Source organism: Nuphar pumila, chromosome 4 (assembly GCF_984573655.1).
Source record: "Nuphar pumila chromosome 4, dmNupPumi1.hap1.1, whole genome shotgun sequence".
NCBI lineage: Eukaryota > Viridiplantae > Streptophyta > Magnoliopsida > Nymphaeales > Nymphaeaceae > Nuphar > Nuphar pumila.
In genome coordinates this window covers 108,852,433-108,996,611 of record NC_143252.1, presented here as the reverse complement: position 1 = coordinate 108,996,611, position 144,179 = coordinate 108,852,433, and the positions used below count along the sequence as shown (strand labels likewise).

At 36.0% G+C, this 144,179-nt stretch overlaps 3 protein-coding genes and 1 long non-coding RNA gene across 6 annotated transcripts; 3 read left to right on the top strand and 1 right to left on the bottom strand.

Annotated features, from left to right (window-relative positions):
• Nucleotides 1–5,651: 5,651 nt before the first annotated feature.
• LOC149840501 (multiple organellar RNA editing factor 8, chloroplastic/mitochondrial-like) lies at nucleotides 5,652–6,050 on the bottom strand. The gene has a single exon (XM_090005085.1). The coding sequence runs from the start codon at nucleotides 6,048–6,050 to the stop codon at nucleotides 5,652–5,654; it is 399 nt and encodes a 132-aa protein (XP_089861211.1).
• A 2,019-nt stretch (nucleotides 6,051–8,069) lies between these two features.
• Nucleotides 8,070–37,186, top strand: LOC149840500 (truncated transcription factor CAULIFLOWER D-like). Its single transcript, XM_090003186.1, has 3 exons — nucleotides 8,070–8,271; nucleotides 35,395–35,467; nucleotides 36,726–37,186. The coding sequence occupies exons 1-3, from the start codon at nucleotides 8,087–8,089 to the stop codon at nucleotides 36,855–36,857; spliced, it is 390 nt and encodes a 129-aa protein (XP_089859312.1). The 5' UTR covers nucleotides 8,070–8,086; the 3' UTR covers nucleotides 36,858–37,186.
• Nucleotides 37,187–53,345: 16,159 nt separating this feature from the next.
• On the top strand, nucleotides 53,346–106,433 carry LOC149840499 (truncated transcription factor CAULIFLOWER D-like). Of its 3 annotated transcripts, XM_090003183.1 has the most exons (4): nucleotides 53,346–53,547; nucleotides 103,964–104,036; nucleotides 105,452–105,499; nucleotides 106,020–106,433. In XM_090003183.1, the coding sequence occupies exons 1-4, from the start codon at nucleotides 53,363–53,365 to the stop codon at nucleotides 106,131–106,133; spliced, it is 420 nt and encodes a 139-aa protein (XP_089859309.1). In that variant the 5' UTR covers nucleotides 53,346–53,362; the 3' UTR covers nucleotides 106,134–106,433. The 3 variants fall into 3 exon arrangements, with proteins under 3 accessions (XP_089859309.1, XP_089859310.1, XP_089859311.1); XM_090003184.1 differs by lacking the exon at nucleotides 105,452–105,499; XM_090003185.1 differs by lacking the exons at nucleotides 103,964–104,036; nucleotides 105,452–105,499; nucleotides 106,020–106,433 and adding an exon at nucleotides 64,958–65,735.
• Nucleotides 106,434–109,144: 2,711 nt separating this feature from the next.
• LOC149840498 (uncharacterized) lies at nucleotides 109,145–111,992 on the top strand. Its single transcript, XR_016431562.1, has 2 exons — nucleotides 109,145–109,529; nucleotides 111,536–111,992. It is a non-coding gene; the product is annotated as an uncharacterized LOC149840498 (long non-coding RNA).
• The last annotated feature ends 32,187 nt before the right edge of the window (nucleotides 111,993–144,179 follow it).

Below are 144,179 nucleotides of genomic sequence, written 5' to 3'. Positions count from 1 at the left end.
TGAGGTCGAGCCCAAGCCCGCCTTCGAAGATAATAAAATAAATTTTCTATATATATATATATATATATATATATATATATATATATATATATATATATTTTAATTGCTCATTTTTCATTTCGGTAAAACCTATAATTCTCTTAGAAATACATTCATTGCCAAATTACGTACAATGAAAGGGTTTTAAATTATTTAAACTTTTTATTTGTCATTCGATTAATTTTATGAGATTTGAATAAATTTTAGGGTTTTGATAAAAAAAATGCATCACGATATGAATATATATACATATTCATATCAATAGGTATATATATATTTATTTATTTATATTTATATATACATATATATTAGGGTTTTGCATCTACGTACATATATATATATATATATATATATATATATATATATATATATATATATGTATATTTATATATATACATGTGTGTGCCAAGATTCACGTAGGTTTACAAAGATATTTCTGAAAATTCTCATCATGTATTGAATTTTCTCAGAAAATTCGTGGGCCTTACGATAGTTTGCTCTGCATTAGTTGCATGCATCGACATTAAGTTTTAGGTTATATCTGTAACACCCAAACTTTTACAACAATACTTTATCCAAATTTCATGGATTTCTTTTTTTTTCTTTGCAGTAGAATTTAGAAAAGGCTTTAGCAGCAAAAATAGACAATAATTAGTCATCAATTTTAGAAGATACCGAGAAAATCACAGGTATGTGGTATATCACTGATTGTCCACCAAAATATTTTATTTAAGCAAACCAAAACAAGTTATTTATTAGAAACAGTATTGCTTAGTAAAGCAACTCTAGATAAAATGGGTTTGTAAATAAAATATCTAACAAAGTCTGGAGAAACCCTGGATCTTGATGTCGCCTTGCTCCGCATATGACATTGCACGTTCAGTACCTATATCTCCCATAAAACGGGGTCAGAACTATTCCTGACATGGTAGAAAATTATTTCAATTCTAGAAAGTATATTATATTGAAGTAAAAAAACACACTCTTGGGTCGTAGTTGAAAACATCGTAGCTCAAGTCTGAACGACTTAGCGTATAGGTATCCCATGGAACGAAGTAAGAGCTCCTCGAGCCTAACTTAGCCATGCAGATACAATTTGGGTCCTTCGCTTGATGAATTCAATAGTGTACCGAGATCAGTACCTTATAAAAGGTGATGCATGAGTAGCACTTACGTACATTTATTCATTCATCAATGTACCTATAGCTAATGCATTGTTTCGATAATTATGACTTCACCCCCTGATACGCAAGAAAACTTAACTTTGGCATCAAAGGGTATATGCGTGGACAACATACGCATACGATATATGTGTGCAATCGCCCTCATGAGTTCTGATTGTTGGTGGTGGTGCCCTCCATAGTCATTGTGTTGGCCTTTTCGTCATCACCTCCGGCAGGCTAGATTCAATCAGCGGTCAAATGCCAACCAGGATCTTCTGAACGGCAATAGTTCACATGCTGGACGATGACTGCAACTCGACAGTGGAGGAAGCAACCTCTACTGCCACCACCCTCGTCACTTCCGTTAGGCATGGGGTATGCCGGCCAATGGGGTCTGATTGTCAAATACACGTCGACCTAAACCCTACCGATTGCGAGTTCACTGCCAAGAAGGAACTCCATGAGGGAGTTGGGGGTTTGGCGTCTCCCACTCGGTTGGTGTGATGCCCCAAAATGGAGAGACTTAAAATTTCACCATTTTTTTGGGAAGTCGTCTTTTTTAAAACCGAAAGTGTTTTGATCTTTGGGACCGTCACAGGGGTTGAAAAATAAAAACCAAACCACAACAATTACTTCAAAAATATTTTACTCGATTGAATGAATATCAAAGTTTATATAAATAAAAAACACAAAGACTTAGAGACAATTGAAATTATCTTAAACTAAACAAAAATAGAGTCCTCGTGTACTACAAATTTTCTAAGAAAACAAGTGAGACAACTCAATGTCTCAGTAAGTACTGGTAGACTTTTATTTGGTCTTTACTATGTACGAAATTATGTTCACAAAAATATGTCAACATTGCAAAATACATATCAATCAGACATATCTCAATTATATATCTTTCCACAACCACAAACTAACTATGCATTCATTAATGCATATTTTTATTTTATTTCTCATAGTCATATCTTGAAATTTAACGAGTTTAATTAATTCTAAATATTTTAACAAACATAAGGAATTGCTTGCATCTCACAATCCTTTATGTTCTAATATAAATAACTTAAACAATTAAATCTAAATGATAATAAAAAATTGATTGCATCTCACACTTCTTTATGATCATATCATCGAATCAAACAAATTATTAAATAAGTAATGCATATACATTCTTATCCTATATGCATGAACTATATTAACATCTTTCAATTTAAATTGCTTTTGCATTAAATGTCATGCTAGCAATCAATTCACAAAATTAAGTGACAATCCTGATTCAACACCTGAGGCACCACTATCTCGATCTACTTTAAGCATTCATACCTCCAGGGGGGTCATTAATACTTTTCATTATACATTTTTACCCTGACTAGTAGACACGCCAACATGAGAATCAAGGAACCTTTATCAAGGCTTCTTGCGGCTGGCAAATTATAGGGCAACTGCTAAACACACATACGTGGGCAAATTATCAACTCTTTCAATCAAGCCCAAAATCCCCCTAATCCATTGTGGTTGAGGGAAATGATCTAAGGTCCTTTAGACTGTCTGTTCATACATTTTCATTCTCACAGAGATCTTGGTATTGGATTTTCATTCTCACGGGCAAAACAAAATCCACTGAATTGGTGTTGATGTCGAATCACATTTGACGAACTCAATTGTCCTAAATTGATAAACTTAAAATTATTAGTGCAACTTTTCTTATATTTTATAAAAACATTTTCTCAATGCATGTCATTTTCATAATAAATGCAACATGCTCAATTTTCAAAATAAGTTGCACTTTTGAGTCAATACCCATTACATTTTCATGTATCAATATGCATTTTCAAAATCAACATGCTTATAATATAAAATAATATGGATTCACATTTGAAGCATAATTTTGCTTCCGCAAACATTTATGTATTGCATTATGTAGTTCAAATCACTTAAACAAAAATGATTATCATAAAAGATGCAATATTTGCATTAACATAAATTATCGCATCATTATGCATTTTCAATCATTCGACCATGAATGAATATTTGGATAATCCCAAAGTCCTAGGTTAGCACTCATGACTCAACCAAATCATGCAACACATAATTAAATTTAAAAGGTAGAATTAATTCATTTAAATACAATTTGAGTTCTTTAAACTCAAACCAGAAAGAATCACTTATTTTGTCTTGCAGTTTAGATATTTTAGAATTCTAAAATTCTAAAATAAATAAATTTATAAAAATCTTTCTGAGAATCCTTTTCCATATTTTGAGATTTTCTGAAATGATAGGCAGCATCTACCTTATTTTTGGATGCCATAATTACGAGATTTTCTAAAAATTTGGGCAGAACCTGCCCTAGTTCATATTAAAATTTTCAAAAATTTATTTGAAATTTTCAAAAATTTATTTAAAATTTTGGACAACACCAACTCTATTTTAGAATACTAGTGCCTATGAATTTATAAAAATATGGAGAATACTTGCCCTATATTAGTACAAAAAACCAAAGATCATTATAAATTTTTTGACAAAACCTCTCCTATACGTGAGCGTAAATGGACTGAAATTGTAACATAATTGCCACAATTCAATCCGTAAAAGAGATCCTAAGGGTTCAGGAGAGAGTTAAGGAATCCTATAAGCACATACAAAAGTTCAAATGAAGGCTACGGGTACATATCTGATTCTACTAAAATTTCAGCAGCTCTTGCGCGGTGCTACCTCAAAACTATCATCGAATTTTGCAGAACCTCTGTTGGCCAAGCTCCAAACGGCAAATTTGTTTGTGCATGACTCATCCAAACAAACAAAAATCGCCAATAGGTAGAGGTAAGGTTCGCAAGGGTTTCTAATAATAGGAACTGAGATAAAAAATCTAGAGAGAGAAGTTTGGTTTTAGAGAGAAAAAACGAAAAGAGGAAAGAGTAGAGAGAGAGGAAGTTAGAGAGAGATAGAGAGAGAAAATGGGGGGGGGGGGGTCAAGTTTTAGAGAGAGCCCCTTAGGGGGTATTTATAGCTAAAGAGGGGGGGGGGACTCACTATTTTCTTGTCAAGTGCTACCTTTTTAAGTGCCCTTCTTAAAAACTAAGTCTCATACTCCCCTTTTTTGAAATTTAGTTTTGTAAAATAATCAACAAAAATCATTAAATTTTAGTTGTTTTATAAAAAAAGGTGAGTAGTTTTTAAATTATTATTATTTTTTTAATTTTTAATTTTATTAATTTTGTAAATCCTTTTAATTTTTACCAAAATACCCTGAGTTTTATTATTTGAACCTTGGTCTAATTTTAAATAACCAAGTTGCTACTTGGGTATGAAATTAGCTTTTTATCCTTCAATATTTTAAATATTTACCAAAATATATCCTTGAGGTAGTAAATTACCATTTTGTCCTTATATATTTTAGATATTTACAAGTGTACCTCTGAAATATGAATCAAAATAAATATCCAGATTCGTTAAAATATTTGGATCCGTTAACGATATCCATTTGAATAATATTCAGATTTGTTTAAAATGTCAAATCCGCTATTTGGATATGAAACTAAATTTGATAAAAGATACAAATCTGACAAAAGATCCAGATCTGAATTTTATTTGGATCGAGCTTCTAAACTTTGGATCATATCCAGATCTAGCTCGAGATCAATAAAGTTCAAACTCACTTAATGATAAATTTATTTAATCTTTTAAAATTTACAGATATTATAGTTGGGGGCCCAACGGGCCATCTTCCGGTGGTGCGGGATTCAGCTGACCCATTTTTGGTCGACAGAATGTCATCTATCGTATCTTGGCCGGTGCTGGGGCACCACCTAGCTAGTTGTTCTTTCCAAGAAGAGAACAAACCAGCGTGACCTTGAGAAGTTTCATCGATCGTTGGGAGCCACTTTACGAAGTTCAGCTAGGGGTGGCAAAATCCGGGTTCGGGTTTGGCTTAAACGGGTTCGTGTCGTAGACGGGTCGACACGCCTAACCCGTTTATTAAACGGGTCGGGTTCGTGTTAGGGGTATGCCAACCTGCCAACCCGTCTGACCCGTTTAATAAACAGGTTAGGCGGGTGGGTCAACCCGTTCACCCGAACCCGAACCCAAACCCCACCCGCCAACCCGCCGGCCAACCCGTTTATCTGACCCGACCCGCCTGCCAACCCTTTTACCCGAACCCGAACAATTATTCCAAAACCGAACAATTATCTCATTCCCCCAAAAAAAGGTTGCCACAGAACCATATTTTGGAATGTATATCAGAATTTACAGATAAAAGCATACAGATTAACTTATAAACAAACACCCATCATTCCTCGTCATCATTTCTTTTCAGAACACCCAAATAGAAATGCACCAACAAGAAGAAGAAACACAAACGGGAATCTGAAAACACCCATTCCCCTTACATAAAAGAAAGCCACAAGATGAGATCGAGAGAAGCGAAATGAGTAAAAAGCAAGAAACTTACGACCCAAGAACCTGAGCGAGCGTCTTAATATAGCTATTGATGATCTCGTCCCTGGTGGGGTTTCCCTCAGGAGGCTCCACGACGACGAGCCAGTGCTCGAAATCGCATCCATCCAACAAAATCGTCTCCTTGGGCGGCCGATTGCTCCAGTTGGGCGAAGAATCGTTGAGGGACGAAGTGGTGGGCCTGGACGAGAAGCACCGCACGCCCATCACCAGATTTCTGACAGCGCCACAAGGGAACGAAGGGGGGAATCTGAAGGGCCGCGAATGAGCGACGGTCGAGAAGGAGGATGAGGACCTCCAAGACTTGGTTTCCACGCCGTGACAGGAAGACATAGGGGAAGCAAGCGCCCTCCTGAGAAGATGGGATTTCCCTAAGATTGTCGACGCCATCGCAGATGGGGGATGAGAGAGGGAAGAGGAGGAAATGGGTTTGGAGAGGATACCCTAAAACTCTCTTAAACGCGCCAACCCGTTTACCCGACCCGACCCGACCCGTTTATTAAACGAGTTAACTGTGCTGTGTCAGGTTACCCGTTTATTAAACGAGTTATGATGAAAGTTTTTTGGGCTTCTGTTAAGTTACCTTGCATATTTGTCTGCATTGTGATCGGAGTCTTGTACGAATTGATGTAAACTAAGAGAGCTCGATTTACGAAAAAATCTACCAACCTCTGTCCTATATCTAGGAAAATAACTGAGAACTTAACAAAGAAGTAACTAAGATTCTCATATCAACTCTGCTCTGTCATATGACTCTAATTGTTTTATAGTTGAGCTTTCCCAAATCCTAATATAAGTAAATTACCTATTCTAATAAACTCATAAAAAAAATAAAACTCTTCTTAATTATCTTATTATAGATTCAAGATCTATTACAAAATTGTTCAAATACTAAAAATGATCTCAATGATAAAAGAATCCAAAAATAGCAAAGCTGATCAAAACGAATCCTTATGAGCCCCGAGTCATCGACTCCGCTCATTCATCAAGGACCGCACATTGGCCGACCTTCGGTTGGTAAAAACAGATAGTACACCCATCTTCTACCTTGTGGCAAGGGATGCTGCCACCTGTGGGGATTGTGCATATTTTTAAAAAATAGTACTTCTTAAGAAGTACCGATTTTATTGTCTCTTACTCTCTCACGCTCTCACTCATTAGAAAGCAAAGAAATATTCTAATATTAGGAGTTTTAGTCCAATGAGAAGATAGTCATTAAAGAAAGAAATTCATGTTCAATAGGAAACCCACAACGCTACAAATCAAAGAAAGTTCATATCAGGGAGGACTCTCTGCTCAAACTTTTCTTCAAATTAGCACCTTAATCCATATTTAAAAAGTAGCAAGATTAGAGTATCCAATAACAGAAAACTTAAAAAAGCTTTTTAGATGGAAACAAAGAAAACTTATCAAATTTGATTTGAATCCAAACATGGATCCGATATAAAATATTTATCCAATCGAAAACTAGGTAAAATGTCAGTGAGGGAGAGAGAGATTTTTGGTAAGCTGCTAAAACAATTCATATGTCAAAAGGAGGAGGAGAGAGAGAAAGAGAGAACATTTATCATTCAACATTACCAAAATACATCCAACCTAATATTGGATGAGAGAGGAACATAAGAGTAAGACAGCCACGTGACTGTGCACAGTTCAGAGTAGAGAGAGAGATTTATGCTTAGTTTTCTATCACAGTTCCTACTCTTTCCCAATGTCAAAAGGAAGAGAGAGATTTTTGGTAAGTTGCTAAAAAAAGTTGTATGTACTTTACTAAAATAAAAAAGCAAGAGAGAGAAAGAGAGTTTTTTGGTAAGTTGCTATAAAACAGTTGATAAGTTAAAAGACAGAGAAAGAACAAAAAGCCCCACACCCCACTATGACAGCTGTATACTGACAGAATATGAAGGAGCGATGAGGTGCAGCTGTTGCATTTGTGTAATGTGATTGCACCTTATCCAGAAAGCTGAACCTCCCCCCCCAAAGTTTACCCGATTTTTACGGTGGAACAAGAATAACATTTTTTTGCGACAGAAATCTGAGGTTAGGCAGATCCCCTAGTAGGTAGTTAGACAACCCTATCATTAGGAGTTCAAACTTGAAGCGTCCCAAGACAAGGAGACATGCACTGCTACTGCCAGACAAGCGGAGCCCCGGTTGGCGGAACAGGGATAAAATTGATTACGAATGGTTGGGCCAAGGAGATCTGTATCCGGCACTTTACTTCCACATATGGATCAGACGGTTGGATTACTTGAGGTTCGGATCATTTTCAGATCGGATCGGGTTCGAACCGCATCTAGGGATAAAGCTGAGGAACACGAGTTTCGATGGGGGTACGACGGACTCGGCGCCAATTTTGGTTTTCCTATATTATTTTAAAAAAGGTGGAGGCTCCCTTCCTCCATCAGCGAGGAGGCGGAGGGAAGATGGCGCGGAAGAGACTGGAGTTGAAGAGAATCGAGGATAGGGCAAGCCGGCATGCGAGGTTCTCGCAGCGTTGGAAGGGGCTGCTGAAGAAGGCCCACGAGATCTCGGTGCTCTGCGACGTCGAGGTGGGGCTCGTCATCTTCAGTCCAAAGGGGAAGCTCTGCGAGTTCTCCAGCCGCTCCTGGTACGCTCTCTTCTTCTTCTTCTTCTTCTTCTTCTTCTTTTTCTTCTCTAGGGTTTTGGCTTTCCTTTCTGGTTGGTTCTCTGGGTTTTGCGAGAAGCCGGGGGGGGGAGCTTGCTGGTATTTTTCGGAGGACGAATTCCTCTTTTCATCAACGATTTTAGGGTTTCAGGTCAGTTTTAGGGTTTTGTGAGGGTTTTTTCCAGAGCACTCCTCCTTCTTCTTCATGCGTTGATCCTTGTGGAGAACTTGATAAGTGAGATCTTCGGGACCGAAATTTGCTTAGTTTTCCGTCGCAAGGGCGATTCTGAGAGAGAAGCTCGTGTGATTTTCCCCCTTTCTTCCTTGACTCGATTTGATTAATTATTCGCGAAGAACTTTATCTAAGTGGAAGCTGATCTTATTTTGCGTATCTTTCCTCCTTTGGCTTCGGTTTCGGTGAACATCCTCGTGTAGTTCGAGCTCTTTGCCGGAAGTTTTTTTTTTTTTTGGGGGGGGGGGGTGGAGAGAAAACGTGATTTGAGTTCCAGATTCCTGTAGATCCGTCTGAAGTCCTTCTATTTCCGCCCGTTTTATCCTCTAATTTTATGTTATCTTCCGAGTCACGCAACAGGAACAAGGCAGTGTCGTGGATTCCGTGAAGGTGCCTCCAGAGGGGCGGGCTGCTTTACTGGTGCTAGTGATTTTATGCTTCAATTCTTGTCTAAAAAAAGGTGATCCTGGTTCAGTTCGTCAGGCGTCTTTGGAATATGCCGTTGTCTTTTCTGGGGTCCGATACCCTCTGCGAGCTTTTATTGCGCACCGCCGATTCTTCCTGTGCGTCTGCCCTCGTGTCACGTTTTTGGTTTCTTTCGTGTTTTTTTTTATTTGTTCCATGGCTCTTACTTTTCTGGCGGTTTAGATATATTTCTTTTCTGTGGTCCTTTTATGTATTACTTTTCTGTGTTCCACGGCTCTTGTTAGTTGACCATTTTGGCCTGCTCTCTTTCTCTCTCGGTATGATTTCGTGGCTTCACTCTGGGATCTAAATTGAGAGTGGAAACCTCATGCCGGTTTGGATGAAGATGGCTCTGTTTTTGTTCCAGGAGAAACTTTGTGGTATATGACCAAGTTTTGCGTTCCGGTGTATGTGATGTTAGATGTCGGTTTAGGCCTGTTTCGTATTTCTATCATTTCTCCTCCGGCTTTTCTGCTGCCCAAACCAGGTCTTGCTTTGAAATTAAGCAATTGTTGTCATTTAGTCTACGTTTGGGAGCCTTGCATGAAAACACGGTTTCAGTGTTGCCAAGATACTGTTTTGCCAGTCTGCGATGTTGAGAGATGGAGTTGCCAAAAACATCCGCTCGTGAATGGTGTTGAGATGTGGTGTTGGGGCTGCCAACAGCGTTGCCAATGCATTGTTTCAGCAACGCCACTGCTCCCAAACTGCAAGAGAGTATGAGAGCACGGAGAGAAACCACAGCACAACCTCCGATTCAAGGCTCCCAAACATAGCCTGTAATTTAAAGAGTGTTGTCTGTCTGTCCTGATGAAGCTTCATGTTCTTTACTAATGTTTGGGTGCAAAATATACGGTGCTTCCTCTGAGAAAACGCCCATGCTACTAAGCGATCATCTGTTTGCTTGCTTCTTGTCTATTTTTTCTCTGCATTTTATGTTCTATTTAAAAAATTTATGCTGCTTAAAAAGTTTCTGTTAGGCAATTTATTACTGGTGCTAATGATTTTATACTTCATTTCTTGTCGAAATGAGCCTGGTTCTGTTATATTAAGATGCTGGCAAAGTTGTCTATCCATTTTATTATATGATATAGGGATACGTTTGGAAAGTAAGAACAGCGACTGAACAAGGGGATTAAGCATTAAGATGACTCGACAACTAAAAGTATGTGGATACTGATCATCGGAAGAGCTGCTGGCGTATCGTACCTTATATTATCGTATCGTTAGATACTGAAAAAACATATTTTAAAAATCACAAACAATAAAATTTTTTTTCTAAAAAATAAAAAATATCATGAAACAAATAAAAAAAGAAATCAAAAGTAAGCATTATGAACAATTAAACATACACATGTACTACTATAACATGAGAAACAATATTGTAACAAACTAACGACTAACAAAGCAAAAGGATTACTATTAAAGAGTCACATTAAATAACAAAAAACAATTGAGTAAACAAACTATAACAATCACTTAATTAAAAAACAAAATAAAGTTTAAAATAAGTGTATAAAGTTAAAAATATGACCACAAAGAGAAATAAAACACATCTTAGTTGTCAAACTACAATATTAAGTAAACTTAATTATGAAATAAATTGAGTATGGATGAATATGTAACAATTATCAAATATAAAAGATATAATTATGATGTTATAACAATGCATCTATTACATATATCAAAAGTCTGAAACTAAGAGTTAAGTAAAAGAGAGAGAGAAAGTAATACGTCATTTCATCAGTAGTAATGATTGAAACAAAGAATTTTCATAATGTCTTTCATTAATTAGTTTTTTTATTTACATTAAGCACACAAGTTGAATAACGTGTGCTCTTCCATAATAATACTTCTCTTCTTTCTTGTCTACACTAATCACAATAAATTAAGAAGAAATTTCTACTTTTTTGTTCCCATATTTCATAAGTGAATAAGACTACTAAAGCCTTATTTGGGTAAAAGATTGTCACTAAGGTTGTGTTTGATTGCTTGGAAGAATTTCTCCCATAGAGAAGTTTTTATCACACTAAGAATTTATATTGTGTTTGACGATGTTGGGAAAAAGCATATGAAAGTATTTATCCTGTGTTTGATTTGCTAAATTGGAAAAAGTTAGAATTTACTCATAACCACCACTTTATAGTTTTGGATTCAGATATATCCAATCCCAAATGACTCATTAATGTAATATATGACCCAATACTCGAGTGAAGCACGATCCTATATTGAGGTCCACGGAATGGATTTGGAAATTACAAAATGAGAAATTCATTACATAAAATGTCTTCGTAGACTTCAACAATTTCTTTCATTTGGTTCTTCTTTAGAGGGTGATCAATCATCTGCTCCATTACACAGAGGATTTTTAATACCATCAATTATCGATATTCTCAAAATGTTTTTAGAATCATCAATATCGTCAATATTTAGAGAACCTGTAAAGAAAGCACGACAAGAGTAATCTAACAATATATATATATATATATATATATATATAGATATATATATATATATATATATATGGAGAGAGGATGACCAAACACACAGATATAATAAATAGAAAATAAGTCAATTTAACAACTTTTCAAAAACATTTAGAGAAATAATTAATTTTAAAAAAATTATTAATTTCAAACACGATAGTCATTTATCACTTTAATCATTCATAAAAATTATTCATACATATATCTCTCACAAAAGACATATTACTGCATAACAAGCATGAATTTTCAACATTATCAATATCACAGAAGATAAGAAATGATTTCAATTACTTAATAAAAGATCTAAGAAAAATCAAATAGACATAGATCAATTTTATTTTAGAATCAATATTAGCCATACAACTAAAAAAGTTACTTATGGACCAATTTTAAGAGATAACACATGCGTAGAAAATAAGCGAAAAAAAGGGATCCCAATGAGAATCCACACAAATACAATAGGAGTGAGCAACCACCAATTTTACCAAAAAGTAATACAAAGTGAGATCAATCTAAAGAGTAATAAGATGCACACAGAATGAAATGCTCATAAAAACATGTAATGTAGTATGCAGAATTACAAAAATGAAGTGCATAAGCACATACAAGTCTAAGAGTGAATAATACAAGGGCACAAAGGCATAATATAAGTACAAAAGTGCAAAAGCACAAGTCCACTATGGTACAACACAAAGAGCCAACGAAGGACAATAAAAACAAGTAAAAAATATTTTTTTTATTGAATATATGCTTGAAATAACATAAACTTATTCAAATTATACAAGACAATCAATAATGGAATAACTCATGCAACTAAAGCATAATGCAAAATGCATAAAAATATTTCAACAACCATTTCTCATAAAAGCAAGTGAGTTTAGAAAAAATTATGAAGAAATTAAAAAATCTCATACATCATAATGAATGAATTTCGTAAATTAAAACACTAGTTTGACCACCATAAGCAATCACCTCACTAGACCTATCAACGACTAGAACATGAATATAATCTCAATGTCACTTATGGGCTAAAAACACATACAAAAGTGTAAATAAATATATCTTGTCTACATATAATGATACTCAACATGAGTGTATCAACTAATAGGACAAGAGTATAATCACAATGTCACTTATGAGCTAAACAAACGCACAAAAATGTGAATAACCATCTCTTGTATATATATAATGACACTTAATATAAGTGTATCAACTACTAAAACAAGAGTATAATCACAATGCCATCAATGAGCTAAAAACACAGACGAAGGTGTTAACAAATATATCTTGTCTACATATAATGATACTTAGATACAAGGCATAAGAAATGATAAGACACTCGAGGTAAAAAAGCTTGTAATTAGAACACATTAATGCTATCAATAAGAATATCAATTTTAATCATCTTTCAAAATACCTTGGTTTCAAAAATATATGGCCATCACATATAACCAGAGTTATAAGCATCCATAATAATAATGGTCATACAACAAATGAGTGATATAACACACTCAGGTCCAGATATCAAACAACTTTAGTTAGAGTCAAACCATAAGTTGACAATTTAAATAAGGTTCACACAACTCACCCCAACAAACATCTTTGAATCAACAAAAATATATATGGATTCAAAGGCCAATCAACTATCAATCAGATCCAAGACTTGTGTCAATACGACACTCATAAACTTTGATAATTGTAGATTGATAAGATGATTTGAGTTGCACATATAACTCACCTCAACATTTAACTTAAAATACCAACAATATTGAGTTCAGGCCAATCAACCATCAATCAGACCCAAGACACGTGACAATATGCCACTCATAATCCTCGAAAATCAAGATGGATAAGATAGCATGAGGTGCACATATAACTCACCTCAACGGTTAACCCTGACCCAACAAGGCCAAGAGAGATGATGCATCATATAAAATTTTGTGATAGGACAAAATCAATGCCATAAGAAGACAATAAATACTTAAAGAAATCAATTTCCAAATAGATGAGTTCATATCAAATAATTGATATAAAAAAAATAAGTTTCAAATCAAATTCAATAAAAGTTGATGAAAACCTTATCTCGAATAGAGTGTAATCATATGCACAACAATTATATGCAATACATGATGACCATTTTTCACAAATTTGAACAAGCAATCAATCAACAAGGATCATGTTCAATTTTAAGCAATCAACACAAAGAAGATGAAATTTTTAGATTTACCTTTCATAAATTTACCAATCAAGGGACACATTCACCAAGGCCCAAAGATCTAATAAAGGAGACAAAAATAATAGTTTTAATAAGCTTAATCTAATTCATAAATCTACTATGAGATAATAAAGGCACATATTTAGAGATTCATGAAGATCTTTTATATAGATGTTTAATACGTAATTTTTTCTAATTACAAACTCACATATGTTATACAATAAATTTTGCAACAAGTATAAAATCTCTAAGAATCATGATATAAAATATCAAAGAAAGAAACCACTAAGAGTTGAAAGGGGGCACAAGTACCCAAGTCAATAAATCATCAGTGGGCAAAACACATAAAGTCACTTTAGACTCAACAAAAAGGATTTTAAAAAAATAAGTTTTAACATGAAGGGAAACAAGGTTTCTCAAAGATGTTCACCAAATCAACAAAGTGGACACTCAAAGAGTTCCACCAAAGCATCAAAAGAATATGCACAAGGCACGAGATGGGCCCACACACTAAATTCACCCAAGATGGTTAACACAACAAAATAATATTTTATTAATGATAGGATAAAACAAAAGTATCCACCAAAGCTCTAAACTGACAAACACAACAAGTGTATAAGGACACACCAAAGCAAGAAACATGAAAAACATATAATTATAATTTTAAAATTCTTAAAAAATCACATATTTACGTAGTACATAATTTTTAACATGTTTTGTTAAAACAAAAGTACTAGCATACTCAAAATATACTTTGAATCAACATGTTTGCACAAGCTCCAACAAAACAATAATATATTTAAAAGGATATTTAAAAGAAAGCTATAATTTCAATTAATTTAAAAAACACATCCAATTTTTTTCGACATAACATACCAAAAATAGTTTTTAAAATTTTACCAGACACTTTACCAAATATAAAACACATACCGGAATGTGAGATCATCAAGTCTAAGTCATTCATCAATTAAGAGTTTTCTTTAGAAGAACAAACACCAACATGATACCAAGACCAAGATACCATGTCATGAGAATGACATGAATCCTGATGCACTCTGGAATGAATCAAGAACCAACAAATACAACGTATTTGAATACATATTCATCATAAAAATAATAATGGAACACAAGACTTGAAAAATAATTAATTTCATTAAGAATGAAATTCAAATAATACAAAAGAAATGCATAATTACAAAATCTCACTACAATCACTCAAAACACTCATTACACTAAAAACTACTCGTACACTCTCTCAAACCTCACGTACGCACACACCCACTTATTGAGGGGATAAGAGAGTAAAGGGAGAAGAGAAAGCCTCTTCTAGCCATTGGAGAGAGTCTAATGGCTAAAAATCTAGACACCCTCTCCAACAGCTAGAAGCCAACCAATATTGACTAATCATATATATATAATATTTATATATACATACAATAATATATATATGTACAAAAAATGCATCCATCTTAATAGATCCCAAGAATAAGAAAGAACTACAATAATATATATATATATGTGTGTGTGTGTACAAAAAATACATCCATCTTAATAGATCCCACGAACAAGAAAGAACTAAGTTCAACCAAGCTCTGATACCATGTAAATATATGGAAGTCTTCAAATGTCGCCAACAAAGTTCACCAAATTGATACAAAAGTGAACAATCATAAACAAGAAATTCACTATGGGATTCACTCACAACTCACAAAAAAGGGTACACTCACAAACACTCACACAAGGGGTCACAAGAACATAAACAAAATAATAATTTATTGATGATAATATGCAAGAAGCATCATACAAAAAGAGGGGGTTCACACCTATTTATATACATGAGAGAACACAAAGAACGCAAATAGAGTCATTGGAGCTAGTCCAACTGCTCTATTTGTATCTGATGGACCGTCCCCAATGGCTATGAAACGAGTCAACAAATATGTTGACTAGTTCAAATGGAACTAGAATAAAAAGAGAAAAATAATAAAAGAAATGAAAATATTTATATAATATATATATATATACATATATATATTATGTAAATTGCAGAGGCTTTGAAGAAAATGAAATCAAGAAGGGCAGTTGGCCCAGATGGTATACCTATCGAGGCTTGGAAATGCTTGGGAGAGAAAGGTTTAGAATGGTTGACAAATCTTTTTAACTTGATTTGGCGAACAAATAAGATGCCTAATGAGTGGAGGAAGAGTACTTTGGTGCCTTTATATAAGAATAAGGGTGATATACAAGATTGCACAAACTATCGTGGTATAAAACTCATGAGTCATACTATGAAACTTTGGGAGAGGGTGATTGAGTCTAGGTTGAGGAAGGTTGTCATGATATCGGAGAATCAATTTGGTTTTATGCCTGGAAGATCAACTATGGAAGCTATACATCTTCTTAGACAACTTATTGAAAGATATAGAGAGAGGAACAAAGATTTGCATATGGTTTTTATTGATTTAGAGAAGGCATACGATAGAGTACCTAGGGACGTTCTCTGGTGGACAATGATGAAGAAAGGTGTTTCTCTCAAGTACATTAGTATAATTAAAGATATGTATGAAGGAGTAGTAACCAATGTCCGCACTTGTGGAGGGGTGACAACCAATTTTCCGATAACGGTTGGGTTACATCAAGGATCTGCTTTAAGCCCTTTCCTATTTGCGATAGTGATGGATGAGCTTACGAGATCAATTCAAGAAAATGTACCGTGGTGTATGTTGTTTGCTGATGATATTGTTTTGATTGATGAGTCTAGAGCTGGGGTTAATGCTAAGTTAGAATTATGGAGACAGACATTGGAAGCTAGAGGTTTTAAGTTGAGTAAGAGTAAGACTGAATATATGGAATGTCGGTTTAGTAAGCAACGAAGTAGTGATGGGAGTGTAGTGAAGCTTGGTGAGCAAGATATACCGGTGAATGATTATTTCAAATATTTGGGATCCATCATTCAAAAGTATGGAGAAATTGATGGAGATGTAAATCATAGGATAAAGGTTGGGTGGATGAAATGGAAAAGTGCTACTGGAGTGTTGTGCGATCGTAGAATGCCATTGCGGTTGAAGGGAAAGTTTTATAGGACGACTATTAGACCCGCTTCACTATATGGTACGGAATGTTGGGCTGCCAAGAGACATCATATTCAAAAAATGAGTGTAGCTGAGATGCGGATGCTTAGATGGATGTGTGGAAATACAATAAAAGATAAGATTCGGAACGAAGAGATACGTAAGAAGGTAGGTGTTGCACCCATTGAAAATAAGATGCGAGAGAATCGTTTACTGTGGTTTGGACATATTCGGCGAAGGCCTAATGATGCTCCAGTTAGAAGGTTGGAGAAATGGGAAAATATATTAGTTAAAAGAGGTCGGGGTAGGCCTAGGAAGACTTGGATGGAGATGATAGGAAAGGATATGAATGCTTTGAACCTCACCGAGGACATGGCGTTGGATAGAAATGATTGGAGGAAAAGGATTCATGTGGAAGACCCAAAATGAATTTCTTTTTTGGTTCATATCGCTGACCCCAATTGTTTTGGGATGAAGGCGTAGTTGTTGTTGTTGTTGTTGTAATATATATATACATATATAATATATATATATATACATATGTATAAATGTATATAATGCATATGCATACATTTGTATGTACACACACACTATATATATAAAATTTTAACATCAACCTTCATATGGACTTACAAAGTGGCTAAGCTAGTGGAAGAAAAGAAGAAATTAATTGAGACTACCTTGAACCGAACTAGACATTTAGATTTCAAAACCAATTAAAGTTTTCCAAACTCAACAAAGTAAAAGAGTCCAAGACCGTGGTAGAGACTCTTACATATTCTCAGTTGGTTGAGAGAAGGTCCAAAGGCCTCTGCTATCAAGGTGATGAAAAATGATGCTCGACACTCAAATGCAAAGATTTGAAAATATTTATGGTTATGCACAATGATGAGTCGATCGATAGTGTTGACTTATAAGAGTCTCAAGACTCAATTGAGGTGTAAATTAAGCCTAGTGCATGGACAAATAGACTAGGCACATTTTGTTAAAGCACTATTGGAGTGTTTTGGACCCACTATCATGTTGCCCTAAAGCAACTCAATCAAAAGGGTTCATTGGAAGACTAATAAACTGAATATGAGGAACTATGAGCTATGATTTTGTATGTTGACCAAGAAACCTTAATTGAGTCTTGTGTGAGTGGCCTAAGGAATGAGCTATGTATAGAAGTGATTGCAACGAATATGTCAACACCCAAAGGGGCTTACAACGTAGCTAAGCTAGTATAAGAAAAGAAGAAATTTGTTGAGACTAGCTTGAAGCGATAGAATTAAAGTTTTCCAAACTCGACAAAACAATCCGATAAAGCGAAAGAGTCTAAGCCCAAAGTACAAACTCTTGCGTATTCCTAGTTAGAAGAGAGAAAGTCCAAAGGTCTATGCTATCAATGGTTTGGACCTATTATACTAGTGAATTATCTTGTTGCCTTAAAGCAACATAATCAAAAGGGCCCATTGGAATACTAATAAACTGAATATGAGGAATTATGAGCTATGATTTTGCATGTTGACCAAGAAACCTTGATTGAGTCTTGTGTGAGTGGCCTAACAAATGAGCTATGTATAGAAGTGATTGTACCAATGTGTCTACACCCAAAGGGGCTTACAATGTAGCTAAGCTAGTACAAGAAAAGAAGAAATTCATTGAGACTAGCTTGAAGCAATAAAATTAAAGTTTTCCAAACTCGGCAAAGCAATCCAACAAAGCGATCCGGTAAAGTAAAGGAGCCTAAGCCCAAAGTACAGACTCTTACGTATTCCCAGTTGGAAGAGAGAAGGTCCAAAGGCCTATGCTATCAAGGTGATAGAAAATGGCACTTGATACTCTAATGCAAAGATTTAAAAATATTTATGGTTGTCGACAATGATGAGCTGGTTGAAAGTGTTGACTTGCAATAGTTCCAAGTCTCAAGTTACGAGTAAATTGAGCTTAGTGCATGGAAAATCTGAGTGGGCACTCTTTTTTACGGCCCTAGTGAAAATGTTTTGAACTACTATGCTAGTGAATTATCATGTTGCCCTTATGCAACTCAAACAAAAGGGTTCATTGCAAGACTAACAAATCGAATATTAGGAACTATGTGCTAAGTGGTTAAGCTTGTAGACAAAAAGAACTTAAGTTAAACTAGCTTGCATAAAGCAAACTAGACATCCTAATTTAAAAAAGAATTAAGGTTTTTCAAACTCGTTAAAGCGAAGAGTCTAAGCTGAACGTACAGACTCTTACGTATTGTACGTTGTAAGAGAGAAGGTCCAAAGGCCTATGCTATCAAGGTGATAAAAGGGCACCTGATACTCAAAAGCAAAGGTTTGAAAATTTTTATGGTTATGCAAAATGATGAACTGGTTGATAGTGTTTTCTTTCAAGAGTCCCAAGACCCAATTAAGGAATAAATTGAGCCTAGTGCGTTGAAAAAAATAAACTGGGCACACTTTGTTCAGGTACTGTTTGAGTGGCTTAGACCCACTATACTTGTGAACTATCATGTTGCCCGATTGCAACTTAAACAGAAGGGTTCAATCAGATACTATCAAACCGAATGTGAAGAACTATATGCTCTAATACCACATGTTGACCAAGAGACCTTGTTTGATTGCCAATATGTCAACTCTCGAAGGGGCTTACAATATAGTTAAGCAAGCAGAAGAAAGAAATTAGTGGAGACTAGCTTAATGCAAACTAGATATCCAAATTTCGAAAAGAATTAGTCTTCCACACTTGGCAAAGCAATTCGACAAAACGAAAGAGTCTAAGTTTAAAGTAGCGACTCTTACGTATTCTGGGTTGGAAGAGAGAAGGTCCAAAGACCTATGCTATCAAGGTGATAAAAAATGGCACCCGATACTCAAATGCAAAGATTTAAAAATGTTTATGGTTATCGACAATGATGAGCCGGTTGATAGTGTTGACTTGCATGAGTCCCAAGTCTCAAGTTACGAGTAAATTAAGCTTAGTGCATGGAAAAACAGAGCAGGTACACTTTTTTACAGTCGTGAAAATGTTTGGACTCACTACGCTAGTAAATTATCATGTTGCCCTTACGCAACTCAAACAAAATGGTTCATTGCAGGACTACCAAACAATATGAAGAACTGTGTGCTAAGTGGTTAAGCTTATAGACAAAAAGAAAAAATTAAATTAAGCTATCTTAAATGAAGCAAACTAGACGTCCTGATTTAAAAAAAAAATTAAAGTTTTCCAAACTCGACAAAGCAAAAGAGTCTAAGCCAAACTTTGAGACTTCTACGTATTGTCAGTTGGAAGAGAAAATGTTCAAAGGCCTATACTATTAAGGTGATAAAAAATGTCACCCGACACTCAAAATCAAAGATTTGAAAATGTTTATAGTTATGCAAAATAATGAATTGGTTGATAGTGTTTTCTTACAAGTCCCAAGACTCAATTAAGGAGTAAATTGGGCCTAGTGCGTTGAAAAAAATAAACTAGGCACATTTTGTTCAAGCACTCTTGGAGTGGATTGGACCCAATATATTAGTGAATTACCATGTTGCCCCAATGTAACTTAAACAAAAGGGTTCAATGAAAGACTATCAAACCGAATACGAGGAATTATGTTCTCTGATACCATATATTGACTAAGAGACCTTGTTTGATTGCCAATGTGTCAACTCCTGAAGGGGCTTACAATGCGGCTAAGCAAGCGGAACAAAAAAATTAGTGAAGACTAGCTTAATTTAAGCTAGAGATACAAATTTCAAAATGAATTAGCCTTAGCAATCTGACAAAGCAAAAAAGTCTAAGCCCAAGTTAGAGACTCTTACGTATTCCTAGTTGGAAGAGAGAAGGTCCAAAGGCTTATGCTATCAACGTGATAAAAAACGGCACTCGATACTCAAATACAAAGATTTAAAAATGTTTATGATTATCAACAATGATGAGCGGGTTGATAGTGTTGACTTGCAAGAGTCCCAAGTCTCAAATTACGAGTAAATTGAGCTTAATATATAAAAAAACATACCAATCACACTTTTTTATAGTCGTGAAAATATTTGGACCCACTATGCTAGTGAATTATCATATTGGCCTAAAGCAACTCAAACAAAAGGGTTCATTGCAAGACTACCAAACCGAATATGAGGAACTATGTGCTAAGTGGTTAAGCTTGTAGACAAAAAGAAGTAATAAAGTTAAACTAGCTTTAATGAAGCAAACTAGATATCCTTATTTAAAAAAAAATTTAAGTTTTCCAAACTCGGCAAAGCAATCTGGCAAAGCAAAAGAGTTTAAGTCGACCGTAGAGACTCTTACGTATTGTCCGTTAAAAGAGAGAAAGTCCATAGGTCTATGCCATCATGGTGATAAAAGGGCAAGCGATACTCAAAAGCAATGGTTTGAAAATGTTTATGGTCATGCAAAATGATGAACTGGTTGATAGTGTTTTCTTACAGGAGTCCCAAGACTCGATTAAGGAGTAAATTGAGCCTAATGCATGAAAAAAAATAAACTGAGCACACTTTGTTCAGGCACTGTTTGAGTGGATTGGACCCACTATACTTGTCAATTGCCATGTTGCCTGATTGCAACTTAAGCAAAAGTGTTGAATGAAACACTATCCAACCGAATATGAAGAACTATGTGCTCTGATACCACGTGTTGACCAAGAGACCTTGTTTGATTGCCACTTGAAGGGGCTTACAATGTAGTTAAGCAAGCAGAAGAAAGAAATTAGTAGAGACTAGCTTAATGCAAACTAGATATCCAAATTTCGAAAATAATTAGTCTTCCACACTTGGCAAAGCAATCCGGCAAAACGAAAGAGTTTAAGCCCAACGTAGAGACTCTTACGTATTCCAAGTTGGAACACAGAAGGTCCAAAGACCTATGCTATCAAGGTGATAAAAAATGGCACCTGATACTCAAATGCAAAGATTTAAAAATGTTTATGCTTATCGATAATGATGAGTTGGTTGACAGTGTTGACTTGCAAAAGTCTCAAGTTACGAGTAAATTGAGCTTAGTGCATGAAAAAACAAAGTGGGCACACTTTTTTACAGTCCTAGTTAAAATGTTTGGACCCACTACACTAGTGAATTATCATGTTGCCCTTACGCAACTCAAATAAAATGGTTTATTGCAAGACTGCCAAACAATATGAAGAACTGTGTGCTAAGTGGTTAAGCTTGTAGACAAAAGGAAAAAATTAAGTTAAACTATCTTGAATGAAGCAAACTAGACATCCTGATTTAAAAAAGAATTAAAGTTTTCCAAACTCGGCAAAGCAAAAGAGTCTAAGCCGAACTTTGAGACTTCTACGTATTGTCTGTTGAAAGAGAAAAGGTCCAGAGGCGTATACTATCAAGGTGATAAAAAATGTCACCCGACACTCAAAATCAAAGATTTGAAAATGTTTATGGTTATGCAAAATGATGAATTGGTTGATAGTGTTTTCTTACAAGAGTCCCATGACTCAATTAAGGTGTAAATTGGGCCTAGTGCGTGGAAAAAAAAAACTAGGCACACTTTGTTCAAGCACTCAGAGTGGATTGGACCCACTATATTAGCGAATTACCATGTTGCCCCAATGCAACTTAAATAAAAGTGTTCAATGAAAGACTACCAAACCGAATACGAGGAATTATGTTCTCTGATACCATGTGTTGACCAAGAGAACTTGTTTGATTGTCAATGTGTCAACTCTTGAAGGGGCTTGCAATGTGGCTAAGCAAGCAAAAGAAAGAAATTAGTGAAGACTAGCTTAATGCAAACTAGAGATACAAATTTCAAAAAGAATTAGCCTTAGCAATCTGACAAAGCAAAGGAGTCTAAGCCCAAGTTAGAGACTCTTACGTATTCTCAGTTGGAATAGAGAAAGTCAAATACAAAGATTTAAAAATGTTTATGGTTATCAACAATGATGAGTGGTTTGATAGTGTTGACCTGCAGGAGTCTCAAGTCCCAAATTACGAGTAAATTGAGCTTAGTACATGAAAAAACAAATTAGGCGCACTTTTTTATAGTCGTGAAAATGTTTGGGCCCACTATGCTAGTGAATTACCATATTGGCCTTAAGCAACTCAAACAAAAGGGTTCATTGCAAGACTACCAAACCGAATATGAGGAACTATGTTCTAAGTGGTTAAGCTTGTAGACAAAAAGAAGTAATTAAGTTAAACTAGCTTGAATAAAACAAACTAGACATCCTGATTTAAAAAAGAATTTAAGTTTTCCAAACTCGGCAAAGCAATCTGGCAAAACAAAAGAGTCTAAGCCGAACGCAAAGACTCTTACGTATTGTTCGTTGAAAGAGAGAAAGTCTATAGGTCTATGCTATCAAGGTGATAAAAGGGCACCCGATACTCTAAGGAAATGGTTTGAAAATGTTTATGGTTATGCAAAATGATGAACTGGTTGATAGTGTTTTCTTACAAGAGTCTCAAGACTCCATTAAGGAGTAAATTGAGCTTAGTGCGTGAAAAAAAATAAACTGAGCATACTTTGTTCAGGCACTGTTTGAGTGGATTAGACCCACTATACTTGTGAATTACCATGTTGCTCGATTGCAACTTAATCAAAAGTGTTGAATGAAACACTATCAAACCGAATTCAAAGAACTGTGTGCTCTGATACCACGTGTTGACCAAGAGACCTTATTTGATTGCCAATATGTCAACTCTCGAAGGGGCTTACAATCTAGTTAAGCAAGCAAAAGAAAGAAATTAGTGGAGACTAGCTTAATGCAAACTAGATATCCAAATTTCAAAAAGAATTAATCTTCCACACTTGGCAAAGCAATTCGGCAAAACGAAAGAGTTTAAGCCCAAAGTAGAGACTCTTACGTATTCCAAGTTGGAACAGAGAAGGTCCAAAGACCTATGCTATCAAGGTGATAAAAAATGGCACCTGATACTCAAATGCAAAGATTTAAAAATGTTTATGCTTATCGACAATGATGAGTCGATTGATAGTGTTGACTTGCAAGAGTCTCAAGTCTCAAGTTACAAGTAAATTGAGCTTAGTGTGTGGAAAAATAGATTGGGCACACTTTTTTGCAGTCCTCATGAAAATGTTTGGACCCACTACGCTAGTGAATTATCATGTTGCCCTTACGCAACGCAAACAAAATGGTTCATTGCAAGACTACCAAACAATACGAAGAACTGTGTGTTAAGTGGTTAAGCTTGTAGATAAAAAGAAGAAATTGAGTTAAACTATCTTGAATGAAGCAAACTAGACATCCTCATTTAAAAAAGAATTAAAGGCTTTCCAAACTCGGCCAAGCAATCTGACAAAGTAAAAGAGTCTAAGCCGAACTTTGAGACTTCTACGTATTGTCTGTTGAAAGAGAAAAGGTCCAGAGGTGTATATTATCAAGGTGATAAAAAATGTCACACGACACTCAAAATCAAAGATTTGAAAATGTTTATGGTTATGGAAAATGATGAATTGGTTGATAGTGTTTTCTTACAAGAGTCTCAAGACTCAATTAAGGTGTAAATTGGGCCTAGTGCGTGGAAAAAAATAAACTAGGCACACTTTGTTCAAGCACTCTTGGAGTGGATTGGACCAATTATATTAGTGAATTACCATGTTGCCCCAATGCAACTTAAACAAAAGGGTTCAATGAAAGACTACCAAACTGAATACGAGGAATTATGTTCTCTGATACCATATGTTGACCAATTGACCTTGTTTGATTGTCAATGTGTCAACTCTTGAAGGGGCTTGCAACGTGGCTAAGCAAGCGGAAGAAAGAAATTAGTGAAGACTAGCTTAATGCAAACTAGAGATACAAATTTCAAAAAGAATTAGCCTTAGCAATCTGACAAAGCAAAGGTGTCTAAGCCCAAGTTAGAGGCTCTTACGTATTCCCAGTTGGAATAGAGAAAGTCCAAAGGCCTATGCTATCAACGTGATAAAAAATGTCACTCGACACTCAAATACAAAGATTTAAAAATGTTTATGGTTATCAACAATGATGAGCTGGTTGATAGTGTTGACTTACAAGAGTCCTAAATCTTAAGTTACGAATAAATTGAGCTTAGTACATGAAAAAACATAGCAGGCACACTTTTTTATAGTCCTCGTGACAAAGTTTGGACCCACTATGCTAGTGAATTACCATGTTGGCCCGAAGCAACTCAAACAAAAGGGTTCATTGCAAGACTACCAAACTGAATATGAGGAACTATGTGTTACGTGGTTAAGCTTGTAGACAAAAAGAAGTAATTAAGTTAAACTAGCTTGAATAAAGCAAACTAGACATCTTGATTTAAGATCAGTGTGATAAAAGGGCACCCGATACTCAAAACAAAAGAGTTTACGCCGAACGTAGAGACTCTTACGTATTGTCTGTTGAAAGAGAGAAGGTCCAAAGGTCTATGCTATCAAGGTGATAAAAGAGCACTCGATACTCAAAAGCAATGGTTTGAAAATGTTTATGGTTATGCAAAATGCTGAACTGGTTGATAGTGTTTTCTTACAAGAGTTTCAAGACTCGATTAAGGAGTGAATTGAGCCTAGTGCGTGGAAAAAAATAAACTTAGCATTTTGTTCAGGCACTGTTTGAGTGGATTGGACCCACTATACTTATGAATTACCATGTTGCCCGATTGCAACTTAAACAAAAGGGTTCAATGAAACACTATCAAACTGAATATGAAGAACTATGTGCTCTGGTACCACGTGTTGACCAAGAGACCTTGTTTGATTGCCAATATGTCAACTCTCGAAGGGTCTTACAATGTAGTTAAGGAAGCAGAAGAAAGAAATTAGTGGAAACTAGCTTAATGCAAACTAGATATCCAAATTTTGAAAATAATTAGTCTTCCACACTTGGCAAAGCAATCCGGCAAAACGAAAGAGTTTAAGCCCAACGTAGAGACTCTTACGTATTCCAAGTTGGAACACAGAAGGTCCAAAGACCTATGCTATCAAGGTGATAAAAAATGGCACCCGATATTTAAATGCAAAGATTTAAAAATGTTTATGGTTATCGACAATGATGAGCCGGTTGATAGTGTTGACTTGCAAGAGTCACAAGTCTCAAGTTACGAGTAAATTGAGCTTAGTGCATGGAAAAACATAGTGGGCACACTTTTGTACAACCCTAGTGAAAATGTTTGGACCCACTACGCTAGTGAATTATCATGTTGCCCTTACGCAACTCAAATAAAATAGTTCATTGCAAGACTGCCAAACAATACGAAGAACTGTGTGCTAGGTGGTTAAGCTTGTAGACAAAAAGAAGAAATTTAGTTAAACTATCTTGAATGAAGCAAACTAGACATCCTGATTTTAAAAAGAATTAAAGTTTTTCAAACTCGGCAAAGCAAAAGAGTCTAAGCCGAACTTTGAGACTTCTACGTATTGTCAGTTGAAAGAGAAAAGGTCCAAAGGCTTATGCTATCAAGGTGATAAAAAATGTCACTTGACACTCAAAATCAAAGATTTGAAAATGTTTATGGTTATGGAAAATGATGAATTGGTTGATAGTGTTTTCTTACAAGAGTTCCAAGACTCAATTAAGGAGTAAATTGAGCATAGTGCGTGGAAAAAAATAAACTTGGCACACTTTGTTCAAGCACTCTTGGAGCATATTGGACCCACTATACTAGTGAATTACCATGTTACCTCAATGCAACTTAAACAAAAGGGTTCAATGAAAGACTACCAAACCAAATATGAGGAATTATGTTCTCTGATACCATATGTTGACCAAGAGACCTTGTTTGATTGCCAATGTGTCAACTCCTGAAGGGGCTTACAATGTGACTAAGCAAGCGGAAGAAAGAAATTAGTGGAGACTAGCTTAGTGCAAACTAGAGATACAAATTTTGATAAGAATTAGTCTTAGCAATATGGCAAAGCAAAAAAGTCTAAGCCCAAGTTAGAGACTCTTACGTATTCTCAGTTGGAAGAGAGAAGGTCCAAAGGCCTATGCTATCAAGGTGATAAAAAATGGCACCCGACACTCAAATGCCAAGATTTAAAAAATGTTTATGGTTATCAACAATGATGAGCTGGTTGATAGTGTTGACTTGCAAGAGTCCCATGTCTCAAGTTATGAGTAAATTGAGCTTAGTGCGTGAAAAAACACTGCAGGCACACTTTTTTGTAGCCCTTGTGAAAATGTTTATACCTACTACGCTAGTGAATTACCATGTTGCCCTTAAACAACTCAAACAAGAGAGTTCATTACAAGACTACCAAACTGAATATGAGGAACTATGTGTCGAGTTGTTAAGCTTGTAGACAAAAAGAAGAAATTAAGTTGAACTAGCTTGAATGAAGCAAACTAGACATCCTGGTTTATAAAAGAATTGAAGGTTTTCAAACTCGGCAAAGCAATCCGGCAAAGCAAAAGGGTCTAAGCCAAACGTAGAGACTCTAATGTATTGTCCGTTGGAAGAGAGAAGGTCCAAAGGCCTATGCTATCAAGGTGATAAATAGTAACCTGATACTCAAAAGCAAAGATTTGAAAATGTTTATGGTTATGCAAAATGATGAACTGGTTGATAGTGTTTTCTTACAAGACTCCCAAGACTCGATTAAGGATTAAATTGTGCCTAGTGCGTGAAAAAAAATAAACTTGGCTCACTTTGTTCAAGCACTCTTAAAGGGGGATTGACCAATCATACTAGTGAATTATCATGTTTCCCCCATTGCAACTTAAACAAGAGGGTTCAATTAAAGACTACCATACTGAATATGAGGAACTATGTGCTCTGATACCACATGTTGACCAAGAGACCTTGTTTAATTGCCAATGTGTCAACTCCCGAAGGGGCTTAAAATGTCGCTAAGCAAGCGGAAGAAAGAAATTAATGGATACTAGCTTAATGAGAACTAGACATCCAAATTTCGAAAAGAATTAATATTCCACACTTAGCAAAGCAATCAAGCAAAGCGAAAGACTAACCCCAAAGTAGAGATTCTTAGGTATTCAGAGTTGGGCGAGAGAATGTCCAAAGGCCTATGCTATCAAGGTAATGAAAAATCAAACCTAACACTAAAATGCAAAGATTTGAAGATGTTTATGGTTATATACAATGATGAATCTGTTGATGTTGTTGACATACAAGAGTCCCAAGACTTTAGTGAGGATTAAATTGAGCCTAGAACGTTGGAAAACAGACCGGGCGCCCTTTGTTCCATCTCTCTTCATGTTGTTTTGTCCTACTATACTTGTAAATTACCATGTTGCTCTAAAGGAACTCAAACAAAAGTGGCCATTAGAGGACTACCAAACTGAATATGAGGAACTATGTGTTATGATTCCACATGTTGATCAAGAGACCTTGATTGAGTCTTATGTGGGTGCCGTAACGAGCTACTTTTAAAAGTGCTTGCAGTCAATGTGTTAACTTTTGAAGAGGCTTACAAGGTAGAAGAGGCTTAGAAGGTGTATAAGTTAGTACAAGAAAAGAACAAATTAGTTGAGACTAGCTTGAAGCAAACTACATGTCTGGATTTAAAAAAATAAATAAAGTTTTCCAAACTTTTCGGTGCTATATTGCAAAGCGAAAGTTTTGAACCCAAAATAGAGACTCTTACGTATTCTAAGTTGGATGAGATAAGGTCCAAATGCTTATGCTATTAAAGTGATAAAAAAAGACACCTGACACTCCAATGCAAAGATTTGATATTGTTTATGCTTATGGGCAATGATGAACTGGTTGATAGTGTTGACTTACATGAGTTCTAAGACTCAAGTGAGGAGTAAATTGATCCTATTGCGTGGAAAAAATGATTGGGCACACATTGTTCCAGCTCTCTTGCAGAGGTTTCGAAGCCACTATAGCTCAAACAAAAGGGATCATTAGAAAACTATCAAACCGAATATGAGGAACCGTGTGCTATGGTTCCACATGTTCACCAAAAGACTTTGTTGGGGTATTATGTGGGTGGCCTAATGGATGAGCTATGTATAGAAGTGTTTGCATCCAATGTGTCAACTCCCGAAGGGGCTTTCAAGGTGGCTTTGCTAGTGGAAGAAAAAATGAAATTCGTTGAGACTAACTTGAAGCAAACTAGACATTTGGATTTCAAAAAAAATAAAGTTTTCACACTTGGCAAAGCAATCCGTCTAAGTGAAAGAGTCTAAACCCATAATATAGACTTTAATGTATTCTTTGTTGGTTGAGAGAAGGTCCAAAGGCCTATGCCATAAGGGTCATCATAAATGACATCCGACACTCAAATGCAAAGCTTTAAAAATATTTATAGTTTTGCACAATGATGAACCAGTTGATAGTGTTTTTACCAGAGTCCCATGACTCAATTGAGGCGTAAATTGAGCTAGTGTGTGGAAAAACAGACTGGGCACACTTTGTTCAAGCACTCTTGGAGTGGTTTGGACCCACTATAAGGCCCAAAGTAGAGACTTACGTATTCAAAGTTGGATGAGATAAAATTTCATACATTTTTTATAAAAAAAGTCGAAATTTTCATCATCAAACACCAACTATCTCACAAGAACAATGCAACATATTAAATATCTTGCAATTAATAATATGCTACAAAACTCATACTTTCATATTACATAAACAAAAACAAAATAACCAAGTTTATGAACACTTAAGTGTTGTTAAATAACCAAGTTTTTTTTTTAAAATATAACCTCAATCATCATCATCATTAAGCTCAATAAAAAAGCAAAGAATAAGTTTTTTTTACCTTAACCCACTTTCTTGAGTGAAAAAATGGTGGAAATGCACTTGAGCAAACCGCAGAAGCCCTCTTCCTTTTGCACAAATTGGCCGCCAAGTCGCTCTCACGACTCCTAGGGTGCATGGATACCCTTCTAATGGCCTCTATACAAATGAGGGATTCGGCCCTCAAGAGGTCTTTAGAATCCAAAAACAAAATTTATGATGCGGCCCTTTTTAAAGTGCGTCGAAGGTGTATCATATGATATGGTACAATATCGGAATGTATTGTACGATACATACGATACAAATATGATACACACTCGTATTGTGATACGAGTGTATCATTATTTCCCATAGTAACGATACATATTGTACGATATTGTATGGTACAACATTGGATCTACCTACCCGCTAGCCAATAGTGAGTAAATTTTGGCCATTCTTAATAGAATTCCTGCTGTACTTGTTTGAATTAGCCGCGAACTCTGTTGAGCACACTAGATCTACCTTAGATCTAAAGATTTGAGATCAGATCGCCCGTAATTCTAGCTGAAATTGTTTCAGATCGAGTGCGTAAACATTCTGTGCCATTCAGCACATTCGGTGTGCCTCATTTCAGTCGGTCTCTTTTTCGGCAGGAATTAGTAGGAGCGCTTCTGTGGATCTTGATCTTTAGGGTCTATAGACCCTACCTGAGCATTTTCACGTTGTGTAGAGGACTGAGTATCTCGGCATTCCCATCGAAATCTGGTCTCCCTCATTTCAGCCTATTTCTCTTGTTTGGCAGGAATTTTGGCAAATTGGCAAGAATTCTGTCAGAGTGCTTGTGTGGATCTTGATCCTCAGGGTCTGTAGATCATACTTGAGAATTTGCATGTTGCGTAGAGGTCTGTGTATCTCGGCATTCCTATCGCAATCCTGTGACTCCTTCATTTATGTAGAACAGAGCATGATCTCAGACTATTCTCTTTAGATTCACATAATTCCGCTTATGTTCGTGCAATTGGCATCAATTTTGGTGTGTGAGCTCCAAATTATATGTATTTTGAGTTGGTCTGGGCGGTGCATGGGTGAAATCACTGTTTTCCAGTGAACAGTAGTGCAGTTGCTGTGCAGAGGAGACTGTATGCTTCCGGCGATTTGTGTGAAGCAATTCTCCTAATCTTTACGTGTACTTGGAAGTGTATGGAGTAGATTAGACAGGGGTGTTGCGAGGGAATTTTGCCATTTGAAGCCTGGTGTTGTAGTTTTTTGGTGAACTGTACAATTCTGGAAACTGCACACAGACTTATCTGGAGTCGTACTTTCAGCTTGTGCATCTCACAATTGGCTTGTGCATTTGAGCTCGAATTTGGACAACATATTCTCTGCATGTCAGACTTCAAAAGAGTCTTCTTAGTGTTTATTTGAATCTGCTTCTTTCTTATAGTTTTGTTGTGCCCAAGTTGTGGACAGATACAATGTGATTCTGTAATTTTCTGTTTTATTGTTAAGTTTTGTAAATATTTGAATCTTTTGTATTTTACTTGTAATTGAGTCAAGGGTGGCTAATTTTGATCAGAGGGTAATTGTCTAAATCTGCTTGTTTAGTGCTTAAGAGCACTAAGGAGAACATAAATAGAAGAAAGGACTGGGTGCATGAGCTTGGGCTTGAAGGTGCCTACCACTCGGCTAGGTGTGAGCTAGAGTCGGTTAGCTCCTTGGTTGCTTCCAGTGTTGAGGATCCTAGTGGGGCTGTAGCATATCGTGCCATGGCAACGACAACTATTCACATTATTTGGTTGAGACAACAAGAGTTGCCTCCATGAACGAACAAAGTATATAGAGATGGACTGTCACTATGTTGGAGAAGTGTATTTGAGAGGAACGATAGAGTTGCCCTATATGTCTTCTGAGTATCAACTTGTGGACTTTTTCACCAAGGCATTTTACTCTCTTCACTTTATATTTTCCCTTGAAAAACTGTCAGTTATCACACCATAAGTTTGAGTAGGAGTGTTAAAATATATTATTTTGTATTCGTGTGTGTGTGTGTGTGTGTATATATATATGTATATATATATATATATATATTACTTTTTTCATAGTTTGTAAACTAGGCTTTTTATGTAATTTTTCTATTTATTTTGTGTTTATTATTTATTTTTGTAATAGATCATGCCTATTAGCGGCATTTTTGGCTTTCTTTGTATAGCCGTTGGGACTAAGCCCAACTAGTTGTTGGGCTAGTTGAGTTAGCCCTTTTCTCTTCTTTCATGTATATATATATATATGGGATCTCTCCCATATTTTTTTGATGATTTTCTTAAGCATTTTAAGATCAATAAAATATTATTTTTTAATTGTGCTTGTGCTCTTTTATGTATTGTATTGTGTATTGCCCTTAGTGGCCTAGTGCTTGTGCACTCTGTTGTTTGCCTGTTGTTTGCCTATTGTTGCTTTGTTATTGTATTCTTCTTTGATATTTCATTACAAGTATTGGTGTATTGTGTTTGTTGGAAGAAATTTAGTGTTAGGAAGCAAAAAGCTGTAGTCAAATCTTGTACAAAAGCAGAGTACGGTTCTATGGCGGCAGCTACTTCAGAAGTGACGTGAATTATACATCTTTTAGTGAGTTGTGAGATGGGATTCTGAGATCCATTTTATATTATGACAACCAAAGCGCCATTAAAGTCTCATTAAAGAACCAAGCATATTGAAATGAGATTATTAATAAAAATATTATTTTTAAGTGTTGTGTGTACTCTCTTTGGTGCCCTTAGTGGGCTATGTGTGTGAGCGCTTAGTGGCCTTTGTGAGTGCCTTTGTGCCTTGTGTTCGTGCTATTGAAGACTCTTGGATTCGTCCCTTCTTGGTGGATATCACATTATAGAAGGTAGATCAACCCAACCTTTTATTGGTGCTTCTTTATTTTTTTAATTGTTTGAAGGTAAGCCCTTTTCATACTTGTATGACTTGGAGTTTTGAGTTCAAAGCAAGCTTCTTTTTTTGGGCACCCTTTTCAATCCCATGTAGTGTGGCACATGGAGGTGAAACCCTGCAGTTTAGATAGTTAACGCCCTTTTCATGCAACTTATATGAGTTGGAATTTTGTGTTAAAAGGAAGCTTCCTTTCTTTGGAACTCTTCAATTTTTGAAGAGCTGCACACAGAGGAACCTGTAGTTAGATAATCACTGCAAGACAGACGATAAATGCAAGGTTGGGTTGGTATGTTGGGTGGAGATTTTTGTAGTAGAAGTTGAACATTTTGGGCGAAATTTTCCATAAGCTGGGTTTTTGTTTTCAAACGATAGATAAGAAGAGATTAGCTCCTAGATCTTGCAGAAATCAAATAAGATGAGAAGGAAGAATAGAGGGGTCATAAAGAGAGAGCTCGAGGTTCTATAAGCAAACAGGACATTAGGGTGAACACATTGAGACTACTGTCTTGAATGCTATCTATAATCATTACTAACTGTTTTTATTGGCTGTATTGGTTAACTGTTGAGACGTGTTTCAGTTATGTTGTATCTGGCCATTGTTTGTTTTCTATTTAGACCTTGTTATTATTTTTTGTTGTATATTACTTTTGAAGGCAGATTTATAAAGTATCTTGAAAATGAAAAGGAAAGGAATACATGACCATTAGCACATCCTCCATTGAGGAAACTTGTGATTGCAGCCCTAAACTGTTCTCTCCTTTTCTTTGTGTTGGTGCTTGCAACTACTTTGGAGAAAAACTCAAAGGATATCAAAAGGTTTTCACTTCCTATGATCTTTGTTTATTCAATTTTTTATAAAAATATAATTATTTTCTTGTTACATTGTCTTGGTGATATCATTTTTGTCTTGCATCTCATTGTCTTGTGTTTTAATTTGTTTAGACTAGCCTTCTACTTGTCCCATGTTTTAATTTGTTTAGACTCACCCAACAACTAACTCTGGCTCCACAGCACTGAGGTGCACAAAACTGACCTCGAAAAGGCCGAATAATAATAATGGATATATCGAATAAAAAAATAATGAACTAAACTATAGCCAAAAGAAGTCAACAAGAAAACCTCAAAAACCACTTTGAAAAAGAGGTTATAAACAAAAGCCGGTATGTCAATCATATAACAAGATGCAAACAAGTCACTAAAAAAACTTATGAGGCCACATGTAAGACACAATAATATGCATCAAAAATTCAAAAAACATAAGGCCTTATAAGGAACGCAATGAGATGGTAATCAAGAGGGAAATAACCAATAGTGAAATAATTACAATGCCACCGAGGCAAGAACATACAATACTTAAAATATTAATTTTATTAATTCTCACAAATCCACATTCAAGGCCACAAAGGGCACAAATACATGCCTATAAGGCAAGAAAACATAAGGGTGAGAAAAAACACTTTCTTTTTAAAATATTATTTTACTAAGCTCACAATAATGCACAAAGAATGCATAAAAAAATACATTATAATATCTAACGAACAATATGATCCTATAGATCTAATTCATGTGAAGAATCAAGGAGCTTTCGATCATAAGCAAAAGTCCACCCAAAACCAAAAGTGGACAAGCACAAAAGTGGTCACTATGGACACACCCACAAGTCCCACAAAGGGGATACACAAAAAGAAGGCTTAAAAAAATAATATTTTATTGATCACTCAAATCATGCAAGAAGCATTATGCTTAAATTCCAATGTGATGTAAAAACATGTAAGATATGTTTATTATGTAAATTTGTTAAGAAATTCTCATTCTTTAGAGCTTTTCACAACCAATTAAAAACTGGTTCAATGTTTGAATTTGTAGTTTCTGCTTAGTACTTTCAAACGATTTCAAACTATACTTTGATTCTCGTAGCATAACTCATTAAAGACTTTCTTGTACTAACAAAATGGTTTACTCAAAAGCAAAAAATGCATTTGTAAAGGTTACTAGTATTCTTCTCATCTCAAGCTATATTTTTTACTTTTTGGGGGTCAATTTTGGTTTTACAACAGGCTATCCCATCCATTACCTTGAAAAACATCTCACATGTAGGAAAACATTTTAAACTTCATTTTAATTATACAAAAATAAAATTTTTTGGTTGCAAATATTTTGTTTTATGAAAAAAAAATGAATACGAGAAGCGATACATGAAGCGGAAGCGGGGAAGCGAGTTTTAAAAAGTCGTATGAAGCGTGAAATGGGATTCATTTTGGAAGAAAGTGTGAAAGTGTGTGAGAAGCTAAAAAATAAACATGAAGGAAATGAGGGAGAAGCTAATTGGAAGCAAAGGAGAAACAAAAAATATAAATATTAACAAGAGAAACACAAAAAATAAGAGGGAAACTAAGGGGAAAGAAACAAGTGAAAAGTGACAGGAATCGCATGAGAAACAAAAGGGAAGCGAGTGGGAAGCACGCTTCCTATGAATAGAGTATTTAACTCTTCAAATTGGCTATGGTTCCAACTTGCAAGTTTATTTATGACATCATGAAGTTCCATTGAATTTCCTATACACTGGAGATACCAAATACAGTTGAAAGGAGTATTCTTCTCCAAGAGAATACGCATTATGTTCAGCGATGGAGGGAGGTTTAACATGTAGATCTTTATCATGACTCATCTCTTCAAGCTACTAATGATTTTTGAAGTGTCTATCTAACTTGAATCTTATATTCACTTCTCCTCTTCTATGATCATTCCAGGTGCGACATCTAACAACTGAGTAATCTCAACATACACACACACATTTATTTCTTAGATCATGCATGGATTGTGTGCCTTTTCATAGTAGCTTGAATGCATTATTTATCCCATTTCCATACAATTTGAGATCAAAATTCAATGCATGTGGTATATGCTAAATTCAGTCATGAACTATTATTTCTCACATTGTCTTTTGTACCATTAATTCCAAAACATTGGGAGTTTAATTGTAGTTTTCTGTATTTTACTCTGTATTTATATTTGGAATAGTAGAGATATTTTGGTTGCACAATCACTTGGAATTACCAGACATCAAACAATGAAAACTAAAGATGTCACTCCTCCATTTCAGTGTGACGGAGACATTTGATCACTATCAAGCACATGTAAACTGTGAAAAGGATGTCATCAAGGCTGAAGAAAAGGTAAGAACTGAGTTCTTTTAATGTCATCATTGTAAAAAAATAATATATTTTTACATCTGAACATGTACCACTAACATGTCATTCATCATAGATTGTATGGTTAGGGTGGATGATGCAGCATTAGGAGTTTTATCCTTATTTGATCTGTGATAGTTGCAATATGCAAACATAATTATCGTGTGCTTGCAGCGTGAACAATTATCGTTCATGGATCCCTAAACATGTTGCTTGCAAATATGTTGTTTACATAACGAAGAACTATGCATTTGTTTTTAGATGTAGCCATTATAAAATTTCTTAGTTACAAGAAATTTATAATGGATGAATTTTATTACCCTGTAAAGCCCAGCATCAGAAAACATTAGTTGGGTCTCCTACAGGTAATCTTTTCCTACTTTTGAAAATTCAATTAGCATGTTGAAGTTCTTGAAGAACTCCGTTTCACTTGTGATCAGTTATAAGTTTATTTTTCTGGCCTCGGATAAGGTAATATATATGTTTTGTAGCTTAGTCTCTCTCTCAAATGGTCATCAATTGCCTGGATGTGTGTTTTTGCTACTATAAAGCCTAAAGTCCTTGGTGACTTTTCTATTGCACTTGATACCAATTAACCATTCTTGAGCAAAACTACCTGGATTCTAGAAAATCATGCTTTATGCCAGTCCCTGTACTCAAACTACCATAGTTCCACTTTGGTGCTAATTTGGCTCAGAATTGTCATACATGTCATTGTCGTCATTAGAATCCCGAAAGTGGCACAATTTAGGGCAGAATCTGATCATTACAAAGTGAATCCATAGTAGGACAGCTTATGCAAAGTTTCATGAATCACGATCAGAAAGTGAATATTTGTGTGTAGGCCTCTGTCCCAGTCTGGCCTCCTTGATCATTACAAAGTTTCATGTAGCAAGTTTAACCAAGAAATCCACACTTAGATTGAGCTGTGGTGGTTAATGATGTTTTTATTATCCTCCTATTCTTGATAAGGTTTATTAAAGTGCTTTCGAGCTATGATGCTGTCTATGGCAACAAAATAGTAGCATACATATTTATTAGTATGTTAGCTTACAAAAATTTTCTTTGTTTAAAATCTTATGGTTCTTTTGCTTGCTGTCACTGCTGAAGTTTGAACTTGAAATTCTGGAGATCATGGTTTGAATGGCTATCAAGAATGTCTAATTGAAAAGCAAGAGTTTGGAAAATGCAAACAAATTATATATAATCCTTCAACTTATGTGCTCTTTAAGCGCGTTTACAGAAACAGATGCAGTTGCAACAGGCTGAAGATTTGGCTGAGCCTGAGCCTGAGCCTGAGCCTGAGCCTGTACACAGGGAACTTCCAGCAAATTTAGTCACGCTCCAACTCTTTGATGATATCTGCCGACACTAGCCAGCTGTATGATAATGCATTAAGGAATATGGAGTCACTTCGTCATAAAAAAAGAGGCGAACCACTTTTTGTGCAGAGCCTCTCACTAGTCGATGCATTTTTTGCTCTTATGGTGGTCTGGGGTTTATCTTGTAACCATGCATGGCAGTCTTATGTGCTCTGTTGTCAAGCATCTCTGGCTCAGCTATTAGCTAGTATGTTTCAGTTGGGCCGTTTTATATACTCTCTAAGAATTACATGACTGCATGTATATCCTACTTGTACATAATTTCTGTGATAAATCGCTAGTTATTAAATGTAAGAGACCAAACCAAGGTCTGAGTTGACTATCACAGTCATAGTCAGTCCTTTGGATCCATCCTCCATGTCCCCACTCTCTCAGTGAAGTTATTCCATATTCTCTACAGAAATTTTTCTTTCCAAATGGGGTGTAGGGTGCAACATTTGTTTCTTTCGTGGTACTGTGTGAATGTGCGGCCTACTTGTATTCTAGAGCAGATTGGTAAGTTGAGAGTTGGTTTGTAGGTTGAGAACCCTAAATAGTTCCAATTACTTACTGCTGTGAATACTAAATCTTGTCATTGTAGGGTGGCAAACAATCTTTAATGGGCTAACCTGATCCAACCTGGCTCTGACCATGCCCAAGTTGGTATAACGATCTAATGGGTTTAACATTTTGGTGTACAAAAGTTGGGTTTTGATTTGGTGATCTCCATATGAAATTGCTTTGAACCTGAAAACTCACCCGGAAATCAAACCGACAGATGACAAGAGGATTTGCAAGTAATTACGAGAAGGGGGGTTGGTCCAAACCTTTTTTTTCGTTAGGTCCTGCTAGGTTCTTTGGAAAATTATAATTTCAAGTACTTTTTTGGATTGATCTATACCGTTAAATGTGTTTATCATTGTTTACTCAATAAGGAGCATGTCTTTGATTGAGATTTTTATACCCAGATTTGTTTTTTAAAGGGGTAAAAAATTCAATGGTTGATATTATACTAAAATTTGATGATAAATACTTAGACATCAAATCAATTTGAAAGAAAACTTGTTTCTTAGTAAATAAGCAATGATAAACACATCTAACAGTTTAGATTGAGAAAAAATACTTGAAAGTACAATTTTTAGAGGGTTCTAACTGAACCTAACTAAAAAAGGACCATCCTCCTCAGTAATTACATATACTCTAGATACCATCAGATATGCTTAGTTATTACTTCTTTTGAAAGGGCATTTGTATCAAATTGGTTTCATTCATGCCCTATGTGACTTATGTCATCCCTATCTGCTTACCAGTCATTCGAATTTCAGTTGTTTTGGTCAAATCAGGTTAGATTGTATCAAAACAACTCACATCGTGAGATTAAAACTCTATTGTACCTACTTAGATTGTATCAAAACAACTCACATCGTGAGATTAAAACTGGATTGTAGCAAATATATTCCCTTTGCAACTAAACAGGCCTACAGTAGACTGTATAAATATGAAACCAGAAAATCGATTTTCTGGATTTGCAACGAAACAGGCCCACAGTAGACTAAAAATATAATTATTTTAAAGAACAAAAAAAGCAGACAGAATAATAATTAAAAAAAACACTCCCTTGGAGCAAACGATATACAGTTGTCATGATTCCTTACCTGTACTCGTGTAGGACTAAACATTGGGGCTTTTCCTGCAAAACTAACACAAAACACACCCGAAAAACAGACGAAGAAGGTCTATATAGCCTCCAGAAAGATCCACACACACCTGGATCCAAGGCGTTGGTCTGGTTCTGCCCCATTACTCATATTCAAAAATCATAGTTTTGATATTTTTTTTTTACATCTAAAACCCTAGATGTAATCCATAGGTCTTGTTTAGTGGGAACCGGCTTTTGGATCACCCGAATCTGACCTGTATACAGTCCAAAATCAATGGTTATTAAGGCATCAATTTTTCTCGGCTCATAAAAGTATGTTTTTTTGTCATAATTCAAGAGTCATTCCTACTGAATCGAGCATGCCAAACACATCTAACTGATCATATCTGTCACAAACACTTCAAACTATATGGCCTAACGCTGCAGAACGATAATAAAGATTAAAGAGCCTAATGACGTTTTGCTGCCACGAAAGGCGGCAACTAGATACACGAGGGGTTGAGAAGAAAGAGGATGGAGGGGAGCTGCGTTCCACGAGAGAGAGAGAGAGGATGCACATGGAAGGACAGATTTTATTGCCATATGTGCATGCAGTAATGGTAGGGACATATGAGTATGGAAAGATGGTGATGAAGAGAAGAGCGGTTTGAGCAGCTCCCGAATTCACGTCGGTGGCAGTATATCTTTGTGTAAGGGAGGAGAGAGAAAGACAGGGAAAAGGAGGAAGACCATGTTTTCTGATGGCGGTTGTGTGTGAAATACAGCAGACATCTGGAAGCATGGGAGGAGAGATTTGTTTTTCTCACGGATCCTTCAGCAACCGACTGTCCGAAGGCTGAAGACGTCATCTCTCATGTACGGATCACCTTGTCAGCTTATATATGTCACTGTTTCTTTCCAAATATTAAAGTTTAAAAAAGGTTTAATATTTGCTACAGTGGATTGTAGGTGCAATCGATCCTTCTAGCAAATGGGGTGGAACCCCTTGGGCTTTTTTTCTCACATTCAACTGTCATAGATGTGATCTACATGTTTTTGTTTAGCGGGAACTGTCTTTTGAATCTACGAAATCTAACCTGTATACTGGTTTTTTACACAATCTAAAAATCAACGATTATGAAGGCATTGATTTTTTCTTACTCATAAAAACATATTTTTTCATTAAAAAAACGCAATCCCAATACATGCTCTATGAGGTTAGATTGTATTAAAATTCGATTCTACCTACAATCGATTGTAGCAAATATATTCCCTTTGCAACTAAACAGGCCCACAGTAGACTGTATAAATATGAAACCAGAAAATCGATTTTCTGGATTTGCAACGAAACAGGCCTACAGTAGACTAAAAATATAATTATTTTAAAGAACAAAAAAAAAACAGACAGAATAATAATTAAAAAAAAAACTCCTTTGGAGCAAACGATTTACAGTTGTCATGATTCCTTACCTGCACTCGCGTAGGACAACATTGGGGCTTTTCCTGCAAAACGAACAGAAAAGACACCTGAAAAACAGACGAAGAACGTTTATAGAACCTCCAGAAAGAGCCACACACACCTGAATCCAAGGAGTTGTCATCAAACCATTTTCTGATGGTGCTGTTTCTTTAATATATATATATATATATATATATATATATATATATGAGAATAATGTTCTGGTTCTGCCCCATTAGTCCTATTTAAAAATCATAATTTTTTTTGTATTTTTTTCTCACATCTAAGACCATAGATGTGATCTATTGGTTTTGTTTAGTGGAAACGAACCTTTGGATCACCGGAATCTGACATGTATACAATCCAAAATCAATGGTTACGAAGGCATCAATTTTTTTCAGCACATCAAAGTACACTGAATCGAGCATGCTAAACCCATCTAATTGGGCCTAACGGATATATATATATATATATATATATATATATATATATATATATATATATATATATATATATATGACGTTTTGCTGCTACTAAATGATAGAGACACGAGGGGTTGAGAAGAAAGAGGATGGAGGAGAGCTGCGTTGCACGAGAGAGAGAGAGGATGCACATGGAAGGACAGAAATTTTATTGCTATATGTGCAGTAATGGTAGGGACATATGAGTATGGAAAGATGGTGATGAAGAGAAGAGCGGTTTGAGCTTTTTGAGCATCTCCCGAATTCACGTCGGCTGCAGATACTGCCATTTGTGCAAGGGAGGAGAGAGAAAGACAGGGAAAAAGAGGAAGACCATGTTTTCTGATGGCGGTTGTGTGTGAAATATATACAGCAGACATCTGGAAGCATGGGAGGAGAGAGAAAGAGAGGACGGATGGGAGAGAGAGTTTTTTTGTTTTTCTCACGGATCCTTCGGCAACCGACTGTCCGAAGGCTGAAGAGGTCATTTCTCATGTACGGATCACCTTGTCAGCTAATATATGTCACTGTTCTTTCCAATTGTTTATTTTTTGTTCTTATCGAGTTACTAACTGTTGGCGTTACCTGTGCTTATGCGCTTAGACATTTGTTGTACTTTGCTACTGTAGACACTGATCTATGATTCACGTTTCCAGCTTTTTCTAGGTTCATCTCACAGAGGTAATACTTAACTTGTAAAGATTCGATTCCTATGCAACTGATTGGCGAATCTGCATAATCATATGAAGCAGTGTATCCTAAGACCCTGACTGATCGGTCAATGGGTCGAGCTCAGGTAGGGCCAAAATGAAACTTTCAAAGAAGCCCGACCCAACCCACCTATGCTTCAGCCTGATAAGACCCAGGTCTCGCCTGAACCCAATAAAAGTAGTGTCAGGCTTCAGCGAGCCTAAGTCTGGGCCGGGCCTTTATTCAGGCATAGGGATGCACTACCAGCCAAGCTTGCTCGGGCCTGACTCTTTTAAACCCGGCATTGAACAGGAACAGTTTTGTGTTATTGTTACTAGTATTTGAAGGGCTAAAAAGTTCATATTGAAATGGTTTAAAACTTAAAAGAAATTGGAAAAGATTTGTAATGAACATTGTTATAGTTTCAAAAGAATTGAGATGAGCTCCTAAAAATTTATACGGCTGCACACGAGCCAAGCCTGAGCTATACAAGCTCAGCTGATTCAACAGGAGTAAAGTTCAAACTTGGCTAGAACTTGAACCAAGCATAAACCAACTTGTTCAAGCTCAATCAGTCGCCTTGAGCCTATATATGTCTCTGTCATTGAATTTTGGCCTTAATTAGTCAAGGCTTTACCTAAATTGAGCCTAAGGTCTCTACCTAAGTTAAACTTAGGGTTTGAGCCTACGGACTAGCCTAAGTTGAGTATAGGGTCTACCTAACTTAGTAAAGAGGTTATTTAAGGTGGTATGTGTCGATTTGCTCAATTTCACTCAATGTAGGACATGAACCGACGTTTGCAAGTAGGAGAAAACGCAGTTGCATCCTGAGAGCAAAGTTGCCTGAATACCCATTGTACCAAGTACTTGATCCTGAGTGGGGTAATTATTGCTTGAAAGATATCACGTCTAACACATGCCTTCTAGTGCACTTGGTTCAAGCTGAGTAGTTGTCATATCCATTGAGTGAAATATAGTCTAATGTAGGATACTAGCCCTTTGTGTTCATTTTTTTCTTTCTTTTACTGAACTTACATATATAGGCTCAAGGCGACTGACTGAGCTTGAACAAGTTGGTTTATGCTTGGTTCTAGTTCTAGCCAAGTTTCAACTTTACTCTTGTTGAATGAGCAGAGCTTCTATAGCTCGGGCTTGGCTAGTGTGCGGTTCTATAACTTTTTAGTAGCTCATCTCAATTTTTTTGAAACTATACAAATGTTCATTACAAATCTGTTCCAAATTCATTTAAGTTTTAAACCATTTCAATATGAACTTTTTAGCCTTTCAAATACTATTACCAACAACACATACTTGTACACATATTTATATCAATCATTGTGGGGTAACAGAGGCCTCGAACATGAATAGTTACTACAGATGCGGGTTCGTGGAATATAGACTATTGTGTTGACAGAGGATCCTTATTTCATATTGTTCTTCGAGAACTAGTTTTTACTCGCTTCACAAGCCCAAACTGCCTTTTCTATAGTGCGATCATTGTTGTTTGGCTCTGGTTGTTCATTATTTAGAAGCATCTCTCCATTGTCTATGTGGTCTTGGATAATATGTCTCAGCATAAAACATTCTTCGATGTTGTGTCCTACAACTTTACGATATCCACAGGACTTAGCCAAATCATTTTTCTTCACTTGTTGTGGGTTAGACAATTCGGGTAGCCTAGGAAGCCCGTCCTATAATAGCAAATCCAGTACATGTAATTGAGGTTGCCCGATCTTGACAAATGTTCAAAATCCGTTTTACTTAGGATTGTCCCCATATCTGTTAATGTTTTTCCTCTTTAGGGAGTCAATTTGATTGTCTGCCTTTCGTCCCTTATTGTTGTTCTTTCAAAAGTTCTATCCTGAGGCTCTGATGTTGACTTGGCCCTTAGATGGTATGACTTGTTGTATATGTGTACTTTGCTAGTCTTCAATAACCCATCATATACTCTTCTCTTAATGTCTACCTCGAAGGTTGTAGCCTTCTTGATGAATTCGACATACGTTTCAACCTTAGTCATGTCGATCAAGCTTCGTAGAGGTTGAGATAAGTTATCCATCAGGATGACCAATGCATGAGGATCTGAGATCGGTTCCTTCATCCTACTAGCCATGAACCATCATCGGTTTATGAATTCATAAGCACCTTTTTTTTTTTTTTGCTTCAGATCGTATAATAGACTGATGGTAGAAAGGGCTTCAATATTAAACCTAAACCGCTTCATGAACAAATTTATGGTCTACTTGAATTTCTTCATATTTTGGAGGTTCAGGGTGGCAAACCATTCAAATATTGCTCTCTACAGACTTCTGGAGAACTAATTAATTAGTCTTATCATTATTTCGATATCTGGCCATGCTTTCTACAAACAAGGATAAGTGGGTCCTTGGGTCTCCCTTTTCATTGAATTTCAAGAACTTGGAGAGTGTATCATCATTATCGTCACATCCTTCGGGCAAGAAGTCATCCATGAAGTATTTTCTTCGGTCCATATCCATGTATCTCATTCTCGATGTTTGACACTATATCATGTCTTTCGGTGATTTGATATTTTTGTTTGTTTTTTATGACGTGGTCTGGATTGATTGGGTCAACCGAGATTTGTGGACTCTCCTCTCTAGATCAGACACTTGGGACTTTCTCCACTGACTATATTCTTCTTGTGACTCTAAAGTTTGTTTGGTTATTCTCTCTCTATCGGACTGTGCCCTCTCACATTCTGACTTGTGGGCTCTTCGACTCTTCTTTCAGATCTTGCATGTTCCCATCCCAAATATTATTAGATTTCTCTTATTTTATCATTCATCTTTTCTATATTACTTATAGCCTATGATAGCATATTTTTTTCCTTGGACCAAACTTTGAAATGTGAAGTTCTAGAGGTTTGTCTCTTGGTGGACTCATTTGTGCTAGAGTTGTTTGCCTCGTAACCTATGTGAAGGACTTTACGAGACTAATGATGTATTGTTTTTCAGACCAAGCTTTGAAATGTGAGGTCTTGATGACTCATCTTTCGGTAGACTCATTCGTGCTAGAAGTATCCATCTTGTAACCCACGTGAGGGACTTTATGAGACTGATGAGAGTACCGATGTGAGCTGGTGTCATAGAGCATCAGGGCCTTTTCCCTTTTTCGGTCATTCATAGACCCATTAGAAACATTCATGTAGTTTTTTTAGGATCCTCATCGAATATGATGTTTTGCATCATATATGGTGGCATCTCGTACGTAGGATTCTCTAGAGGTGGTTCCTTTGGGATTGATTGAATTTTGACTTTTCAAGCTTTAGAACAGGCATACATTACACCCCCAAGCAATTGGTTGACACATGTCTAAATAAGTAACAAAAGATTTTTAAAATAATTGGGTACCCTAGAAAGTTGTATCCATTGATCTATGAGGTCTCTTCGGGTTATAGGTTTAGGGTTCCCTTCCTAATTCACACTAATATACCTTAGCTAACAACTGAAAGATACTGAGCTGGAGAATCTAGCTCCAATGGTACCGCCACCGATATACCCTAGATAACAACTGAAAGGTACTAGTAAGAGGATATGATGATCCAAGTGATATGACGAGATTTTAAAAATTTGTAATAAACAAATAGGCTTAATCATGCATATATTTTGCATTTTATTCATTCATTTTTATGCATGATTTATCGAAAAATCATATTAAAAACCCATTCTTGTCAATATTTTTGAGAAACTGCTTTAAATTGAAAAGAAAGGAAAATCACATATTTTAAGCTCTTCCTTGTGTTTTTTAATGTTTTGTTTAGTTTAGAACCTTTCAAGTATTAGTCTAAGTAGTTTACAAGTGTTAATTAAATATTTTAGCTTGTTTAGAAGTTCCCTTTTCAAAACACATTTTTTGAGGGGTGTCTTTTAGAATTTTCAAAAATTAACAAAGGTTTTAAGAAAAAATCGTCTGCCCTAGATTTTTCATTATAAAAACTATTTTTTCAGCAAAGAGGGGTGTCTTCTCTTTTGGAAAACACATCCTCTGCCTCCCTCCCTCTCTTCTCTTCTTCCCTCGTTTCACTTATGGTCGGTTCCTCTCTCGTTTCTTCTTTTTCTCTTGTTTCGCCTTGCTTCTAATCCTTTCTATCACAGGCTTCTTCTTGTCCTCATCATCGGAGGCACGTGCAGCCCGAAGGAAAGTCCACGTCTTCTTCTCAAGCCCTCCATTGGAGGTAAATCACACGGTTTGCTTCTTCTCTATCTTCTCTTTACATTAGGTGTATAGATTAGATTCTTTATTTTTGTTTTCATTCATCGAATGCATACATCGTGATTTCTTTTTTTAAGCATTGCATACATAATATTTTTCCTTCTTCACGTGCATCACATCTAAAGTAAATTGTTTTCTATTTGGTCGATTTATTTAGCATTGAATAAGAATTAATTTTTAGCAATAGTTGATTAGTAGATTATTATTTGTCATTTTGTCTCGTCGTGTGAGTAATATTTTTTTTTAGTCTTTCGGGATGGATTAGAACATGTATAGTGTGATCATGTCAGCAGCCATCCAACAATTTGAATGATCTGCTGAACATACAGACCGATTGGAGCACTCAACACTTGCTTGTTGTGCGTGTGTGTGCAGACGTGGGTGAATCTATGGGTCTACAAGATCTATATTAAGTTACAACCTACTTCTTTGTATCGATTTTTGATGTAAATATCAAGATGTCAGAATATATATACATATATATATACCAAAAAAATATATATGTGGAGATATACAAAAGGTTATGCGGTTCACGAAGGGCATAAACACAAATTGCTGAAAGCAGTTAACGTTGAATTCAAATCCAACCAGTGTGTTCTGATTCAAATAGCGTTGTTATTCAGCTCTTTATTGATGTGAGCGTAGGTTGATTAGTTTATCTTGAGTTCACAGTTGGTTAGGGTAGTTAGATTCAACTAGTTTATTTTCATGTCAAGTAGTTAAATTATAATTTCTTGTTAGTTTAGTAACAACCTTGTTTGTTTAGTTTAGTTTAGTTCAGTCTATTGTTAATTAGATTTCTTTAGTTTGCTGAAATTTGTTTTCCTGAGTTTTATTTGTTACAAGCCATTTGTTTTGAACTTACCTAGTAGTGGCTTCAAGTTAGTTAGTTAATGTAGTTTACATTTTGCTTGTTTAATTAATTCTTTTATTTTAGTTAAGTTCACGCATTCTTATTTAAGTAGTTTGTGGGTTAAAAATTATTTAATTGAATAGTTAGGTTAGGTACGTTTAGTTATATTTCATGTTTTAATTAGCTAATTTTGAATTCACGTTTTTCTTAAACTAGAATCATTGATTAGTTTTAGCTTATTTTATGCATAATTAAGTTAGTGTTGTCCATGGCTTCTTGTTTCATAATTAATTAGTTTAATAGCTTGTTTTCAATCTAGTTAAATTGATTCATAGTTGTTATTTAGTTAGTTTGTTAGTTAGTCTCATAAATTTGTTATTAGTTTGTTACATTGATTTTTTTTATTGATTTTTAGTTAGTTAGTTTTGCTATTTTGTCATTTAGTGCTTTAGTTGTAACATGTTAGTTCACATTTTTTACATGTAATTAGTGGTTAGATCTTTGTTTTTGTGATTTTTCTCTAAACTAATATTAGATTTTTATTTAGTTTTTTTTTATTTTGTGATTTTGATCGAAAGAAAAGTGATTGATCGTACGATAGGCCCTCAAAAATACCCTTGAAGAGCCCTATGAGGTCTTAAAAAGGCTTTTCAAAAGGTCCCTTTGAGCCCCTTAGGGAGCCCTCAAAAGCATAGAAGAAGATAGGAAATCAGAGATCAAAAGGGACTAGAAGCTCAGAGCACTGAAGAACCTTTTCTTTTCTTTTAGCTTAAGATTTATTTTAGTTATTTAATTCATTTCATTTGTAATAAGATTATTTTATTATTTTTATTTTTATTTGTTTAAGCCCTTCGCAGAGGACTGTACTCTTAGTTAATTAATTAATTAATTAATTAAATTTTTTATTTTTAAGGCAATAAAGAGTAGATTAGTTTCTGTGAAATACAAAGTGTTTCTCCCGTTCCCTAAGATCGACCCAGAATCCACCACTCGTGCAAACATGTTTTTATTATTTGGTGTCTAGCTTGCATAAACCATTTTTATCCAAAATATCTTTAAAAATCTATTTCATAAAACTTATACCAGGGCTCTTTCCCTAAAAAAGAAGAAGATAAAAATGAGGAGCATACAATGGAATCAAATTGTGACTCACACAAAACCCTAACTTATTGGAGGTTGTGTTTTTTTTATTTTTTATGTGGGTATGCAAGTCTCCAACAAGGGTTTTTAAAGTGTGATATAATGTAAAACTTAATGTTGATGCAAGCAACTAATGTAGAGCAACCTATACATGAGATAAGGCAAATTAAACATACCAAAAAGAAGCGAAAGAATGTTGCAGGCAAGAGGGACAGTGGACGGCAGAACCTGCAGATGCGAGGGTATTCAAACGGCCAAACGTAACTGAATGACAATAAGTGGACGTTATTGTCTGACAGAAGATGACCAAACGTGCAGACGCGAGAGTCTGCGAACATCCAAAGGTTAATGAACGACATTGCTTGATGACAGTGGTCTGGCAAACCTTTCGGCAAACATTATCGAACGACAAAATCCAAACGACTAAAGGTCAATGGATGATACTCAGTGGACAGACAAACTGGACAATCAACGGACGACCAAACTGGCGGTCAACCAAATAGAGACTTTGCAAACACGCGGGTGTGTGAACAGTGATCAACGGACAATGTTGTCAGTGGACGGTGCTATCAGCGGACGACCAAAGTTTGGCGAACGACAAAACAAGCAGATTGTCGTCTAGTAATGGACGGTGGACCTGTTTTGCCATCCAGTGAGAGGGGACCCGATTCTTGTACGTGCATACCTATCTTGAAGAGCATGTTAGCTATCGAGCATCGTAAAATTTTAGTGTCTACACGGGTGGATTTCAAAAATTGTAGGGCATTTCAAGAAATACAACATTTTTGTTGTATAATAGGATCTTTTTTTGTTTTATTTATCACCTAAAAAAATCTATATTTCTGCTTTTGCTTGCTGGAATTGCTAAAACGATTTTTCATTGCATGTTTTAACATTCTATATTATGATGCAAAAAGTGCTTTACTCTATATTGTGAATGTCAAAATGGGTTTACTCCCTAGCGGACAAGGGGACCTCGCCAGCCAATGTTTGGTGGGTGGTAGAAGGGGTTTTCCTTTTGACTATTAAAAATCATTCAAAAAGAGCCTAAAAGTTTAAAAAAATAAATAAACCGGTCCAAAACTTAAAACCATTTTGTAAACTTTGGTTCTTGGGCAATTGACCTCATTTGCACTGATTGGTTTCAATTTATATCTGAACCAATTAAGCTCTTCATGAATAACAAAAATAAATTACTAACAAACTAATTTGAACTCAAAATTTTATATCTATCTATCTATCTATATAAGAAATTGTAGATATTCCTACTAAATTATCATTATCTATAAACTTTATCTTCTCGTCAAGTTAAACCTTTTTAGCTTGGCATAAATTAGAAAAAACAGAGTAAAAAAAATGAGGCCATGGAGAGAGAGAGAGAGAGAGAGAGAGAGAGAGAGAGAGAGAGAGAGAGAGAGAGAGACTGTTAGAATAAAATAAAGATTAAGTTCAACCCATTTCTATCCAATAAGCTCACTTTCCTAAAATATCATACGCTCATTTTGATTATAGTCTTCATTCCAATATTTCAGTTTTTTTCTTAAGAAAAATTTCTTACTAAATTTATGGATTTAGTGAGGGAGCTCGATTAACGTTATTGCTGTAGAACGAGGGGGTCCTGCAGTTGACTGCCCGAGAGGTATGATCTTTCTTTCTAAAGAGGGTTTTTTTTTGGATAATTAATCCAAGGAAAAAAAACTGATGTAACCACCAAGAGCTTGAATTACGAGAAAATTTACCAACTACAATTACCTCTAATGTATATATAGGAAAAGCTGAAAAATGTAAGAAACAACTGAAAAGTAATGAAATAACTTAAAAATTAACAAGTAACTCAGATTCTCATATCGTTTCTGCTCTCTCATGTGGCTCTTATCTTTTTATAAATGAGGTCTCACAAATCTCAATCGAAGTAAACGACCTATTCTGATAAACTCATAAAAAAATAAAATTCTTTTTAATTATCCTAATCTAATAAAATCTGAATATCATATCCAAGATGCATTACAAAATGATTCAAATGATAAAAAATCCAGAAACTTCAAAGTGAATACAAACATATCTTTATGGAGCATCATTCTCCTTGGGTTAGAAAAGACTAGACCTCAAGTCTGGATTCCGCTTGCGCTTTTTCCAATCTCGTTCTACCTTGTAGGTTATGGGCTTACAATATGAAACCAGATCTGCGTACTGCTTTACAAAATGAGTAGTCCAAATTGCTAGAATATGTGTTTGAAAGGTAGACATATTCTTCCCAAACCATCCGTAGTCATATGGATCCAGATTTTGATCTAGATCAAATGACTCCAATGTGAAGAAGTTCATGAATAGTGGGTCTAGACCTCTCACTCTATCATCCCTTTCCGCAAATGTTGGTTCAAGACATGGCTTTGGACCCAAAAATCTCAAAGGATTCAGGAAACTCGAGTCCACTGAAGAACAAACAGGTGTCTGGAGGCCTAAACCAATGTGTACGGTCTCTAATCGAGTTAGATTAGGATTTGAACCAGTGTGAATCAGCTCCAAACCAATCTAATTATGGTTCAAACCAGTGTGAATCAGCTCCAAAATGGTATGGTATTGATAGATACCTAGTTCCACAAGCGTAATAGGGTTGAACAAGTTTGATAAACTGGTTCAGTTTGTAAGAGGGCCAAGAAATTGCTCTCGCGGGTTCAGATTGCTGGTGGCGGCACCATCCACAGTCATTGTGTTGGCCGTTCCGTCATCACCTCTGACAGGTTGGATCTAGTCGATGGTCGAACGCCAACTAGGAACTTCCCAACGACGACAGTCCACACGTTGGATGACTGCTGCAACTCGACAGCGAATGAGGCAACCTCCACTGCCACCACATCGCTTCTGTCTAGGAGGGGGTCTGCTGGCCTATGGATCACCGTCATACACATGTTGACTTGGACCCTATTGATCGCGAGTTCACTGCCAACCGGGAACTCCATGAGGGAGTTGGGGGTCCGGCGTCTTCCACTCGGTTAGTGTGATGCCCCAAAAATCCAAACTTAAAATTTCATCATTTTTTTTTGGGAAGCCATCTTTTTTAAAACCGAAAGTGCTCTGATCTTCAGGTTCATCACAGGGGTTGAAAAATAAAACCAAACTATGACAATTACTTCAAAAATATTTTATTCGATTGAATAAATATTAGAGTTTATACAAATTAAAAACATAGACTCTGAGATAATTGACATTATCCTAAACTAAACAAAATAGTCCTATCATCATTGAGTACCTGAATTTTTTTAAGAAAACAAGTGAGACAACTCAATTTCTTATTAAGTACTAATAGACCTTTATTTGATCTCTAATATGTACGAAATTATGTTCAAAAAAATATGTCACATCTCTCATATATGACATTGCAAAATACACATCAATCAGGCATATCTCAATTATGTGTCTTTCCACTACCACAAACGAACTATACATTCATTAATGCATATTCTCATTTCATTTGTCATAGTCATCTCTTGAAATTTAACGAATCTAATTAATTATAAATAATTCAACGATCATAAAGAATTGCTTGCATCTCACAATCCTTTATGTTCTAATACAAATAACTTAAACAATTGAATATGAATGATAATAAAGAATTGCATCACACACTTCTTTATGATCATATCATCGAATCAAACAAATTAATTAAATAAGTATTGCATCTACATGCCTATCCTATATGCATGAACTATATTCACATATTCCAATTTAATTTGCTTTTGCATTAAATGTCATTCTTGCAATCAATACACAAAATTAAGTGACAATCTTGATTCAATACCTGAGGCACAACTATCATGGTCCACTTTGAGTGTTCATACCTCTAGGCTTCTCATGACTGGTAGATCGCAATGCAACTGCTAAACACATATACGTGGGCGGACTACCAGCTCTTTCAGTCAAACCCAAAATCCCCTCAATCCATCATGGTTGAGGAAAATGATCCAATGTCCTTTAGATTGCTTGTTCTTAGATTTTCATTATCACAGAGGTCCTGATCTTGGATTTTCATTCTCATGGGTAAAACAAAATCCATGGGATTGGTGTTAATGCCAGTTCACATTTCACCAGCTTGCTTATCCTCAATTGATAAACTTGAAATTATTAATGCAACTTTTCTTATATTTTCTAAGAACATTTTTTCAATGCATGTCATTTTCATAATAAATACAACATGCTCAAATTTCATCTTCGTTAATCGATCAGACTCTTAAATCATACTACATATATTACCTTGCATGCTTGGCACCATTATGGTCTAGATCGAGGTCTTGCTCTAATACCAATTGATGTAAACTGAGAGAGTCCGATTTGTAAGAAAATCTACCAAGCTCTATTGTATATCTAGGAAAAGCTGAAAAAGTTTGGAAACAACTGAGAACTTAACATGGAAGTAACTGAGATTCTCGTATCAACTTTGCTCACTCATATAACTCTCATCTTTTTAAAGTTGAAGTCCCCCAAATCCCAATCTAAGTAAACTACCTATTATGATAAACTCATAAAAAAAACAAAACTCCTTTTAATTATTTTAATCTAGATTCAAAACTCATTACAAAATGATCCAAATACTAAAAATGATCTCAATGACAAAAGAATCCAAAAACATCAAAGCTGATCAAAACAAATCCTTATGAACCCTGGGTCTTCGACTCCACTCCTTCATCAACGACAGCACATTGGCTGACCTCCGGTTGGTAAAACCATTGAGGTCCACCCTGCCTAACGGATAGTATACCCATCTTCGACCTTGTGGCAAGGGATGCCACCTGTGGGGAATGGGGATTGTGCATATTTTTAAAACAAGTACTTCTTAAGAAGTACCATACCTATTTTATTCTATCTTTCTCTCTCTCATGAGAAAACAAAGAAATATTCTAATATAAAAAAGGAGTTTTAGTCCAATGAGAATATAGTCATTAAAAGAAAGAAATCCATGTTTAATAGGAAACCCACAAGGCTGCAACTCTTGGAAAGTTCATATCAGGGAAGACTCTCTGCTCAAACTTTTCTTCAAATTCACACCTTAATCCATATTTAAAAAGTAGTAAGATTAGAGGATCCAGTAACAGAAAACTGAAAAAAGCTTTTTAGATGGAAACAAAGAAAACTTATCAAATTTGATTTGAATCCAAACATGGATCCAATATAAAATACTGATCCAAGAATAACCTCATTAAACCAATCCAAAACTAGGTAACTGTCATTGAGGGAGAGAGAGATTTTTTGTAAGTTGCTAAAACAAATCATATTCTTTCCCAATGTCAAAAGGGGGAGAGAGATTTTTGTTAAGGTGCTAAAAGTAAAACAGTTCATATTCCTTCCCAATATCTCAAAAGGAAGAGAGGGAGATTTTTAGTAAGTTGCTAAAAAAAAGTTCATGTTCCTTTCCAATTTTCAAAAGGAAGAGAGAGAGAGAAATAGAGATTTATGGTAAGTTGCAGTTTATAATGTTAAAAGAAGAGAGAGAGAGACCTGAAATAGGACAAAAAGCCCACACCCCTACTATGACAGCCTTATACTGACAGAATATGAAGGAGCGATGAGGTGCAGCGGTTGCATTTGTTTAATGTGATTGCACCTTATCTAAACGCAGAAAACTGAACCTCTTGGGGCCCAAGTGTACCCGATTTTCATGGTGGAGCAAGTATAACATTTTTTCAGACACCATACCAGTTATACAATCGTACCATTTGGGATTCGAACTTGCAACCTCTCAACACAAGGTGACGTGCACTAACTGCTCCTGCCGGACAAGCGGAGCCCCCTTTGGTGGAACAGGGATAAAATTGATTATGAATGGTTGGGCCTAGGAGATCTGTAACCGGGACCCACATATGTATCAGACGGTTAGAAAACTTGAGGTTCGGATCATTTTCAGATCGGATCGAGTTTCGAACCGCATCTAGGGATAAAGGTGAGGAACACGAGATTCGATGGGGGTACGATGGACTAGGCGTCAATTTTATATTATTTTTAAAAAGGTGGAGGTTCCCTTCCTCTATCAGCGAAGAGGCGGAGGGAAGATGGCGCGGAAGAGACTGGAGTTGAAGAGAATCGAGGATAGGGCAAGCCGGCATGCGAGGTTCTCGCAGCGTTGGAAGGGGCTGATGAAGAAGGCCCACGAGATCTCGGTGCTCTGCGGCGTCGAGGTCGGGCTCGTCATCTTCAGCCCAAAGGGGAAGCTCTGCGAGTTCTCCAGCCTCTCCTGGTACGCTCTCTTCTTCTTCTTCTTCTCCGTCTACTCTTCCCCATCTCTAGGGTTTTGGCGTTCCTTTCTGGTTGGTTCTTCTCTGGGTTTTGCGAGAAGCCGGGGGGAGCTTGCTGGTATTTTTCGGAGGACGAATTCCTCTTTTCATCAACGATTTTAGGTCTCCGTCTACTCTTCCCCATCTCTAGGGTTTTGGCGTTCCTTTCTGGTTGGTTCTTCTCTGGGTTTTGCGAGAAGCCGGGGGGAGCTTGCTGGTATTTTTCGGAGGACGAATTCCTCTTTTCATCAACGATTTTAGGGTTTCAGGTCAGTTTTAGGGTTTTGTGAGGGTTTTTTCCGGAGCACTCCTCCTTCTTGATGCGTTGATTCTTGTGGAGAACTTGATAAGTGAGTCCGGACGGAAATTTGCTTAGTTTTCCGTCGCACGGACGATTCTGAGAGAGAAGCTCGTATGATTTCCCCCCTTTTTTTGTTCCATGGCTCTTACTTTTCTGGCGGTTGAGATATATTACTTTTCTGTGGTCCTTTTATATATTACTTTTGTGTGTTCCATGACTCTTGTTAGTTGACCATTTTGGCCTGAGGGAGTGGTGCGTCGTCAGTCTCTCTCTCTCGGTATGATATCGTGGCTTCACTCTGGGATCTAAATTGAGAGTGGAAACCTCATGCCGGTTTGGATGAAGATGGCTCTGTTTTTGTTCCAGGAGAAACTTTGTGGTATATGACCAAGTTTTGCGTTCCGGTGTATGTGATGTTAGATGTCGGTTTAGGCCTGTTTCGTATTTCTATCATTTCTCCTCCGGCTTTTCTGCTGCCGAAACGAGGTCTTGCTTTGAAATTAAGCAATTGTTGTCATTTAGTCTATGTTTGGGAGCCTTGCATGAAAACACGGTTTCAGTGTTGCCAAAATACTGTTTTGCCAATCTACGATGTTGAGAGATGGAGTTGCCAAAAACATCCCCTCGTGAATGGTGTTGAGATGTGGTGTTGGGGCTGCCAACAGCGTTCCCAATGCATTGTTTCAGCAACGCCACTGCTCCCAAACTGCAAGAGAGTATGAGAGCATGGAGGGAAACCACAGCACAACCTCCGATTCAAGGCTCCCAAACATAGCCTGTAATTTAAAGAGTGTTGCCTGTCTGTCCTGATGAAGCTTCACGTTCTTTTCTAATGTTTGGGTGCAAAGTATACGGTGCTTCCTCTGAGAAAACCCCCATGCTACTAAGCGATCATCTGTTTGCTTGCTTCTTGTCTATTTTTCTCTGCATTTTATATGCTCCTTAAAAAGTTTCTGTCAGGCAATTTATTACTGCTGCTAATGATTTTATATTTCATTTCTTGTCTAAATGAGCCTGGTTCTGTTATGTTAAGATGCTGGCAAAGTTGTCTATCCATTTTATTATATGATATGGGGATAAGTTTGGAAAGTAAGAACAGCGAGTGAACAAGGGATGAAGCATTAAGATGACTCAACAACTAAAAGTATGTGGATACTGATCATCAGAAGAGCTGCTGGCATATCGTACCTTATATTATCGTATCGTTAGATACAGAAAAACCATATTTTAAACATCACAAACAATAAATTTTTTCCAAAAAATAAAAAATATCATAAAAAAAGAAAAAAAGAAATCAAAATTAAGCATTATGAACAATTAAACATACACATGTACTACTATAACATGCAAAACAATATTGTAACAAACTAACAACTAACAAAACAAAATGATTACTATTAAAGAGTCACATTAAATAACAAAAAACAATTGAGTAAACAAACTATAACAATCACTTAATTCAAAAACAAAATAAAGTTTAAAATAAGTATATAAAGTTAAAAATATGACCACAAAGAGAAATAAAACACATCTAAGTAGTCAAACTACAATATTAAGTAAACTTAATTATGAAATAAATTGAGCATGGATGAATAATCTGTAACAATTATCAAATATAAAAGATATAATTATGATGTTATAACAATGCATCCATTACATATATCAAAAGTCTGAAATTAAGCGTTAAGTAAAAAGGAGAGAGAAAGTAATACATCATTTCATCAGTAGTATTGATTGAAACGAAGAATTTTCATAATGTCTTTCATTAATTAGTTTTTTATTTACATTAAGCACAAAAGTTGAATAATGCGTGTTCTTCCATAATAATACTTCTCTTCTTTCTTGTCTTCACTAATCACAATAAATTAAGAAGAAATTTCTACTTTTTTGTTCCCATATATTATGAAATAAGTGAATATCTACTAAAGCCTTATTTGTGTAAAAGGTTGTCACTAAGGTTGTGTTTGATTGCTTGGAAGAATTTCTCCCACAGAGAAGTTTTTATCACATTAAGAATTTATCTTGTGTTTGACGATGTTGGGAAAAAACATATGGAAGTATTTATCCGGTGTTTGATTTGCAAAATTGGAAAAAGTTAGAATTTACTCATAACCACCACTTTATAGTTTTGGATTCGGATATATCCAATCCCAAATGACTCATTAACGTAATATATGACCCAATACTTGAGTGAAGCACAATCCTATATTGAGGTCCATGAAATTGATTTGGATTTAGATTTGAATCCAAATGCCCGAAATGCAAAATTCATGAAAATTACATAATTTTTTGCTCATTTAACATTATTAAGCCGTAATATATGATCCAATACTTGAGTGAAGCACAATCCCATTTTGGGGTCCACGAAATGGACTTTGATTTTGTATGTAGATTCGAATCCAAATGCCTGAAATGAAAAAAATCATGGGAAATACCTAAAGTTTTGCTTGTTTCACATTATTAAGCCGTAATATATGAGTGAATCATGCTCCTATGTTGGGCCCCACAATCTGGATTTTGAATCTAGATCCGAATCCAAATGTTCGAAATACAAAATTTGTAAAAGATATGTAAAGTTGTGCTTTTTTAATATTATTAAGCCATAATATATGACCTAATACTCGAGTTAAGCACCATCCATTAGAGAAAATTTGTATGGCTGGAGCAAGAAATAACTAGATCTAATTTACCTCGGTTTTATTCTGGATTTATAAAAATAAACAATTGTCAATATTGAAACTGAAAACTCTAAATGGTAATGTAATATCGTCCTATGTAGTCAAAAGCGCTAGGCGGTGCCTAGTTGGTAGACCCCTAAAAAGACTAGTCTCGGACTAGGTGGGACCAGTTGTTATCTCAATTAAATATATAAAAAGTATACAAAATATACATAAAAATATGTTTAGTTCTTTTACTAATAAGATGATTTCATTACACAAGTACAAAAATACACATGCTTTCACAAAATATATTAATATACATAACCGGAATTGTTCCAGGCCTAGCCTTCAGAATGGGGCATGTGCAGCTCAGAGCTCTACTGAGTGGAAAATGCATCGAGTGTAGGAACGCGCATTGTGCGTTGGCTTGATCGGTGGCGTGCGGTGTTAGCATGGCACGCGATAGGCAACAATATTGTTGCTAGTGCATCATTGTATGGCGGCACAGACGTGGAGTGTTGTTTGGTTAAGCAGTGACAGCGGATCAAAGGATGTTGCCTTTGGAGATTTGGTTATGGACCTCTTGGCTTGTAGGAAGGTCCCATGCGTAGCTGTTGGATGCACGGGGGTGGGGGTGCGTGTGGGTTAGGGATAATTCTCCCAGAAATCACGTTAGGTGATTCCAATCGAGTATGGTGACTCAGGGCTAGGCAATTAAATGCCTATGCGCTGACAAATGAGTCTGGGTGGTGCTTTCGCTATGGTGTTCAATCATCAACCAGTCTTTGGACTGGGGGCCATAAAGTCTTGTTCCTTCAGTGGAGGGGTTTTGTTATGGTGTGCACATGGAGTCACAATACACTCTATGACATGCAAGGCAAAGGCAAAGTTTGTGCCCCTTTTTTGGAAGTGATAGCTGGTATGGCACGACTATGCTTTAAGTGACATGAATTACATAGAATACACATTTGAAAATGCGCTTGATCAGTTTCCGCTAGGCAGATGCGCACGAGGTGGTGTGTAGGGCCAGTGAAAATGATTCAGTACATGAAAAAGTGTTGGTGCGCAGCCTTTGGCCATTAGGCTGGCCATATTGGGCAGTTTGACGCGTCGCGGGTTTGCGAAGTATTCTATGCCTGTGACAAATTAGTTGCGAAGGCTTGCGGTGGTAAGGAAGGACCGTCACGTCGCATTGGCCTGTGGAAGAAATAGGCCCGTGACAGGAATATATATATATATATATATAATTGTACACACATACAAATATATATTTTTCAGTTATTCATAATATATGCATAACAATATATTCATTATGATCAACAAAATATGCTTTCAACCTTTCATTGAAGCACAATAACACATACATATATAAATAACACATTACATAATTCATAATGCTAAACATGCTTTCAGGATTTTATAAAAAAATTCATCAAAAACAAAGTAACACACACACACACACATATATATATATATATATATATATATAACATAATCTATTAAAATTAATTGTGCATGCTTTCAATGTTTCACAGAAAAAATCCCAAAAGCAAAGTAGCACACACACATATAAATATAATAACTAAGTATGTTTTCATGATTTCACAAAACAAATCACACAAACACACACACGCACATATAATTATATATATATATATATATACAAAAAAGTAACAATATATATATATATATATATATATATGAATAATAAATAACTAAACTGCCCTTGTGCCTATGCGGAGGCACCTTAGTCGCTGACTAGGTGCCTTTGTCGGTGTCTTGTCGGCGCCTAGTCGGCAAAATTGATACCTTTTAGGGTACCCACCTAGGAATTGCAATGCCTAGGCGTTTTACTTAGCCTAGACCGACTAGGCGGAATTGTCAGTACCTAGTCGGGGCTTTTGACTACATAGGTATCGTCGTATCCTTCTTTTTTTCATTTTTGTATTTGTTTTTATACTTACCACTACAAATGGGAGGACTTTATGGCTAACAAAAGGGTCCTCCCCTCTTGTCCTATATGTGGTTAATGAAACAAGTTGTATGAGGTTTCTGAATAATGACTCCCTTCTCACAGAAATTCGGTGAGAGAAGAAGGCTCTCTTTGAAACCCTTTCAGTTGTATTTCACCGATGAATTGGCCTATACAAGGTCATTGAATCAATTGGATATAAAGAATGCATTTTTGCATGGAGATCTCAAAGAAGATGTTTATATGAAGCAATCTTAAAGTTACAGTGAAAAGGATCTAACCAAATATGTTTATAGGCTAAACAGAACCATATATGTGTTGAAGCAAACATCTAGATCATGGTTTGAGATTTTCTCCAATGTGTTGTGAGCATCATACCACAGAGATTAATGGTGTTCCGAATAGAAGATTTCAAATGAAGGATCTTGGCAAGCTTAAGTATTTCCTCGGTGTGGAAGTAGATTATAGCATTGGATAGCTTGTGTTAACTCAACATAAATAAACTCTTGATTTATTAGCCAGAATAGGTATGAAAGAGTGTGAACATGTAGCCTTGCTAGCTTAGTTGTCAAAGGTGCTAGGCGGGGCCTAGGTGGCAATCCAATTAAAAGAAAATACACAAAATATGTAAATAAACTGTTAAAATTAATAACAAACATGTATACAACATAAAATCAATCAACAATAAGCAATAAATAACACGTCATCGAACACTATAAAGCAATTATATTAAATAACCTGCTCAAAACAATTAAGAATAAATGAACAATTGAACAAACAGACCATGTGAAAGAACAATATACAAAAGTATATAATATTTATAATGAACACAAAATATATATAATATATATAATTTATAACTGAAATATAGAACATTATAATATATGCTTATGATATGTTAATATATATAATTATATAAATTTACACAGAAAGCAGACATATATGTGTGCATTAGCACCTGCCTGTGTGGGTGCATGTGAAGTGTGAACTGCAAAAAAGAACAGTCAAATAACAGATCATATATGAATTACACACACAAATATATAACTCAGAAATATAACTCACGAACATATATAAAAAACAGTCAACCAGAAATATAACTTAGCAGCAATCAAATAAATTATATATAAATTATATTACATACACATATACATAAATGAAACACACAAACACAGTGACACAAAATATATATTATAATAAAAGGAAAAAGAAAGGAGAAGAAGCAAGAGAGAGAGAGAGAGAGAGAGAGAGAGAGAGAGAGAGAGAGAGAGAGACCTAATAGTCTTCTTCTTCTTGCTGCTGCAAAGAGCCAAGAGAGAGAGAGAGAGAGACCTAATAGTCTTCTTCTTCTTGCTGCTGCAAAGAGCCAAGAGAGCGAGCGAGCGAAAGGGTGAAAGACGTTTTGCCTTTCCCCTTTTTATACCAAGGGAACAAAAAGATAAATAAATAAAGTCCAGCGCCTAGGCGATCCCAGTCTAGGCGAGCTAGGTGTTGCCTAGGTGTTAAAATAGGGCCACACTGCCCAAACCCAATCACCCAAGTGCTGGGCCTATGCCTAGGTCGCCTTGGCTCCACCTTTGACAACAATGACGCTAAGCACTATGCAAAAGAAGTTGAGTGTGAATGATGTTGATTTGTATTAGGATCCACTCAATATAGAAGCATAGTTGGCATGCTTCAATACTTGACTTTTACTAGACAATATCTTGTTTATGTTAAATCAAATATCGCAGTTCATGCATCAGTCTAGGGCGGGTCATATGGAAGTTGTAAATTCTTCATTATATGAAAGAGACTTGTGATGTGTGGAAAAATTGACTAGGCACACTTTGTTTCAGGTCTCTTGTAGGGGTTTCGTCCCACTATACTAGTGAATCACCATATTGCATTAAAGCAATGGAAGACTACCAAACCTTATACGAGGAACTATGTGCTGTGGTAAAAAGGTATGAGAGAGATAAAAGTGAAAAAGATGAGAGGAGCGATAAATGGCAAGAAGATGAGCACAAGAACACGAGCACTCCACCAAAGTCTTGAAATGAGATTACCACCAATGGATCACATGAACACTTTAAATATAATCTTCAAATGCATGACCAAGGTGTTAGGAACGTCAACAAAGAACTTAGTTCAACCAAGCTATGATGCCATGTAAATATATCAAAGTCTTCAAATGTCACCAACAAAGTCCTCTAAATTGATACAAAAGTGGATAACCATCTAGAAGCTATGTCTTAGGGATTCGGCTAGCAGGGTGCCGCACCCGCATCGACGCGACTCGACGCGGGTGCGGGTGCGGCATCGGGTGCAGGTGCGGCACCGGGTGTAGGTGCGGGTGCGGCACCGGGTGCGGTCAACCCGACTCTGGGTGCGTTGACCGCACACAGGGTCATTTTTGTCTATTTTTTGGATTTTTTTTTAAAATTTTTGCCCTATGAAATGGGCTGCAGAATTTAAAGCAATGAATCAGGCTACTCACCTCGGAATGGCATTTGGAATACACCTCGGATCTCTACCAACCAAACCAATCGACACCAGAGCTACAATAAAAAAACCACGAGAGAGAGAGTTGGTTACCAGATGGCTGGCAAGGATGACCTTGGCACCACGATCGACGAGGTACTTGATGGTGGGGACGGAGGCCCTGACCCTGGTGTCGTCGGTGATCTTCTGGTTCTCATCGAGGGGGACGTTGAGATCGACCCTCACAAACACCTTCTTCCCCCTCAGCTCCTCCTCCCTTAGATCGCTCACGCTCCTCTTCGCCATCCCTCAGATCGATCGATCGACTCTTCTCTCTCTCTCTAAAAAGACTAGCTCTCTCTCTCTCTCACTCTTCCCTTCACCTTTTAAAGGCACAAGGAGCCAACAAACATCGCCTTCCAGAACCCCTTTCACCCTCGGGATGTAAACCCCAGCAAAAACAGTGGGACGCAGACCATTGGATTGTAGACACCGACGGTGACGATGGTCTATGCCCCCGACACTCACCTTGGGACTCAAAAAATGTTGACACCTGTGCTCCTGAAAAGGACACAGTGGGCCCCACTTCCTGCATTTCACGTCGTCAAGCTCACGAGTCACGCCCCACTAGCGTTATTCCTGTTTTTGGATGACTCCCCCGAACCCAGCCACGTGGTTCAACACCTACTACGTGGTGGAGTGTCATCATTTTTTTTTTTGAACTCCATGAGACTGGATTTGGATTCAGGATATGCTTATCACTTGGATAGATCCAACACTCGCATGGAAATGCTTTTCTACTCTCTCTTCTTGCATTTGAGAGAGCGTGCGTGTGATATGCAAAAGCTTTGATTAAATGATATCTTTATTGAAATATCATATGCAGGAACTTTTAAATGGATGGGGTTACCAGTTCAAGTTTATAGACTATACCATGATATATATATTCATACATATAGACTATACATGATATATATATATATATATATATATATATATATATATATATATATATATATATATATATATATATATATATATAATTTTTTTTTTACATTTTTGCCCCTGCCGCACCCCCGCACCCGGGTTTTTTGGAAGTGCCGAATCCCTGCACTCGCACCCGCACCCATGTGACATAGTCTAGAAGGAAACCACTATGGGACTCACTCACAAACCCACAAAGAGAGGTACACTGACAAACACCCACACAAAGAGTCACAAGAACATAAACAAAATAATATTTTATTGATAATAATATGCAAGAAGCGTTATACAAAAAGAGGGGGATCACCCTTATTTATATACAAGGGAGAACACAAAGGGCTCAAGTAGAGTCATTGGAGCTAGTCCAACAACTCTATTTGGAGCTGTAGGACTAGCTCCAACTGCTATAAAACTAGTCAGCAATATGTTAACTAGTTCAAATGGAACTACAATAAAAAGGGAAAAATAATAAAAGAAAGAAAAATATTTTCATAAAAATATACATATATATACGAACGATTTTAACACTCTCTCTCAAACTTACGGTTAAATCGAAAGTTTGCTAAGAAAAAAGTGAAATATAGGAGTAGAGAGAGGCTTAGTAAAGAAATCTGCCAATTGGTACTTCGATTGCACATATGGCTCGTTAATAATTCCTTGAAGATGTTCATCTCGTACATAATGACAATCCATTTCGATGTGCATTTTTTATGAAATGTATGGTTGTTGACAATGTAGATAGTATTTTTGTTGTTGAAACACATCTGTGAAGCTTGCTTGAATTTGGATTCCCATGTCAACAAGCGGTCTTCTGAGTCATACTATCTCCATCGTAGTAGTGGCTATGACTCTGTACTTCGCTTCTGTGGAGGAAAGTGAGACCTTCTGCTGTTTGTTGCACCACCACGAGATCAAGGATTCACCTAAAAAAACACGAAAACTTATGATTGAGTGTCTATTGTTAGGATCTCCTCGCCAATCTGCATCAATATAAACAATCAAATCTAATGCAGATGAAGAGGACATAAACAAGCCTCTAGAAATATAATTTTTTAAGGTTTCTAACAATACGCAAAACAACTCCCATGTTCCCCATTGTGGGAGCATGTTGAAATTCACTAGTTGTGTGTACAATATGTGTAATATCAATTCTAGTGATTGTCAAATAAGAAAAAACTTTAAATTGTTGTTGATAAGGTGTTGGATCATCAAGTGACTCTCTATCATCAATTTTCATCTTGTCATTTGTAACTTCAGGAGTATTCACCCTTTTATCATTTGTAATACCAAACCTGAGAATAATATCAGAAGCAAATTTAGACTAAGATAATAAATACTTTCTAAGAGAATAAATAACTTTTATACCTAAAAAGTAGCTTAAAAAATTCAGATTAGTCATTTCAAAATTAGTTTTAAGAGCCTTTTTAATATTTGAACTCCTTGTTTGTCCCCTCCATCATATCGTCAACGTAGAGGAGCAAAATAACTGTATCTTCATAAGATTCTTTAACAAAACAAACAAAGTATTGTCCGTTAAACAAGATCTAAACACAATATCAATCATAACTCTACTAAATCTATCATACCAAGTTTTTTGTGCTTGTTTTAAACCATACAATGCCTTTTATAGGCGAACATTTCCTTGATGAATGCTCATATTAGGAGGAGCCTCTATGTACACTTCCAAAAGTTTTTCATTAAGAAACACTTTTTTCACATCCATTTAATATATAAACCAATTTTTTAAGAGAAGCAATTGCAATGAGGGTTCTAACAATAGTCATGAGAGCAACATGAGCAAAAGTTTTTTTTTTTTTATAATCTATACCATATTCCTGTGAGTACCCTTTCACAACTAATCTGACATTGTATCTTTTAAGGGTTTCATCACTCTTAGTCTTTATTTTTTATACCCACCTACATCCTATGGGTTTCTTTCCTACTGAAAGATTTTGAAGGGTCCAAGTTTGAGCTTTTTCTAAAGCTTCTAAATCTATTTTCATGGCTCTAACCCATTCAAAATTTCTTTGGCCCGAGTATAGGATGACGGTTCTCAATAAGAGTGAATCACAGCTATGCATGCTCAGTATTTTGAAGAGAATGAATCATAGGGTGCAAACTTCGTTGGAGGTTTTGATATTCTAGAAGATTTCTTATTTTGTCGTTTATTTTTATTTTCAAGTTTACAAAATTTGTGAAGTGCACATGGAGGTTTTTGATTGTTACGCCTAGACTATAGCACATTGGTTTGGTCATCAAGAGATACCATGTCTCTTAATTCAATGTTGTTCTCGAGTCCATATTCACACTCACAATCATTAATATCATGCTTAGAGCTAAAATCAAGCAAAACAGAATGCTCGTTTACATTCTTAGATTTTTCATTATCAAAAAAGTTTTTCTTTTCTAAAAAAGTCACATTTATTGAAATATATAGTTTTTCGGTCTTGCCATCGTATCCCTTGTACCCTTTTTTGTTATCAACATAACCAAAAAAGGCACAAGGGAGGGCTCTAGGTGAAAACTTAGCATTTTTATTAGTCAAAACAAATCTCTTGGATAAAAAAACTCTCAATCTGAGATAATCAGGAGCAAATTTAAAAAGTTTTTTTAGCAGGAGAGACGATTTGTAAAGAAGAAGATGACATTCTATTTATAAGATACACAACAATTATAACAACTCGAGTCCAAAAAACCATAGGAACATTACGAGCAATAAATGAAGTTCTTGAAGTTTCCACAATGTGCCTATGTTTTCTTTCATCTAATCTATTTTGTTGGAGTATGTGAGGGCAAGATCTTTGATGTGTAATGCCATGTAAATTTAGATAGTTATTAAATTCATTGGATAAAAACTTGATAGATTTTACTAGAAGCTGTCTTACGAGAAAAGGAAGATGAAGATGAGAAGAGGGGTTGCGGCTGTCATGATTTCCAATAAAGAAATTGTGACCTAGAACTTGTATTTATACATTTTGTTTTCCATTCTGCAGTGTACACCCTCAACGGTCATCACCCCAAGCAGAGAACCGAAAGTTATGCTCAACCATTCCAACAACTACCTTGGGGAAGTCAAAAAGTACTTGGTGCAGTGGAAGAGATTGCCAGAATGTGAAGCCACCTGGGAGAAGGCCAACAACATGTTCCAGCATCGACAGCGTATAGAGGACTAACATGAACAATTGGCGTCGAGGACGGTGCCAACTTAGGCGGGGAGCGTGTTTCGGAGCGCCATGTTTTTTACCTTTTTGTTTCTGATGTATATACCTCTTTAGCACATACCGAATAGTCTTCTTCTTCTTGCTGCTGCAAAGAGCCAAGAGAGAGAGTGAGCGAAAGGGTGAAAGACGTTTTGCCTTTCCCCTTTTTATACCAAGGGAACAAAAAGATAAATAAATAAAGTCCAGCGCCTAGGCGATCCCAGTCTAGGCGAGCTAGGTGTTGCCTAGGTGTTAAAATAGGACCACACCGCCCAAGCCCAATCACCCAAGTGGTGGGCCTATGCCTAGGTCGCCTTGGCTCCACCTTTGACAACAATGATGCTAAGCACTATGCAAAATAAGTTGAGTGTGAATGATGTTGATTTGTATTAGGATCCACTCAATATAGAAGCATAGTTGGCATGCTTCAATACTTCACTTTTACTAGACAATATCTTGTTTATGTTAAATCGAGTATTGCAGTTCATGCATCAGTCTAGGGCGGGTCATATGGAAGTTGTAAATTCTTCATTATATGAAAGAGACTTATGATGTGTGGAAAAATTGACTAGGCACACTTTGTTTCAGGTCTCTTGTAGGGGTTTCGTCCCACTATACTAGTGAATCACCATATTGCATTAAAGCAATGGAAGACTACCAAACCTTATACGAGGAACTATGTGCTGTGGTAAAAAGGTATGAGAGAGAATGAGAGAGATAAAAGTGAAAAAGATGAGAAGAGCGATAAATGGCAAGAAGATGAGCACAAGAACACGAGCACTCCACCAAAGTCTTGAAATGAGATTACCACCAATGGATCACATGAACACTTTAAATATAATCTTCAAATGCATGACCAAGGTGCCAGGAACATCAACAAAGAACTTAGTTCAACCAAGCTATGATGCCATGTAAATATATCAAAGTCTTCAAATGTCACCAACAAAGTCCTCTAAATTGATACAAAAGTGGACAACCATCTAGAAGGAAACCACTATGGGACTCACTCACAAACCCACAAAGAGAGGTACACTGACAAACACCCACACAAAGAGTCACAAGAACATAAACAAAATAATATTTTATTGATAATAATATGCAAGAAGCGTTGTACAAAAAGAGGGGGATCACCCTTATTTATATACAAGGGAGAACACAAAGGGCTCAAGTAGAGTCATTGGAGCTAGTCCAACAACTCTATTTGGAGCTTTAGGACTAGCTCCAACTGCTATAAAACTAGTCAGCAATATGTTAACTAGTTCAAATGGAACTACAATAAAAAGGGAAAAATAATAAAAGAAAGAAAAATATTTACATAAAAATATACATATATATACGAACGATTTTAACTCTCTCTCAAACTTACGGTTAAATCGAAAGTTTGCTAAGAAAAAAGTGAAATATAGGAGTAGAGAGAGGCTTAGTAAAGAAATCTGCCAATTGGTACTTCGATTGCACATATGGCTCGTCAATAATTCCTTGAAGATGTTCATCTCGTACATAATGACAATCCATTTCGATGTGCATTTTTTATGAAATGTATGGTTGTTGACAATGTAGATAGTATTTTTGTTGTTGAAACACATCTCTGAAGCTTGCTTGAATTTGGATTCCCATGTCAACAAGCGGTCTTCTGAGTCATACTATCTCCATCGTAGTAGTGGCTATGACTCTGTACTTCGCTTCTGTGGAGGAAAGTGAGACATTCTGCTGTTTGTTGCACCACCACGAGATCAAGGATTCACCTAAAAAAACACGAAAACTTATGATTGAGTGTCTATTGTTAGGATCTCCTCGCCAATATGCATCAATATAAACAATCAAATCTAATGCAGATGAAGAGGACATAAACAAGCCTCTAGAAATATAATTTTTTAAGGTTTCTAACAATACGCAAAACAACTCCCATGTTCCCCATTGTGGGAGCATGTTGAAATTCACTAGTTGTGTGTACAATATGTGTAATATCAATTCTAGTGATTGTCAAATAAGAAAAAACTTTAAATTGTTGTTGATAAGGTGTTGGATCATCAAGTGACTCTCTATCATCAATTTTCATCTTGTCATTTGTAACTTCAGGAGTATTCACCCTTTTATCATTTGTAATACCAAACCTGAGAATAATATCAGAAGCAAATTTAGACTAAGATAATAAATACTTTCTAAGAGAATAAATAACTTTTATACCTAAAAAGTAGCTTAAAAAATTCAGATTAGTCATTTCAAAATTAGTTTTAAGAGCCTTTTTAATATTTGAACTCCTTGTTTGTCCCCTCCATCATATCGTCAACGTAGAGGAGCAAAATAACTGTATCTGCATAAGATACTTTAACAAAACAAACAAAGTATTGTCCGTTAAACAAGATCTAAACACAATATCAATCATAACTCTACTAAATCTATCATACCAAGTTTTTTGTGCTTGTTTTAAACCATACAATGCCTTTTATAGGCGAACATTTCCTTGATGAATGCTCATATTAGGAGGAGCCTCTTGTGAAATTGTCTACGAAGAGACAATACATAAACAAACATAAAAACTTTATAAAAGAAGTGCACGAAAGTACTCTCACAACACTTGAACAAAATACGCAAAAAGTGTATAAATAATAAACATGCAATAATGCATGTATTTCAATATATAAAAGCAAATGCTTGAGTCTCTCAAGCTTAGGGAATTACAAGGGGGAACACCCCTATTTATACAAGAAATGAGAGGTGCAAGGGGGCTCCCCAAAGGAGTCGTTGGGGAGCTCCCAACGGTCACAATTGTGACCGTTGGGGGCTCCCCAACGACTCTATTGGGGAGACCCCCAAGGTACCTTTTTGAAATTACAAAAAGGAGAAAAATAAAAAATAAAAGAAATTAAAAATAAAGAAAAATATACAACATATTCCAAATGGAATATGCGCAAAATGTAAAAGGACTAAAATACCCTTTTCGGGTAAAAAAGAAAAAATGTATAAATATATATACTTATATATAGAGATACGTATACATATAACATATGTATACGTATCTCTATGTTTATAAGTATATATATTTATACTTACTATAATGTTTTTGAGTATACATTTTAACACCCCCCCTCAAACTTACGATGTGATAACCGCAAGTTTGTCAAGAAGAAAATGAAATCTAGGCGAACAAAGAGCTTTTGTGAAGAAGTCCGCAAGTTGATACTCAGACGTCACGTATGGTTGATCAATGACCTTCTTCAAGTATTCTTCTCTGACATAATGGCAGTGCATCTCTATATGCTTTGTTCGCTCGTGAAATGTGTGGTTCTTGGCAATGTAGATTGCACTTTTATTGTCACAACAAAGTTTTGTTGGTTCTTTGACAACTCCCATATCTTCCAAAAGACGTCGAATCCATACTATTTCCATGGTGGTAGATGCCATGACTCCGTATTCGGCTTCAGTGGATGATAGAGAGACCTTCTGTTGCTTTTTACATCGCCATGAGATCAAAGATTCTCCTAAAAAAATACAAAAACCAGTGGTGGAGTGACGGTTACTAGGGTCACCTCCCCAATCTGAGTCAGTATAAGCAAGCAATTTTAATTCAGAAGAAGAGGATAAGAATACTCCCTTATTCACCGTTCCCTTCAAATATCTGATGATGCGAAGCACAACGCTCATATGAACGGTTGTAGAAGCATGCTGAAACTGGCTGGCGATGTGAATGGCATGTGACAAATTGGGTCGAGTAATGCTGAGATACATTAAAGATCCTACCAACTGCCTGTAAGGAGTAGGGTCAATTCGAGGAACCCCGTCGTCAATCTTCATTTTTGCTCCCACAACTTCAGGAATTTCACATACTTTGTCATCAGAAATGCCAAAAATAACCACGTTGCGAATAAACAACCTCAATTCCAAGAAAATATGTCAGAAAACCCAAGTCTGACATCTCAAATTTTGAAGTCAAGACAGACTTAATACCCTTGACTCCTTGAACATCATTACCTGTAATTAACATGTCATCAACATATAGTAATAATATTACAATCCCTGCCTTAGATTTTCTAGTAAATAAAGCAGTGTCAGTATAACATGAGGAGAAGCCATTTTCCAGCATTACACTGGTAAATCTGTCATACCAGGCTTTGGGGGCCTGTTTCAAACCATAAATGGCCTTTCGAAGACAAAGGACTTTATCTTTAGGGATCTCCATGCCATGTGGAGCATCCATATACACTTCTTCATTAAGATCACCATTTAAAAAGACATTTTTCACATCCATTTGAAAGATATTCCAATTTTTAATAGATGCAATAGTGATAAGACACCTAAGTGTAACCATTCGGGCTACAGGAGCAAAAGTTTCTTCATAATCAATCCCATACTCTTGCCCATACCCTTTTGCAACTAAGCGAGCCTTATACTTTTCAAGGGATCCGTTGCTCTTAGTTTTAACTTTAAAAACCCATCGACAACCTATAGTTTTCTTTCCTATAGGTAGAGATTGAAAATCCCACGTTTCAGCCCTTTTAAGAGCATTAAGTTCATTTTGCATAGCTTGCCATTCTATACATTTCTTTGCTTCTTCAAAGTTTCTTGGTTCAAAATAAGAATGAATGGCACTAAGACAAGCCCTATATCGGGGCGAAAAGGAATCAAAGGAGACAAAACGAGTGGGAGGTCTCCTATTCCTCTCCGACCTTCGGTGATCGAGAACAGGAATAAGTTCACTATATTGGTCAATAGCACTTCTAAAGGTGTCTTGGTTTCTACGAGAGTATGTTATAGGATCACTTGAAATCCTGTCTTCTTGTTGGTTATGCTCTTCGATATTACTCTCAATGTTCTCATCATGGTTTGATGACATATCATCATCACTAGATGTATCATCATTACTAGATAATAAGTCAAAAAGGAAGGAATAATCAAAATTTTCTTGTTGAGAAACATTTTTTTCAAATCCACTTTCATTTTCCAAAAAAGTTACATTTCTAGAAACATATAATTTATCTTCTCGAAGATCATAGCATCGAAATCCCTTTTGAGTTTCAGAATATCCAAGAAAAGCGCAGGAGATAGCCTTGGGAGAGAGTTTGTCATTCTTATCCGTAAGTATGAAACACTTACACCCGAAGACTCGTAACCTATTATAATCCGGTTCGAGTTTATACAAAATCTCAAAAGGGGATATTTTTCCTAATATTCTAGAAGGCAAACGATTTATCAGATAAACAGAAGCAAGAGCAGCTTTAGCCCAAAAAATTTTTGGTATGTTTTGGGAAATAAGAAGGGTTCTAGTGATCTCAATAATATGTCTATGTTTTCTTTCGGCCAACCCATTCTGTTGGGGGGTTTTAGGACAAGATCTTTGGTGAACGATTCCTTGATCTTCAAGATATATTTTAAATTGGTTGGAGAGATATTCTCCTCCAGAATCACTTCTAAAAATCTTTATGTTACTATTAAATTGATTCTTGATCATCGAATGGAAAGGTCTAAAGCATGAAAAGACTTCATGTTTGAATTTAAGAAAAAAGATCCATGAATATCTAGAGAAATCATCCACAAAAATAACATAATAAGAAAAACCTCCTTTTGAGACAACAGGTGCCGGTCCCCAAACATCGGAATGAACAATTTCAAAGGGTTTTGATGAGAACATAGTTCTTTGCTCAAAAGGTAAACTTTTCATTTTTCCGAGAATACAGTCATTACAAGAAAACGAACTTTTACATAGGTCTTTTGCAAAATGTAAGTAAGACAACTTGGTGATATTAGGATGACCAAGTCTTTTGTGCCATATGTTTATATCTTTGTTTCGGGCAACATTACAAAAAGATTTTGGAACTCGAAGAGATTCCATGTAGTATAAATCGCCTTTTCTAAAGCCTTCCCCAATCAATTTCCCAGACAGGCGATCCTGTATTAAACATTTATCACATGAAAATTTAATATCACAACCATGATCCGAGAGTTGAGAAACAGAAAGAAGATTTAAATTAAGTTTAGGTATAAATCTAATTTTTGGAATAAAAAAATATTGAGTTTCAAAATTACCTATTCCTTTAATTTCAAGAGAAGTTCCATCCGCAGTGGAAACAAAGGATGGAGAAGCATTTTTTGAATAATCGGAAAGTGAAAACATGTTTGGGGACATATGAAAGGATGCACCTGAGTCCAAAAGCCAAGGGACTTTACCTGGAATGGAAGAAGTAGACACGGCGGCACCGGATGTAGCTCTCTTGAGAAGAGGTTGAAGGGCTTCCATTATTTGGTTCAACGAGAGTGACCCACTTGATGATGCCTCTTCCTTTTGTGGTGCGCCGGTGGTGGCCATAGCAAGAAGCTTCTTCCATTTGGGACATACCGGCTTGATATGCCCCGGTTCTTTACAAAAGTGACATATAGTCTTGCTATAGTCCCGCTATCCTCTTTGTCCACCATCTCCTCCTTGATTTTGGAATTTAAAGTGAGGAGGACGATAGGTCTTTACATTATTTCTGGGTCTTGATACGACATTAACCTCATTATTTTCTTCATGACTACAAGGAACTATAAGAACACTTGGTCCTTGTTTACATAAATTCATACGAGTCTCCTCACCACTTAATTTGGTGAGAACATCTTCAAGAGAGGGAGGAGTAAATGAGGATAGAAGTGATGACCTTATTTGCTCAAATTCCGGTCTCAACCCATTCAAAAAATTGAAGAAACGATCTTCTTCAAGTTGCTTGTGGCGGAGTTCAATTGCCTCTCCACTCCATTTTGGTTCAAGCATAGAGAGCTCATCCCAAATAGAGGAAAGATCGGCAAAATATTCCCTAATAGACATTTCACCTTGAGTAAGGGAGAGGGCCTTCTTTTGAAGGTAATACTTATGAGATAGATCTCTTGATGTATACATCTTCTCGAGATAATGCCAAGCTTCCGATGCTTTTTTGAATTTGATAATGTTGGCATTAATCTTCGTTTCGACGGATGCGAAGAACCAAGAAAGAATCTTGAAATTCTTCATTTCCCATTCGTCGTGTTTCTTTGAGTATTTTTCAAGAGCTTTGATCCTTTCCTCTCCCTCAAGAATCTTGATTTCACTTCCGTCCATTATGGTTATCTTGGGTTCCGGTTCCGGAATTGTTCCTTGCACATAACCCACAATCCTTTTCCTTTTATGTGGGCCTCCATATTCCCGGCCCAAATATGATAGTTGGACCCATTCAACTTGAAGCCAAGGGCAAAGTGAGACTCTTTCTCACCCATTAAGACGTAGAGAGAAGAAGAAAAAAGACGTACCAATACGATGTTTCAACTTCTTCTTAGCACAAGATCCTTCTAAAATATTTGAGAAGCAAGATCCACCACTTCAATCTCAAAAAATCCGAAGGCACGGTTTTCGAGGCACTCGAACAAAGGCGGATCCCACGATCTCCAATCACCAACCGAGCTCTGATACCATGTGAAATTGTCTACGAAGAGACAATACATAAACAAGCATAAAAACTTTATAAAAGAAGTGCACGAAAGCACTCTCACAACACTTGAACAAAATACGCAAAAAGCGTATAAATAATAAACATGCAATAATGCATGTATTTCAATATATAAAAGCAAATGCTTGAGACTCTCAAGCTTAGGGAATTACAAGGGGGAACACCCCTATTTATACAAGAAATGAGAGGTGCAAGGGGGCTCCCCAAAGGAGTGGTTGGGGAGCTCCCAACGGTCACAATTGTGACCGTTGGGAGCTCCCCAACGACTCCTTTGGGGAGACCCCCGAGGTACCTTTTTGAAATTACAAAAAGGAGAAAAATAAAAAATAAAAGAAATTAAAAATAAAGAAAAATATACAACATATTCCAAATGGAATATGCGCAAAATGTAAAAGGACTAAAATACCCTTTTGGGTAAAAAGGAAAAAATGTATAAATATATATACTTATATATAGAGATACGTATACATATAACATATGTATACGTATCTCTATGTTTATAAGTATATATATTTATACTTACAATAATGTTTTTGAGTATACATTTTAACACCTCTATGTACACTTCCAAAAGTTTTTCATTAAAAAACACTTTTTTCACATCCATTTAATATATAAACCAATTTTTTAAGAGAAGCAATTGCAATGAGGGTTCTAACAATGGTCTTGAGAGCAACATGAGCAAAAGTTTTTTTTTTTTATAATCTATACCATATTCCTGTGAGTACCCTTTCACAACTAATCTGACATTGTATCTTTCAAGGGTTTCATCACTCTTAGTCTTTATTTTTTATACCCACCTACATCCTATGGGTTTCTTTCCTACTGAAAGATTTTGAAGGGTCCAAGTTTGAGCTTTTTCTAAAGCTTCTAAATCTATTTTCATGGCTCTAACCCATTCAAAATTTCTTTGGCCCGAGTATAGGATGACGGTTCTCAATAAGAGTGAATCACAGCTATGCATGCTCAGTATTTTGAAGAGAATGAATCATAGGGTGCAAACTTCGTTGGAGGTTTTGATATTCTAGAAGATTTCTTATTTTTGTCGTTTATTTTTATTTTCAAGTTTACAAAATTTGTGAAGTGCACATGGAGGTTTTTGATTGTTACGCCTAGACTATAGCACATTGGTTTGGTCATCAAGAGATACCATGTCTCTTAATTCAATGTTGTTCTCGAGTCCATATTCACACTCACAATCATTAATATCATGCTTAGAGCTAAAATCAAGCAAAACAGAATGCTCGTTTACATTCTTAGATTTTTCATTATCAAAAAAGTTTTTCTTTTCTAAAAAAGTCACATTTATTGAAATATATAGTTTTTCGGTCTTGCCATCGTATCCCCTGTACCCTTTTTTGTTATCAACATAACCAAAAAAGGCACAAGGGAGGGCTCTAGGTGAAAACTTAGCATTTTTATTAGTCAAAACAAATCTCTTGAATAAAAAAACTCTCAATCTGAGATAATCAGGAGCAAATTTAAAAAGTTTTTTTAGCAGGAGAGATGATTTGTATAGAAGAAGATGACATTCTATTTATAAGATACACAACAATTATAACAACTCGAGTCCAAAAAACCATAGGAACATTACGAGCAATAAATGAAGTTCTTGAAGTTTCCACAATGTGCCTATGTTTTCTTTCATCTAATCTATTTTGTTGGAGTATGTGAGTGCAAGATCTTTGATGTGTAATGCCATGTAAATTTAGATAGTTTTTAAATTCATTGGATAAAAACTTGATAGATTTTACTAGAAGCTGTCTTACGAGAAAAGGAAGATGAAGAGGAGAAGAGGGGTTGCGGCTGTCATGATTTCCAATAAAGAAATTGTGACCTAGAACTTGTATTTATACATTTTGTTTTCCATTCTGCAGTGTACACCCTCAACGGTCATCACCCCAAGCAGAGAACCGAAAGTTATGCTCAACCATTCCAACAACTACCTTGGGGAAGTCAAAAAGTACTTGGTGCAGTGGAAGAGATTGCCAGAATGTGAAGCCACCTGGGAGAAGGCCAACAACATGTTCCAGCATCGACAGCGTATAGAGGACTAACATGAACAATTGGCGTCGAGGACGGTGCCAACTTAGGCGGGGAGCGTGTTTCGGAGCGCCATGTTTTTTACCTTTTTGTTTCTGATGTATATACCTCTTTAGCACTTTCGAGTGTCCCCAAAAGGCCTTTCAGCTCTAGAACCTCGTATATTCGGACCCTCTATTCTCCTCTTGATGTACTTTGTTTTAAAGTATCTATAAAGAAGCTTTTTGCATCCTTGTCTCTTTGGTCTCTTTGTGATTGTACATGCGCGTACTCTTGCTTCCGCTCGTTTGCGTGTTGTGCATTGCTTGTGCGCTAAAAAGACTTGCTTTTGGTGTTTGTGATTACCCGAAGCTACATCGCGGGGGCCTTAGCCTGAAAGTTCATGAAAGTAAGTTTCACATTACAAAATGAGAAATTCATTCCATAAAATATCTTCATAGACTTCAACAATTTCTTTAGTTTGGTTCTTCTTTAGAGGGTGCTCAATCTTATGCTCCATTAAACGGAGGATCCTTAATATCATCACATGCTCAAAATGTTTTTAGGATCATCAATACTGCCAATATTTGAAGAACCTCTAAAGAGAGCAAAACAAGAGTAATCTAACAAGATATAGCTATACTTATATATATTATTATGGAGAGATGATGGCCAGCCCAAAATAGAGACTCTTACTTATTTTCAGTTGTAAGAGAGAAGGTCCAAAAGCCTATGCTATCAAGGTGATAAAAAATGACACCTGACAATTGAATGCAAAGATCTACAAATGTTTATGGTTATGGACAATGACGAGCTGGTTGATAGTGTTGACTTGCAAGAGTCTCAAGTGTCAAGTTACGAGTAAATTGAGCTTAGTGCATGGAAAAATAGAATGGGCCCACTGTTTTACCGCCCTTGTGAAAATGTTTGGACCCACTACACTAGTGAATTACCATGTTGTCCTTAAGCAACTCAAACAAAAGGGTTCATTGCAAGACTACCAAACCGAATATGAGGAACTATGTTCTAAGGGGTTAAGCTTGTAGACAAAAAGAAGAAATTAACTTAAACTAGCTTGAATGAAGCAAACTAGATATCTTGATTTAAAAGAGAATTAAAGTTTTCCATACTCGGCAAAGCAAAAGAGTCTAAGCCGAACGTTAAGACTCTTACGTATTGTTAGTTGGATGAGAGAAGGTCCAAGGCATATGCTATTAAGGTGATAAAAAATGTCACTTGACACTCAAAAGCAAAGATTTGAAAAATGTTTATGGTTATGCCAAATGATGAACTTGGACCTACTATAGTAGTGAATTACCATGTATGCAACTTAAACAAAAGGATTCAATGAACGACTACCAAGCCGAAAATGAGGAACTATGTGCTCTGATACCACGTGTTGACCAAGAAACCTTGTTTGATTGCCAATGTGTCAACTCCCGAATGGGCTTTCAATGTTGCCAAGCAAGCGGAAGAAAGAAATTAGTGAAGACTAGATTAATGCAAGCTCGTCATCCAAATTTCGAAAAGAATTAGTCTTCCACACTTGGCAAAGCGATCTGACAAAGCGAAAGAGTCTAAGCCCAAAGTAGAGATTCTTGTGTATTCCAAGTTGGAAGAGAGAAGGTCCAAAGGCCTATGCTATCAAGGTGATAAAAAATGACACCCGACACTCAGAATGCAAAGATGTAAAAATGTTTATGGTTGTCGACAATAATGAGCCTGTTGATAGTGTTGACTTGCAAGAGTCCCAAGTCTCCAGTTATCAGTAAATTGAGCTTAGTGTGTGGAAAAGCAGAGTGGGCCCACTTTTTTATGGTCCTCATGAAAATGTTTGGACCCACTATGCTAGTAAATTACCTTGTTGCCCTTAAGCAACTCAAACAAATGGTTTGGTGCAAGACTACCAAACACGAGTCCCAAGACTCAATTCATGAGTAAATTGAGCCTAGTACATGGAAAAAAATAAATTGGGCACACTTTGTTCAAGCACTCTTGGTGTGGATTGGACCTACTATACTAGTGAATTACTATGTTGCTCCAATGCAACTTAAACAAAAAGGTTCAATGAAAGACTACCAAACTGAATATGAGGAACTATGTGCTTTGATGCCTCGTGTTGACCAAGTGACCTTGTTTGATTGCCAATGTGTCAACTTCCAAAGGGGCTTACAATGTGGCTAAGCAAGCGAAAGTAAGAAATTAGTGGAGACTAGCTTATTGCAAACTAGTCATCCAAATTTCGAAAAGAATTAGTCTTCCACACCTGGCAAAGCGATCGAGCAAAGCGAAAGAGTCTAAGCCCAAAGTAGAGATTCCTATGTATTCTTAGTTGGAAGAGAGAATGTCCAAAGCAGTATGCTATGATAAAAAATGGCACCCGACACTCGAATGTAAAGATTTAAAAATGTTTATGGTTATCCACAATGATGAACCGGTTGATAGTGTTGACTTGCAAGACTCCCAAGTCTCAAGTTACGAGTAAATTGAGCTTAGTGCATGCAAAAATAGAGTGGAAACACTTTTTTTATAACCCTCGTGAAAATGGTTGGAACCACTAATCTAGTGAATTATCATGCTGTCCTTAAGCAACTCAAACAAAAGGTTTCATTGCAAGACTACCAAACCGAATATGAGGAACTGTGTGCTAAGCGGTTAAGCTTGTAGACAAAAAGAAGAAATTAGGTTAAACTAGATTGAATGAAGCAAACTAGACATCCTGATTTAAAAAAGAATTAAAGTTTTCCAAACTTGACAAAGCAATCTGGCAAAGCGAAAGAGTCTAAGACGAGCGTAGAGACTCTTACGTATTGTCGGTTGGAAGAGAGAAGGTCCAAAGGCCTATGCTATCAAGGTGATAAAACGTGTCACCTGACACTCAAATGCAAAGATTTGAAAATGTTTATGGTTATCGACAATGATGAGTCAGTTGATAGTGATGACTTGCAAGAGTCCTAAGTGTAAGTTACGATTAAATTGAGCTTAGTGCATCGAAAAACATAGTGGACACACTTTTTTACAGGCCTTGTGAAAATGTTTGGTCCCTTAAGCAACTCAAACAAATGAGTTCATTGAAAGGCTACCAAACCGAATATGAGGAACTATGTGCCAAATGGTTAAGCTTGTAGACAAAAAGAAGAAATTAAGTTAAACTAGCTTGAATGAAGCAGACAAGACATCTTGATTTAAAAAAGAATTGAAGTTTTTCAAACTCGGCAAAGCAATCCGTCAAAGCGAAAGAGTCTAAGCCGAACGTAGATACTCTTACGTATTGTGAGTTGGATGAGAGAAGGTCCAAAGGCATTTGCTATCAAGGTGATAAAAATGTCACCCGACACTCAAAAGCAAAGATTTGAAAATGTTTATGGTTATGCAAATTGATGAACTGGTTCATAGTGTTTTCTTACAAGAGTCCCAAGACTTGATTAAGGAGTAAATTGAGCGTAGTGCGTGGAGAAAAAAATAAACTGGCCACACTTTGTTCAAGCACTCTTGGAGTGAATTAGACCCACTAGACTAGTGAATTACCATGTTGACCTAGTGCAACTTAAATAAAAGGGTTCAATGAAAGACCACCAAACCGAAAATAAGGAACTATGTGCTCTGATACCACATGTTGACTAAGATGTTTGATTGCCAATGTGTCAACTCCCGAATGGATTTTCAATGCGGCCAAGCAAGCGGAAGAAAGAAATTAGGGGAGACTAGATTAATGCAAACTCGTCATCCAAATTTCGAAAAGAATTAGTCTTCCACACTTGGCAAAGTGATCCGACAAAGCGAAAGAGTCTAAGCCCAAAGTAGAGACTCTTATGTATTCCGAGTTGGAAGAGAGAAGGTCCAAAGGCATATGTTATCAAGGTGATAAAAAATGGCACCCGACACTCGAATGCAAAGATTTTAAAATGTTTATGGTTGTCGACAATGATTAGCCGGTTGATAGTGTTGACTTGCAAGAGTCCCAAGTCTCAAGTTACGTGTAATTTGAGCTTAGTGCATGGAAGAATAGTGGGCATACTTTTTTAAAACCCTCGTGAAAATGTTTGGACCCACTACGCTAGTGAAATACCATGTTGCGCCTAAGTAACTCAAACAAAAGTTTCATTGCAAGACTACCAAACCGAATATGAGGAACTATGTGCTAAGTGGTTAAGCTTGTAGACAAAAAGAAGAAATTAATTTAAACTAGCTTGAATAATTAAAGATTTTCAAACTCGTCAAAGCAATCCGGAAAAGCGAAAGAGTCTAAGCCGAACGTAGAGACTCTTATGTATTATTAGTTGGATGAGAGAAGGTCCAAAGGACTATGCTATCAAGGTGATAAAACATGCCACCCGGCACTCAAAAGGAAAGATTTGAAATTGTTTATGGTTATGCAAAAATGGTGAACTGATTGATAGTGTTTTATTACAAGAGTCCCAATAATCAATTAAGGAATAAATTGAGCCTAGTTTGTGAAAAAAAAATAATTTGGGCACACTTTGTTCAAGCACTCTTGGAGTGTATTGGACCCACTATACTAGTGAATTACCATGTTGCCCCAATGCAACTTAAACAAAAGGATTCAATGAAAGACTACCAAACCGAAAATGAGGAACTATGTGCTCTGATACCACGTGTTGACCAAGAGACCTTATTTGATTGCCAATGTGTCAACTCCCGAATGGATTTTGAATGTGGCCAAGCAAGCAGAAGAAAGAAATTAGTGGAGACTAGATTAATGCAAACTCGTCATCCAAATTTCGAAAAGAATTAGTCTTCCACACTTGGCAAAGCGATCCGACAAAGCGAAAGAGTCTAAGCCCAAAGTAGAGACTTTTATGTATTTCGAGTTGGAAGAGAGAAGGTCCAAAGGCCTTTGCTATCAAGGTGATAAAAAATGGCACCCGACACTCGAATGCAAAGATTTCAAAATGTTTATGGTTGTCGACAATGATTAGCCGGTTGATAGGGTTGACTTGCAAGAGTCCCAAGTCTCAAGTTACGTGTAATTTGAGCTTTGTGCATGGAAGAATAGTGGGCATGCTTTTTTAAAACCCTCGTGAAAATGTTTGGACCCACTACGCTAGTGAAATACCATGTTGCCCTTAAGCAACTCAAACAAAAGTTTCATTGCAAGACTACCAAACCGAATATGAGGAACTATGTGCTAAGTGGTTAAGCTTGTAGACAAAAAAAAGAAATTAATTTAAACTAGCTTGAATAAATCTAACTACATCTTGATTTAAAAAATAGTTAAAGATTTTCAAACTCGTCAAAGCAATCCGGAAAAGCGAAAGAGTCTAAGCCGATCGTAGAGACTCTTATGTATTATTAGTTGGATGAGAGAAGGTCCAAAGGACTATGCTATCAAGGTGATAAAACATGCTACCCGACACTCAAAAGGAAAGATTTGAAAATGTTTATGGTTATGCAAAAATGATGAACTGATTGATAGTGTTTTCTTACAAGAGTCCCAATAATCGATTAATTAATAAATTGAGCCTAGTTTGTGAAAAGAAAATAATCTGGGCACACTTTGTTCAAGCACTCTTGGAGTGGATTGGACCCACTATACTAGTGAATTACCATGTTGCCCCAATGCAACTTAAACAAAAGGATTCAATGAAAGACTACCAAACCGAAAATGAGGAACTATGTGCTCTGATACCACGTGTTGACCAAGAGACCTTGTTTGATTGCCAATGTGTCAACTCCCGAATGGGCTTTCAATGTCGCCAGACAAGCAAAAGAAAGAAATTAGTGAAGACTAGATTAATGCAAGCTCGTCATCCAAATTTCGAGAAGAATTAGTCTTCCACACTTGGCAGATGCATTCGGCTTAGCGAAAGAGTCTATGCCCAAAGTAAAAATTCGTACGCATTCACAGTTGGATGAGATAGTGTCCAAAGATTTGAAAAAGTTTATGGTTATGGACAATGATTAACCGGTTTATGGTTATGGACAATGATTAACCGGTTGATTAAACGAAGAGCGTTTCCTTTGGGAATATTAATATCATGTGATGGTTCTTGTTAAAATGTAAATTGTAACATATATATAATAATAATAATATAATATTATATTATTATTATATATATTTTCTTTTATTTTTTTTATTTTTTTTTAGTATCTAGTTCAATAGGAACTAGATTCTTTATCCAGTCAAGTTCCTAGTTGGAACTTGATTGAGTTGTAGCCGTTGGACTCTAGTCCAACGACTATAATAAGAGTTGTTGGACTACAGTCTGAGCTCTCCTCCGTTCCTCTTCTTTGTATAAATAAGGGTAAACCCCTTCAGTGAATGCATCAATGCTTCTTAAGCATTTTGGTTATAAATAAAGATTTATTATTTTATTTTGTGTTCTTCCATTTATACCCTTTTATGGGTTTTGTTTGAAGTGCCTTTAACAGACACTCTTTTGGTGGATTCAAGTGCTTTTGTGGAAGACCACCATTTCATTAGAGTTCCATGCACACTTCTTCGACTAAGCTTGTAATGTCGCATATTTTTATACACTGTTAAATTTAGAGATTTTTGAAAATTTGTCTAAGTATCAAAGAAAAATCGATAAACCTTTGAGATTAGGAATATGTTAATTGAGTCTGGGCTTGGCTCAGGTCTCATCGACAAGGCCTAAATGAGCCAACGAAAAGGTGGGAAAAAGTTTTATTTTTGACCTTTAAATTCAAGCAAAATTCAGGTTAAATTCGGGTGAATTTTAGAGGCGAAATTCGAGTTATATATCATTAGATGCATCTCGAAATTCTGAGTATAATTGTATTTTACTTTTTCGAATTCGGGCTACGGTTGGTTAAAAATTGCACTTTTTAAAAAAAGGCCCGCTTCGATGGACCAGATTCAGATTTGGATCGGACTGGATCCAACACATATGATCCATATTGATATGGATCTGAAATCAATCCAAGACCCATAATAATTAGGAATTGATCTAGCTTGGGATCCAAATGGATTTTGGATATGGATTTGGATCCAGATCCAAAATCTAGATCCAATTAAAATACAACTTTATTTTATTATACATGTTAAATTAAAGTAATTTTAAGGTTTAAAAGACTCCCAGAGGGGTAAGGTACCCTCTCGAATAAATAATTTTTAATTAATTATTTTAATATAAAAATTAATATATTCTGAAATTTTCTAGGGGAGGCAGCTAACTAATTAGGGTTTCTATAAGAGTCTATTAGAAGCTTTAAAAATAGTAGAAGTTGGAAAGATTTGGAATTTTATGGAATTAGAAAAGTTTGGAAAAGTCAACAAAAAGGAATTTAAAAAAAAAATGGAAAGAGGGTGAAGGACTCCCAAATGGGAAGTCCTCTCTCCAGCCCACATTAGAAGGGTCTGGAAGGATAAGGGCTTATTTTTTTTATATAAGGTCAAAAAAAAAAGAGAGAAAGAAAGAGAAAGAGAGAGGCAAAGAGAGAAAAGAGAGAAAAAGAGAAAGGAAGTAGGAAAAGGAGGAGAAGAAGGAGAGGGGAAGAAGAGTAAATCTTTTTCCTCTCCAACCATCTCTCGATCCTGTCAGTAGCTTTTCAAACTCCAAACAAGGTATGTGTGTTCTTTCTTGTTTCGGACGAGAAAAAGAACCTAAATAGGCTTCAAGCAATATTTTTGTAGAGAACCATGGATTTTAGTTTGTTTTTTCACCATTCTTATTCATGAAAATCGATGTGTGCATGCTCAGAATACGTGCTTTTGGTTCCTACGCTAATACACTTGCATATATCTATGTGTTTCTTTTTATGTATGTATATACATATGTGAAAACTATGTATGTATTCATATATTTGTACTGATCTGACCATCGTGATGATGGGCAAATCTGGACAGATCTGTCCACTGTACTAGTGGACAGATCTGGACGAACTTAGACTTTTTTTTTGTGTTCAACGATTAGGATACCGAAATATATATATATATATATATATATAAAGTCTCTAGCTGACTGAATCGGCTGGGCTGGGCCACTGTCGGAAAGAAGAAAAAAAAAACGTGTATGAATATGGGCTGAATACCTGTCGAAGAAAAAAAAAACTTGATCACAACAGGCAAGTAAAAGGACTGATGGCTGGGCAGCATTAACCAGACAAAAAAAAATACATCATGGGCTGAGCTGACCTGGCAAAGCCTTAGCCAACCCAGTCGGCTGGACAGACTGGTCAGTTGCTCAGTCCCAGCTGACTGAGTAGGCTGGGCTGAGCCACATTCAAAGAAAATAAATAAATAAATAAATATATTTACTCTATATCCGTAGTTAAAAAATATATATAAAGAGTAGCATCTGGTAGACAGATCTGGACTGATCTGCCACATGTATTGTGGACATGTGTTGTTACAATATATATATATATATATATATATATATATTTATATATATATATATATATATCCATGAATCTGATTTGGTTTCCCTTTAACTTATGTTAAATCGATTTAAGCATGGCTGTTTAGGTGTAATCCAGATTTGAAACTTTTATTTTATGGCAAGAGTACATTTTATGTGTTAAATGCATTCGTTGGTTATAAGATTTGAAAGAAAAGCATATAGATTATTTGTTTCCATTGATCCCATGTTAATCCTTTGCACACACTCACTTTACATTGATCCTCTACTTGTGACAATATATATACATACATGTGTACGTGTGTGTAAGTGTTATTTCGGTGATGAAATCGGGAACAGACTGGGGTCAGCTCGACCTCAGCCCTTGTTCCTGGTTGGGTGACAGTCGTGGTCAGGGCAGCTCACCTTGGTCGGCTTGATCCGATGTGACATGGCTTGGTCAGGCCTGACTTGGTGTGAGCCCCACATGGTCGGCCCTATATTAGATGTTGCACCCTAATAGTGCCGCTGTCCCCTGTCACGATCCATGTTGGTGGAGACCACAACATGCTGTCTATTGTTGCTGGTGGCCAATGATCACTGTAGGCAGCAGAGTGTTCCACGTCTTGCTGAGTAGAGTCAGCTGGAGTCGCTCTTGTGAAAGTATCTTCAACAAGATACTAAGATCAAAACCTTAATATTCTTGATAACAAATACGTGCACACATGCACAAAAGCACAAACCAATCTCACAAATGCACTAAAAGAATAAAAAAGCTTTATTGAGTGCTTGGGCTTTGACCCAAAGCCATACATGATACAAGGGGAGAACCCCTATTTATAACCACCATAAAGGAGCCTTGGAGGGGCTCCACTCATAGACGTTGGAGCCCCTCCATGTGACCGTTGGAGGGGCCCAACATCTATTTGAGTGGGCCCTCCAAGGTACCTTTTGGTTCAAAACGGAAAAGAATAGAAAAAATAAAAAGAAAAGAAAATAAATTACAATTGCATTCATGAAAATGAATGTGCGTAAAATAGTGGAAATAACTAAACTACCCCTATTTCTAAAATAAAGAAATATATATTATATATATATATAATAAGTACATACATATACATATATATAATATATGTATATGTATTACCTTATATATATAAAATATATAGATTAGATTACATGGTTGATTACATAATTTAACAGCTCTAACCCCAACCGTAGCCCACTGCTACTAGATCTGCAACTTGACACTGCTGCCCCATAGCAGGCCTGCTGATTCTACTAACTCGAGCTGATTGCTAAAGAGGTGTACGGCCTTGTGCTGCCGTTGTGCTGAGCATAGCAGCGTCTGACTGCTGTGTCAAGCCGTGGCAGCAGTTGATGCACTTATGGTAGTGCAGCCAGCTGGGTCACTCAGACCCCAGCCCCTTATCGGTTCCAGGTGACCAGCAGGGTAAGGCCAGTTGATTCATCTTAGGGCCTAAGTTTTAATCATGCAATACTGAATATGCTGTAAGATCTAATTTTTGGAATGCCAACGGATTTGGTTTCCAACTAATGAACCCCTTTCACTTTTGATGTGCAGATTTTAAACCGGTCAAGACCATCCAAACGTAGGATGGTTGGGCTGATTTAAAACACAGGGAAACTGGACTGGTAATTATTGAAACAGTCCCAGCTGAACTGCAGATCGGCTGGGCACTGATATGCCTGTTAAGCCCCAGCCGACTACATCGGCTGGGCACTGTATATTGACGACAAAGCCCCAGCCGGGCAAATGATTCTATGATTTTCTGGGCAGGTTCAAAATTTCCAGCATGCTGTTAGAACATCCTGCTTTGGGTTGTTTTAAACTTACAAAACTGGTACAGCTTTGGACAGTTTAAAATATATATATATATATATATATATATATATATATATATATATATATATATATATATATATATATATATATATATATATATATATATATATGAACTGGACTGATTTCAAAAGAATCGTATATATGTATGTACGTTAAATGTCCAAAGATTTTCTATGTTAAATGCGCAAGCTCTTGACCAGATTCACAGGTTATGTATGTCTAAATTTAGTTGTTCAAGTATGTTCAGATTTATTTGTGCATATGTATGATCGGAAATGCTCATGATTATGTTCGGAAGTGTATGTGTCAAATGCACATAGTTATGTCCAGATTCTCATCTGTAAATTGCTTATGTTATTTCCAGATTTATATATGATAAAAGATTAGCTTTTATGCATGTGAATATACAGACTTATGCATGTGTTATATGTAGATTTGCATGTCTATGCATATTCAACTTTTGCATGTTTATAACTGGACTGTCATTCATATGGGCATGGGAATGGTTGTTTGGAATGTACCAATGTTGTCCCGTGTGCGAGAACCATGGTTTGGACTCGGTGGTTGTGTGCTATACCTTGAGCTTGCCCGAAATAGCTAAAAGAATTGTTGGTTATGCATGATTATGACATTTAAAGTGTAGCTACTTAAATATGCATGTAGTGGACATGTGTAGTCTTGAAATTTGTGTTTGTTGTTGCATTCGCATGATCACAGATATGTTGGTGTATTAAGCATGAGATGAATCATGAAAAGAAAGATGTAGTTTTGTAATCATGTGATCATATACATGTGAATTTGTGATTTTTGTAGATTCTTATTTGGTGTGTATGAATGTTCATTTGAGGTCATGTTGGGAGATTGCATAAGTGGCATGCTCATTATGGTTTTTGCATTAGATGCATCGATGGTCAAAAGATAGATCATCAAAGGCCATGTGGGGCTTGAGCAAGTGTTGCTTCATGTTTATTTTTTCTTATGCATCGCAAAAATCAACTTAATGATTATTGGATTAATTGCACTGTTCCATGTTATCACAGGCTGTGGTCCCGTGATGAGTTTCATATGTTGTTTTGCATGTTAATTTGCAAAATAAATAATTAAAATAAATTATTCTTTTGATAAAAAGATAAAAAATGATAACAATGCAATTCATGTTTTTCATGGATGTCTCTTCTTTAGTGTGAGAATCCTGGATTACAGTTTTTGGGAACCGTGAGGATACTAAAACTCCTGTGTGCACTTTGTGCCCCTGAACCCAACTAGGTGGTTTACCTCCCGATCACGGTTTTAGAGAAATTTTGCCACTTTGCCAGAGGGTGGTGTGTAGATACAACTGTTATTGGTATACCAAGAAAGTGACATTAATGAATATTGATTTTTCTAATGTCTCGGTATTACATGTTGATTTCTATTCCGATAGATAGGGTTGATTCTTTATATTGGTCGAGGGCTAACTATGAAACCTAGTAATAAAATACAAATTATATGTTAAGCTGCAATTGAGAACCTAACTTGACCTCGGAAATTGTTTACCCGTTTTGAGTATTCGCGGGCAATGATAATAAAAATAAAATAAAATTTGGGTGCATTTAATAGAGATATGCATATAAAAGAAAATTCTGATAAAAGATAATAATTTACTTATGCATGTGCATTAATATCATACATATTTCTATTATGCATTAGAAGATGCATATTTACCTGTTCTCTTGTGTTATTATTAGTGATTGTATAATAATTGATCCCTAATGCATGATAATAATTTTTGAATGCATAATAAATGTTTCCTATTGCTTAATAATGTTCCCTGTTGTTTAATAGTTGTTCCCTATTACCAAATAAATATTTCCTATTGCATGAATGATTAATTGAATAATGATTTTGTTGTAATTATAATCCTCTAAAATGTTACATGAATTTTATTTATGTTCTTTTTACTTATTTGATTTATTAGAGGGACTCATACATATGATCTATGATTTTGATACCCTTATTTATATGTTTTTCACAGTTTCTGAGACCCAATGAGGGAACATGCTACTACGAGGAGTTACGAGAGCTACACGACTGCGCGACAATTTTACTTAGGGATATAATGACTCTACTTTTTGGTCTATTTATTTCCATTTGCATATTGTTCTCAGACTCTATGTTTTTAATTAATAAAATTGATTTGGTTTGGATGATGATAACGTAAGATCTCTTTTGGTTGTAGATTGGTTATGATTGTAAAGGCCCCGAGTCTCAGGGAATGTTTTCGCAAATATTTAAAAAAAAAATCACCTTTTAGAGGGTATGAGTTGGGGTTTTTACAAAGCTTTTATTGAGAAATGCATTTTTGACATCCATTTAATATATATGTCACTTCTTTACAGTGGTAAGAGCCACTAAGGTCCTAAATGTGGTCATTCTAGCGACTGAAGCAAAAGTATCTTCATATATTCTTGTGGATAGCCCTTGACAACTAATCTGACCGTATACCTTTCAAGAGTCCCATCACTTTTGGTTTTAACTTTGTAGATCCATCGACAACCTATAGGCTTTTTGCCTGGTAGAATATCTTGAATAGTTCAGGTATTCACATTGTCTAAGGCATTTAATTTCGCTGTCATTGCTTCCACCCATTCAAAGTGTTCTTTTGTTGCAACATAGTTAGAAGGTTTTATGTAGGAATGTATTAGTGCGGTGCAGGCTTGATGCTTAGGTGAAAAAGGCTTATAAGCCACAAATTTTTCAAGAACTTTTGACACTCTAGATGACTTTCTCATTTGTATTTCTTCTTGTTCTTCATTACTAGTATATTTTTCGAGGGCACATGGTTGTTCTAAATTACCCTGCCTAGAGTATTGAATACAATCTTGATTATCACAAATTGACTTTGTACATATCATGTCATCTTGATCTTCTTGGCTTTCATCAATATTACACTCATCAATCTTTGGAACTAAATCCAATAAAAAAAATACTCATCTATTTCTTTAAGGTTTTGACTTTAAAAAAAACTTTCCTTTTCCAAAAAAGATATATTTCTTAACACATAACTTTTTAGTTTTAAAATCAAAACATCTATAGTCTTTTTGATAATTTGCGTATTCTAGAAAAACATAAGGAATAACACGAGGAGAGAGTTTGTCATTTTTGTCAGAGAAAACAAAACACTTGCATAAAAAACTCTTAACCTAGAATAATCTGAAATTTGTTTAAAAAGTTTTTCAATAGGAGATATATTTTTCAAAGAAGATGATGTCATTATGTTAATAAGGTAAATTGCAGTTAGAGTGACTTCAACCCAAAAAAATTTCGGTACTTGATTTATAATAAGTAGAGTTCTTGTTGTCTATATAATATGCCTATGCTTTCTTTCTTTCAAACCATTTTGTTGAGGGGTATAGGGACATGATCTTTTATGTGTCATACCATATAGATTTAGATAATCTTTAAATTCTTTAGACAAAAGCTCTATTCCCTGAATCACTACGAAAGATAGAAATATCATTCTTGAATTTATTTTTGACTAGGTTATGAAATATTTGAAAGTGTGCGAAAACTTCAGATTTATGTTTAAGAAAATAGATTCAAGTATGTCGTGTAAAATCATCTAAAAAAATTACATAATACATAAAGCCGCCTTTTGATAGGGGTGGCAAAACCTGACACGACCCGCCAACCCACCTCTTAGGCGGGTTCGGGTTTGGAAAAAATGAACCCGTTTAATAAACGGGTCGACCCGCGTAACCCGTTTATTAAACGGGTCGGGTTCGTGTTAGGGGTATGCCAACCCGGCTTGAGCCATTTAATAAACGGGTTAGGCGGGTGGGTCAACCTGCCAACCCGCTAAGCCGACCCGTCAACCCGAACCGCCAACCTGAGAACCCGTTTACCCGACCCAACTAGGGATGGTAGTGGGGCGGGGCGGGGCGGGGCGGGGCGGGGGACAAGGTTTCCACCCCCGCCCCGCCTCAAAATTTTATCCTCCACCCCCTCCCCGCCTCCGCGGCGGGGATGGATTTTATCCTCCACCCCCGCCTCCATCCCCGTTTCATACCCTTCATCCCCGGTCCAAACGGGGATGAGGCGGGGCGGGGTGGGGCGGGGATATTGCGGGGAAAAGTGGTCAGGGCGGGGATTAGGCGAGGATCGTGGCGGGGACGGGGCGGGGCGGGGAAAAGTGCACGTCCACCCCCACCCCGCCTCCGTGGCGGGGATGGATTTTATCCTCCACCCCCGCCTCCATCCCCGTTTCATACCCTTCATCCCCGGTCCAAACGCGGCGAGGCGGGGCCCCGCTTTCCCCCGGTCCACTGCCATCCCTAGACCCAACCCATTTATTAAATGGGTTGGCGGGTCGTGTCGAGTTACTTGTTTATTGAACGGGCCGGCTTCGTGTTTGCCACAACCGACCCGTTTAATAAACGGGTCGGGTTCGGTTTGAGGTATGTTGACCCGCCAACCCGTCGGGTCGACCAACCAACCCGACACGATTGCCACCCCTACCTTTTGATATAAGAAGTGCGGGTCCCCACACATCCAAATATTTTAACTCAAGTGGTTGTGAAAAGACAGGTTCTTTCTTGGAGAGGTAATGTCTTCATTTTACCAAGAATACAATTTTAATATGTAAAGTTTTCAAATTTATAAAAAAATTTTTCTTTGGAAAAAACTGGATCTTGGATACACTAGGATGACAAAGTCCCTTATGTCATAAATAAAAATCTACTTTTTGAACATTACAACACAATGTATTCTTGGGTATTTTCAAATAATTCATGTAGTATAAGCCTCCTCTATGGCCTTCCTCAATCAGCTTCCATGACTAGCTATCCTGTACTTGACAACCACGAGAGGAGAAGGAAACATTATATCCATGGTTAGATAATTGAGAAACATATAAAAAGGTTTAGGTTAAGTTTATGAATATATCTAATTTATGGAATACAAAATCTTTTTGAGTTTTGAGAAATATTTTCAAAACTTTCTATTCTTTTTATCTAAAAAGATGTTCCATTAGTGCTAAAACATTTGGCCAACTTTAATTATGATATTCAGATAACATATCAATATTTGGTGTTATATGAAAAAAAAACACCTGAGTCAAGAAGCCAAAGAGATTTATCGGGATCGGAGATGTCGAAAGAAGAGACTGCGACTTCAATGGATGAAGATGCTCCTTTGAGTAGAGCTTAGTGCCTACATTAACTGAGTTAAGTACATGCTTTCAATGGATAGTTCACTTGATTCTTATGGGGGTCTGACAAAGGCAACCTTTTTTTCATAAGGCTTCTTCAATTTTGGACAATATTTTTCGCATGTCTCGGTTCACGACAATAGTAATAAATTACTTTTCTTTTTTCAAACTCATTTTCTTGTTTCTCATCATTTGTCCTCTCATAGTGTGAAGGTTTGTAGGTATGAACATAGTTTTTCGGTCTAGATACGGTTATGACCGAGTCATCATCACACTTGGAGATTCTCTTTTCAACTATGTCACATGGGTGCAGGTGTGGCGCAATTTAAAAAATTTTGGACACGGGGACTCAAATATATATATATATATAACAATAATAAGACTCGGTCAAAGTTGTGCCCATTAGGGGACACGGCTATATATATATATAACATTTGATATTTTTTTTTAGTTTTTTGCCCTAAAAAGTGGACAAAAATAGACTCACTCAAAGTTGACCGAGTTCAAAATGTGGACAAACTCGGCCTCGGTGTGTTGACCGAGTCCGACACTTGGTTGACCGTGTTCGTGTCCGAAGCCACACCCGTGTCCGCACCCGTGTCGGGGCGTGTCGACGTAGGTGCGTTGACCCCCTAGCCGAGTCCGTGTGACATAACTTTTCAAGCTTATTTTCTTCCATGCTTAATTCTTCTATCGTGTCTTCTATTGAAGGCACTTTTCCTCGATGAAGAAGAACGAATTTGGTTGATTCAAACTCTGATCTCAATCCATTAATAATTTGAAAGAAGTATTTCGTATTTATTTAATTTTGACGAAGTTCTATGTCTTGCAGACAATGTCATTTTGGCTCAAGAAGAGCCAACTCTTCCCATAATTCAGACATGCTATTATAGTATTCTTTTATGCTCTTGTTGCTTTGGACCATATTTTATACTTTATCTTGAAAATTGCACATGTGCAATATCTTTAAGAGAGTACATTCTCCTAAGATAATCCCATGCATCGTTTGCATGTTCAAATTTCGCGAGACTTGAGCATTTTTTGATATCAACAATACTAATGAGCCAAGACATGATTTTAGCATGTCCCATTCTCTATTCCTTCCACTTTTTTTTCGTAAGGATATTATTTTTTTCAACCTCCGTAAGAGGTATCTCTTTCTCACCTTCTACCTTCATAAGGATTAGTTTGGGTTCCGGATCGGTCCCATCCACTAATCCCAACAACTTCATTCCCCATATAAGATGTTTTATAATTGAAGCCCATGTTACATAGTTGGAATCATTGAGCTTAATGGGTTTAATGGTGACATTATCATTGTCATCCATTTTACAAGGTTTGAGAAAGAAGAAAGATAATAAGAAGAGTGAAGAAGCAGACGAGTACTTCACTACCAATAAAATGTATGAACACTTTTCCAATCTTTCACACGATCACGATCTCACATGCACTTGAAATAGGAATTGCAAAAAGAGCTTCACCACTTTTTCAAATTTTGAATGGCATGTTTCCCGATGTACCAATAAAAAACTTGGCTTGATCACCAAGCTCTAATACCATGTAATGAAATGAGCTCCAGGGTCATCAACAACAAACACTTCAAGGAGCTCCAACCAAATATCAGAATTGGACACTCTCAAGAACCAAGAGAGGCTCATACACGAATACCCAAAAAAGGGTATTTCAACACCACAAGAAAAATGGATATTATTGATAATAAATCACACCAAAAAAACTACAACATTTGCAGGGGGAAACACTCCATATATATACACAATAGAGAACAAGAGAGCTCCAACGACTCTAAATAGAGCCGTTGGAAGCCCAACGACTATTTTTTTGACTTTAATCAAACCTTTGAGTAGTCAAATATAGTCCAAAAAGGTTAAAAAAATAAAAATAGGAAAAGGAAAAAATACCTATACAAATAATACTAAAAAGAAAAATAAGAAAACAAGAAAATATCTTGTAATACATTATTTAACAAGTTAAAACCAAACTATAAGCTGACAACCTAAACTGACAAAGCCGAGGTTCTATAAGCAAACATGACATTAGGGTGAACACATTGAGACTACTGACTCGAAAGCTGTCTATATTCACCACTAACTGTTTTTGGATTGCTTGAGGTATTAGAGGAATCAATAAGTGGCTGGGACATCAAAGATATTTACATAATTGTGGGTATAAGATTAATATCAAACATTTGGGTATAATATGATTATTACTCAAGAATGTTGTTAGATGGTTGGGGAAGGGAGGCGAAGAGAAATCTACTTTTGTAATTCTTAAGGAGTTTAAAGGTGAACTCATATTACAAATTTTTGTGTAGAACCTAGTTTCTATCTCAAGGAAGAGGATTTTTTAGAATGACTTGGGCGTGATTAGATTATGTTCATGTATGCATCTTGTATGCATTAGTTGCCTCTATCTTAATAAAATTCAATACTTTTTATTTGTTGTGTATGCTCTAATGCACGATGCCTACATCGCCACTCCATTGGCCACATGGATGACCCCGGTGGTGGTGCATCTTGTATGCATTGGTTGTCTGTATAATAATAAAATTCAATACTTTTTATGTGTTGTCTATGATCTAATGCTTTATATTTTATGTTATTTATTTCAAGGTCTTTGTAGATCTTGATTGAGAGCTTGATAGATTTGAACAAGACATTTTAAAGACTCTTGTATTATTGTTTATTACATGGTACCCGAGTTTAGTCTGTTTTCCTTTTGAGTATATACTTTGGAAGAGTACTCGTGTTGTTACCCCCAAAAATTGTAACCTTAATTATTGTTCAAATATTGATATTTCGTGACCAATTCTTTTTATAAGTATAAGTAAATCAGATCTTATAACGCAAAAACGATTTTAAAAAACAGTTAAGACTTTGGGCAAGGTTACACTAAGGATAACAATTAAATCAAAATATACGAGGTATACACATTTCAAGCCACATATAATACAAGACTGAAATATGAAGAGTTTTAATTTTATTTTAAATCAGACTATAAAAACAATAGTCATATCTTTATATGATAAAGTATTTGAAACAAAAAGATCATGTCTACCAAGATCGTAAGGTAAGAGTGAACCCTCAAGGATGAAGCTTGACTAGTCTTTCGTTCCAACTACTCATCATACTTTACCTGTCCCCCCTTAAAACGTGGTCTGACTCGCTAAAATCTGGTAGAGCAACCCAAACTCAAACTTAAAGAAAATATATCAAGCATTTAAAGGTAAATACATGATATATTATTCATCAACAAGTGACAGAGACAGGCAAGGGGACATCTAATAAATCATCCATTCAAGCATTTAAACATAAGGCATTTAAAAGCATTCCATCCCTTAATATTTCATTCAACATGAAGTCACATTATAAAGCATAATTTATATGCATTCAAGACATACAAGTCATCGCTTGAATATATATATATATATAAAAGACATTCAGGTCATTGTGTCATAGTTTTCATAAACAATAAGTCAAATCATATTTGAACACACACATACTTTCTAAGTAAATCAGTTAGATATTCACAATACACATCAATCATGATACATAGGCATGATATATTCATACGAGACAATCATAATGCAATCATTTGCAACAAAACTATGTTGGCATGATGTGTCATTCGCCTAATAAGTCAACCTAGTCATTTGTAGGTGTGATGTGTCATTCACTTTTACGCTAACATAAGCATCACAATCATAATCTCAATCTAGATTTAAAATCAATAAGGATTTGATTCTCACATCTGAGTTCAACATATAATTATGCTATAACAGAAAAACCTAATTTATAGGTCTATAATTGGGTATGCCAATCAACTCAGAAGATCATCACAATTCATCGTAACACTTCATTTAGTCATAATAAAAATTTATAAGATCCATGTCAGATCACCTGGTTTGGGAAATGAGAAACCTTACAAGCAGTTACCGCCCTAGATAGATGGGTCGCCCGGTCTTGGACAATGTACTTCCTCACAGGAATATACCGTCTTCGCGGGCTACTCGCTCTTGAACAATGCACTTCTTCACAGAGAGTCAGAGACTTACCGTTCTAGCCGGATTTCCTGATCTGGTCATATACACCCTCATAGAGAATCATTTGGGAACTGTTATTCAACAACTGTGATATCCAGTGAAAACTATTGTGATATATGCATCAATATAATTGACCACTCTTAGGTTCGATAGCCACCAACACGGCCACAAACATGTATACAATCAATATGCATCACATCATACATCACTTTATATGATATTTAAATCATAAAATCACACATTTAACCAATAAGGTTCTATGAAGCATGGTTCACTATTGAACTTAAACATTTATCGCATGCATTCATAATTTCACATCACATGACATATAAATCATATCATACAGAAGAATATTATTCTACACATTATATCATCACCACAAGGAACATTGTATTTCATAAATTAAACCTCGAAGCATGTGTAAACAAACACGAGTTTTATGCATGCATACATGAACATTTCATAATATGAAACAACTAAACCTCAACATACATATCTCCTACGTAGTTTCAGTTATGCACGTAGGATTCAAGTCATATATATATTTTCACCACATGAATTGATATATCACCTTAGATATAATTGCGTAAGATAGGTCAAAATCTCATTGACCATCCCACCATACATAATATACACGTTTCTTAAGCAAACAAGACATACAAGTTTAAAACAATTTCTAACATTTGAAATATGCATGAAACACGACTTACACATATCCATATTAGTTATATGTGTACAATGTATCAAATTCATACAAACATACAAAATAAGATAGTATGCTTAATCAAAAGTATGATGACACACATTGCGTAGATATTATACATTCATAAGTGTATGAGCATTCAAACCCACACACAGGTGTACCTACAACAAACACATTCCATATTTCGCTAATTACAATCATGACAAGCATGATCTTCGAACTAAAATAATAAGAATCCTAAATATTTACAACTAAATGTAGTGTGTGAGCATCAAGGTGTTGTATACAATAAAATAAATTATTGTGTAATGCATTTGCCTCACATATACTTACTATGTGTGTTTACTCGATTTGCATTTTGCATTGCATTTAATGCACACTGGTTTATAGCCGTTTTGATACTTAGCATAAGTACCATATTTTTAGTATGCTCTGCACTCAAATTAGTTAAACATATAGGCAACCATAGCACCCCTAGATATCCGCAACTACGTGTGGTGTGTGCGCAATTTATATTTACAATTTGGTTAAGAATTTAATGTCACACATCATGCTTACATGATAAATGCATAAACCTGCTTTCTACAAGTTCGATTAAGGTATCTTATCTTAATAATGTGAAGAATAATGAATCAAAACCCAAAAAACCGAGGGGTTTCAAAGTCTGCAAAGACCGCTACCCAAGCAATACAATGAACCCTTTGTCTGATGTTGTCTGTTTTGAAATCGTTGTAATTTTGAAAAGATTTTTATATGTAAAACATGTGAACACCAGACATCAAATAATAAAAACCGGTTCTCACTAGTGGATGAGATCGGGTCGAACTCAGGGAACGAGAATATTTCGTATTCAAGCACACAAATCTAAACTATTCTTTATTGCTGCATTATTAAATGTAAAATGTACGAGAAAAGTAAAAAAACTAACTATTACAACAAATGAATACCCTTCGCAGAGGGCGTAAAATGCGATATTTACAAACCTAGAATTAAATTCCTAATTCTAAACTGAAAAGTCAAAAATCTTCTACTCTTGCGTTTTCATGTCACGTATGCGCTTCAGCTCCATTCCTGTGCTATCCTACACAAATCAAATGAACACGAGCAATACCAGAGATAGAAGAAATAACATGTATACTAAAAAAATACTAATTAATTGCTAGAAAACTTGAAAGAAATATGCTAGCTAATCACTTAACAAATGATTACTGACTTACTTAACTAATCACTACCAATGACTAAACTAATCAACTAACTAGTTATTTAACTGATCAACTAAGTAAATTCACTTAACAATTAACACTTAATTAACACAGGAAAGGACTTGCTAAAAAAAACATGAAACTCTGAGATGAAATTAAATGATGAGATGAAATTAAATGAAAGACAACAAATCAAGGATTAAAAGAAACAGGAATTGCAATGAATGAGTATACAGGAAATCAACAACTAAAAAAAACCAAGAAACCTGCTAAATGAAGAAACAAGAATTCAGAATAACAAACAAAACAAAAAATGCAATAAAAAAACTGTAAAATGACTAAAAAAAAACTCAGGAAAAACAAAACATGAAATGGAAAAAAACTAGAAAACAGGGAATTGGTTTCAAAAACTAGAAAATGAAATAACAGAAAAACAGGAAATAAAAAAAAGCAGGAAAACTGGAAAAATTGAGATGAACAAACAAGAATTTAAAAACTGCAATATGTAAAAGTAGGAAATTACAAGAAAAATATTACAGAAAATTCAGGAATTAATCAAACAGGAAATTCAGAAAAACAAGATATGAAACAAAATTAAAAATCAAAGCAAGCAAAACAGAAAATTTAAAAACAAAGCAACTATTAAATGAATGATGAAAACAGAAAAAAAAAAATAAAACAGGAAATTTAATGCAGGAACTTAGCAGAACGAGAAACATGAAATCCGATGAATGCAAAACTAAAACAAGAAATACTGAAAACAATAAAAAACTATCAAGAAATTTAAGGAACTATGCAACTAAACTAAAGAAAAACAAGAAATTAACAACATCACACGATACAGCTAAACAAAAAACAAGAATTAAATTTACAGGAATTTACTAAATGCAAAACATGAAATCAAGAATTCAGTAGATCAAGAGATGAATGAAGAATAAGGAATTTCTGAATGAAGAAAAACAGAGAATCAAGAATGAATATGCAGAAAAGCAAAAGAATGTGAACACACGAGATTCAACATGTAACACAGGAAATTCATGTAAAAAAAAACAAACAGAAAAAAAATATATGTAATAAAAAAAACAAATGCGATGAATGCATAAACAGTAATTCAGCAAAATGAAAAACAAACTTAGCAAAATGAAACACAAGAATTCGAAGAATGAACAAACAGGAAATTACATAGAAAAGAAAATTTTACAGGAATTAATCAAACAGGAATTTCAGAATGAACAAAAATCAAAACATGAAATTACAAAATACAGAGTTCGATCTTTTTATTTTTCTTTTCATTTTTCTGAAACAACAACAGAACGACAAAACTAATTGAAAAGAAGAAGAAGAAGATGAATCTGAAGAAAAATAAGAAGAAGAAGAAGAAGAAGAAGAAGAAGAAGAAGATGATGCAGACTTACCGTAACAGTAGAGGGGTTAGGAAAGAGGGCGGTCATCCACCCGTACGCCTTCGCCGGAATGAAGAATACACCTCCACCGGAAAAGAGAAGAGAAATAGGGAGAAGGGGAAGGAGGGAAGAATGAAGTGGAGGGGAAGGGTTAGGAAAGAGGGAAGAGAGGGAAAAGAGGGAAAAGAGGGGAAAGGGAAAAGGCTCTGGCGCAAGAGGGAGACAATTGTTTTTTTTTTCCCATTTCTGGTTTTTAAAAACAGCAAACTGGTTTGAACCGTTTTGTTTTTTTTTCAAAAATTTTAAAAAAACTGCTTTAAAAAACTGTATTTGCTAAAAACCTCAAAACTAAACTAGTTTACTCTAATCTAATTCTACTTATTATTATTTTATATATATTTTATATTTTTATTAAAAACTAAAACTACTACGTAAATAACAAACATTAAGATATGTACTAAATTGCAAAATAAAGTTAATTTTTCAAGCATTTTCTAGTTTTAAATCATTTTAGCATTTTTACTCAAAACTAACATAAAATTGGGTTTTTAAAACCTTTTTTTTATGAAATCATGCATATTTTAATGTTAATTAACCCTGAAATATATGCATGATCAAATACCCCCATGCTTATGTTTTGCTAGTCCTCGAGCAAACTAGAAAAATGCAAGAAATCAAACTATCACCTAACTCACTTTCGTAGGAATCACAGTTGCATTTAGCTCATGCAACAAAGCCCTTTCAACCCCTGGGTTACCCAAGTGGACGAGTAAGGTCTCGTGAGGGTTTGCAGTGATGCTACCCACAAACATCTCTGTCATGTATGCAAAATATTACATATCCTCATAAGTAGTAGGTAATTAAAGACTTTATTTTCACAAATATTTCCTGTTATTTCAAAATCACAATATAATTAGAGTTTTTTATATACCACCACAAAAAAAGAATTTCTTTCACTTTTCTAAATATCACAATTATTTATGTTTTATTCTTAGAAAATTCAATAAAAACATATTATTATTTACTTATCCTCACTCATATATTTTCTGCACAGGTTTTCTCAATCACGCTTCTAAGCACTGAACTTTTTTTTTTCTTTTTAAGCTCTTTTCTTGATTTTTCATTTTTCACGCTTTTTTTCTTTTTCTTTTTGCGCATTCATTTTTCCCTTATAGCTTGCGTGTGGTCTGCTTTTATGCCCTATGCAATGTTAATATTTTCTATACTTTTTTTTTTCAATGCATACCAAAAGATATCAACTAAGACATAAAAGTGACTTCCTTCATTCACCTTTGCAACGTGAGAGTCAAACACTTCAACTTGTGTCTGTTCTCAGCTACTTAGGATCACAAAGTTTTCCACTCTCCCTTTCGAAATGGAATTCAAAAGTTTTAACTTGCATCTAAGTCCCATCTACTAAGGATTGTGAAATTATCCAAACAACCTAACACATGCTTCTTTTTTCACTTTTGAACTCATTTTTGCGCTTTTGTTCATTTGCTTAGTTTTTCAAAAACAAGACTGCGCATATTCATATTTATGATTCAAAATAAACTTTAACATGTATTTATCATCATTTCTTCGAAATTCGCATAAACCACCATAATTTTTAGATCCATGTCAGAAAAAAAATTTCGTGGGGCTTAAAAATCCTCTAAAAACATCAGATTTGAAATAACATTCATATAAGTTCAAACTCTTTCTTTAAAAACCTACTTTTCATGAGAGATGTGTAAACATGTGCAAGAACGTCAACAAAAATATCAAGGTGTGCAAACTACACCCTCCCCCATGCTTGAATGACATTGTCCCAGTGGCACTCTCTCATGCTTATATGAAACTACATGAATGCACATGAGAGGAAATAAATGAGGGAAAAGAGTAGAAGCAACTTGACATGAATTTAAAAATATACGTTCTATGAATGCAATTTATACATGACATGACATGAAAACTATGAATAAAACGAAAAAGGAAGAACAAAATAAAATCTATAAATTCTAAAGAAAATCTAATAATATACAAGATATGGGTTGCCTCCCATAAAGCGCTAAGTTTGACATCCCCAGTCAGACGGATCCCTGGAAAAAACCTTCATCGTCCATGAGATCAATGGACATGAAGTATCACTCAATCAGGCTCTATGAAGAAAAGAGTGTCATCTGTGACACTGCGCACTGTGTTTCCATCCCATCTACCTCTAAATGTGGTATCATGACTCTCTCGACATGAAGAACAAAAATTAGTTTCATCTGAGAGACTAGTCAAGAAATGAGAGTCTAGGACCGACCGACTATCAATGAATGCAACTTCAGACAAGTGGTGAATATGATCTGGCTTGACTTGGTCAAGCATCTTCTGCATCTATACCTCTTGCTTACTGAAAGCAATCGGTGATCCTAAAGGTTGAGAAAATGGGACTTTATGAAGATGTGAAGAATGTAACAACTGAGGGCCTTGCCCCTTCTGTTGAGGTATAATGGAAATCGACTCGTCAGTAGAAATGATATGAGGCTCATGATTCGATTCTTGAATGGGATGATACGCCTTCCCGCTTTGAAGGGATGTAACAGATTTAACCTGCTCATGATGTGAATCGTTGGGATGCAGGTTAAATGACACAAAATCCTCTCCCTTTGAGACAACAGGCCTACTAGATGGGTTCCCCTTGCTTTGCGTACTGAAGGTCTCAACCAACTGTCCCATTTGAGTCTCTAGCTTGGCTATTGACTGCGTATGAGAGCTCAAAACTTGTAATATCCTATCTTGGAAGGATTGACTAGGTGAAGGCTCATGAGAATGGGGTTGAGTATAAGCAGGTTGGGCTGGGGGATAACTCGATTGCTGAAATCTAGGTGCATAACCGCCTTGCCTGGGTTGGCTCTGGGAAGGGTTAGGGGGTGGACCTATGTCACAGGGATTCGGCTAGCAGGGTGCCGCACCCGCGTCGACGCGACTCGATGCGGGTGCGACACCGGGTGCGGTCAACCCTATCCTGGGTGCGTTGACCGCACCCAGGATCATTTTGGTCCATTCTTGTTTTGGATTTATTTTAAAAAAAAAAAATTGCCCAAATGGGCTGCGAATTTTTAAAAAAAAAAAGTAATGCTGACAGCTGCTAACAGCTGCAGCAGTCTGCTGTCAGCTGCTGACAGCTGTAGTAGTTGTCTGTCAGCTGCAGCAGCTGACAGAGCTGCTGACAGCAGCTGACCCCCTTATATATATATATATTTACATTTTTGCCCCTGCCGCACCCCCGCACCTGGGTTTTTTGGAAGTGCCGAATCCCCGCACCCGCGCCCGCACCCGCACCCATGTGACATAGGGGTGGACTGATGAGGTGGTTTCGCCAACCTGAGTTATAAGTGGGTGCAAATGAATCATGCTCGGTCCTAGCGAAACCTTGGACAACATTCACCTGCTCCTGAACGAATTCAGGATATAGTGGTGCTGCTGGACACTCTAAAACACAGTGTGCAGGGCTAGTACATAGCTCGCACACTCTTCCTACTGGACTTCGCGAAGAATTGGCTAAGAGTTGATTTAACTTCCTAGTCAACTGGTCAACCTTGGTACGCAAATCTAACTCGGACCCTACTTCGGAAATCCCTACTTTCCTAGGACCACTAGACATAGGTGTAGTCCTATCGAGCCGTGAAGATAAAGCATGATGCATCGTGTTTTCACTCAAGGTCTCAAATAGAGACCATGACTCATCCTCACTCTTGAGCATAAAAGTGCCCCCACAAGACGAATCAACCATTTGACGATGCTTCTCAGTAAGCCCGTCATAGAAATACTGCACCAACTGCCAACGAGGCACCTGGTGATAGGGACACTTGCGGAGAAGATCTTTCAATGTCTCTCAAGACTCGTGAAACTGTTCTCCCTCAATTTGAGAAAAACTGGTTATAGCTTTACGAAATTGATTCGTTTTACCAATTGGGAAGTACTTTTTGAGGAATTCGCGCTGCATTCCTTCCCAAGTAGTAATACGAACTGTCTCAAGAGCTTTTAGCCAGTGCTTGGCTTTATCCTTGAGAGAGAACGAAAACAAAGTTAACCTCATTAGCATCATCTCCAAAGTTATTGATTCACACTGTCGAGCAAATCTCAAGAAATTCGTCAAGATGACGATATGAGTCTTCATTGCTAAGGCCATAAAACAAAATATAATTTATATATAAATAGTAATTTATAACCCGAAATAGTTCTATAAATGCAAATTATGCCCTAATTGTTCAGAAATGAACAAATAAACAAATGAACATGTAATATATTAATAAATGAAATTCAAAAGCTAGAAACACATTTCTAATTTGAGGATAAAAATGAGTTCTTTATTTATTAATAATCCTTAAAAATTACAGGTTTTATAAAATATGTTGATGAATCCATTTTTTAGTCAAATTAAAGATTACCAAACTTGAGAATGGATGAATCAATCTTTTATCAATGGAAAAAAGTGTAGAAAAGAGCTTTAGAGTATTGAAGAGACTGAAATAAGTATGGCTGACAATAAGAAGAATGAAGATGCAACCTTAGCCGTCTCGAGATTAGGAGCTTCCATTAAGACATATAAGCCTCATTGTCTAAAACAGAATAATGGAGAAGCGATAAATCTTGTTTATCACCATTATGGAGAAGCTGGGCACCTTAGACTTGAATTCCCAACACTGAAAGCGAGAAATCTTATTTATCACTACTATGGAAAAGTTGGGCACCTTAGGCTTGAATTCCCAAAGCTGAAATAACTCTAGCTACATATCCAACAAGGTTGTTGGAGATCTCAGTTGATGACTATCTCAATTATCTGTAGCTTTGGTATGTCAACTTAACTCTTAAATTCTGAAGCTTATTTTCATATGATTCCTGATTGATGCCTATTATCTGATTGTTGCATCAACTGATATTTAACACATGTTTCAACTATTGATAAAATGCTACTTTATTCAAGGGCGTTGGAAATTTCAAAAGTTCACGTACAAGTTAAGATGTATTCTTTAAATTAAATAGTTAATATGTACTTTTAAATTAAATGTGTTCTTTTAGTTTCTCAAATTTCTAATCATACAAATGTTTTCTTGTTTGCTGTAGAATCTTTAAGCAGATAAGTTGAGAGTGCAAGGCCATTTCTATGAACATTTTGTGAAGGCTTAAAATTTTTGTTTTGTAATATTTGCCAAATAGACTGATCCATTCTTATGACATACGAGATTAGGACACTTTTGGTGTCTCCAAGTTCTAGTCATTTTTTTAATTTAAACAAATTTTGTAATATTAACAATATTTTGGCTACTTTTTTAAAATAGAAACTTTTATCACTTTTAAACTTTTTAAGTTGATGTACACAGATATATGGTGACTGGCCCCTATAACATCAAAGGGGGTGTTTATTATGTAAATTTGTTAAGAAATTTTCTCATTCTTTTGAGCTTTTCATAACCAATTAAAAACTGGTTCAATGTTTGAATTTGTATTTTCTGCTTATGTAGGAAAACATTTTAAAATTTGTTTTAATTTTGCAAAAACAAAAGTTTTTGGTTGCAAATATTTTGTTTTTTGAAAAAAAAAAAATGAATACAGGAAGCGATGCATGAAGCGGAAGCGGAAGCGGAAGCGGAAGCGGGGAAGCGAGTTTTAAAAAGTCATATGAAGCGTGAAATGGGATTCATTTTGGAAGAAAGTGCGAAAGTGTGTGAGAAGCTAAAAAAAACATGAAGGAAATGAGGGAGAAGCTAATTGGAAGCGAAGGAGAAACAAAAAATATAAATATTAACAAGAGAAACACAAAAAATGAGAAGGAAGCGAAGGGGAAACAAGTGGAAAGTGATCGGAATCGAGTGAGAAACAAAAGGGAAGCGAGTGGGAAGCACACTTCCTATGAATGGAGTATTTAACTCTTCAAATTGACTATGGTTCCAGCTTGCAAGTCTATTTATGACTACAAAATTCCATTGAATTTCCTATACACTGGAGATACCTACTTTCTTGTATAATAACTTTACGGTCTCCATTTTTTCATGCTTTAAGATAAAAAATGGTCAAATACAGTTGAAAGGAGTATTCTTCTCCAAGAGAATACGCATTATTTTCAGCGATGGAGGGAGGTTTAACCTGTAGATCTTTATCATGACTCATCTCTTCAAGCTACTAATGATTTATGAAGTGTCTATCTAACTTGAATCTTATATTCACTTCTCCTCTTCTATGATCATTCCAGGTACAACATCTAACAACTGAGTAATCTCAACGCACACACACATTTATTTCTTAGGTCATGCATGGATTGTGTGCCTTTTCATAGTAGCTTGAATGCATTATTTATCCCATTTCCATACAATTTGAGATCAAACTTCAATGCATGTGGTATATGCTAAATTCACAGTCATGAACTATTATTTCTCACATTGTCTTTTGTACCATTAATTCCAAAACATTGGGAGTTTAATTGTAGTTTTCTGTATTTTACTCTGTATTTATATTTGGAATAGTAGAGATATTTTGGTTGCACAATCACTTGGAATTACCAGACATTAAACAATGAAAACTAAAGATGTCACTCCTCCATTTCAGTGTGACGGAGACATTTGGTCACTATCAAGCACATGTAAACTGTGAAAAGGATGTCATCAAGGCTGAAGAAAAGGTAATAACTGAGTTCTTTTAATGTCATCATTGTAAAAAACTAATGTATTTTTACATCTGAACGTGTACCACTAACATGTCATTCACCGTAGATTGTATGGTTAGGGTGGATGATGCAGCATTAGGAGTTTTATCCTTATTTGATCTGTGATAGTTGCAATATGCAAACATAATTATTGTGTGCTTGCAGCGTGCACAATTATCATTCATGGCTCCCTAAACATGTTGCTTGCAAATATGTTGTTTACATAACGAAGAACTATGCATTTGTTTTTAGATGTAACATTAGTTGGGGCTCCTACAGGTAATCTTTTCCTGCTTTTGAAAATTCAATTAGCATCTTGAACTTCTTGAAGAACTCCGTTTCACTTGTGATCAGTTATAAGTTGATTTTTCTGGCCTCGGATAAGGTAATATATATACTTTGTAGCTTAGTCTCTCTCTCAAATGGTCATCAATTGCCTGGATCTGTGTTTTTGCTACTGTAAAGCCTCAAGTCCTTGGTGACTTTTCTATTGCACTTGATACCAATCAACCATTCTTGAGCAAAACTACCTGGATTCTAGAAAATCATGCTTTATTCCAGTCCCTGTACTCAAACTACCATAGTTCCACTTTGGTGCTAATTTGGCTCAGAATTGTCGTACATGTCATTGTCATCATTAGAATCCCGAAAGTGGCACAATTTTGGGCAGAATCTGATCATTACAAGGTGCATCCATAGTAGGACAGCTTATGCAAAGTTTCATGAATAACGATCAGAAAGTCAATATTTGTGATATAGCAACTTAAATTTAGCAAGAATTTAATCATTGCAAAGTGAAAATCAATGGTATAACAACTCATGTAAAGTTCCGCTTCCAAAAAGCAGATTGTCGTGAAAGAGGAAGTTATATAATCTGTTTACAAAGGCTGTTACTGATAGTTCTGCTAGATAATGTTGCTTCTCCAGTCTCCACCAATGGTTGTCAAGATTTTTTGGATTATTTTAGTGGCCTTCATGTTTAAACTTTATATATAATATATGCTTATTTATTTTTATGGTGACACCCTTTTCAAGTCCTCTCTTGCATTGAAACTACTATGTGCATAGTAAGTAAAAAACTAATCTGCATAGGAATGGGTCTAGAAACTCTATGATGCTTATCTATCTTGTTGGTTGAGCCCTTCAGTTCGCTTCTTGCATGGGAGCTACTACTGCACACAATGTATAAAACATCACATACAGCCCACGCTAAAAATTTGTCACCCATGTGAAAGCTTTGGTGGGGCAGCTTGTATCTATTTTAGTTTTGGGTACTTTATTTGTATCAATGTACCATGTGTGATTTCTGTTGAAGCATATCTTCGAGGTGAGAGTGGGTGGACAATTTCAGAACCGACACATTGTATTTTCTGGCTTCTACTTCTTGGCAGCTACCCCGAATTGGGCGTCTTGGGATCTACAAGTATTCTGTAATGAATGTATGAGAAAACCCTCTTTGAATTTGCCCAAGATATATGGAATTCTTTTTTTTTTTTTTTCAAATCTCCAGATCATGTTATAAAAATCTGGTTCAAGCTTGGTTGAAGGTGGTGTAGGCCTCTTTCCCAGTCTGGCCTGCTTGGGTCCTTGGTAACACCTACCATGTAGCAAGTTTAACCAAGAAATCCACACTTAGATTGAGCTGTGGTGGTTAATGATTGTTTTATTATGCTCTTATTCTTGATAAAGTTTATTCAAGTGCTTTCAAGCTATTTTGCTGTCTATAGCAACAAAATAGTAGGAAAAATATTTATTAGTCTGTTAGCTTACGAAATTTTTCTTTGTTTAAAATCTTATGGTTCTTTTGCTTGCTGTCACTGCTGAAGTTTGAACTTGAAATTCTGGGGATCGTGGTTTGAATGGCTATCAAGAATGTCTAATTGAAAAGCAAGAGTTTGGAAAATGCCAACAAATTAATTATAATCCTTCAACTTATGTGCTCTTTAAGTGCGTTTACAGAAACAGATGCAGTTGCAACAAGCTGAAGATTTGGCTGAGCCTGAGCCTGTAGACAAGGAACTTCCAGCAAATTTAGTCACGCTCCAACTCTTTGATGATATCTGCCGACACTAGCCACTAGCCAGGTGTATGATAATGCATTAAGGAATATTGGGAGTCACTTCATCATAAAAAAAAGAACCACCTGTTTTTTTTGCAGAGCCTGTCAGTAGTCGATGCATTTTTTGTTCTTATGTTGGTCTGGGATTTATCTTGTAACCATGCATGGCAGTCTTATGTGCTCTGTTGTCAAGCATCTCTGGCTCAGCGATTAACTAGTATGTTTCAGTTGGGCCGTTTTATATAATCTCTAAGAATTACATGACTGTATGTATATCCTGCTTGTACATAATTTCTGTGATAAATCGCTAGTTATTAAATATAACAGATCAAGCCAAGGTCTGAGTTGACTATCCCAGTCATAGGCAGTCCTTTGGATCCATCCTCCATGTCCCCACTCTTTGTGAATGATCATCCCCACGTTTTTTTTTATTTGTTTCACGTATAATCCGGTGCCCGATAACTGGTAGATCTTAGATCTACCCTCTATGGGGTAGAACTCCATGGTTGGGACCCTCGCCTCCAGGGCCTATGCGGGAATCAAACCCCGGCTGCCTGTATGACAGCCAAGGCCCGCTCTAACAGTGTTAACTCCTTTTTGGGACATGATTATCTGTTGTCAGTTGATATTTCTTATCGCCATTAATAGGAAAGAAAATGCAAAACTTATAGGTAATGTTTGGAGGTGGTAGTATTTTTCACGCAAGATTCTATTATTCTTGTCATATGGATGGTATAAGGGCATAATTGTTGAATTTTTTTGACAAATTCATAATGTTCATATGTGCAGCCCTACAAAAATATATGGAAAATTTTCTCTTTTCTGTGGACATGGGATGTGTTTCCATATTCTCTACAGAAATTTCCTTTTTCCAATTGGGGTGTAGGGTGCTACATTTGTTTCTTTTGTGCTACTGTGTGTCGTCTTCTAGAGCAGATTGGTAAGTTGAGTGGGTTTGTAGGTTGAGAACCCTAATTCGTTAATCCATTATAATTACTTACTGCTGTGAATACTAAATTTTGTCATTGTAGGGTGCCAAACAATCTTTGATGGGCTAACCTGATCCAATCTGGCTCTGACTCCTACCTTTTTTTTTTGTTAGGGCCTTTCAAAAACCATACTTTCAAGTATTTTTTTTGCATGATCTATACCGTTGGATGTGTTTATCATTGTTTGCTCATTAAGGAGCATGTATTTGATTGAGATTTTTATGCTCTGGTGTATTTTAAGGTAGTAAAAAAATCAATGGCTGATATTATACTAAAATTTGATGATAAAATATTTAGACATCAAATCAATTTGAAAGAAAACTTGTTTCATAGCAAATAAGCAACGATAAACACATCTAACAGTTGAAATAAAGAAAAAAAAAACTTGAAAGTACAATTTTTAGAGGGTTCTAACAGAACCTAACGAAAAAATGGCAAAACCATTCTCTCAGTAATTACATATATTCTAGATACTAGATAGTATGATATGCTTAGTTATTACTTCTTTTGAAAGGGCCTTTGTATCAAATCGGTTTCATTCATGCACCATGTCATCCCTATCTTCGTGCCCCTCATTAGAATTTCACGTTGTTTTGTTCAAATGGCTCCACAGATGTGATCTACATCATTCATTTAGTAAATATCAACATCTGAGTCTGCGAAATCCAACATGTGGAGGATTTGTTTGTGTTTCAAAAATCAAGAGTTGACAAAACACACACTTTTGTTATTTAAAAAATCATATTTTTCAATGATCCAATGGTCAGTTTTTTTTTACTAAATTGACCATGTTGAATCCATCTAATAGGGTCAGATTTGATCAAAACAAATTGCATCATAAGATTTAAGAGGGGTACGAAGGATGACATTGGGGATGAGTGAAACCAAACTCCATTTGTATTTGGCCTCGCAAAGGGGAAAATTACTTTCCTCAAAGTGCTACCAAGATCAATATTATCATAAGATTATCAAAATTATGAGAAATTGTGCCTACATGACCATTAAAATAGAGAAATAAGCATATAAAATGAAAAAAAAAACATATGGTTGCACTTTTTTTTAGCCAAGCCAATAAGAAACATATGTTAGATGACAAAAAGGGAAAAGACTGAACACCCTGCAAGAGAATCATATTGGTGAAATTGTTTAAGGAGATTTTTGGAAGACCTAGGATAAATATATTTAAGAGAGTTGTTCCAGAAAAAAACTAAACAAAAAAATTATATAATTGTAGTCTGACGCCGAAAATTCCTATTGTCAAAAAAACAAGATTGAGATTCTCTTTTTGAAAATTCTTCAGCAGTCACTTTTCGATTCATCGTATAGAACTCCAACCATGGTAATGCTGGATTGGGTTAAGAAGGTTGTAAACGTAAGGTTTGCATGTAACAAGCCAAATTAATTGGTTTTGATGAGAAAAATATATAAATTCCATATATATATATATATATATATATATAGATAGAGAGAGAGAGAGAGAGAGAGAGAGAGAGAGAGAGAGAGAGAGAGAGAGAGAGAGAGAGATTCTCCCATTAGGAAAGAGTGTGATCATACAAAGTGGGCGGTTGGGGAAGGGTGACAAACTAGAATGTGGGTATAGGCTACCTGCGTTGAGTAAGTAAAACTTGATTCCTAGCATATATAGCATGAAGGATGCACAATGAACCGAGCTGGTCCTGGTTCATCTAGGTTAAGCCCAACCCAAAGCTTGTCGGAACAGATGAAGGAGCCGAGCTCGAACATGGTTTTGAGGCTTGGTCGAGTAAGAGCCGAGCTTCGTCAGCCTAATGAGCTCGATGAGCTCAATTAGGCTTGGTTGAGTATTACATTAAAGTTTTACATATATATTATAATTACTAATTAATATATATTTGTTAAATCTGAATCGTTGATCATAAACAGATCAACGGTTCAGACATCATATATATATATATATATATATATATATATATATATATATATATATATATATATATATATATATATATATATATATAAGGCCCTAAGGCCGTTTAGCAGAAGAGCGGTGGGTTTCAGGTTTACGAGTCCCTTCCCCGGCTCCGCGGCTCCAGGATTCATACGGCCGTCGCAGTCTGCCCTTGCGAGTTGGCCGACGCTCTTCGCTCGATGGTGTGACCCCCAAGCCTCATGCAGTCACCGTATTCCGGTGTCCTGCGGCCAACGACGACCACCCGTCACACGACGTCGCCAGGGGCCAGAAGTTCGTGAAAGAGGTCTACGATACGCTGAGGGCGGAGGGCCAACCCCCTGTGGCAGTGGAACGAGACCTTGCTGCTTCTACGTCCCTGAGCACGGTGGATTCTACGACCAGGTCCCCACCCCCGTCTCCAGCGTCCCTAACCCGGACGGCATCGTGGGTCCGAACCCTTTCTACTTCAAGATTGATCGATTGGGCGTCAGGTCAGGGTTCCCACCTCCTTGATTTCTCCTTAGATAGACAAGCGCACGGGTAATCCTCCATTTGCCTCCTTTGAACTTCAATTTCTCTTGTCCCCTTTTCTTCTTTTGTTAAGGTAAGAGTTCTGTTGAACTCGAGTTCTTTGTTCTCTTTTTTTCTATTTGTTGCTGAAAGGGTTTCTATTGAATTCTTTTTTTGATCAAAATTATTTCTACCCACCTAAGGTGACATTCTTTGCCTCCACTGAGATGGTGGCAATTTAGGAAAATTTTCAGAATTGTTTCTACAATAAAGCATAACACAAAAACTACCTAGATTGCTGCCAAAGGAAACAAAAAGATCAAAGCTTTTCTGAAACGAAGAAAGCTATAGCTAAATGCATGCAACGGAGAGAAAAAACGAGTTCAAAGAGACTTCATTTAGAAACGGATCTACCATTTTATCCATTCCATTTAAAAATCTTCAAAAAATATAAACATTTACAATCATATTTGTGTCAACAAAAATTCAAAACTGAAAAAATCATATCAACTAAAAAAGCTTATCAAAAAAAAAAAAATTCCAAAGTGTTACTAAGCGAATCAGTGTTAGGGCCTGTTTGGTTAGACCAAGTTATGCGGATAAAATGGATATTAGAAAAATCAAAACATGGAAATTTTATTTAGTGTTTGGCTAGCATAACAGAATAAAGAAAAATCAGGTTTGTTTAAAAACCCTGAAAAGGGAAAATCCAATTGCTACCTGGATTTATGGAAACTGGAAAAATTTCCAGAATTTTTTTATCTTAAAACGCTGTGCAGCTCTGTCTATTACCCGTTTGATGAAAAGCCTGAAAGAGGTGCCAATTGCATCTCTCAAGCTATCATGTAATTTGTTTTTATATTCATTTTTACTATTGGTTTTATTGTTGTTGATTTCTTTTCTTTGTGCTTAAATTCTTAACTACCTGATTATACCCTCTCTAACAAAAAGATTCAACATGGCTCGAGCCCTACAATATTGTGAGGTATGGTTCTAGGTTTCTTCTATGTTACGGCCAGCAGATGCCCTTTGAGTGGCATGTCATGGCATACAATTTATTGGCAGTCACAAGCAAATGTCATGAAGTTGAAAAACCAACCAAACACGCAAAAACTGGAAGCTGGATAATTCTTTCAGATTGTGAAGTACATCCAAACACTATAAATTTTCAGAACTAAAATGAAAGTTTAAAAAAGGTTTAATATTTGCTACAGTGGATTGTAGGTGCAATCGATCTAGCAAATGGGGTGGAACCCCTTGAGCTTTTTTTTCTCACATTTAACTGTCATAGATGTGATCTACATGTTTTTGTTTAGTGGGAACTGTCTTTTGGATCTACTAAATCTAACCTGTATACTGGTTTTTTAGACAATCCAAAAATCAACGATTATGAAGGCATTGATTTTTTCTTACTCATAAAAACATATTTTTTCATAAAAAAAAACAATCCCAATACATGCTCTATGAGGTTAGATTGTATAAAAAAAACTCACATCGTGAGATTAAAACTCTGTTGTATCTACAATCGATTGTAGCAAATATATTCCCTTTGCAACTAAACAGGTCCTCAGTAGACTGTATAAATATGAAACCAGAAAATCGATTTTCTGGATTTGCAACGAAACAGGCCTACAGTAGACTAAAACTATAATTATTTTAAAGAACAAAAAAAGCAGACAGAATAATAATAAAAAAAACTCCTCTGTAGCAAACGATGTACACTTGTCATGATTCCTTACCTACACTCGCGTAGGACAACATTGGGGCTTTTCCTGCAAAACGAACACAAAAGACACCCTAAGAACAGACGAAGAAGATCTATAGAGCCTCCAGAAAGAGCCACACACACCTGAATCCAAGGCGTTGTCATCAAACCATTTTCTGATGATGCTGTTTCTTTAATATATATATATATATATATATATATATATATATATATATATATATATATATATATATATGAAGTTTTGCTGCTACGAAATGCTAGAGACACGACGGGAGAGAAGAAAGAGGATGGAGGAGAGTTACGTTGCACGAGAGTGAGAGGATGCACATGGAAGGACAGATTTTATTGCCATATGTGCAGTAATGGTAGGGACAGATGACTATGGAAGGATAGTGATGAAGAGAAGAGCGGCTTGAGCTTTTTGAGCAGTTCTCGAATTCACGTCGGCTGCAGATACTGCCATTTGTGTAAGGGAGGAGAGAGAAATACAGGGAAAAAAGAGGAAGACCATGTTTTTTGATGGCCGGTTGTGAAATACAGCAGACATCTGGAAGCATGGGGGAGAGAGAAAGAGAGGACGGATGAGAGAGAGAGAGAGAGAGAGAGAGAGTTTTTGTTTTTCTCACGGATCCTTCAGCAACCGACTGTCCGAAGGTTGAAGAGGTCATCTCTCATGTACGGATCACCTTGTCAGCTTATATATGTCACTGTTCTTTCTGATTGTTTCTTTTTGTTCTTATTGAATTAGTAACTGTTAGCGTTACCTTATGCTTATGCGCTTTAGACATTTATTGTGCAAACTTTAATTACTTTGCTACTGTAGACACTGATCTATGATACACGTTTCCAGCTTTTTCTAGGTTCATCTCACAGAGGTAATACTTAACTTGTAAAGGTTCGATTCCTATATGCAACTGATTGGCGAATGTGCATAATCATATGAAGCACTGTATCCTAAGACCCAGCCTGATCGGTCAATAGGTCGAGCCCAGGTAGGGCCAAAATGAAACTTTCAATGAAGCCCGACCCAACGCAACTATGCTTCAGCCTGATAAGACCCAGGTCTGGCCTGAACCCAATAAAAGTAGTTTAAGGCTTCAGCGAGCCTAAGTCTGGGTCGGGCCCCTCAGTCTCCAATAGCCGGGCCTTGGGTCAGGCTTAGGGATGCACAACCAGCCAAGCTTGCTCCGGCCCGACTTGTTTAAACCCGGCTTGGATTTGTCACAATAAGTAAATGATCTGAGCTTGATCAGGCATTCGAGCTTGGTTAAGCTCAATTAGCCTGATTAAGCTCAGCTAATAGTCATATGGGGACTACTTGTAGGATATGTAGTGTTTTTGTTGATAATCATAAAAACAGGTTTCAACCAAGTGGGTAGAGTGTTTGCCATATATGTTTGTGGTCTCGGTTTCAAGTTGCCCTCTACACAATTACTCTTTTTTTTTTTAATGCAAGTTAATGCCGCTCGAGTGGAGCTGTGCCAGGCTCGAGCCGAGTTTGTACACAGCCTTTCAAGCTCAGCTTGGTTCTAGCAGAGCTTTTTGAGCCTGAACTCAGCTCCAGTCTGGCTGGTGTGCACACCTAGTCCGGCTAACCTGGTCTGACCCGATGCCTGCTCTTCATCCTTAGGGTGTTCTGGATTCCAACTGTTTGCATTTCTATTTGTTAATAGTACTTATGACTTGCTCCAAGGGTTTGGCATAGTCGTGTGGGGCCTAGGCCATTACATGGGCGGTCGAGGTTCGATTCCTGCAGGTGTCACTCTCTTGCACATGCTAATGTCCAGCATAGGTCATGGGGGTGAGGATCCTAGCTTCAGAGTTTTACACCTTTGGGATGATAGACCACAGGCATGGCAAGCTGAGCCAGTGGGAACAGTTCTCTCTCATACGATGTCTCTTCCAAAAAAAATAAAATAAAGCATGATTCGCTCGACTTCATTTTAGTGAGCCTTACTTAACCTAGCGTAAACCTACCGTGTGATACATTCTAGCAACCAGTGTGTTGACATGAATCTTTTTCATATATTTTCTTTTTCTATCATCTTTTTAAAATTGGTATTTGCTTCACTTCATATGCTGGAAGACGTTTGCTTTCTGGTTTGATTCTAATATCCAACCTTGTTCTTATGTTTTCATGCACTGACCTTGAGAGTGTCATAAGTGTTTTTTTAAGGATCTTTTCAATTACTCCAATAGTTTTCTTCTCCAATTTAGAATTGGGAAAACTTTTACAATTATCTAAACATAATTTTGGTTTCAATGATTAGTGGGACTTGGCCCAATCTCGGGGGCGAACGTATCTTTTTTTTTTTATATTTACATGGAGAATCCGCCCTCAGGATCAGAGACCTAGCTGCACTGGGTATGTCGGACTTGGGATCGCTGTCCTAGCAGTATGAAACTTTGTGGACTTACCCATTGCCCTTAGGGACTTGCCACGCTTCAGGTTGTGCAAGGGGTGGTGACACCTATGAGATTTGAACGTAGACTGCCTGCCTAGAGGCCTAGGCCCAATCCCACTATGCCAAACCCCTTTGCGGTGGTGATGAACATATTTCTATCTTTAACGGTACAAATTTGAAAGTAGTGAGTAGTGTCCAGCACATGGCACAAATGGGCACATCAAAGATTTAAGAATATTATCAAAGAAAACCATAAATCAGAAATAGTTTATGCTGTTCTGAGGAGGCGGTTTTCTTTTTTTTCTTTTATAGGTATTCAATGAATAGGACATGAGGATAACAAATGCTTAAAGAATCCTTATTAAAACTCTCTCTCTCTCTCTCTCTCTCTCTCTATATATATATATATATATATATATATATATATATATATATATATATATATATATATATACGGTGGTTTTGTACCATGTTACCAAACCGTGGTATATACTCTTGTTTAAATAGTTTTAGCCATCATATGGTAAATCTAACCCTGTAGATGTATTTATCTTAATTTATCTAACTGTATAGATGTATTTATCCTAATTTATTTAGTATAGTAGAATGCTTTATCATGTTTAATCCACCATAAGATTTTATTTTTGAGACGGTGAAAATCAATGTTTTACAATTCATGTAAATAAGGATGGTTTAAAAGTAGTATAAAACATCATATTGGAGTTAATTTTTTTTTTGAAAGGCAAGCTGGGGTTATTACGACACCTACCAGATATCTCTTAAGCCCCGTGTGGCAGAGGGATTCAAACCTAAGCCTTCAGCTTGGCACAGGACCCACTTGCCAATAGTGTAAAAACATCATATGGGAGTCAACTTTAATTAATGAAAATACTAAATATAATATGCTAAACACAATCCAATGGTTAGATGTTAGATTTTGCTTTTCAAGCTTAGATCTATGCAAGCACTAATATATATATATATATATATATATATGTATATATATATATATATATATATATATATATATATATATATATATATATATATATATATATATATATATATATACACACACACACACACGAAAAGTCATAGGTGCATGACCAAAACGAACTCGCGTGGAGTGTTCATCGTGCGCGTGATGTACGCTTTGTGTGCAGTTTTGCCGAACAGAGCATCCATCATGCGCGCGATGGATGCTCTGCACAAGTTCGTTTTGGTTATGTTCATAAGTGATCATGCGCCTATGACTTTTTGTGTGTGTGTATATATATATATATATATATATATATATATATATATATATATATATATATATATATAGAGAGAGAGAGAGAGAGAGAGAGAGAGAGAGAGAGAGAGAGAGAGAGAGTTGCTAACCAATTTTCTAGCTAATCGGGCTTTCTAAGGGTCTTTCCATATTTTACTTAAATATAACAGTTCATATGTGTTTAGCATGGTCGATTTACTAGGACATGACACTCTATTTTTTTTATACAACAACAACAACTACTACGCCTTCATCCCAAAACAATTGGGGTCGGCGATATAAACCAAAAAAGAAAATCATTCTGGGTCCTCCACATGAATCCTTCTCCTCCAATCATTTCTATCCAATGCCATGTCCTCGATGAGGTTCAAATCCTTCGTATCATCTCCATTCAAGTCTTCCTAGGCCTACCCCGACCTCTTTTAACTAATATATTTTTTCATTTCTCCATCCTTCTAACTGGAGCATCATTAGGCCTTCGCCGAATATGTTCAAACCACCATAAACGATTCTCTCTCATCTTATTTTCAATGGATGCAACACCCACCTTCTTATGTATCTCCTCGTTCCAAATCTTATCTTTTATTGTATTTTCACACATCCATCTAAGCATACACATATCAGCTACACTCATTTTTTGAATATGATGTCTCTTGGCAGCCCAACATTCCGTACCATATAATAAAGCGAGCCTAATAGTCATCCTATAAAACTTTTCCTTCAACCGCAATGACATTCTACGATCGCACAACACTCCAGTTGCACTTTTTCATTTCATCCACCCAACCTTTATCCTATGATTTACATCTCCATCAATTTCTCCATACTTTTGAATGATAGATCCCAAATATTTGAAACAATCATCCACCAGTATTTCTTGCTCACCAAGCTTCACTACACTCCTATCATTACTTCGTTGCTTACTAAACCAACATTCCATATATTCTGTCTTACTCTTACTCAACTTAAAACCTCTTGCTTTCAATGTTTGTCTCCATAATTTTAACTTAGCATTAACCCTAACTCTAGACTCATCAATTAAAACAATATCATCAGCAAACAACATACACCACAACACATTTTCTTGAATTGATCTCGTAAGCTCATCCATCACTATAGCAAATAGGAAAGGGCTTAAAGCAGATCCTTGATGTAACCCAACCGTTATAGGAAATTGGTTGCAACCCCTCCACAAGTACGGACATTGGTTACTACTCCTTCGTACATATATTTAATTATACTAATGTACTTGAGAGAAACACCTTTTTTCATCATTGTCCACTAGAGAACATCCCTAGGTACTCTATCATATGCCTTCTCCAAATCAATAAAAAATATATGTAAATCTTTGTTCCTCTCTCTATATCTCTCAATAAGTTGTCTAAGAAGATGTATAGCTTCCATAGTTGATCTTCCAGGCATAAAACCAAATTGATTCTCCGATATCATGACAACCTTCCTCAACCTATACTCAATCACCCTCTCCAAAAGTTTCATAGTATAATTCATGAGTTTTATACCACGATAGTTTGTGCAATCTTGTATATCACCCTTATTCTTATATAGAGGCACCAAAGTACTCTTCCTCCACTCATTAGGCATCTTATTTATCCGCCAAATCTTGTTAAAAAGATTTGTCAATCATTCTAAACCTTTCTCTCTCAAGCATTTCCAAGCCTCGATAGGTATACCATCTAGGCCAACTGCCCTTCTTGATTTCATTTTTTTTAAAGCATCTGCAATTTCTTTCTTTTGAATCTTGTGCATGAAGTCGCGATTCATCTCATGAAAAGGAATGAATAAGTCTCCAAGATCCTGAGCATGACTTCCATTAAAAAGCTTATCAAAATAATCTTTCCATCTCTCCTTAATCTCCTCATCTTTGACTAAAACCCTTTGTGTTTCATCTTTGATACATCTAACCATACCCAGATCTCTCGATTTCCTATTTCTCATCTTTGTAAGCCCATAAATATCCTTCTCGCCCTCTTTGGTATCCAACTTGTCATAAACCCCCTTATATACCTTATCCTTTGCATTTTGAACTATTTTTTTAGCTTCCTTCTTTGCTATCATATACTTCTCCAAATTCTCATTATCACGACTCTTAGTTTTCTATAACACTCTCTTTTAACCTTAATAGCTAATTTGACATCCTCGTTCCACCATGATGTATTCTTACCTAGCGGTGCACCGCCTTTAGACTTACCCAATACCTCCTTAGCTACCTTTCTCATGCCACCCGCTATCTTATTCCACATTGATTCTAAATCCTCCTCGAGACACCAATCAACTTTCTTAACTACCTGCTCTATAAACATTCCTTGTTTAGCTCCTTTCAGTACCCACCACTTAATTCTAGTATTTATCTTATGTTTATGCCTTCTGCGACATTTTCTAATTCTAAGATCTAAAATTAAGACTCTATGTTGTATAGCTACAGTTTCTTTCGGTATAACCTTACAATCGATGAAACAACCCCTATCTCTCTTTTTAAGTAAAAAAAAATCTATCTGACTCGTATTAACCCCACTTTTAAATGTTACTAGGTGAGACTCCCTCTTCCTAAACCAAGTGTTTGCTAAGATCATATCATAGGACAAACCAAAATCTAAAATCCTTTCCCCACTTTCGTTTCTTTATCCTATACCATAGCCTCCATGGATACTCTCAAATCCATCCCTACTAATGCCTACATGTCCATTAGGGTCACCGTCGATGAAAAGCTTTTCTCCATAAGATATCCCTTGTACTACTCCATCTAAATTTTCCCAAAATTGACGCTTAATGGAATCATCTAAACCTACTTGAGGTACATAAACACTAATAATATTAATAATATCCATATTTAATACTAATTTAATAAGTAAAATCCTATCACCCTTCCTACGGACCTCAACTATATTATCTATAAACTCACGACTAATAACAATCCCTACTCCATTCCTATTTCTATTTATTTCTGTATACCAAATCTTATATCCCCAAGGTTCTATCACTTTTGCTTTCTCACCTACCCATTTGGTCTCTTGTAGACATAAAATATCAATCTTTCTCCTACACATAACATCTACTAACTCTACCAACTTACCAGTTAAAAACCCTATGTTCTAAGTAGCTAACCTAATTTTATGGTCTTGAACTATCTTTTTTACCTCGGGAGCCGGTGTGACGCGTCACTTCTTGGCGACGACCTAGCAACCCTTGCCAATTTATCACTGCCTCCGGGCCTATAGAGTACAACGCGTCGCTCAGTAGGGAACGCCCCAACAAAATTCTCATATTGGTTCATATTCATAGGGTATGACTAAGTTTTTATGTTGGCTGTCACTGACCTGCCGCAACCCTCCTCCTTTATCCGGGCTTGGGACCGACAGTGTATAACTAAATAGTTATACACAGGTGAAGTTACTCTAATTTTTTTATAAAACATGATTTTTTAAGCTTTGAATATTAAAAAAAATATTTAACTGTTGATTTTTAAAACCTTATAAAAACCTACTTGAGCATCAAAGTCATGATCCATACAAAATCAATCATGTAGAACACCTTTATGCTCATATTTAAGAAAAACATGCAAAATCTTCTTAAAAAAATAATTTTTGTAAATTGATGATGCATAAATTACTTGTAATGATAATATATTTTTATTGCATAAATGCATCATTTATATGTTTAGAACCTTCACTTAGATGCATTTAGATGTCATTGAGCTAGGGTTCAAATTTCGTTCAAATCGAACTTAAAATGAGAGAGATATCACATTTTTAATGAAACGGGTCAAAATTGGATCTAAATGACCATTATGGGCCATGGATCAATGCAAAATACACTGGATTCAACCCAACCCAGCCCCAAACTCATTTTTGAACTTAATTGCTAAAACCCACCTCAGAAAAGGCGCCTAGCAAATAAAGATATTTTAATCTTCTTTTTGGAAATACCAAAAAGAGAGCTTTTGGCTTTAAAATCATGAAAAAACCCTAGGCAATCTATTTTTGCCTAGGGATTTGTGCCCCCAAACCTGAATCTCAGACCATCATCTCCTCCCTCAGCCACCCATATGCCACACCTTCTTCCTCCATTTGGTTTGTTTGGATTTTCCAAGCAACTCCATTGACGCCATCTCTTTTCCTCCATTTCTCTCTTTCATACCTTCCATTCTTCTCCCCTTGCTGTGACTAATATCCCATGTTGTGTTTTTGCAAGAAGAACCAGCCATGGAGTGCGCTAGCCATGGAAGGGGTGCTGTCTACCCCTCCATGGCTAACCGACTCTACCTCTCTGTTTTTCTACGCCACCCGATTCGTCAGTCCAGCACGCCATCCTTCAGAGCACCTTCACCCTGCGTCTTCCAGCCATTTGCAACAAAGTGAGCATAGCACAACACCACCGAAGGCAGCTGGGTGCAATCCCTTTGCAGATTCCGCTCACCCCTACTTCCTCATTTGTCGGACATTCCCAACAATCGGTATGTCTTCCTATCCCTATCTTTTAGCATAAAACCCAAATCGTGTGTGGTTTTATTTCCTGTTTTCTTCAATTTCTGTGTGACTGTTGTTACAACCTTAGCATAGGTCTGGTTGTGCTTGAACCAGCACATAGGTCGAGTGTAGGTGTTAGTTTAGGGGTTTAATCATTTTTGTGAGTTTTATTGAATCCAATGGTGAAGATCGGCTAAGCATAGCTTAGCCGATTGTAGTGTGTGTCCAAAATGTTCTTTACAGTTTTTGTACCAGTTACAACATGTTAGTGAGGTGTTGTGTGTGTGTTCCATAGTTTAGAGTCCCATCCTAGTCGTGTGTTAGTTTAGTTCAATTTAAGTTTTCGAATGGTTTTGTGCTGTTAATGAAGATGATTCATGTTTGTGTTTTTTTGTAAACTCGGGTTTAGTGTGTGTCAATGGCTATCGTCTTCCTCCTCATAGGAGAAGACAACCATGGTTGTAATTCTGGAGTTTAGCAGGTTTAGGAAACTTATTTTTTTGGGTCTAGAGTCGCTGCATTGCTCTTGAGTCTATACTTAGCTAATTAGTCTTCATAATATTTTTTAGTAATGTTTTCACGATTTTGTGCTATTCCTAGGCAACCTTTGTATGTAATTAGGCAGCAGTGAGGTTAGCATACAGTTAACCTTTACGTTAGTTCTACATTTCCATTTTAGAAGCTTGAATGAGGGGCATGAAGGGAATTCCATGTAATAGGCGATTTTGATTTTCCGAGGGTTTTCATCTTTCATGAGATTTTGGCTTGGTAAGTTTGGGCATCCTTGAAGACTCAGCAAAATAAGAGATTGGCCCTCCCTAGCATTTTTAGGCAAGTGCTTTTACTTTTTAAATTTGTTGTCTTAAATTTTAAAGGTTGAATTATATGGAAGGTATCTCTTGAATACGAATATCTTCTTCTCAATTGGGAAAGTTATTCAAATCCAAACGGGGCTGGCGGTTTTGATTTAGAATAGCCAAGGTCGCTTTTAAGGAAAGCATTTAGAGTACTTGTCTAAACATCCTTAGCCTATGTTAAGTCATTTATTGCCCCTTCTTGCCAATTAGGTTAGCCTCTAGGAATTAACCACAATAGTATAGTGTAGTGTCTAATTAGGCAAATCTAATATTTACAAGTAGTAGTCCATCTAGGGTGGTGTGAACCTAAGTCTAAGACCCATTTTAGCCGTCCCCTAGACTAACCCTAGTAGGTGTAGGTTAATAGTTAACATTAATTTACAAATAGTTTTTAATTGTACCTTTTTCTTTTTCCAGTTAAGTAATTTAATTTATATTAGGATAATTGCATTAGGTTAGTTGATGTCAGTAAGTTAGTTAGTCTAATTCACATTTGTAGGTTAGTTTAACTTAGCTTAACCTAGCATTGCATTCTAGCATTAATGTGTTTTTCTCACAGGTAATGTAGGTTGTTAATTTAGATTTTATTTTCTTAGTGTTTTTCTGTATAATGTTAGTTTACTTACAGTGGTTAGCTTAGTTAGAGTTTATTTAACTAGTTAGTTTAATTAGAAATTGCATTTTTAGTTATTTCTGTTTTTCATTATAGTTTAAGTTAGTAATTAGTTCAGAAGTAGTTTTAGATATAATTTAGAATTAATTATTGATTACATACTAACTTTTTATTTTTGTTGTTTTGGGTTGATAAGTTAGAAATAGATCAACAAGTGTATTTAGAATGCGAGTGCGAAGACATGTGTGACGAAAAGATAAAATTATCCTTGGCGATCCGGAGAAGACTTAGCAATCAATTTTAGTTCATTTTCATTTTTTTTTAACTTGTAACTTACTTAGAACTGTAATATTTGACTTAGTTGTAAACATCTTTGTTATTAATAAATTGAAGTTTTAGATTTAATATGAATGTATCTCGTTCCCTTAGGATTCAACCCGTACTTGCCACTTTCATGGAAAGTCGATTTTTATTATCTTTGATTGACGATTTTTCAAAACAATTTCAACGATAAAATAATGTTTTAAAAATAGCACTGCAAAAAGTTCAACCATAAATCAACTAGTAAATCAATTTTAGTAAAAACATGCAAAATCATTTGTATGATTCAAGTTTGAGTTTCTAGTAAATCAATCATGTTGAACACATTTGTGATGTCAGGATTTCAAAAAAACACCAAAAATTCAATAAAATATGTTTTAGTGAGTAAGTTTGGAGGTTTACATTCACTAGAATATGACAACTAATAGGTGTCATAGATTTTTTGTTCTTTTCTCTTAAATCTAACCTCACTAATGTGATCTTCATGTTTGATTTTTTATGAACCCACTCTTGAATCATCCAATTTTGATGCATAAACGAGATTTTTTTAAGTCTTTAGAATCAATGGCTCATAATCTTCATAAATATTCAAGCATTCAAAAATTGCATTTTTTTTCATCAAAAATACATGATCCAATGGTTGATTCCTAACAAATTCACCCCATGCTAGGCACATCGACACAATTGAATTTGCAAAAAAATGTTGGAAATGCTCATATTTGTAGTTCTAATATTCTAATCTCTCTCTCTCTCTCTCTCTCTCTCTCTCTCTCTCTCGAGAGAGAGAGAGAGAGAGAGAGTAATGGGTAGGTGCCTGACTGCCTACCACCAGTGATAAGAGTTCTCAGGTTGTTTTCAGAGATCTGATCATGCTGTGTTCTGATCGATTTGCTAAGAAATCACAATTGAATCATGTTTTTTTAGAAAAAAAAGATAATTTTTTAAGCATTGAATATTTTTTAAAATCATAGACTGTTGATTTTTTTAATTTTATAAAAACCTAATTTGATGTTATGGGACCATCCAAAAGTTGATTCTCATAAAAATAAAGCTGGTAGATCACATTTGTACGGTCAGATTAAAAAAAAATAAAAACACTGCAAAAAAGATGTCAGGCACTTACCTACCCCCATTATTATATATATATATATATATATATATATCAAATTGAATTAACAGTCGTACCTATAATTTCCAATTAGATTGTGCATTCTGTCGACGGTGACAAATATATATCCTTTATCAAGTCGGTGAATTGTGGATGTGTCAGGTTCAAATCTGGACTTATTAGCTGGATTGAAATGAATGAAGTCAGAGTTGCGTGGATACCCGGACGGAGATAGGACATCAGTGGTGTATCTTCCCGGACTCGCCTCAAACCCACATAGAGCCTCTGTAAAATAGTGCCTTTTCCGCTGCCATTCCACCTAAGGGTGCATTTGCATGACGCGGAAGAGGAAGCCGCGGCACCTCTTCCATGGAAAGAGAATCGGACCATGAGAACGCTTTATGCAGAAAGGGAGTTCTAGCGTTGAATCTAGAGCCCCTTTCTGCATGGAAAGAAGAGCTCCAGTTTGTTTTGTCATTGTGGGCCCCGTAGAGACTCATGCTTGTCGATGCGTTTCTGCCGAAACGGCTCGTTTTTCGTGACATGTAAACAGGCCATAAGGCAATGTGGTGGGGGTTATCATCTCTCTGTCTCATCTTTCTTATTTTTTTTCAGGGTTTACGCAAACCCTTTATCATACAACGATACTATTGGGATTGAAACTTGCAACGGTTGGATGTGAAAAGAGGAGACGAGGGAATTCAAATAATGAAAAACTTTGGGAACCACTTCTTTTGAAGTGTGTTTGGACTTGATGATGTGAAATAGTCCCATATTAAAGAGTTTCAAGAAATTTATGGGCTTTATAACCTATATGGAGACTCTAACACATGTTTCAAAGAACAAGGGGTTTGGATGAGTACCACACATGCGTGCGCCCGTCGGGTCGGGTGAGACCTATTACGACAATGAAGCCATACATGATACTTCAAGTACAAGGTTTTGATGATGAGCAAGTGGAATCAACTACATTTCAACTAAGGCTATAAAGAAATTGAAGAATTCAGTGAAGAATCTTTGAAGACTAGTGTGCATATGTTTAATTCATTAAAAGTCTTAGATTCTTGTAAGAGCCTTACTTAGAGTGCATATTTAGGTTGCATTTCACCTTAAAAGTCTTTAGAAAAACTTTTCTAAAAGAAACTCTTTTGAAAATCTTTTTAGAAAACTCTTTTCTTACATTTTCATGTTTATTAGTCGACCAATAGACTTATCAGTCGACTGGACAGAATGTCTGTTTTCTGGAAAATTAGCAGCAGTCGACTAATGGTTTTATCAGTCGACTGAACAGAATATGTGTTTTCTGAAAAATTTAGCAGCAGTCGACTAATGCTTTTTATCAGTCGACCGAACAGAATGTTTGTTTTTCAGAAGTTTTTAGCAGCAGTCGACTAAAAGGTTTTTCAATCTACTGATGATATTATCAGTCAACTAACTTTTCTCAAGTCGACTAAGTTTCAAAAGTTCAGATTTTTCAAACGGCTCGATTAACAGATCAGTCGACCGACGATAACTGTCAGTCTACTAATAACTAACTATTAGTCGACTAACTGATGTTTCAGTCGACTAATTTTGCCGTTTTCCCGAAACTTAAAAAAAAAAAGGTGTGTCTTTTCATTTTTCAAACGTTTTGATCGTTCAAAATGGACAGTTTTGACACCCTTTCATACTCTCAACGTATGGAATATTTTAACTATAAATATGAGTGCATTCTACACTCAAAAACATAAAATTCAATAGAATTATATTGAATTACTTCTTGCTTTTCACTCCTATTCATTCAAGTATTTGTTTTCTCACTCACGTGATATTTTCACTTCAGTTTTTCACTCAAATCACTTTGAGAGATAGTGAATTCGTGAGTAGAGTGTTTCAACAACCTCAAAAGCCAATTGCATCTCATTTGCATTCAAAAGGAAGGCTCATAGGTTGTATTGTAAGTTGTTATTTATTTTCTGTAAAAAGAAGAACTCCTTGGTGTAAAGGAGTTGTTTGCTTTCAGTGGGATTGTTACTGAAAGTGGGACCGGTTATGGTCTGTGTGATCTTGTAGTTTACAAGGTTGATAGTGGAAAATCTCAAGCGGGTTTTGCTTGGGGACTGGATGTAGGTCGGGTTTGACCGAACCAGGATAAAATCTTGTGTTCTTTGTGTGTTTGCTTTGAGATTTGCAAAATCCTTCAATATTCTGCAGAAAGTTTTAAAAGCACTATTCACCCCCCCTCTAGTGCTCGTTGCCTCGATCCTAGTGCACTTTCATTTGGTATCAGAGCACAAGTTTGCTATTACTTTGATTTGACCATCATCTAGCATGGCAACTACAACATCTCAGCACAAAGAAGGAAGTTCCTCTGTTCGTCCTCCTCTCTTCGACGGAACAAACTATGGATACTGGAAAGTAAGAATGACAATATTCCTGCAATCCATGGATCTCGATATCTGGAGAGTTGTTTCAGAAAAGTACCAAACTCCATCAACTGATTTCAGCCGATGGACCGATGTTGAAAAGAAAACTGCTTCACTTAATGCCAAGGCAATGAATGCCTTATATTGTGGCGTTGACAAGGTAGAGTTCAATCACATCTCTCAATGTTCTACAACTAATGAAATCTGACATACTCTTCTCGTAACACACGGAGGTACGTCAAAGGTAAATGAATCTAAAATTGCTTCTTTAGTTCATAAATTTGAATTGTTCAAAATGAAGCAAAATGAATCTATATCGGACATAGTAACTAGAATGACCGATATAACTAACACTTTGAAATCCCTTGGAAAAGAATATTCACAAGTGGATTTAGTCAGAAAGATTCTAAGGTGTTTAACTCCTGAATGGGAGAGAAAAACCACTGCTATTGAAGAAGCAAATGATCTCAATACTCTCACTCTTGAAGACTTAGTTGGTAACCTAATGGCATATGAGGTCCAACTTCAAGACAGACAAGAAGAAGAGCCTAAAAAGAAATCTCTTGCTTTTAAGGCTACTTCTGACTCAGAAAATTCTGAAGAAGATGAAGATGAAGATATTGCCCTCATCACAAGACAATTCAGAAGATTCATCAAAAAGGGAAGATTTCAAAGAAAGGCAAAGAAAGCAGATTCTTCCATTCCCAATGAAGTAAAGTGCTTTAACTGCAAAAAGGCAGGACATATCAAGAAAGATTGTCCTCTTCTTAAATTCAAGCCCAAGGACCAATTCAAGAAGAAAAAGGCATTTCAAGCCTGTTGGGATGATAGTGACTCCTCTTCTGATGAAGAATCAAATGAAGAAGTCGCCAACATGTGTTTTGTAGCATAAGAAGATTCGGTAAGTCAATTTGACTATGATGAGTTATTTGAAGCATTTAATGATTTATATGCTAAATTTAAGAGTCTTAGTTCTAAAAATAAATAGTTAAAAACTGAAAATTTAACTCTTGACTCTCAAAATAAAGTGTTACTTCAAGAAATAGAAGATCTCAAGAAGGAAAATTCTTGCCAAGCACTTGAGATAAAAGAAATTGGAGTTAGAACCAATCTCTTACAAAATGAAATATTTAGTCTTAAAGAAAAGTCAAATGATCTTCTTTCTATAGTGACCAAATTCACAAATGGTCAAGAGAATCTAGAAAAACTTCTTGGTTCTCAAAGATGCTCGGTTAATAAAACCGGATTGAGATATAGCTTTTTTGATACTCAAAATAGACCAAACTATGTGGTGAAAAATCAAAGACATTATTCTCAACCTTTTGTTCATAAAACTAAACTTTCTAGTTCTAATAGAAATGCATCTAGAAATGATTATTCTAGAAATGTTTATTCTAAATTCTTTTATAGAAAAAATATTTATTATCAAAGGAAACCAAAATCCAAATGGATATGGGTTCCTAAGACTAACTCTCATGGACCCGAAAATAGAAAGGGGTCAAATGCTCTGTTTTCTGATTTTGTTGTAGGTACACAACATAAGGAGCAAATGGATATTGGACAGCGGCTGTTCCAAACATATGACTGGAAGGCCGGAGTTATTTTCCACCCTCCAAAATAAGGATGGAGGAACCGTCACCTTTGGTGACAATAACAAGGGAAAAGTGATAGGTATTGGTAATCCAAAATTTCCCTTGATAGAAAATGTTCTTTTAGTGGATGGTTTAATGCATAATTTAATATCTATTAGTCAATTATGTGATAAAGGTTTTCATGTTTCTTTTAAAAATGATTTATGCTTAATTTCTGATTTTCAATCTAAAAAGATCATTTTTAAAGGTAATAGAAGAAACAATGTGTATGAACTATATCTAGATGAATTACCCTCTTTTAATGAAAAATGTCTTATTGTTTCAAATGAAATTCAATGGTTATGGCACAAGAGACTTGGACATGTTAATTTTAAAATTATTTCAAAATTATCCAAGAATGATCTTGTAAGAGGCCTACCTAGAATACCATATAAAAAGAATCACTTATGTGATGCTTGTCAAAAGGGTAAACAAATTAAGAGTTCTTTTAAAGCTAAAGATATAGTTTCAACAAAACGTCCTCTTGAATTTTTACATTTAGATCTATTTGGACCATCTAGAATTCAAAGTTTGAATGGCAGCAAGTATGCTTTTGTTATAGTAGATGATTATTCTCGGTTTACATGAGTGATTTTTCTAAAAAGCAAAAATGATGCTTTTTCAGAATTTTCTAAACTTTGTAGAAGAATTACAAATGAAAAATCTACATCTATTATTAAAATTCGTAGTGATCATGGTGGTGAACTTGAAAATGAATCTTTTTTAAAGTTTTGTGATTTACATGGTATATCTCACAACTTTGTTTTTCCTAGAGCGGCTCCACAAAATGGAGTTGTTGAAAGAAAGAATAGAACTTTGCAAGAATGTGCTAGAACCATGCTTCAAGATAAAAATTTACCAAAATATTTTTGGGCTGAAGCAATTAATACAGCATGTTATGTCTTAAATCGTGTTCTTATTCGACCAATTTTACATAAAACATGTTTTGAATTGTATTATGATCGTATACCAAAGATCTCATATTTCAAAATTTTTGGTAGTAAATGTTTCTTGTTAAATACCAAAGATAATCTTGATAAGTTTGATTCAAAATTAGATGAATCAATATTTCTTGGATATTCTTCTAGAAGTAAAGCATATCGTATTTTCAATAAAAGAACATCTTGTATTGAAGAATCTCTACATGTTGCATTTGATGAGAATTGTGAGCAGGTTATTTCTCTAAGCGAAAAAGAAGAAGCAACTCTTCAAGAAGAACCCTTGATAGAGAGTACTTCTCAAGAAAATATTCCTCTTCAACCGGTTTGGAAAGAAGTTCCTAATCATCCACATGAACAAGTTATTGGTGAAATAAAGAGTGGTGTCCAAACTAGAAGGCAATTAGAAAAATATATTGCAAATGTTGCTTTCATATCTAAATTAGAACCAAAGAATATCAATGAGGCATGTGATGATGAATTTTGGCTTTTAGCCATGTTTGAAGAACTTAACCAATTTACTAGGAATGATGTTTGGGATCTAGTTGATAGACCAAAGGATCATCCAGTAATTGGAACAAGATGGGTCTTCCGAAATAAGCTGGATGAAAATGGTGAAGTCATTCGTAACAAAGCAAGGCTAGTGGCACAAGGCTATAATCAAGAAGAAGACATAGATTTTGATGAAACCTATGCACCAGTGGCTCGATTAGAGTCAATTCGTATGATGCTTGCTTTTGCTAGTTACATGAACTTCAAGTTATATCAAATTGATGTTAAGAGTGCATTCTTAAATAGACACATCAATGAAGAAGTTTATGTAGAGCAACCTCCAGGCTTTGAAAATGAGAAATATCCAGAAAAGGTCTACAAATTGAAAAGAGCTCTGTATGGACTCAAACAAGCACCAAGAGCGTGATATGAAAGACTACGAAATTTTCTAGAACAATCTGGTTTTTCCATTGGTCGGGTAGACTCCACTTTATTTATTAAACATTTTAATTCAGATATTCTTATTGTGCAAATTTATGTTGATGACATAATATTTGGTTCTACTAATGATTCTCTTTGTAAAGAATTTGCTAAGGCTATGCAGGAAGAGTTTGAAATGAGCTTGATGGGCGAATTAAACTACTTCCTTGGACTTCAAATAAAGCAAACTGAAGAAGGAATCTTCATCAATCAGGCTAAGTATACAAAAGAACTTATCAAGAGATTTGGGATGGACTCATCGAAATCAAGAAGGAATCCTATGAGTACAACTACTTCTCTTGATAAAGATGAAAATGGTAAAAGTGTAGATACTAAGCTCTACAGAGGTATGATCGGATCTCTATTATACTTAACTGCTAGTCGACCTGATATTATGTTTAGTGTTTGTATGTGTGCAAGATTTCAAGCTAATCCAAAGGAATCTCATTTAACTGCAGTAAAACAAATTCTTCGTTATTTGAAAGATACTTCAGATTTCGGTTTGTTTTCCCCAAAATCATCTTCCTTTGATTTAGTTTCATATAGTGATGCAGATTTTGTAGGAAGTAAATCTGATCGCAAGAGTACTAGTGGAACTTGTCATTTCTTGGGAAATTCCTTAGTCTCTTGGTTTAGTAAAAAGCAAAATTCAGTATCACTCTCAACAACTGAAGCTGAATATATAGCGGCTAGTTTAGCATGTTCACAAGCAATTTGGATGAAACAGACCTTAAAAGATTTTGGTTTGAATTACTCCACAACAACTATTTATTGTGATAACACTAGTGCTATAAATCTTTCGAAAAATCCTATTCAGCACTCAAGAACTAAGCATATTGAAGTTAGACATTATTTTTTAAGAGATCATGTGTTAAAAGGAGATATTTCGTTAAATTTTATTTCCACTAAAGAACAACATGCCGATATCTTCACTAAACCTCTTAAAAATGAAGATTTTATGAGAATTAGGAGAGAACTAGGTATTTGCTCGTTTTTGGATTTTTAAAAATGCTGATTTTTGAACAAAATCTCAAAATCGCACTATATTAGTCGACCGATATAGTTCTAGTCGACTGATGATATTTTTAGAATAAGTCACACTTTTTAGTCGACCGATAAAGTTTTAGTCGACTAAATTTTTTTTAAAAAATTTAAGTGAAGGGACCCGACACCCCTTGGATTTGTTTTAAAACCCGTTTTTTTTTAAAAGAGGCATCGTTTCACTTCATACCTTTTCGTTTTTTTTTTTTAAAAACGAAACCCTTAAACCGAAAACCCCTCTTTCTCTCTTGCCTCTCTCTCTTCCGAAAAACCCTCGGAGTGCCGTTCGACTCCATCATCGCCGGGATTTTCTTACCGTAACAAGGAGACGCTGGAATCTTCTGGCCGTGATCTTGAAACGCCGAAATCCTCTTGCAGTGACTGGCGCATCTTCAAAACACGCCGGAACTCTCTTGCCGTGTTTTAAAATAGAGATACGAGTTAAAAATCTATTTTGCTTATGCTATTTTTGCCCTTACTCTTTTTGATTCTGACAGAATGTCTATTTTCTGGAAAATTAGAAGCAGTCGACTAATGGTTTTATCAGTTGACTGAACAAAACATGTGTTTTCTGAAAAATTTAGCAGCAGTCGACTAATGCTTTTTATCAGTCGACCGAACAGAATGTTTGTTTTTCAGAAGTTTTTAGCAGTAGTCGACTAAAAGGTTTTTCAGTCTACTGATGATATTATCAGTCGACTAACTTTTCTCAAGTCGACTAAGTTTCAAAAGTTCAGATTTTTCAAACGGCTCGATTAACAGATCAGTCGACCGACGATAACTGTCAGTCTAATAATAACTAACTATTAGTCGACTAACTGATGTTTCAGTCGACTAATTTTGCCGTTTTCCTGAAACTTCAAAAAAAAAGGCGTGTCTTTTCATTTTTCAAACGTTTTGATCGTTCAAAATGGTCAGTTTTGACACCCTTTCATACTCTCAACGTATGGAATATTTTAACTATAAATATGAGTGCATTCTACACTCAAAAACATAAAATTCAATAGAATTATATTGAATTACTTCTTGCTTTTCACTCCTATTCATTCAAGTATTTGTTTTCTCACTCACGTGATATTTTCACTTCAGTTTTTCACTCAAATCACTTTGAGAGATAGTGAATTCATGAGTAGAGTGTTTCAACAACCTCAAAAGCCAATTGCATCTCATTTGCATTCAAAAGGAAGGCTCATAGGTTGTATTGTAAGTTGTTATTTATTTTCTGTAAAAAGAAGGACTCCTTGGTGTAAAGGAGTTGTTTGCTTTCAGTGGGATTGTTATTGAAAGTGGGACCAATTATGGTCTGTGTGATCTTGTAGTTTACAAGGTTGATAGTGGAAAATCTCAAGCGGGTTTTGCTTAGGGACTGGATGTAGGTCGGGTTTGACCGAACCAGGATAAAATCTTGTGTTCTTTGTGTGTTTGCTTTGAGATTTGCAAAATCCTTCAATATTCCGCAGAAAGTTTTAAAAGCACTATTCACCCCCCCTCTAGTGCTCGTTGCCTCGATCCTAGTGCACTTTCAAGACCATATCCAATCAAGACCATTGTGCCTTTTTGCCCCAATTTTCTATGCTTATTTCGATTCGATAATGGGTTATGAGAAATGGATAATGGGTCTCGACTCCTCGGATTTTGTAACGGGTCCCTTCTACGTTTTTATAACCGTTCGTGGGTTATAAAAACGTGGTTAGGGCTGAGGTTACAATATACGCTATTCACAGAGGAAGTTTGATCCTGCGGTTTTCTCTCTTCCTGTTGTTCTGCTCTCTCTCTCCCGAGCTATCCTTAAAGGGGTTTTCTGCAACAGCGGTTCAGCGAGGTTATATTGTATCCTGGGGGAAGGACGTCAGACCCTGTTTGCACTGCATGTGGGGACAAATTTTCTTTAAGGAAAGTACTTTCGTACGCCTTAGCCTGTTACATAATATTAACATGTTTTCGTTATTTTTATTGTGTTCTATGCAACTGTTTGTTGTTTTGCTTTTATCTGGATTTTGGTATGATGCAGAAACTGACATGTTTGCTCCTTGTTCATGTTTCGATCAACTGTTAATCATGATTTCCATGTTGCTTTATATCATGTTTTATATCATGCTGTTGATTGTGAAACTGTGTGATCTGAAATATGATCCAACAGTTTTAGAGAAGATTCTAAGCATGTCGAATTCTTCTACTTTTGTACCAAAAGTGGACATGTCCAGTATCCCTAAGAAATTTGCCGATCAGAATTTCAAGTGTTGGCAGCAACGCATGAAAATCTGGTTCACTACGATAGGGTTGTTATTTGTTCTAGAACTCGACTGTCCTTCGGTTTTTGAAACTGACCCTGATCCTGCTGCAGTTAGTGCTGCGATAGAGTGAAAAAAGCAGGACAATATATGTCGTGGTTGCATTCTGTTGGCTCTGTCCAATACGTTATTCAATGTATATTATTCCTCATTTACCACTGCTAAACTCCTATGATATCAACTTGACAAAAAGTATAATACCGAAGACCAATGTCTTGAGAAGTACTCGGTTGCCAAGTTTCTGAAATATCAGATGGTTGAGGGCAAGTCGGTCACTGAGCAGGCACACAAGTTTCTGCTGTTGCTCAGCAGTTTGGCTGAGGCTGATATGAAACTTCCTGAGAAGTTTCAAGTTATAACCATCGTGGAGAAATTTCCTAAGTCTTCGGTAGACTTTGGTATGTCTCTCAAGCACAAGCACCAGAGATGGAAGATCTCCCTAGATGATCTTATAGTAGCCATAACCATTGAAGAAGAGCATATGAGTCAAAAATAGGTTGTGATGCCAACTGAACAATCCAAAGTGAACATGATGACCGGATCTTTTAAAAGCAATGGACAAAAACTGAAATCTGCAATGAAAAATCAATTTAAACCTAAGGCCAAAATCCAAAAAAATGCAAAGAATAAACCATGCTGGAACTGTGGACAGGTTGGGCACTGGGCTAAAGAATGTCCTTCTAAGAAGGCCAAAGCTTATGGGACCACAGATGAAACGCCTCAAGTCAATATGGTGACTGAGGTCGTTGAGATCAGTACTGGGTACATTTATGTTAACCCGCAAATCTATCACGTTTATGAGCCAACTGAGTGCCTGGTTGACACTGGAGCTAATGTGCACGTTTGTGCTGATAAGTCTGTCTTTGTCTCGTACCAGGCTGCTACAGGCAGATCCGTGACTATGGGCAATTCAACGGCTACAAAAGTGTTAGAGATTGGACGCATGAATCTGAAGTTTTGTTTAGAACGAGTTATATCTTTACACAATGTGCCTGTAGTTAGAAGGAGCATTCTAAGTGGTTCATGTCTTGTTAGAGAGGGTTATGAATTTAACTTTAAATGTAATAAAGTTGTTATTTTACATTCTGGAACCTTCATTGGCAAGGGGTATTTAAATGATGGTTTGTTTAAAATTCGAGTTGAATATGTTTGCAGTAATAGATTAGAAAATGATATTTTTTTATTCATTGTCTAATGTTGCTTATAACATATAATCATCTGACTTATGGCATAATAAATTAGGTCATGTGAATTTCAATTTTGTGAAACGCATGATGAACTTAAAAATGATTCTTGAGCATTTTATTGATAAAACTAAAAAATATGAAATTTGTGTGCAAGCAAAATAATGTAGGAAACCTTTCCATACAATTGTTAGAGATTCTGAAATATTGGATCTGGTGCACACATATATCTGTGAGTTTAATGGAGTCTTAACCAGAAATCATAAAAAGTATTTTATCACTTTTTATAGATGATGACACTAAATACTATTATATGTATCTGCTAAAATCAAAAGATGAAGCTTTTGATAAGTTTCTTATTTTTAAGAATGAAGCAGAAATACAAACTGGTAGAAAACTTAAAAGATTGAGGTCTGATAGAGGGAAAAAATATACTTCTAACAAACTTGATGAATATTGCAAATCTGTTGGCATTGCTCATGCGTTTACTGCTACTTATTCTCCTCAATCTAATGAGATTATAGAAAGGAAGAATAAAACCCTAACTGACATGATTAATGCTCTACTTGAGAGTTCTGGATTACCTACCTATATGTGAGGAGATGCTCTGAATACGGCTTACCATATTCTGAATAGAGTTCCTCAGAAGTATAAGGACAATAGCCCTTTTGAACTCTGGAGAAATAAGAAATCTAGCTTGAAATACCTTAAAATGTGGGGGTGCCTTGCAAAGGTACTTGTCCCAGAGCACAACAAGAAGAAGCTGGGTCCTAAAACCATAGATGCTATTTTTTGGGGTTATGTAGAGAATAACTATGCCTATAAATTCTTAGTAATTAAGTCTAAGATATCTGGCATAAATGTAAACTCTATTGCTGAGCTTCGAGAAGCTATATTCTTTGAGGATGTATTTTCCATGAAAGTTGGTGTACCTCAGGATCTTATTTCTTTAGATATACCTTCAACTTCTGGTTCCATTCTCGAACATGTAGAAATGATGACAGATGTGGGGGTTAAGCCATCTTGTTCTTACCCTAAACCCATTGAGTTTGAGAAAGTGGTTGAACCTAGAAGGAGCAAGAGACCTCGGATTACTAAAGATTTGGGAAGTGATTATATCACTTACCTTATCGAGGATGATCCTCCCACTTTCTGAAATGCAATGGCTTTACCTGAAGCAAGGCATTGGAAAGATGCCATAAAGAGTGAAATTGACTCCATTGTCTCTAATGGCACTTGGGAATTGGTTGACCTCCCTCGTGGTAGTTTCACTATTGGGTGAAAATGGATTTTTAAGAAGAAGTTGAAACTAGATGGATCTATTGACAAGTACAAGGCAAGGCTAGTTGCCAATGGGTTCAAACAAAAGGAGAGAATAAATTATTTGATACCTATTCTCCGGTTACCCGGATGACCACAATTAGGGTGTTTATTATACAAACTTTCATTTATGATCTCTCAGACTATCAAATCGACGTGAAGACTGGCTTTTTGCATGACGATCTTGAAAAAGAGATCTATATGGATCAACTTGAGGGTTATGTGGCTTCTGGTAATGAAAACAAAGTTTGTAGACTTGTTAAGTCATTATATGAACTAAAACAAGCCCCTAAACAATGCCATGAGAAGTTTGATAATATTATTTTATCATTTGACTTTGTTGTCAATGAATCTGATAAATGTATTTATTGTAAAGTTAAAAGTGGTGGTTGTATTATTTTATGCCTGTATGTAGATGATATTCTATTGTTTGATTCCAATATAGGAATTGTGAATGAGATAAAGTCGTTTCTTAGTAGTAAATTTGATATGATGGATATGGGTGTTGCAAATGTGATCTTAGGCTTAAAATTGACTTGTTCAACTGATGGTATAACTATTTCTCAATCTCACTTTGTTGAGAAAGTACTTGAGAAATTTGGCTATAACGAAGAAAGATTTGTAGCAACTCCATATGACCCTTCCATTCATCTCTATAAGAATACGACTGGTGTTCCTATATCTCAATTGAGGTATTATCAGATTATTAGAAGTTTGATGTATCTTGCAAATTACACGAGACCAGATATTTCGTTCTCCGTGACAAAATTAAGTAGATACACAAATTGTCCAAATCGCACTCATTGGAAGGCATTTGACAGGATACTTAGATATCTGAAAGAAACTATTTTCTTAAGTTTGCATTATAAGAGATTTACTGCCATTCTTGAGGGATATAGTGATGCAAACTGGATAGCCATGAACTCTGGGAGTTATGGCGTAACAAGGTATGTTTTTACCTTGGGTGACAGTGCAGTCGCCTGAAGATCAGTAAAACGGGTCATCTTGTCATGGTCTACTTTTGAGGCTGAGCTCTATGTTTTAGATATCACAGGATTGAAAGCTGAGTGGTTAAAGGGACTTTTTGAGGAACTTCCTTTAATGAGCAAACTAATTCCTGCAATATCTGTGGATTGTGACAATATGGCTACAATTGCAAAAATAAAAAACACAAAATATAATCAAAAGTAGAGAAGACACATCCAAGTCAGAATAAAATCTGTAAGGGAATTGGTGTCTCAGTTATTAGTTGTTGTGAACTATGTTGGATCCAAAGAGAACACAATTGATCTATTAACGAAAGGACTAGATAAGTCATTAGTCCTAAAATCCAGAGAGGGGGTGAGACTGAAACCCATCAATAGTTCATCTACAATAGCAACCCAACTTATCGGAGTGGAGATCCCACAAAGAAGGTTCAATGTGGTAATAACAAGTTGTAAGGTGAACTGGATAGCACCTTATTTATGTGATACTATGTATCTATGTCTGTTCCCCTAATTACTCTGGAAAGGTGTTGTAGCTATAAGTTAAGGAAGAGTTAAAACTCTGAATAAGTTCAAAGCCTTCTAGGCGAGATGTTAGCAGTGCATCTCTAGAGAAGCCCACCTATATGAGTGTGACTGTGTGGTCGTAGTTTAAGGAATTGGGTTATTCCTGAAGTCACTCATGAAACAGGATTCAGGCGCATGGCCTTTAACGCACCGCCCCTAAAGATTACAACCAGAACCTTTATCGTGTTGTTGCTAATGGACACTCCTACATCAAAGGTTCAAGTTCAAGACTTCAGTTCACTTCGTTCATGTGAGGGTAAAGTTAGTCAACTAAGGTAGTGGTTCAAACCAGAAGGTACCATTACTGAAAGCATGATATGTTTTGCTGCAGATTATCCCATCTTGCATCTTGGTTTCCTCCCGTTTTCATTCTTTGAATTTGTAGGGGAATGTTGGATGTGAAAAGAGGAGATGAGGGAATTCAAATAATGGAAAACTTTGGAGACTACTCCTCAGGGCTATGAGTTGAACATTCGCTCAAGTCTTCATGACTTAACGCAAGCCTCTTCAGAGCTGTGATTTTGATATCCGCTCAAGTCTCCACGACTTAGCCTTAACCTCTTCCGGGTCTTAAAAGGATGTCTAGCTCAAGTCTTTAAACTTGCCACATCCATATCCCACGAATCTAAGGACAGCTTCTCGAGCTTCGCTTAGTCGTGCAGATATAACACGGGTCAATCCTTAGATCTTAAGGATAACCACGACCTTAAAACCCATGAGTGACTGAGGCCATCGTGCACTTTATCAGGTATAAAGTTAAAACATGTCACTCAAGGCTGTACCACCACTGTCATTCTACAGTAAGCATAATTCCTTAAGGGGTCTGCCAGTCTTGCAATTACTTGGTTAGATATTGCATGCCATTTTAGGCAGCCCATGTCTCAGTGCTACGGAGATATGTACCCGACCCCATTTAGTATGCCCCAATCTTGGTCATCAACTGAGGAAATACTCCTAACACGATCATCAACTGCGGGGTATATGCAACCTTAAGTCTTATTCATATGCATGCTTAACTCCGCTCTTGACACTGCGGCCATCACGAGCATCTCACCACATCCGGGTGGAAACAACACACTCTGGCTCTGCGACCCTTACAAGTCTGGTTGTGTAACCGTTCTCAATGAGCATGCATATGACTTGATCTAAATAGATCGGCTGCTCGGCGTATTTTTACGCAATGAGCTCATAACCTAGTCAAGGCGCAACCACTACTCTGACACAACGGCCCTTACGAGTAAGGTACCCTTGTAGGTATCTGAAAGTGAGCCATTTTGGCATCGTTCCAACAACAGATATCATTATGTCGTTTAACTAGTTCCGGCGGCTCTTCTGCCAACCATTTTGTCAGCACCTCCTCTACTCCAACGACATGGGTGCGACGATCCTTTCTACATTATAGAAAGTGTTTCATGAACTGGGTAGCACTTCGCTATATGATAGAGTAACCTGCTACGTTCTTTTTGAGTTATTTTTAGCTTCTTCAGAAATTCCAACAACACTTTCTCTCTTTAACGGAGAAAGCGTGCATTTCTGTTAACCATTTCAGCGGCATCACTCCTCTTTGGTGGAAAATCGCTATGCTTAACTCAGGAAATGGATGCACATTGTTGTGCGTACTTCACATCCATCAAGGTTGTTTGGAACCTTGGGCCATAGTCGGGCCATACACAAATGACTTAGTCTTGACGAAAAGAGCGGTTTTGCGTAAAAGTGAAGCCTTTCCAATAAGGGCTTCATTCGTCAAGCAAAATCTTGAACGAGGAGTGGTAAGGGAATCACATCGGTGATTTGGAGTTGATCTCCATTTGAACGCTCATTTACGTACCATATATGTAATATAAGCAAAAGCATGTACTTTATATGACGACGGCATAAAGGAATGCATATACATATTGTTTGGGCGTGTAACCGAACGAAATATTCTACGTATATACTTACAGAAAATAGGAAAGCCTTGGCATCATACGACACGACGACAAAACAAAATACATAATTTAAAGACATAATCGAAAATTGCAGAAAGCAGGGAGCCTTGGCATCATACGACATGATGGCGAATGGTAAATTACATGGCCTTGGCAATATAAGACGCGACGACCCTTTCCAGACGATATACACCAAGATCTGTATCCAACGATAGTTATGAGGCGAGCGAGTGAACACCAAAGTGTCTTAAAGGGCTCAACCAAGAACTAGGATGAGATACCATTTTTAAAAATGCATATACTGCGTATTCCAACATATATATCCGATGATAGTTACGAGGCAAGCGGTTGAAGACCGAAGTGTCCCAAAGGGCTCAACCAAGAACTATGGTCAGATACTACTTCAGAAAGTATATGCTATATACAAACAAGCAAATATTTGAGAGAGATGGATCAACGAAACGAACTTACTTCAAATCGCGGAAGAAACAACTCCGAGATGCTTCTGCTGCTTCTAAGGCTTCGATCCTTCTTTTGAACGGTCAGATGAGGTCGACCTAGTTGAGAAAGAGGTAGAGCAGGTCAAGCTACTTAACCCAAGTGGTTTGAACTAAACTGGGTTCAACAGGTTCAGACTTAGCCCAAGTAGGCTGGGTCTGGTTCAGAAAATCAAACCAGAATCTGGGACAAAAAAGGACTTTGACTTCAAACCTAACTAGGTTCAAGTCAAGTCAACTAGGTTTGGACCAGGTCAGGCAGGATAGGACCAGATCAAGCAGGCTATGACCAGATTAGGTAGGCTCAGACTAAACCAGGCAGACTCAGATCAAGTGGGCTAGGTAGGGGAGGTTTAGGAAGGAGATGAGAGAGAGAGAGAAGGCTAGAAAGGGGGGAGGGGCAATTTTTTCTAAAGGGGCCACCTTTATTTATAGAAAATGAAACTTGGCCCCCAAGTTTTCCTTTTACCCTTATGCCCTTGGCTTCTTTTTAATTCCAAGAGGTTCCTTGGTGTGGGGTCCGCATGAAAATTCTATGAGATATTTTTGTAGGTCCCACTAGATATTTTCTAAGAAATATTTCTGTGGGTTTCACCAATATTTCTGTAAGTCCCGCAAAAATTTTGGTTTTTCGATAATTTTTTTCTGAAAAATTCTGACTACGTCATTCTCTTCATATTGACATAACTAAGAAAGTTGGCTCGTAGAAATCTCTTGATTTCATTCAGGTAGGAAGTTATGACTTTCAAAGTGTTTAAGCATATATTCATAAAGCGATGAATATCCTAAGGATATCTGGTTCGTTGGAATTGATTCAATTCACATATCGATTGAATATGTTGGTTTCAGATCAAAATGCCTCATGAATTTTATTCAGAACTTGTCTGAAAAATTGTGGGTCTTACAAAAGTGTCCTAAAGGGCTCAACCAAGAACTAGGGTGAGATATTATTTTTAAAAACTCATATACCGCGTATTCCAACATATATATCCGACGATAGTTATTAGGCGAGCGGTTGAATACCGAAGGGCCCAACCAAGAATTAGGGTCAAATACTACTTTAGAAAGTATATGCTATATACAAATGAGTAAATACTTGAGAGAGATGGATCAATGAAGCAAACTTACTTCAAATCACGAAAGAAATAGCTTCGGGATGCTCCTACTACTTTGAAGGCTTCAATCATCCTTTTGAACGGTCAAACTAGGTTAGATGAGGTCGACCTAGTTGAGAAAGAGGTAGAGCAGGTCAAGCTGCTCAACCCAAGTGGTTTGAACTAAATTAGGTTCAACGTGTTCGGACTTAGCCCAAGTAGGCTGGGTCTGGTTCAGAAAATCAAACTAGAATCTGTGACAAAAAAGGACTTTGACTTCAAACCTAACTAGGTTCAAGTCAAGTCAACTGGGTTTAGACCAGGTTAGGTGAGCTAGAACCAGGTCAGGCAAGCTCATACCAAGTCAGGCAAGCTCAGATCAAGTCGGCTAGGTAGGGGAGGTTTAGGAAGAGAGAGAGAAAAAGCTAGAAAGGGGGAGATGATTTTTCTAAAGGGAGGGCACCTTTATTTATAGAGAATGAAACTTGACTCCCAAGTTTCCCTTTTACCCTTATGCCATTGGCTTCTTTTTAATTACAAGAGGTTCCTTGGTGTGGGGCCCACATGGAAATTCCATGGGATATTTTTGTGGGTCCCACCAGATATTTTCTGAGAAATATTTCTGTGGGTCCCACCAATATTTCCGTGATTCCCATAAAAATTTTGGGTTTTCAACGATTTTTTTTTTAAAAATTCTGAGTATGTCATTCTCTTCATATTGACGTAACTAAGAAAGTTGGCTCGTACAAATCTCTTGATTTCGTTCAAGTAGGAAGTTATGACTTTCAGAGTGTTTGAGCATATATTCGTGAAGCGATGAATATTCTAAGTATATCTGGTTCATACAAATTGATCCGTTTCGTATTTCGAGTATAAATGTTGTTTTAACATGAAAATGCCTCGTGAATTTTATTCAGAAATTATACTAAAAAATTGCGGGTCTTACATGAACCAGTTTCTGATTTAGACTTTATTTAGTTTACCTTGAATGACCTGACCCCTGACTAATGAAAGTTTTATTACTAAAATTACTACTTCTTTCATTAATAAACTCTCTAAATTCTCTCAGATTTATGCCATATTGTTAAACCAAGAAAGGAGACTTCAACTGTTAAACCCCAAGTCTCTCTAACAAAATGAAACTTTAAAAATTGCCTTCTTTTCCCAAAGGGGGCATGGTCGAGGTCATGATGGTCATGATGATAAAGAAAGAGGGGCTTATTGTTTTAACCCCTCTTTTTAGAACTTTCAAAAATTTGGCTTTAAGGATAATCAAGGGTAGTCAAGGGCTCTCTGGTGTTATGGTAGTCTAAATATCCCAAATTTTCCTTGTTCATCTTCAAACACCCCCCTTTTAGCAAATGTCAGTCCCCTTAGGAGTCTAATCCTAAGCCTGTCTTAGTTTAGGTATTATTTTGCCCTTTTTGTTAGTAAAATTCTCATTTTACCCCTAGGTCATCTTAAATCTCAGTCAGTCAGAGTCAACCAAGCTCATTTTAAGTTCAGAACAGTTAGAATGCCTGTCATTTTTAGCTCCTCTCAGCTCACGAGGTGTAAATCTTGTTCATTTATGATCATTTTAGCTAAAATTGGTTCATTTCTTGATAAATGAGCTCAATTCTAGCCAATTGTTCTCGAGTCAGTCAAATCCAATCAATCTTGTTCCCTTGTATTTAACTGAAGCTCACCAGATGTTCAAGTGATCTAATTCCAGTTCAGATTCCATTCCCACAGTCTTAGAGTTCATTTTAGCCTATTTCAACTCATTTCGGCTGAAATTGAGCTAAATCCAATCAGTCTAGCTAGGGTTTGAGCTCTAGATTTAGTTTAGCTCAGTATATTCAAGTGTCATTTCTATCTCCTCTGAGCTCACAATGAGTGAATCTTGTTCATTTCTCACCATCTCTCTGAGAATTATGTCATTTCTCGATCATCCAGTCTAAGAGTTTAGTTGAGTCAATGTCTTTTTAGTTCATCTGAGTTTAGAAACCCTAGAATCCAGTTCAAACCAGTCCAAACCTCATTTTTTTAGTATCACTCTTTGCACTGCAGGGGCAAAATCATTTCTTAGGTCATTTTATTCAAAAATCAATTTTATCATTTTCCAAATTGGTACAAATGCCAACCTGGGCTCAGATCAATTCCTTTTCTAAAATTTTAGCTATATCCGAGATCCAATTCACATTTGAATTAGATTTAGTATCAGATCTGATATTCAATATCCAATTTCTATCCTTAGACAAGAATTTTCAATTCTTTGTCCATGCTTGGGGTTTGGGACTTCAAATCCCTCATCTAGGGTTTGCATTTCGCATGTCATTGCATAGCATTGTATATCATGGCATGTCATTTCATTGCATTTCATGTCATTTTATTGCATTGCATATCATTCTCGAGATCCAACAGTCTTGTTTTCAAAATATCAAATCCATACTCAAATTTGAAACCTTTCTTTCAAAATTAATTTCAAAAACCTAGGTTTTAAAACCATTTTTTGTTGTTTGGTCAACCCCCAGGGCTTTATATTCCTTTATTTCAAAGCATTTTCCTTAGAAAAATGATCTGGATTCATTTTACACTTGATTCATAAATCAATTTTTAATTTTCTTCAAGTGGGACCCACCCTGTAGAAGGTACCAAATCCTAATTTTTTCATCTTTATTCAATTTCATTTTATTCCATGTTTTACTTATTTCAAAAATACAAAAAATTTAGTGAGTTTAGGTGTCTTTTAAAAGCTTTTTGAAAATCTTGTTTTTAACCCCTTTATTTTCACCCTTTTAAAATCGTTTTAAAAAAATAGATGGGACCTAACGCCATTAACAAAGTTTATATTTCATTTATTTTGTTAATGCCTAAAAAAAGATTAAGATTTGATCCCTCTATGGATCAAATCCCTCTTTTAATGGCTAAATCAAGTTCTTAACCATGCTTCCTTGTGTTTTTTATTTTTATTTCATCATGTTGATGCATATTTTCATTGTTTTCATGCATTTAATCATGATTCATGACATTAGTTACACATTTTATCGATTTTAGCATGCTTAATTAGGTTTACTTCGTTCTAGGGTTTTAGTTATACAATCTTAAATTTTGGCCGCCTGTTAATGCTATTATTTTACTAGTTTATGTTTGTTGTTTAAATCAATTTTTTTTATGGTAGAATCATGCATCTGCCTAAAGTTTTCAATAAAAAAATCATTTTTTTGAGATCTGTAGCCTTGTTTTCAAAAATCAAAGTCAAAACCCTATTTTTTAAATCGGAAAAATGTTGTGCAAATTCAGGAGCATCTTTTTGAGGTCTTATCTCCCTCATCGAAGATAGTTTTTCAGATCCGTAAAAAGTGAAATGCTCGTCAGTGTGTCTTGTTTGTTTTGTGAAATTTTTATGATTTTCTATGGTCGATTTTTATTTTTTTTAACCCGACATCAGAATATGTTCTTCTTGAACTGACAAGCACGATTCAAAACCAAGTTCGCTTTGCCAAAGCGATTTCTCTCTAACCAAAGATTGCATCGATGATCCGTAAAAATTGACTGATTCGTCAGCATGTCTACTTTTTGTGGTGTGATTTTTATAAATTTTCACCATCGTTTTCTATTTTCTTGAAATCCAAAATCAGTGTTTGTGTTTCTTGAATCACTAGGCATGATTCGAACCTTAGGTCATCTTGCCAGAACGATTTCTCCCTCACCGGAGATCATATTTCCATTTTGTAAAAGGGGTTTTTCTCGTCGTGATATCTAGTTTGTCTCTGAAAAAATTCATGAATTTTTGTAGCTGTTTTATTTTTTTCTTGAAACCGGAATCGGGGTCTATCTTTCTTGAACCGTTATATGTTGTCTAGAATCAAGTGCATCTTGCCGGGATGATTTCTCTCTAACCGAAGATCATATTCTCAATCTTTAAAAAGGGTTATTTTTATTTTGGTCTGACACTATGACAAGTATGGAATAGCAAATAAAATAACATATTTTTCATCTTTTTATTTAATATTTATTGCTTAAATAATCCCAATATTTTATTTTTTAATTGCATGTTATTTTTAGGGTTATTAGAAGTATCCATGTTAATTTTTATGATTTTTGGAATTTATTTGATATGTTATTTAGATATTTCATAAAAATAGGATGCTCGTAGAGTTTTGATTCAACCGAAACACGAGCAAATTTTATCTTTTATTTGCATATTTTATTATTTTTGTACATTATTTTCATGATTTTTGAGTTTGATCATCTTCATAATCATATCAGGGTGCTCTCCACCCGACTTGGCATCATTTTGAATTTGTTTGATAACCGAATTAAGCATATTATAAAAATCTTTTCTGAAAAATCCTGTTTTGCAAATAATATCAATTTTTAAGGGTATTTTAGTCATTTTCTCCTAAATTCTGAATTTCAAATTTATTTACTTTTATTATTTTTTTAATTATGCATCATCCATTATGTTATTTAGTTTGTTTTATTCTAAGAAAGCATGGGAAAAGACTTATATCCGGATAAATCCCTCAATTTCCAGATATTATTGGATAAATTCTGAAAAGTTGACATATGTCTACTAACAAGTTTGCTAATTTTGCAGGAAAGATCAAGATTAAATTTTCTTTTATTTTTCCTTTTCCTTTATTTAATTATTGATGTAAATTATAATTATAATATTAGAATAAGAATATTTTACTTTTCTGCTTAGCTTAGGATGCATTTGCATGTAGTTTGATTTTGATATGTAACTATTATTGCTTGTCATTTATATGCATATTTCAAATTCACAATGGTAAATACGAATGGCATGTGCACCTGCTTCTAAGAAGTTGATAAACTCAGTGGAGTTCGTATTCATGACCATAGTCAGAATACGAACGATACTCAGATTTATCTTCTTTTAAGTCGCAAACGACCTACACTCTTAGGCTATCTTCAAAAATCATTGCATATTTTCAAAAGCTTTTCCAAGTATTTTCCCTTTTAGAATCAAATGTGATATATT

What these genes read in the sequence shown, in the direction of transcription:
- LOC149840499 (XM_090003183.1), top strand. Translation starts at nt 53,363, where the DNA reads ATGGCGCGGAAGAGACTGGAGTTGAAGAGAATCGAGGATAGGGCAAGC. An exon ending in GAGTTCTCCAGCCTCTCCTG is followed by an intron (nt 53,548 to 103,963) that starts GTACGCTCTCTT and finishes CCTCCATTTCAG; the next exon opens with TGTGACGGAGACATTTGGTC. An exon ending in ACAAGTATTCTGTAATGAAT is followed by an intron (nt 105,500 to 106,019) that starts GTATGAGAAAAC and finishes GTGCGTTTACAG; the next exon opens with AAACAGATGCAGTTGCAACA.
- LOC149840500 (XM_090003186.1), top strand. Translation starts at nt 8,087, where the DNA reads ATGGCGCGGAAGAGACTGGAGTTGAAGAGAATCGAGGATAGGGCAAGC. An exon ending in GAGTTCTCCAGCCGCTCCTG is followed by an intron (nt 8,272 to 35,394) that starts GTACGCTCTCTT and finishes CCTCCATTTCAG; the next exon opens with TGTGACGGAGACATTTGATC. An exon ending in TCATCAAGGCTGAAGAAAAG is followed by an intron (nt 35,468 to 36,725) that starts GTAAGAACTGAG and finishes GCGCGTTTACAG; the next exon opens with AAACAGATGCAGTTGCAACA.
- LOC149840501 (XM_090005085.1), bottom strand. Translation starts at nt 6,050, where the DNA reads ATGGCGTCGACAATCTTAGGGAAATCCCATCTTCTCAGGAGGGCGCTT.